The 144,179-nt window shown below is 48.9% G+C and overlaps 4 protein-coding genes and 1 long non-coding RNA gene across 24 annotated transcripts in view; 3 read left to right on the top strand and 2 right to left on the bottom strand.

Moving 5' to 3' along the window:
- Nucleotides 1-5,907, bottom strand: part of LOC122386705 (cell surface glycoprotein 1-like) — a 10,503-nt gene extending 4,596 nt beyond the window's left edge. Inside the window, exons 1-2 of the mRNA XM_043376159.1 lie at nucleotides 5,893-5,907; nucleotides 475-586 (exon numbers count right to left, since the gene is read on the bottom strand). Of these exons, the coding sequence (XP_043232094.1) occupies nucleotides 475-586; nucleotides 5,893-5,907 (127 nt within the window). The remainder of the gene's footprint in view (nucleotides 1-474; nucleotides 587-5,892) is intronic.
- A 19,055-nt stretch (nucleotides 5,908-24,962) lies between these two features.
- Nucleotides 24,963-31,846, top strand: LOC122386708 (protein DDI1 homolog 2-like). 20 transcript variants are annotated; one of them, XM_043376163.1, is made up of 9 exons: nucleotides 24,972-25,519; nucleotides 26,679-26,788; nucleotides 27,384-27,546; nucleotides 27,988-28,128; nucleotides 28,610-28,864; nucleotides 29,212-29,444; nucleotides 29,747-29,936; nucleotides 30,452-30,642; nucleotides 31,016-31,846. In XM_043376163.1, the coding sequence occupies exons 2-9, from the start codon at nucleotides 26,696-26,698 to the stop codon at nucleotides 31,103-31,105; spliced, it is 1,356 nt and encodes a 451-aa protein (XP_043232098.1). In that variant the 5' UTR covers nucleotides 24,972-25,519; nucleotides 26,679-26,695; the 3' UTR covers nucleotides 31,106-31,846. The 20 variants fall into 20 exon arrangements, with proteins under 20 accessions (XP_043232113.1, XP_043232116.1, XP_043232098.1 ...); XM_043376170.1 differs by having other exon boundaries at nucleotides 24,973-24,984; XM_043376165.1 differs by having other exon boundaries at nucleotides 25,013-25,052.
- Nucleotides 31,847-40,487: 8,641 nt separating this feature from the next.
- On the top strand, nucleotides 40,488-106,377 carry LOC122386721 (CD109 antigen-like). Its single transcript, XM_043376210.1, has 26 exons — nucleotides 40,488-40,722; nucleotides 47,519-47,726; nucleotides 49,835-50,003; nucleotides 51,052-51,122; nucleotides 82,891-82,942; nucleotides 83,317-83,447; nucleotides 84,386-84,574; nucleotides 84,826-84,918; nucleotides 85,115-85,246; nucleotides 85,561-86,064; nucleotides 89,221-89,421; nucleotides 92,817-93,004; nucleotides 95,917-96,077; nucleotides 96,629-96,736; nucleotides 97,120-97,239; nucleotides 97,885-98,003; nucleotides 98,657-98,805; nucleotides 99,558-99,639; nucleotides 99,957-100,088; nucleotides 100,427-100,595; nucleotides 101,442-101,703; nucleotides 102,387-103,086; nucleotides 103,649-103,810; nucleotides 104,130-104,329; nucleotides 104,871-105,054; nucleotides 105,343-106,377. The coding sequence occupies exons 1-26, from the start codon at nucleotides 40,556-40,558 to the stop codon at nucleotides 105,634-105,636; spliced, it is 4,947 nt and encodes a 1,648-aa protein (XP_043232145.1). The 5' UTR covers nucleotides 40,488-40,555; the 3' UTR covers nucleotides 105,637-106,377.
- An 8,440-nt stretch (nucleotides 106,378-114,817) lies between these two features.
- Nucleotides 114,818-135,182, top strand: LOC122386722. The gene is made up of 4 exons (XM_043376211.1): nucleotides 114,818-114,835; nucleotides 115,078-115,245; nucleotides 133,744-134,108; nucleotides 134,339-135,182. The coding sequence occupies exons 1-4, from the start codon at nucleotides 114,818-114,820 to the stop codon at nucleotides 134,502-134,504; spliced, it is 717 nt and encodes a 238-aa protein (XP_043232146.1). The 3' UTR covers nucleotides 134,505-135,182.
- A 3,961-nt stretch (nucleotides 135,183-139,143) lies between these two features.
- On the bottom strand, nucleotides 139,144-143,731 carry LOC122386726. Its single transcript, XR_006257432.1, has 3 exons — nucleotides 143,587-143,731; nucleotides 140,212-140,377; nucleotides 139,144-139,649 (listed from the first exon to the last, which is right to left on the bottom strand). It is a non-coding gene; the product is annotated as an uncharacterized LOC122386726 (long non-coding RNA).
- Nucleotides 143,732-144,179: the final 448 nt, after the last annotated feature.

The following is a 144,179-nucleotide window of genomic DNA, read 5'->3' as shown; positions in this document are numbered from 1 at the left end:
ATGGTACGGCACTTCAGAAGATAGGACGTAGGCGAGCAATTCGCTAAAAAGAATTGTTAATCACGTTTTCCTCTGGGGACTTTTTAACATTATTAGAACTTCTTTTCATTTGACATGCCTTATAGTAATTTGTACTGATTGGTGCATGTGCCCATGCGGAACCGCATTCATTTATTTATTCGATGTCATGGAACAACAGGCGAATTGACGCCCAGTAACAGTCCATAGCAGTTATACGTTCGGAGCAGTGTAAACATTGCCTTTAGTCTTTCGTCTCTTACACATACAATCCCTCGATATACCAACCATATCTATCACACAGTCCATACAGTACATAAAAATGAAAAAATAAAAAATGAAAGTGCATTCAAAGGTAGGGTAGGCGTATGACCATCTTATAGTTACGATACGAGCACAGTGCACACCCTCGTCTCTCGACTCAGGCCCCACCAGTGGTCGTATATGGACACTTACTGGCCGGAGGGTGGTGAGGGCCAATGACGTCATCGGATGCACCGTTCGGCCGCGCGTGCGCAGTGCCAAAGGACGTCGCCAGTGCGATCAGCACCGCACACCAGAAGACCACCTGGGAAGAGACGGGTGGTGAGTATTTATCGAGATCACAGGTATTCCGAGAGCGTTCATCACACACCAACTTATGTGCAGGATCGTATACAGAGAAAGCGTGCCTTGAAAGCTTTCGTAGGTACTTCACTGAACTGTCAAAACAGCTTACCAGAGTGTCTTGCAAAAGTGTTGTTTACGCTGACTGACTTGGTCACCATACGAATGGTCGATATGCTATGACGCCTAACCCTGTTGCCTACTGTTACGTCTACCAGATGCCTAAACTACTCGCTCACTGCAGGTGCCGGCCGCTGGACCATCTGTGCCGGATAGGGTTAATTAACATTCTTTAGTGAGCCGCTTTTCCGAACACAGGTGCACCAGCTGAAAATAGAACCCATTCATCCGCCTCCAACATGATCAGCGCATTTTCTGACATCCGTGACTGACAATCAACACGCCCGCGCCAGGAGACTTTTATCTGTCGTCCTTTGGGACGGAGATGAAAGTGGAAACCGCCGCTAATTGTCCGGCTCAGGCCCAGCATCGTTCTATGATCCGCTGACATGAACAGCCGTACAGCACCAGATGGTACCGGAGACGGCGAAAACTGACATCTGGCGATGCAACTCTCCGGCTATCATTCATCCGACTCCGGACTCTGGCGGCTTGGCGGCGCTCGGGGGCGACCCACATAAAACCTCACAGTCAGGGAGTCACTTTCTCGTGCAACGTCCCTCTGGCGGGCCGCCTCTCGCAGGGACTGAACAAAGTCCCTTCGGCGACCGACTCAGGTCCCAGCGAGACTATAAATCGCACCTGTTCACAACCCGTCGGCTCTGATTGTGGCTCAGTCCAGTCACGGAGAGGGCTGAGCCCCCGGGAACTTCCGGCTATAACCACAGGCGTCTGTGAAGAGACGAGAGGAGAGTTTCGAACATGACCTGTCTGTTATTGCAGACAGGAGGCATTCGCTGGTTGTTCTGGGCACAGACTGACATCTGCTGTCGGTTGACCGGTAGGTTGACCCGTTCTGCCTCTAGTCGGCATGCACCAAACGAAAACCGACAGCCGTGACTGGGAAGACTCGGTAGGCCAGCCTGGTCATCACACAGCAGCGTGCAGAGACCAGATGACGCCTGCTCTGGTAGTCCATTGAGATTTTAGTTTGTCATACTCATAGCTTGTAAGTAGAGGGTCGATGCTATGGATTCCTCAATTGGTGTTCACATCAGCGTACAAAGCCACTTTCGATTGAGCCTACTGATTAAAATTTTTACTTTGATTTCATTTATACCTTCCATCACATACCAACCACTGGCTGATTAAAACCGCAGCAAAGCTATGGCATAGTCTCGTCAATGCGACACACGCATTTTTCGTGGTCAGATATGGTCCTCGAACTATGTGCTGGTGTCATAACCGGCCAAACTGATGGCCTGGAATTAGGGGGCGGACAATGTCTGTGGTAAATCGGTGGTGGCAATGATGATGAATTGCCTCCGAGTCTCGGTACCTACCGGTGTGTATCCGAATTTCTCAATAGCTGCACGAGCCAGACAGCCCAGAAATACCTACGTTTACGCCCGCTCTGTGAGCGCCGGCCGCTGCGTTACGAGATAACGAATTTTGGGCGGTAGGCTCGGGCTGCGACCGTCGCTAATGGGCAGGTTACACGGCAGTCTGCGTCACGATAGAGTGTCTCATTAGTCGTGTGAGCCGGCCGGGCTAGTGCAATACGGGTCGCACGTGAACACGACATACCGGCGCGAGCGGTGCTAACAGAGTCGCCGGAGTGATCGATCGTCGAGAGGTGTAGCTTCTGTGGCCCTGACTCGGTAAGAGACCAGTCAATCGTGGTTGTGGACAGTGTCGGTGCAGACTGGGGAATCTGTTCTGTCCTCCCCGCTATCCACATATAACCGGTGACCTCAGTCTGCTATCACCGTCTCTGTTCCAATGGATATAACACGTTTATTTGATGCGACGGACGGCCATCGAATTCCCATTGAGCGGTGGCAGTGCCGCACCACCCGTTCCTTTGTCATGTGACGAGTATGTCCTACCGGGTCGGACAGGTGTTCAGACAGACTTTTTCCGTCGAACTGCTTCGTGTGGATCTTTCCTTCCCGTCGCACGGGCTAAAATAGACTGTCCCCGCGGGGCGCACTCATGACGCCACGGTTTCCGTGCCCGCGGCGGCCGCCTGTCCCTTCCAGTGGCGACTGTAGAAACTCGCGACACCCCGCCGGCTGTAACTGAGCCGTGCGGCAGCGGCCGTCAGCCGTCGAAACCGACAGGTCGCGCGCAGCGACCCGGCAGGGCCCCGGCAGCTGGTGTGATGACTGCTCGCCGAAGGGCTGCGCAGGTTTCCCGGCATCTGTTGCCGCGGCCACCACCGACTAATGTTCCTCTGTTGACGGCGAAAGTGACCGACCGCCGACGACTGTTAGGTGCCTCAGCGGTGCGTGGCGCGTGCCGGCCAGACCATTCATCTCCGCACGGGACCGGAGAGCCGCAGACGCTGTGACACACGTCACCGCCTCCTCTTTAGAGGAGAGTCGTTACCGCCTCCTCTTTGGAAGAGAGTCGTCACCGCCTCCTTTTACAGGAGAATCGGCCAGCGTCACTAGCGATGGCCGCCGCCCGCACTGGGCTGTAGACAGGCCAACCCGAGATAGTCTCGTACAGGATCTCGACTCTCGTTTTCATGCGAGATTCTTGGACGAAAGCGAATAGGCCACGGAGCCTGAAAACCATTTGTCACAGCACAATAGCTATAAATGAAGATGAATGCGGATAAGACGGCATTGGTTGTAAACTGAGAAACTCTGGCCCGAGCAAGGAGTGAAACAGAGTTACATATTGTCGCTTTTCTTACTGAGAAGCATGACTGGGTGCATGATACCATGACATTTAGTGCAGTAGCTGCAATAGGTACCTACTGTGGTGTGAACTACGGAGATAGTTCTATCACCATGTGCGTGCCCTGCGTGGTGCAATGTGAGAAAGCAGTACAGAATGTAACATTTTTAGTTGTCTGCACGAATTAGAGATTCGTTTTTCGTCACTGCTTTGTAACCACCTGAGTTACTCATCTTTTCTCATGTTATTTCCAACTAATGAATGTGGCAGGTCCCAGAGTTTCATTCCAGTTGATATATAGCGCACTGTATGTATGTCATTACCGGTAAGATTCTGTAACTACTTGTTGCCTGTGGGCGCCCAGTAAGCTTGGTAATATTGTCATCTTGTTTTCGTTTCCCATGGTTCCACTGACCAAGACCAATAGTTACAATATACGGCCATCTGTTGGCTGTTTGTTATTGTTAGGTAACTCCGATGTTTGATGGTCCATTCTGTAATATGCCGTACAATTTAGAACAGGCGTCGCCTTATTTATTGATGACCACGGTTTTAGTCTGCTTCGGCTCAGTGGTGTTGAGCCCAAGTGCCATGAAGTTCTGAATTGCGCCCTAACTACAGCCCTCTCAGGAACCCGGCCGCCGTGTTGCTGTTCGTGTCCCCAATTTCCCCGGGCTCGTGAAATCTCCGAGAGTCTCCGCGTCTCCGGCTCATCTGGCCGTTTTACCGCAGCCGGTCATTTCACGGCGTGTGGCGTGGGAGCGCGGCGCGTGGTCCTGCGCGCGGCGTGGCGCCCGGCGGGGATGGGCCGGCCCCCGGGGTGCCTGCCGCACAGCCGGCAGAGCGTCCGACGAACCGGGCAGCCAGCCACCGCCTCAGGCCACAGAGGAGGATGCACCGTCCGTGTTCTCAGGATATCAACCGTGCCGAGAGCGCAGTCCAAGGGCGGGAAAGTCGGCTGCGTTTTGAGAGTTGCTGCTCATCACATGACGCGCCTGAGTAGTAGCGTACGTGTTTTATGTGAGACATTTGAAATTAGAAACGGCCTCATGGCAGAGCTGAGGCTGCAGTTAATTATTATATCCGTCAAAAGTGTGTCAGCAGTGTCACGGTTCCGACACGTGCGGCAACCAGCTACTCAGCGCGTAAACCTGTTCAACGCTGATCATGGTCATGACTGATGATGGAGTCCAAATGACTTAACCCTAGAACGCCTGGGGGGGGGGATTGTATCAACCCCCCCTGAGGTTTTTTCGAAGTGCACGCTAAACGGCTTGTCGTAGCGGGCTGAAATTTTCAATATTCTCTGGGGCAACCTTTGCGCATCTTTTGCCGAAAAAAATTGATCGGGTCATGTCAGGTCACGGAGTTATGACGTCATAAGAGGTACAGCCTCCGGCCGACAGTTACCAAACGTGTGCGCCGAATCCCTAGGTTTTCTGCCGGTGATACCCACATTGTTTGATGGATCATGATGAAACTTCCCATGCATGTTGGGGCAAGCATTGGCTATCGTGTGGTGCAAGAAAATTGACCGGGTCAGGTCAGGTCACGGAGCTATGACGTCACAAGAGGAACAGCGTCCGGTACTATTTTTGAAAAGCGCCCGAACCACTATTTTGCTAATTCTTGTCACCTCAATGGGAATATGCAGCAATATTAGCTTCTATAGGGAGCAAATGGACCTCCCAAATCCAAAAATACAATCAGATTTCAAAAATTTAAATTTTGATTTTTCGAATTTCTGCCGCCGACTGTGACCTTGCCGACTTCCGGCGCTCCCAACGCGCCATTTTTAGAGCTAGGGAAACGAAATACATACCAAACGATAGAGAATTGATCAAGGAACACGATAGTGAAGGTTTCAAGTCGATATCTCCCACCGTTCTGCCGCAATCGCCGCGGAAAGTTGAAAAAGTTTGATTTTTTCGGAAAATTTGACCTTTGACCGGTCATAAGTAGGTCAAATGTTGACCTAGGACCAAAAAATATACCACCAATCGCGAGATCTCGTTGAGAGCAATCCGTTGGTTTTTTCCGCTAAGCTCTACGACCTTCCGTTTCGAAACGCCAGGGGGGGGGTCGTAACAATCCCCCCCCCTGGTCGTTCGTGTTATGAGAAATGGCCTGGTCGTGCGAGGGTTAATTCATTCATCGGCTGATTTGGCTTCACCACCTTATATATACTCGGCCAACTTTCCCACAGGCCCGAATTTCTCATAGAATCTGCCATGCCTCCCCACAGACTAGCCCGTGACTTTCCTGTTGACTCGGCCCCTGTTTCCACATAGACCCGGCGCTGTGTCCGGCTCACTGACTCGGTCCCTGTTTCCCCACATACATGGCCCTGTTTCCGGAAAGACTCGTCTCTGTTATCCTGTAAACTCAGTACTGTTTCCCCGTAGATGCGACCCTGTGTCCCCACAGACTCCGCCCTGTATCTCCGTAGACCGGACCCACCTGTGAGCCGGCCATTTCGGCGGTAGGTAGCTGCGACTGTCCGCCGGTAACTCCTCGTACCGGCTGTCTTCTGCTGCTCTCCACCAGTGGTACTGATTGGTGGTCGGGAACTGACCAGAATCCCTCCGCCCAAACGGGTGACAGAATTCCTGGAAACATGAGTTATAGCATTGTGTGACGTCAGCTGTGCCGAGAAACAAACATGCCTATTACATATGAATGAATAAGGTATTGCACAACACTTTTGTAAAAGCAGCGTTGCTCTGTTTTATTTGTTTGTAATTTCCCCTATATCAGTTCAACGAAATGTCCGTACAATTTTTGCCTGGCACATTATCGCACACGGGTATCAAACTAATTCCAGTGTGGGACGCACTGGACAGTAATTGCCTGTGACAAAGGACCACGCGATTGCGAGCTGGAAGAATCGTCCGGCGTCCTCCAGATTGCGTCATCACGCACCAGTGTTTGCCATGGGCCCGGCCAGCCCGATGGGCTATGGACTGGGCTGGGCTACGGGCTTGGCTGGGACAACCAATGTGAATGATTGATGGGCTGTGGACGGGCTGGGTCATGAGAATTTAGAACTTAAACACGCGCACCGACGCGACGGGGGGCGGATATCCGCCCCCCCCCCCCCGAGGTTTTTCGCGAATAGCGGGAAAACCGCGGCGCCGAAATTTGGTACGAAATGACTATTCTCTCATCAATTTTACACATGGTGTGCAAGTTTGAACCTCCTAACTTTTAGGGTCAGGTCACCAGGTCAACCTCAAGTCACAAGTCACCCAACCTCAAGTCACTTTTTTGCAACTTTGTCACCGTGCCAGAGCTACAGTAGATGTCGGAGGCCTTTAAAAGTCGCAGGATGTTATAAGGTCATTAGTATCTACAATTTGTTTATCTCGGAATTTGGATATCGATGATCTAAGGTCAGGTTAATTTCTCGACCTCACCGTTATAAGTCAATGGGGGAAAAATCAACTCCCTGTTTTTACCACCAAAACGTGTCGGAATGGCCCCATAAACCATACATGACTTCATATACGATCAACCTTCACTACCTTGAGGTCTGTTTTGCTGTTGGGTAGCTGTAAGGTCATGTGACGTCATCAAAGGTCACCAAATGTTTTTTGCCAATAACTCCGTACAGGAACAAGATACAGCCGCGCGGATGGTCTCATTGTGTTCAGCTCGTCAAGACGCATCGAATGATATACATGATGACCTCGAGGTCACGGGGCCTGAGGTCAACCTTTGACCTTGACCTTTCGAGGTCAACATATGTATCATTCGATGCGGATTGACGAGAGGATCACGATGATGCCCTTAGTTTGTTCCTATCTTGACTAATTCGAAAGTTATTCGATAAAAACTCTCCATATCTAGCGCCGCCATTTTGACTTTTTTGACCCCTGTGACGTCATCTTTGATCTGACCTGAAAATGACCTGTGTAAAAATTGTAAACCTTGTCCGTGCGTATCCGATGCCGTTTACCGCTTGTCGCTATCTTGCTTCGTTCTCGAGATCTCAGGGGGGCGGTCATGCGCCCCCCCCCCCCCGTCGGTACTGAGTTGGCGCAGACCCCCATCGGTGCGCGGGTTAAAATTGATTCAGGGGTTCGCGACTGGGACAAAAACCAAAACTATATAGCTTATTATTGTGCAGTGTGCAACGCTAAAAAACCAGCTAATAAAGCATACATGCATAATATGTATTGTGCATGCTGCTTCCATAATATTGTTTCTTTAGTTCCATAACTTTTAATCCATTCGTTTTTGACGGGCTGGGCTGGGCTGCAGGTTTCGGTACTTTTGCCATGAATGGGCTCGGGCTGGGCCGGGCTGTGAATCCATGGGCCTGGGCCGGGTTGGACTGGGATTTTCGGCCCGTGGCGAACACTGTCACGCACACAACACCGGTAGCCGGTCACACGAGGTCCAGTGAAAGAACCGCGTCGGACGGATCGAGATTCGAGATGTTACTGTTTATGACGAATCGATGCTACAAACGGATCATGGCTCTGCCTCCAACAACGGAGTTACCTCGGACCTGCTATTACATTACATATAAGCTAACAACAGCTTCAATTTTGTAAGAATAAATATACCTTTTTTAGAATTGGCGACGTCATGACGGCTCAGAAGGCTTTAGTTATGAGTTGTGGCACCTTACTGGATCGGATGAGACTGTAAGATTCATTAGAACGGCGAGGCCCACAGCCATACACACATCGGCGCCGCAAACGCCCGTACGTACTCGGCGGCGGCATTGTGTGAACCCATGACTCATATGAAACACCCAGTGACACCTAGCGGCCGGCCAGACATTGCACTGACGTGGAAGTGACTACAGGCGGCGGCGCCCCACGAACTGCACCCTTCCCTTTGCTGACAAACCATCACAGAGGGACCATCTTTGTGCTGCCTGCCGACGATTGCAGATTGCCACTAGGCGCAAATAAGGTGGGTCGTATCCTGCATTTCCGCCGCCCGACCGACTGGCCCTAGGACAGGGCTGCGCGTCGGCCATTATTGTTCAGGCCAGAGCTCTCCAACGGCCGACAGTATCACCGACCGTATAAGCAGTTATGATCGTACCGCATTCCAGGGAGTTACGACTTATGCTGCCACCAGACTGCTAGCCTCGCATCTTGTTGTGTTCATAGACCTGTCCACGTGCATGACCTAATGTCTCTGTGCACCCCAGGCCAAGCCACCCTGACGCCATCTTGGCGGGACCGATCAGCAATCGTGTGACCTCTGCCCAGCGATCGCGTGATCGTGACGTCAGCGGTAGGTGTGGACACCTCCAGCGCTAGTGGCGCCGCGGCGGCAGCGACAGCAACTGCTGGTAGCCACGTGGCCGCCAGTGGCGCAGGCGCGGGCGTGTCATTACGTAACCGTCATCTGCGCCGTGAGGCGGCCTGGGTGACTCACTCGCCGTGACGTCAGCTGACCGTGACCGTGGCGTAGCGACCTTTGGCCTTGCACCCGGACCGCAGGTCCGCAGCTGATCGGGGGTCGTCTCGCACCGGGTCTGCAGCGGGCCATCTGGACTGGAGTCAGGTCACTGCTGGCCGTATGCCACTCTGTGGGTGCAAGAATGTCTGCATGCTGCATTGCCGCCACGGGCATGTCCACTGATCGTCACACCTACACCGGAGGGCTGTTCACGGGCCCTGTGTGCGGTCGGACCGCACACAACCTCCAAGCTCCGCCCACTGCGTCCCTACGTCAGCCTTCCGTCACCGCACACAGCGATCGCTGTGGCCGGTCGGGACTGGCCACAGCGAACCGTCCACCGCACGCAGCCGTGACGTCAGAGCCGCCTACCCATCCCCTACCCCCACGCCTGCTGGACGCACCGCACACACCGCACGCAGCAGTGTGCGGTGCCCGTGAACACCCCTCAGAACTCGCGCCTATCTGCCTCTCACCGGTCCGGTGACCGTCGAACTCCCACTGAACTCATCTGTCCGCTGGCAGTGTGTAAGGTACTGAGCAACTTGTCCATCGACGCAGCCTGTATTAGGTCCCGGCACCGACTGACCGGTACGGCTCACCGGCCGGTTGCGATCGGCCATTGTGTGCCCGAGGCGCCGAGCGTGCACAGCGGTCAGCGTCCACGCAGGGACGCGTCAAGGGTGTGCACAGACGTCAGTGCACACAGACAGGCCGCCAGCCGGCACCAAGTCCCTACACTGCCCTTCCCGAAGAAAATGAGCCATTGCGCCGCACACCACCACACAACTATGTAAAAAAAAAAAAACGGATTGTTTCCGCCATCGGCCCGACCGGCGATCACCAGCTTCGCTAGCACCAGACTCCGCCGGTACGGACGTTAACTGTTCCGCAGCCGTCAGCCCGCCGCTATCGGGGGGCACCGCTACTTCAACACAATCATCGCCTGATGGCGCAGGCGCCTTCGCTAATGGCACCTGCGTGCCAGTCACAGAAGTTTCCGTTGGCAGCCGCCGTGCGGCAGGACCCAGTCCAGGTTAGCAGGTCGGCGGTCGCTGGGACGCGGAGCTCGACATCCTGAGCAGAGGCGCGTGTAGCTGGGTCGGTGGCGTCAGCTCCTCTGCAGCCGCACTCCTGGCTCGGCCACGGTCTCGGCTGCACCAGCAGTCATCGCAGGAGGTTCTGTAAACGTGTTTCCGTTTAGTCTACGTCTCAACTGATCAGTATGCCGTCGCCATATCCTGCCATCCTCTAGCTCGATCGCGTACGATACTGGCCCGTCGACACCAACGACCACTCCAGCAGCCCATGGCGACCCAACACCGTGTTTCTGAAAAAAAAAACACGAGATATGACACACCAAATCTTCTTTCAGATCTTACCTTGCTTTCATGATTTCCTTCTGTTTTACCTGCTGCTCAGTCACTCCCTTCCGCATGTCCGGGTGAAGGAGATCCAGCCGGCTCCGGATGCTGCGTCCAACCATGAGCTCTGAGGAAGAAACTGAGGTCGTGCTGTAAGGTGTGATATTCTGACGGCGCAGCCAACGAGACAAAGCATCTTCCCAGTTGTCGTCAGACCTCTGCAAGGCAAGCTTGACATCACGCACAGCATGCTCAGCCAGTCCGTTGCCTTGGCTGTGGCGAGGTTCTTTCGTCCTGTGATGTCTGCCATTTTCCTGCATAAAACATTGAAGCTCGGATGAGATGAATGATGTGGCGTTGTCAGTCACAACCGTGTCTGGTAATCCCCATCGGGAACACATCTCCCAGCCTAGTAATCGTCGACTTGGAGCTGACAGTGGTGCAGCACTCTGCCTCAATCCACTTAGAATAAGCTTCTACCACGACCATCACGTTTCTTCCTTTCGTGGGCTCGGCAAAGTCGATGTGTATCCGTGACAAGGCACGATCCGGCCAGGGCCACATGCGGAGGGCAGCGCGATCAGGTGCTGGCCTGCTCTCCTGGCACGCCCGACACAGGCTCCCGACACGCTCGATGACCTTGTCCATGAACGACTACCAGACGCCGCCTCTTGCTAGAGCCTTCATGCGACGTACCTCAGGTTGCGCCACGTGGAGCTCGGCCAAGATCGCGTCACGTGCCCTACTCGGAATAACGACTCGGTGCCCCACATGAGCACGACGCAGCATACGGACAATTCCAGCCGTTTACCAGCAAATGCAGACAGTTCCGAGTCCGTGCTGAGTGGCCAACCACCCTTTTGGACAAGACGCTTCACTCAGGACAGCATTGGATCCCGTGATGTCAGCACCGCTGTGAAAATTTGCTTGGCTCTGGAGACTTCGGGCAAGGATGCACACCTCATGTCCGGCAGCGGCCGTGCGGCAATGTAAGGTAGTGTAAGGTACTGAGAGACTTGTCCATCGACGCAGCCTGTATTCGGCCCCGGCACCGACTGACCGGCGCGGCTCACCGGCCGGTCGCGATCGGCCACCGTGTGCGCCAGCCGGCACCAAGTCCATACACATTGACACTCACCGGTCCGCTGGCCGTCGCACTTCCACGGCCCGTTGACTGGAAGTACCCTCCTCTGCCCGCTGGCGGTGACACTCGACGGTACGCTGACCGTCCCACTTCCCCGGCACGCTGGCTGGATGCGACCTCTGCCCGCTGGCAGTGACACTCACCGGTCCCCTGACCGTCCCACTTCCACGGCCCGCTGGCTGGAAGTGCCCTCCTCTGCCCGCTGGCAGTGACACTCAACGGTCCGCTGACCGTCCCACTTCCACGGCCCGCTGGCTGGAAGCGCCCTCCTCTGCCCGCTGGCAGTGACACTCAACGGTCCGCTGACCGTCCCACTTCCACGGCCCGCTGGCTGGAAGTGCCCTCCTCTGCCCGCTGGCAGTGACACTCAACGGTCCGCTGACCGTCCCACTTCCACGGCCCGCTGGCTGGAAGCGCCTTCCTCTGCCCGCTGGCAGTGACACTCAACGGTCCGCTGACCGTCCCACTTCCACGGCCCGCTGGCTGGATGCGACCTCTGCCCGCTGGCTGTGACACTCACCGGTCCGCTGACCGTCCCACTTTCACGGCCCGCTGGCTGGAAGCGCTCTCCTCTGCTCGCTGGCAGTGACACTCAACGGTCCGCTGACCGTCCCACTTCCACGGCCCGCTGGCTGGAGGTGCCCTCCTCTGCCCGCTGGCAGTGACACTCAACGATCTGCTGACCGTCCCACTTCCACGGCCCGCTGGCTGGAAGCGCTCTCCTCTGCCCGCTGGCAGTGACACTCAACGGTCCGCTGACCGTCCCACTTCCACGGCCCGCCGGCTGGAAGCGCCCTCCTCTGCCCGCTGGCAGTGACACTCAACGGTCCGCTGACCGTCCCACTTCCACGGCCCGCTGGCTGGAAGTGCCCTCCTCTGCCCGCTGGCAGTGACACTCAACGGTCCGCTGACCGTCCCACTTCCACGGCCCGCTGGCTGGATGCGTCCTCTGCCCGCTGGCTGTGACACTCACCGGTCCGCTGACCGTCCCACTTCCACGGCCCGCTGGCTGAAAGCGCCCTCCTCTGCCCGCTGGCAGTGACACTCAACGGTCCGCTGACCGTCCCACTTCCACGGCCCGCTGGCTGGAAGCGCTCTCCTCTGCCCGCTGGCAGTGACACTCAACGGTCCGCTGACCGTCCCACTTCCATGGCATGCTGGCTGGAAGTGCCCTCCTTTGCCCGCTGGCAGTGACACTCAACGGTCCGCTGACCGTCCCACTTCCTGGCCCGCTGGCTGGAAGCGAACTCCTCTGCCCGCTGGCAGTGACACTCACCGGTCCACTGACCGTCCCACTTCCACGGCCCGCTGACTGGAAGCGCCCTCCTCTGCCCGCTGGGTCTGGCACTTACCGGTCCTCTGACCGTACCCATTCCGCGGCACGCTGGCTGGATATGGAGCAGCGCCCACTGTCACCGGTCCGCTGACCATACCATACCTATCCGCTGTCTGTCACGTCTCCCTTCCTAACCTGCTGGAGCCCACACTCACCAGATCGTCAAACGGTCCACTTTCTCGAGCCCACCAGCCGGTTGCCGCCGGGGGTTCTGCTGGACTAAGTGGACCGCAGAACTGGGCTAGCCTCCCCCCAGCACCAACTACCCGATGAGTCACCTATTCATTCGACTAACGTCAGGGGCGACTTACAGGTCCCCGTGCCGCTGCGGCAGCGGCGGTGGAATCAGCCGCCATTCCTTCTCTCCACGCCGAAACAGGATTACCGACTAACCTTCAGAGCCGCCGCGGCGCCCGCACCGGCCCGCGCAGAACGAACGATGATGCACCGACCGGCCGCCGCCGTGTGGCGTGTCAACAGTCTGCCTCGCCCGTGCCTGTCCCATCTGCACCGTGCGCGATACCGCTCCCCGAGCTGGGTCTACTCGGCTTGTCACAGCGTTCCCGACAGCCGTCTCGCGGCCGCCACGCTCGAAGCTGCAGCAGCAGCCCGGACACCACCGACTGGGCCAGCCAAACCACCGCCGGCAGCTCCGAGTGCTCCTCTAGCTCCGCCATCGCATCACTGCGCGGCCACAAGCGGTCTCGGACGTCATTATCCCTCACCCCTCGACGTCGCTGCCTCCCCACCGGAACGGTCGGTTTCCTTAATTTCGGCACCATCCCCTCCACCTCCTGCCAGCCCCCTCCTCCCCGTGGCCTGAAACTGCCCACTGTCAGTGCCACCGCACTTCGTGCGCCCGCCGCGCGCTCCTCGGTAGTGTCGGTGGCCGGGGTAGTCTTTCCCCGCCTACCTCCCTCCGCCGGCCTCCGCGGTCAGCCGAGGTACCCGCCGCTCACCCCGGCCGGGTACCTGCGTGGTGTCCCGGCGAATGGCGATCGCGACCTCTACGGCCTAATTTTCCCATACATTTGGCAATTTCTTTGGCGTCTTTCAGCAAGAAATCACGGCACTGACCCCATGCAGGACGCTGATCGACAGAGGGCGTGAAAGGAGTCGAGACCGAGTCGCGCCAAAAGAAAATTGGTATATGATGGTTACTCGTACCACCGATCGCCGAGCACGTGCTAATGGCACCTTACTGGATCGGATGAGACTGTAAGATTCATTAGAACGGCGAGGCCCACAGCCATACACACATCGGCGCCGCAAACGCCCGTACGTACTCGGCGGCGGCATTGTGTGAACCCATGACTCATATGAAACACCCAGTGACACCTAGCGGCCGGCCAGACATTGCACTGACGTGGAAGTGACTACAGGCGGCGGCGCCCCACGAACTGCACCCTTCCCTTTGCTGACAAACCATCACAGAGGGACCATCTTTCCCCACCTCCTCCCCACTCCCCCACTATTACATTATCTTCCCTCCAAACCCATTGTCTCCTCCTTTCATCAGTCCGTCTCGTCTTTCAGCAAGAAATCACGGCACTGACCCCATGCAGGACGCTGATCGACAGAGGGCGTGAAAGGAGTCGAGACCGAGTCGCGCCAAAAGAAAATTGGTATATGATGGTTACTCGTACCACCGATCGCCGAGCACGTGCTAATTCAGGTTTGGAGCTACAACGTGACCATGCAGAAACAGTTGAGTTACGTGACTTGTCAGTGTGAACTACGTTGCTGTAAGATCCAATAGGCTTTGCATTTGATGGATTCATATGTTCACATATACCTACCTACACTGGACGGCGGCGAATTATCCTTGGTTTTATAGCGTGCCAAGTATTTCGCGTTGACGGTCATGTTTCATGGAAAGCTGAGTCGTCATGCAGTTTCACTAGCGCTGGTTCCCACCATTAGCGTCCGTTTGCGGGTGTAAGAGGGAATCCGCTGCTGGGGTATGGGAGCGGTGGACGCCGCGGGAGCTCGGCAGAGGGATGAGTGACTGGACGAGCCGATATCTGTCAGCACTCTGATCAGGAGGAGCTCCAGGGACCTGAGAGTGACGCAGGCTGATTGGCAGCTGAAGGCAGCACACAAGTGTTTATCTCAGAAGAAGACATTAGGTACTATAATCTTAGAGAGATTACTAATTGTTTTGGAATACACTTTATAAACTCAAGCGAATGCGGATCGACTGATATGTAACATGACTTTTCCGGTCAGGTCATGACCTTGGACTTGTTTAAAATTTTAGACCATTTAATTGAGGTCAACGTATAGTTTATTCGACGCGTCTCGACAAGAGCAACACAATGCCGGTAAAAGTAATTTCATGCAAGTTTTGAGTAAAACGTTATTGCAGAACGGCCAATTTTTGCGAACAAAATCAATTTTGGCAGCATTCGCCCTCTGCACTCTGCAGGCTAAACCATTGACCTTAGGTCGAATTTGACATTATTAAGACAAACTGTTAAAAGGGCTATCCAATGCACTTTTCCGCGGCGCTGTAGCTCAAATTGATCCACAGTTACGCGCCGGTTTATCGAAAATTGTCGAAATAGGCGAAATTTGACGTCTGATGACTTCCGCTGACCTGACCTTTGACTTCAACTAAAAAATGACAGAAGTGGGTACTCTCGTCAGTTTTTTCGCTCTTTGGAACGCCACCTACCGCCTGTCGCTACGTGGCCCAGGAGGCGAATTAGAAAGGGGTGTTCAAACACCTCCAGCAGGGCGCAGAAATCCTCAGGGGGCGCGGGCTAAGACCAATCCATACCAATCGATTTTTCACATCTGACCCGAATGAAATTTAGCCATTGATTACTCTACGCCTCTAAGTCGAAAGCATTTAGCTTCGGTCAAATGAATGAGCATCGGCAAAGTAATATTTATGAAGAACCAAACTAAAACACTATGGAAAAATAAGCCGATATTTTCAATGACACTTTACAAATGCAGGTTAAAACAACACTGTTAATGCGATGTTATTAAAAGTGATAAATAAGAATAGCACATGATGACATGTAGCATGGCATGGTAACAACTAACAATTGACACAATAAGTTATGGTATTGTGCCGGTGAGCCCGGGAAATTAAGTAAAGTTGAACGGCGTGTTGTAGCTTGAAATCACCTTTGGAAACAGCCCTTCGCTATCATGCTACTGTTCTGTAAAGGCCAACCTAGAATACAATGGCTCACGGTGCTGTGTTTACATACAGTGGATACTGATCGCTCAATTCAGATCGAACTCGCTCTAAACATAATAGAATAAGCTTCAGCTGTATGTCAACCTTTCTGAGACGGAAGCTTCATGGGGATGACGGATTCTCCTATAATACTGTCACAGAGCTGTACTACCACCCTGCCGATTCCTTACCGATTGCCGGGTGTTTCTGTGCTGGGAGCGCTGTCTCCGCGATGTGTCCAAGTCTCGGCGCACGAAGCTCAGTCTCCCGGTCCGACGGACGGAGAGGGTCCGCCGATGTCGTCCCGGCCGGCACCAGCGTCCAACTGACCGGTCAGCGTGCGGCGGCCGCCGGCGGAGCTGCGCCCACCCGTCTCGCACACCCGTGACGAGCGCGCGCGGCTAGAAAGCCGTGTCGGGAACGACGGACTGACACGGCCAACCGCGGCGTCACTAACCGCGGCACGTCGACGGCGGGCGCCGGCCGTCCGTCAACTCTGCACCTGCACAGGGGCGGCCGTCCATGCAGTGATGAGCGGTGTGAGAGAGCCAAGAATAGGCGTTTGCCAGTTAGTAGTTCGACCAGCAAATTAGGGGCAGACATCTACTTGAGCTGTCATGCGCATTTAATTTGGTAATTCAAGCCCGCCATTCCGAGACGGAGAATTTTGCAGACAAGTTCATGTTCTAATAAACTCATCGGCTAGTTCAGAGAACGGCACGCTGGAACTTTCGAGCGTCGCACGAGCGATTTATCTGTGCGTGCGCTATTCTGTATGAATTTGCATGAGCTATGAAATGCTGTCATCCGATGACCGATGAAGCATCAAGTAACTATCTAAGCCGGCCAAGTTTCTCAGTCACAGTGAAAGAAAGCTCCTTTCTGAATCCCAATCTCTACGATTTTGATACCGTTTGCAGTGAGCCGTACTCAGCTCCATTCGGTTCAGCTGTCTACGCGGAGACTGCATTTTTGCATCAGAGCATAACCCGGTTCGGCCGGCTGGCTAAGGGACTGCAGCAGAGTGACAGAAAGCTAACACCGAGACACTTAAACCACCGTGCTCCTGTTTGTTGCAGTGTGGATGGTGTTGGCGGTGGTGCTGTGGGTGGTGTTGGCGGTGGTGCTGGTCGTGGTGGTGGTTGTGGTTGGGGCCGCTTTGGCCCCCATCCACTTATTTTGTAGACGATAAAACCCCCTACTGAGCCAACATCCACCGTTACCAAATTTCATTGGTAACGGTCCCGGCGAGCCTGGGTTCCGCCGTACTGTCAGGCGGCTCGTGAGATCGGCTGACGCGCTGTGAGCAGTTGGTGTATGTATGATGGGTTTGTGTGTTTAGTGTAAATGTGTCCTCATTGTGTCCGCATTGTAACTGACGTAGAAGAATGAAAAGCCATATTGTATGGATTTCTTTTGAATACATCTGTATCTGTATCTGTATCTGTATCAGGTCGTCGATACGGATCGACTGATACGCAACATGACCCTTTCCGGTCAGGACATGGCCTTGACCTAAGGACAATTTTTTCAAGTTAACCTTTAACTCGCGCCCCGTTCGGGTCTGCCGAGCAACGCTAGCTGGGGGGGGGGGCATTTTGCCCCCCCCCCCCCAAGATCTCGAGAACCACGCAACCTAGCGACAAGCAGCAAATGGCGTTGGATAGCCCCAATGGGCAACTAACTTGTGACCAAATTTCATTGGTAACGGTCAAACCAATGACGTCACAGGTCAGGTCAAAGGTCGAATTTTCACCGTTTACAGGCATTTTAAGAAATGTGTTGTAAACTCGAGTAAAATGCATGTCATTGAAAACCATCGATGGGAAATTGTTCGTCAGATACATATTTTGCTATTTGAGGTCACTGATACCAGGTCAGGTCACAGAGGTCAGCTGGTACAGGGTCACAGTATGAAAATATCATGTGATGCATGTCTTATGGCTCATTTTACATGACAAATCCGAGTATGGGGATCAGGCAGCATTTGGGGCCAGTTTAAGTTATGTTCTAATGAAGGTCAGGTCAAGGTCAAGTCAAATTAGGTCAAAGTTTAAGTTATGTTCTAATGAAGGTCAGGTCAAGGTCAAGTCAAATTAGGTCAAATTTCACAATTGATATTTTTGAGTAACATGGGTATCGATTCGATGCAGCTCGTCACGGGGAGTCTAATGGTGGTCTTAATTTTGCGCTACCTTGTCTAGAATTGCTAAAAATTGAGTTAGAAAATTTGACGTCATCAATTTTGAACATTTTGTTGGCCGCCGCTATAGCTTGGTCAAAAGAGGAGGTATCGATCTAAAATTTGGTATGTAGATAGAAGAGCGCAGGGACTATCATATGTTCTCCTTGTTTTTAAAATTCGAAAATTAGGTATTTGGGAATGTTTTGAGTTTTTCTAAAAAAAATCAATTGTTTAATTTTTTTGTCAAAATCCCAAAAGTTTAAAAATCTGAGAGAGCAGTTTTGTAGCGCCGTCGTTTGTCTATACGACCACACAAAGCATTTTGAAATTGCTTGTTAACTGTAGATTTTGTGAGCGTTTAAAGATGTCATGCATTTTGCTCATTTTTTGCTCGAACATGACTTCAGTTTGACCTCGGTAACTCTTAACCTAAGGTGACCTTTGACTTGAAATTTTTGTGTGAAGGTGTCAAATTGATGCTCGGGAAGGTACTGAAAATTTGGCGCCGTTTTCTTGCTATTCAGGAAAAACCACAAGGGGCCATATTGCCCCCTCCCCTCCTCCAACGGGGTGAGGGTTTAAGGTCAAATTTTCAAGCTGCCCTTTTAAGGTCCAATTACCTCTGGCTCATTCGGCGCGTCTCGACGAGTGAAACACGATGCTGGCAAAATAAATGCTTTACCTACCTTTCTTGAGAACAAAAATTGTTTTAAAACATTGTTTCGTAAAAACCGTTATAGGTACCCATTTAGAGTTATTGTCCTCTAGAGGGTTAACCCGCGCCCCACTGGGGTGGGGGGCTATTCATAGCCTCCTCCCGTTTTTCTGCAATAACTTCCAAACCGCTTGACGTATCGACGCCAAACTTTCAGTATCTTCGGCTGCATCAATTTGACACCTTGTGTCAAAATTTGAACTTCGTAGCTATCATAGGTCGGTCGGAAATGACGTCAGAGTGACGTCATGTTCGGCCGATTTCGACGCAAAACATTGAACCACGGCAATCGCTCCCAAGGGCTCAGTTTTTAAGCTAGATCCAATTTCTTTGCATGAGAGGACTCAGAATAGACTACGCTATCAAATTTCTATCTCGGATTTTCGAAATTTTGAAAATTTCGAAAATCTTATATAATAAAATTCAAAATTTACATTTTTACATTTTTTCAAAAAGTTTTTGACTTTTCGAAAAAAACCGGAATACCTATATGTGATAAAACGCGTTATTATATGATTCTAGCAAGTTTTAGCTAAACATCTTCAAAAATGGCCAAGTTGTACGCATTATTGCAAAAAATTCACAATTATTAATTTTTCAAATCAATTTTTCACCACGTATTTGACATCGTACGCTAATATAAATAGCACCATCGTGTTCCTGAGCTCAAATTGCATCCAATAGACACCTTTTCTGTTGAAAAATTATAACTTCAAAATTTGACATTTTTTTACCTGAAAGTGACCTGACCTAAGCTAATTCGACTCAAAATGACCTCGAATGACACAGACGACATCAAATTCAAAATCTTTGGCCTAACTGGACCATAAAATATGTGTCACGTGACTGACGCATGATATATTTTCGTGACCTGTGATGACCTGACCTTGACCTGAAAATCAAAGTACAAGTTTGGTACCCTCAGGGTATCTAGAGAATCTGTTCACGAGTGTGTGAACCAAAAATGAGCCTGATCTGACTTGTAAGACGGCGGCCAGAGCCCAAAACGTGAACAAGCCAAAATGCTAATAATTTTTACTTTGACCTGACCTGTGACGTCATCGGTGACCTCGAGGTCAATGAAGTTAGGTTTCGCTCGACAGTTTTTCCGGGGCTATCAGAAACCGTTTGAATTTTGACGATCGGCCCAGTAGTTTCGGAGTTAGGAGGGGGGGGGCTATGAATAGCCCCCCCCCCCCCAGTAGGGCGTGTTATACGCAGACCCCAGTGGGGCGCGGGTTATACGCTGACCTGAGGTCAATTCTGAGGACTCAATCCAGAAAGAACGTTAAAAGGGGTCAACTGAATGCGCTTTTCCGTGGCGCTGTGACTCTACTGGTCCCCGAGTTATGCGTCGGTGTTTCAAAAAATGTTTAAATATGCAACATTTTACATTTGATGACCTCTGCTGACCTGACCTTTGACCTTACCTGAGCCGAGTTGGAAGATGGAGTTCAAACACCCCCGCGGCTCGGCACGGTTGGTGCCGAGCACCGGCCAGGCGCGGATATAAATGCATAGAAACTTACTGTTCGCCAGCTGCTGAGCATTAGGAAGTGGGTGGTCCGAACAACACATGAGAATTGAGATAAAATGCCCCATGTTTTTTTTCCCGCGAACTACTGACTACTGGGGTGTTTTACGTAATTACTTCGGTCATCGAGAAAAACGCCGCGCGCTCAATCAAAATATACCTACCCAATTGATCATAAACCAACCGGGCATGAGAGGCGTTAGATAAGAGTTGTTCAAAATATATACATATATAAGTTGTTAACCAGCAAAGTGCACCATAAAAGAACGCTGCGATGCATAATCAGACAACAAAACATAAAAATCCCTCACAAGTCACAAAACACATTTTTTGGCTATGTCTCTATAAATAGGCATCACAATTTCTTTCCAGTCTGCTCATTTAATGATCATGCGTATGGGTACCTACATTATACCTATAGACGAGAGGATGCTTCGCCAGAACCTTCCCAGTTCCCACTTCCAAGGAACATCGGTGACGCGTTTTACCTCGATGGGGCGACTTGGCCCGGTCTACGTTACGGGTCTGTTCAACATTTACAGCGTCGATTGGTTCACTCCTTACTTTGAGCTTGCCTGCTTTTGATTGATAAACCCGGTAGGCCCTGCCCCCTGGGTATTTTCCGTATAGGTAGGTATCTACCTATAGGAACGACCGCCTGAGGAGGGGTACCGTGGCCTGTCACCGCGGGGAAACCCGAGCTCTACAGGGTGTCCGGATAGTTCTGGCGCTTTTCAACATTTTCTAAAACAAATGCCATTGGTTCATAGATACTAATCAATGGATCAAAACAATGACCAGGGACACCAAGCCACATGCTTCCGCTACGTGCTCATTCAATGTAACCACCGTCGGCGCCGACGACGGCCTCGACGTAGGGGAGGAAGCGTCTGCGGGTTTTGACGATGCGGGGCATTTCCAGGTCCTCCCATGCTGTCATGATGCGAGTCTTCAGCGACTCCAGGTTGGGGTGAGAAATGGCCTAGATCCTGTTCTACAAAACGCGTAGCACGCCTTAGTCGAGCGGGTCAGGTTAGGAGAATAAGGCGGCCTAATCTCATTTCGCCACGGTGATCTGGCCCGGCAAGCTCCTCTGTCAGTTTAGCTTGAATGGCGGCGGCGTTGTTGGAGGGTGCTCTGTGCTGTTGAAATGCGAAGTGACCCTTAGGGCATGTCGTCTTGACCCTCGGATTGATGTGGCTGTCCAGGAACCCCTCGTGGGCCAGCCTGTTATTCATTTATTCGACATTGACGAAGATGATGGGACATTTTTGTCCATCAGACCCCCGCACTTTCTTCGATTGCCGCGCTGAAATGCTGCTCCGTTCCCATATCGCGTTCGAAACGGTCTGAGGATATTTTTTAAGGAATTCCCGAGTCGAAATAAACCTTTACCTGCTAAACCATTCATCGAAAAACGCCGCATCGCGCTGCAACTCGCGCCTCGTTCAAGTCGCACCCGGCCGCCGCGCGCAGGCATTCAGCGACAAGGCGCATCTTCGCCCATCTACCCATCACTGAAAACGATTTCAAGGTCATATTTACACGACCCCTGGCTGAGCAATCAACGAGGGGTCATGTCTGTGATGATTGGCTGAATGTCCAATAATCACAGCGCGCGTTACACGGCGTCCAAAAGAAGCGCCAGGACTTTCCGGACACCCTGTATACCTTTATTACCTACCTACTCGCTGACCAAAGGAGCTTTCGAAGGGTAGGTACCTATTAGGTACGCGTTCGGCGCAACGCCACCAACTTCCTGGTCCTTCTAAAGGTGAAAAGTCTGACGACGGCGGAGAAGAAACTGGCGGAAACGTTGTAAAGCCAACATGATTTCAGTTTTCAACTCAATACGGGCGAGCCCGGGATGAAAAACCGACAACTAACACCAGTGACACATGCACCTGCCCTCAAGAAGCATTCCAAGTTCCAACTGATAACATAGGTATGACAAAATGAATATGGTAACGCAACGCTTTCGTTTCGATTGGCCTGTTGGCTGGTAAAATACATGGTGACTGACTGCAATAAGCGATGGCGATGGTCACTTATGCAGATTGCAGGTCCCGGTCGAGGACCGAGGTCACCATAATCGAAACGACAATGAAATTGGCTACTGGGGACTTCCAAGTCCCTAGCCCCTTCGTCGTGATTCCAGCCCTACATGAGTCTCAATATATGAGGTTATTCCTGAGAGTGAGAACTATACCGCCGTAGGGTTGGCAGTCGAATAGTCCTGATCGTCGTTTGTTTCATTTTAACCCGCGCACCGACGGTGGTCTGCGCCAACTTCGCACCGACGGGGGGGGGGGGGATGACCGCCCCCCCCTAAGATCTCGAGAACGAAGCAAGATAGCGACAAGCGGTAAACGGCATCGGATACGCACGGACAAGGTCTACATTTTTACAAAGGTCATTTTCAGGTCAGGTCAAAGATGACGTCACAGGGGTCAAAAAAGTCGAAATGGCGGCGCTAGATATGGGGAGAGTTTTTCTCGAATAACTTTCGAACTAGTCAAGATAGGAACAAACTAGGGGCACCATCGTGATCCTCTCGTCAATCCGCATCGAATGATATATATGTTGACCTCGAAAGGTCAAGGTCAAAGGTTGACCTCAGGTCACGTAACCTCGAAGTCATCATATATCATTCGATGCGTCTTGACGAGCTGAACACAATGAGACCATTCGCGCGGCTGTATCTTGTTCCTGTACGGAGTTATTGGCAAAAAACCGCTGGTGACCTTTGATGACGTCACATGACCTTACAGCTGCCCAACAGCAAAACAGACCTCAAGGTAGTGAAGGTTGATCGTATATAAAGTCATGTATGGTATATAGTGCCATTCCGACCCGTTTTAGTGGTAAAAACAGGGAGTTGATTTTTCCCCCATTGACTTATAATGGGGAGGTCGAGAAATTGACCTGACCTTAGGTCACCGATATCAAAATTCCGAGATATACAAATTGTAGCTACTAATGACCTCATAACATCCCGCGACTTTCAAAGGCCTCCGACATCTACTGTAGCTCTGGCACGGTGACAAAGTTGCAAAAAAGTGACTTGAGGTTGGGTCATTCAAAGTGACCTGGTGACCTGACCTTAAAAGTTAGGAGGTTCAAACTTGCACACAATGTGTAAAATTGATGAGAGAATAGTCGTACCAAATTTCGCGGCGCTAGGCGCCGCGGTTTTCCCGCTATTCGCGAAAAACCTCAGGGGGGGGGGCGGATATCCGCTCCGCCCCCCCCCGTCGGTGCGCGTGTTAACCCGCGCCCCGTAGGGGGGGGGCCGAAACGGCCCCCCCTGTCCTTTTCGGTCGATATCTCCTAAACGGCTGGAGATATCGCCACCAAACTTTCAGGACCCCTCCGGGCATCAAATTTACACATTGTGACCAAAAATTTTTCCAGAGGCTGTGATAGGTTGGCCACAAATGACGTCAGAGTGACGTCATGTTCTGTCATTTTCGACCGAAAAAAGACCTTCGCGAGAAGACCTGTCAAGCCTACAGCTTTGAAGATACAGAAAAATGATCAAGACATAAAAGGTGTAGAATTGACAGGGCTACAAAACTGCTATCTCCGATTTTTGAAATTTTTGAGTTTTGATCCCCAAAAATCAAAAAAGCATTTTTTTGGATATATTAGCCAAAAAATCCAAACAGTTTTTTGAGTTTCGAAAAAACCGGAATATATGTGATAGTACCTACCGTCTTCTATCTACATACCAAATTTCAGATCGATACCTCGTTTTTTGGCCAAGTTATAGCGAAAAAACTGTTCAAAAATGATGACGTCAAATTTTCAAACTCAATTTTTGACAATTCTAGAACTCGTAGAGCAAAACAAAGACCACCATTAGACTCCCCGTGACGAGCTGCATCGAATGGATACCCATTTTATGCAAAAATATCAACTTTGAAATTTGACCTAATTTGACCTGACCTTGACTTGACCTTCACCAAAACGTGACCTAGGCTGGCCCCAAAGGCTGCCTAACCCACATAATCGCATTTGTCATGTAAAATGGACCATAAAACATGTATCATACGACACATTCATATTGTGACCCCCGGTGACCTGACCTCGCTGTGACCTGACCTGGTATCAGTGACCTCAGATAGCAAAGTATGTGTTTGACGAACAATATACCATCGATGGTTTTCAATAAATTACCAATTTTCTCGATTTCACAGCACATTTCTTGAATTGCCTGTGAACGGTGAAAATCTGACCTTTGACCTGACCTGTGACGTCATCGGTTTGACCTAGGTCAATGAAATTTGGTCACAAGGTAGTTCCCGGGTAGGGCTATCAAACGCCGTTTGAATTTTGAAAACCGGCCGGTAACTTTCCGAGATCTTAGGGGGGGGGGGCCGAAACGGCCCCCCCCCTACGGGTGGTAGGGTCCGCCGGTAGCCCTACGGGGCGCGGGTTAAGGCTAGTGTTATTCAGCGTCAACTTTTGCTTATCCTGAGAGAGACTGATGATCCTCCAGTCTGCATCTACGAAACTCTAGCAGTGCTTAGTGTTATTTTAAGGTTTTTCTGCTATTAAGCAATAGAGCTGTATTTTAGCACGCCAGTAATGAAGAAAAACAGAAAGCTTGATGAATGAACTACATGCGCCAATAAATGTCTTGTTCGAAAATTCCGTAACCGCGCTTCGGGTCAAGCAGTCTTGCTTTTTATTTGTTGATAGCGGCTCACGCAGATAGATTTCGTAACTTACTTTTAATTAGAACATTAGGCCAATGTATTTTCTGTGAAAAGTGACAGCTCATTGTCCTAGAAATCTGCAGTGTTTGTTTGCAAGTCATTGTCGGTCCTTGTTTTCTGTGTTGGCAAGGCAGAAGGCTGTAGAATTCCTGTGTTGGTGTGGGTTCTGTGGTCTGCTCTGTAATCCGGATCTTGGTCCGGTCAGGGTGCATACTTTGAGTTGGGCGCATTTCTTTGTTGGGATTTTGAAACAAATTAAAGAATATCAAAATATCAATTAATTCTGACTTGAGGATTGTGAGCTTTGTTCCTGCTTAAATGTCATTAAGCTTTTGTTACTTGCTGCCTACGGCGTAGTTAGGCACCTACCTAGTGGCTAGCTGGAATTTTTACATTCATTCGTTCACAAAACTTGTGAACCAGAACTGGCTTTAAGCAGGCATCTTGCTTGCGTGCTTTTAACAGTCCAAGGTCAGTTGGGCAAACTAGACCTTTGGAATCAAAATATGGAGGCATCAAAAGATTGATTCCTTATGACCATATTTGGGCATAAATGCAGACCATTTCTAACTTACAAAACACTTAAAAATAAGAGAGTGTTTCAAGAAGGAGCATGCCTGATCTTGAACAGAAATGCTGGAAGTATCTCCTAAGCAAAATAATATTGCTCCTATCACAACAATTTGAATTCTATAGGTAGTGAAAGGAAATCAAGGAATTGATTCACTTTAAACAGATAATCATAATATTGATTCCCCGTCAGCTGGCTAATCATTATTTTGATTCACAGGTAATGTTAACAGATAGGCAACAATGACTTGCAAGAATACAGCATTTATCTTGCTATTATTCTCATTTAGTGGTATCCTCAGCACCACAACAGATACCTATAGCATTGTTGCACTTTACCTTCACTACATTTGATAACAATTCACAATTTTGAAATGTCAAGAATGCAAAAACTGAAGCAACAGGTAAAAACCATATAATAAATGTAAAAGCACTACAACAATGATATTAAGAGGTTTGAAAATTTCATTTTGCCATTTTACACAAATACTGATTGTTTAGTATGTGATTCATGATACAAAAATAACATACAGTGTGATTTCCTCAAAACAGCTTTTACGTGATGGACAGTGCCTCTGTCTTTTTCCCATTCACAAGGCCAAAGGGACAATTTCTTAGTTTTGAGGTAACACTTTTTGCAAACCTACCACATTTTTCTACCTTTTTAAAGAAAAATCTCACCGTCATGGGCCTTTTTTCAACCGTAACGATACATTTGAAGTCAAAAGTGTACCCAAATGAATCAAAAAATTGATTCCATGCCCATATTTGGTCATGGCTCCTCCCACCAGAATCAAATTATTGATGCCTCCATATTTTGATTCCAAAAGTCTAGTTTGCCCAACTGAGGTGCGGTTATGATAGGTATTTGTTACCAAGCCTGTGGTCTTAATTCTGCTGACCCAGACTGGAAAAAATACATGTTTTGCCGAATATGTCTGGCATAGTGGCGGGATTGTGCCAAAAACTTCAGCGCACGTTCGGCGTAACTTTGCATGCGCCCCAGTCTCTCAGTAAGCTTCTGTGCCTGCTGCTCACCCGCCTGTTTGATATTTTCCAGGTGTGCACAGTGCAGCCATGCGTCTGACTGTGACAACTGTGTCTGGAGAGTTGTACCAGCTGGACGTCAGCGATGATCTCGAGCTGGAGAACCTCAGGGCTTTTGTTCAGGTAGGGCTACGGGCTGTGTAAGCATATGTATTGCAGGGGTGGAGAAGCAATAACAGTCATTAACCTGACCTAATAGAAGGTTAGTTTGGCCTTGACATTATATAAGTTAGTTTCACTGAGACGTGTGCTTCTATGATGCATTAGCCTCATTGACCTGTGTCATAGCTCAGTTGGTACAGCATTGAACTCCTGGTAGCGAGAGCCCAAGCTCGAATCAATCGGGCGCTAGACATTTGAGACTCCTGATGGGATGGCATCCGGCTGGTGGGAGCAGCCGCAGCCAGTTGAAGTCCGTTGAGTGGGACAGGCCGTGTCCGGCTTTGAAGGGCACAAACTTAAACTATTCCGTTACCCGGCATTGCGCGATCGGACTGTAAGGGTCGGGGTCTACGCAACAAGCTCTGCTTTGCAAAGGCTCTGGCTCTGTCAATCCAACCATTCAAACGTTCCAGCCAAATGTATAATATAAATTCAGCAATGTCTAGTCATATTTTTCAACAGGTACCATTGGTTCACTATGCCCGCGGCCGGTCTCTGCTGAACCGAACACAGATACACCACACCGCCTGACGCTGCCACGTTCCCCGCCCACCAGGTGGAGACGGGTATCAGCTCGGACCAGATGATTCTGCTGCACGACGGCCGCCGGCTGACGGACGACAAGAAGAGCCTGCGCGACACCGGCATCAAGGAGGACGACGTGCTGCTGGTGGAGGCGCTGCAGCCGCCGGCCGCGCCTCCCGTCCAGCCGCAGCCCGGTACAGACGAGTCGGAGAGGAGGGGGGGGGGCAGAGTTACTGATATGAAGAAACAGTGGTGGGATAGGGTGTACCGTCATCGAGGAAAGAGAGAAGCAGAGAGTGGGAAGGGAAAGCATTGCCTTCACGTGGTTAAACATGGGAGAACAGTAGGGTTGCTGGAACGAGTGGAAGGAGCTGGCTACCATCTGAGTGATCACAATACGGACTGGGACCGAATAGGGTGAGGAAGTTTGCGATGCTTAAAGTTTGTTAGTAATATGTTGTGTGCTTTAAGTTGATCAGATTGTGTAAGCGAAAACAATTGGTGTAAACCTAGCGTTAAAATATGCTGATGGGTGCTTCCGAACATTTTTGCTCGTAATATCACGTCGGGGTAAAAGGTTCCTCGCTGTCCTAGCGACGTGATACACACACTCTAGTTCGCTGTCTGTATGACAGGTGGCGGCAGCGGCGCGACGGCGGCGCAGCAGGATGACCCGCGCTTCATCCGCGACATGTTCCTGGCCAACCGCGACCAGCTGGCACTGCTCAAACAAAACAACCCGCGGCTGGCCGACGCCCTGCTCAGCAACGACCTCGGTCAGTTGGCATGGGTATTCATAGCGGACCAGAAGGGCTAAGCAGTAATGAATGAATACGGTTGGAGGAGGAGAGTGTCTTAAGGTCAATATCCGGCCAACTGTGACTGTTTGGTTTGATTTGAGCGGAAAACAGAATTAACAGAATACTGATGTCGATGTCGCCCTTTTTTGCTACTGGCTGATGAACTGAGTACAGACTGATTCATTAAATATCTCTTGCCCCCCCCCCCCCCCAGGCTGACTATGCAGCTCTTGATATTCCTGTTTTGGGTAGAGATATTAACCACCTTTCGTACGGGATACGGAAGGGCTCGTGTTTATAATCATTCTCAGAGCTTTCATGACATTCTCTCTCCTTTATGCAGAACGTTTCATAGCTTACTCCTCCGTCCCTTTGCAGATCGTTCTACTCCCCAATCGGCTTACTCCCCCATTCCCTTGCAGAGCGTTTCACGGTCTACTCCCTCGTCCTCTCGCAGAGCGTTTCACGGCGGTGCTGAACGAGCAGCAGAAGGCGCGCGCCGACCGCGAGCGGATGCGCATGCGGATGCTGTCGGCGGACCCGTTCGACGCCGAGGCGCAGCGGCTGATTGCCGAGGAGATTCGCCAGAAGAACATCGACGCCAACATGGAGGCGGCGCTGGAGCACCACCCGGAGAGCTTCGGATCCGTGGTGATGCTCTACATCAACTGCCGCGTCAACGGACACCCCGTCAAGGCCTTCATCGACTCGGGTCAGTCGCTGACGCAGGCACTGTTTCACTCATTCACATCCATAGTCAGTCAGTTTTAGAAGGAAGTGGTGGAATGGGAAGGAGAGCCACCGTCTATGACATTTGGTGAAAGGAATTAACTGAGATGGATAATTCGCCTATAGACATAATTGTACATTGAGCAGTTACATATTTGCGATTGTATTTTGTGCACCAGTCGAATGTGTGAGCCTTGGGCATCTCCATCAGCCCGTTCTCTGCCGTCTATAGCATAGCTCCGCGGCTCGGCCGCCGCGACTGCCATAGGGAGACTGGGACACTTCACTCTGTGTATCAGCGTGTCTGACCGGTGCCATCATTCCCCACAGGCGCCCAGACAACCATTATGTCAGCGGCGTGCGCCGAGCGGTGTCACATCATGCGCCTGGTGGACACACGCTGGTCCGGCGTGGCCAAGGGCGTCGGCACGCAGCGCATCCTCGGTCGGGTGCACATGGGTCAGATCCAGATCGAGGACGTGTTCCTGACGTCGTCGTTCTCTATCCTGGAAGAGCAGCCCATGGACATGCTACTCGGACTGGACATGCTGAAGAGACATCAGGTGAGACGGCAGCCTGTTCTATCAGGCTCGTGTACGGCTCTCCAGCAAGAGTGGCTGGTCAGCCGATTTGTTTTTGGGATAATAACTTTAAATGACACAAACACTTCAGTAAAATTACTCTACTTAATTCACTTGATCCACTTACCACTTGATCCTTGGAGGGCTGAAAGTTCTAGCATTCGCGCCTTCGGCTCTGGCCCGTGTCAACAACTTAGTTTCTGTGTATCTTTTCTCCGTCGCCCTGTCGTCATTCTGGGCCTGACCTGCCTCCCTCCAGCCTCTGACTTGTTCTCTATCTCCAGTGTCTGATCGATCTGAAGGCGAACGTGCTGCACATCGGCACCACGTCCACGAGCACGCCGTTCCTCTCGGAGTCGGATCTGCCGCCGTGCGCGCGGCTCAGCGGCGGCACGGAGTCGGGTGGCGAGCCCATGGAGACGGCCGACGCCGAGATGGCGCGCGCGCTGAGAGAGAGCGCCGCAGCCGCCGCCGGTGAGTGCCGCGGTGACCGTGACTGCGCAGAGCATATGGTTATAGTCTATACTCTGTTCCGTTTCAAGCTTGCAGCCGAAGTGCCCTGCTGAAAGCAGTGCGTGATTTATGTATATACAGCTCTTACATTTTAAGACGCAAATTCTTGAGCGGAGGAGCGATCTGCCAAAGAAACTCTGACTGCAAGCTTGATATGGAACAGACTATGGGGCTTGGTAGGGGTTAGGCTTTTGGGCTTGGCTAGGCTGTTGAATTTGTTTACGCTAAGTAGCTGTGCGTGTGCTATCTTCTTTGGCTCCTACCTCAAAAGGAGTGTTTAGGTCTTAGGATGAAATGATTAAAAGTCGTTGATCATATTATACCATGTTCAAGGCTCATGCTTGACGTATGGGCTTACATCACATAAAAGTAAGGTACAATGCTTTAGAGGGTCGGGTAGAGTCGCACTGCTAGTCTTTCCCCCTCGCCATTGCCGCTCTACTGCTGCGTTTCGCTAGAACGCCTCTCTGTTGCAGCCGCGTCGGGTGCGGCTGGCCCGTCTGCCCCTGCTGCCGCCCCCTCCCCCAACCCCGCCTCTGCTGCTGCCCCGGCCGCCCCCGCCCCCGCCGCCTCCGGGGCCGGCGCTGGGGATCAGCTGACGCCAACAGACAAGTTTTCCGAGGCTGACGTGGCGTCAATAGTCAAATTGGGCTTTACACGTCAGCAGGTATGTGATCCGCCGGTGCTGCCATTGCAGTGTATCGCTACTTATCACTGTATTGCGTTGGTGCTGTAGCGCTTGAGGCTACTCTTATGGCATTCATAGGCCCTGTCGTAGACGCAAATCGTAGTTACTTCTAGTTCAGCATCGTCTCGCCTAGCCGTGTCTTTAAAGTGTTATGTCGCCAAAAGACGAATGCATTCTTACGAACGAATGAATATTATCTTTATTCGTTTAGCCAAGATTAGTTTACTAATACGTTTAGCTTCTCTCTATTGAACTTGTGAAACTTCTTTTTCTCCGGCCGTCTCTCTCCCCTCTCCTCCATCCCCCTCTTCCCGTTCCTCCGCTGAGCTGACTCCTGTGCTGTTCCCCGCAGGTCGTCCAAGAGCTAAGAAGGTTTAACGGTGACACGACTCAGGCGACGGGCGCGCTGCTGGCCCGCTCGCTGCAGCTGCCCAAGCCCTGACACCGCCTGCCACCCGGTGGGGCTGGGGTGACTGGGCCGGGCGGGCACCGACTGTCGCCCGCGATCTGACTATGCGTCCGTCCAGCGGTGGCGACGGCCGGGAGGGGTGAAATGGACGGGGTTTTAAGGGACTGACGGACCTGGGGCGAACTGAGAGACCGGTGGGCTCTGACAAAGTCATAATATGACCGGCGGGAGGGCGGAACTACGGCAGGGCTGCGATGAGACTGTCGCGGGGCTTTGGTCGGAGTGTGACGAGCCGTAACTGGATGTGACGTGGTCGGCGTTTGGCCAGTGGAGCCGGAGTGAGATTCTCAGCCCGTCCTCGGCGTGTGGCCGTGTTCAAAGGGCGGCTTTGTGAAGCGGGTTGGTCAAACCGCGTCCCGCCCCGACCACCGACCGACAGGCAAATCACCGAGTGGACACAATTAGCTGTTTACTGCCGCGAGGCTCCCTCCACAGGAGCTATCAGTTTTGTATGCGAATTAAGACTTTTGCAATCGTATGTCAAAAATCATGAAATGTAGACAGGCGACGGCCAGATCATGATATTCCATCTCTGGGTGTTTCACGACTGTTCGCGAATACCTCATCTCAAATATCTCAAGTAGGCTACAAAGGAGCACAATCAATTTGCATCTGCGTATTATGTTCCATGATGGTGTTGAGCAGTGAGCTCTTTCCAGTGTACGTGAAAAACCATATTTAAGCGTGTGCATTTTAATACATAACGTGACTGATTTTTGTATGTGAACTGGCTCAATGGGGGATTGATGAAAATAGTTTTAAACCAGATAAATCATATTTACCCTTTTTGAAAATATTGTAACGACTAACGTCAATGAACCAAGGAAACCTGCCGGCTCGAATCAACAATCGTACCGTACAATAATAACCAGTTGGGCGAAGAACGAGCGAGTGAGCTAGTGAGCCCTGCACGTGCGGAAGGGCGAGAGGATACTTCCAACGGGCTTGTGCAAAGCACCCTTCTAACCGGTCGCTAGCGGTGTGCCAAATTTGAACGCAATCGGCCCAGCCGTTCCTGAGATCTGGAAGCGGCATTCTGCACGTGCGCACGTGCAAACGGGGTCCAAACTGACTTTTGCACGGCACCCTACTACTGGCCCCCAACCGTGTACCAAATTTGAGCGCAATCGGCCCAGCCGTTCTCGAGATCTGGGAGCGCCCCTGCACGTGCGCACGTGCAGTAGCACCCAAACCGCAACACATGGGAATGCATTGCCTGGTGGGTGCCTACCTGTATGCCAAATTTCAGCGAAATCGCCCGAGTAATTACCGAGTTATTGAAATGGGAACAAATTTGGCACCTCTTCTTTTTGCATTTTGCACGTGCAGTGGGGGTCGTTCACATAGGTCAAGAGTATCTGACCTTTGTTAGAAGGGATGCAGCTACCCTACAAAAATTACCGCAAGACAATCACCCAAGCGGCTGCTGAGATATGGGCCTCTCAAAATCACTACTTTTGCAAAACAGCTTGAACACCCTTGACTTTTCACGTGGCACGTGCCACGACGGTCACTGAGATGTATCAAAAGTAGTCAATTAAGGGGTAGAAGGGATGGGGATCCGGCTACCCAGCAAAAAAGACCGCAGGCCAATCGGTCCAGCGGTTGCTGAGATATAAGCCTCTCAAAAGCGTTACAGGCCGGGCGGGGCCGGGCCGCTCATACTGAGATTTTTCCGTTATATTGAAAAGACTCGCTACGCTCGCTCGCTCGTAAATCAAAGGGGGGCACGGTGCCCCGGTGCCCTCCCCGTTCCGCCGCCTATGCCCCGAAAAAAAAAAACCCATAGCAGCCACACTTTATGACGTTCTAACAGGTCCCGATGTTCCCGACTTTCGGGTCATTGACCTGACCTGGAAGGTCAACTGATGACCTATGGACTTTAAAATTGGCTATCACCAGCTTCCTCTTGTCACGGGCAACAGGTTCGTTTTTTCCGCGAAGCTCTAGCTCGATCAGGGGCCAAACGCGAGAGGGGTCGTACCTCCCCCCCCCCCCCCACTTGTGCCGTCGAGGGATGCAACATGGCTGTGCCGGTGAGGACCCGCGCCGTGCTGTGGGAGGGTGAGGCGTTTTACAACCCCCCTCCCTCCCTCGGGCTTTTCGCGAATATCTAAAAAAAAAGTGGCAACGCGCAGCGCCGCCGTTTTTTGGTTCACATGTTTGCATCCTTTCCGCACCTGTAAAAATTTCAGACCCGGGTCGTTTAAGGCCAGGCCATCAGGTCACCTCAAGTGACCTTACCTAAAAAAGTTCAAAGGCTCGCAATAGGGCTATACCGACTGAACGATCACTTCGAAACCTTCAGCGATTGATAACAGTAACAGTATGTATAAAATGTGCATCTCATATTTTTTATATATGTGACCGAAGGTCAGGTCATTTTTGCAACGTCTCCATCATCAGTCTTTGGAGACTAAATTGAAATGCGCCTCTTCTGGACGAATGTCGTCTTAACACGCGCACTGCAGGGGGGGGTTGTTTTCAACCCCCCCCTGTGGTTTTTCGCAAATCGCGAGAAAACGGCGGCGCGTAGCGCCGCCAAATTTTGCATACCTGTTCTCCCAACTTTTGCACACCTTGAGTAAAAATTTTGACCCCAGGTGACCTATGGTCAGGTCACCAGGTCAGGTCAAGTGACCCTACCTCGAAACGTAAATTTCGAAGTGTGCAATCCCACCAAGCCCACAGTTGTTGAGATATGATCTTGAAACCCACAGGAAATAGTAAAGTCATCACGAGCTACAACTTGTATATCTCGGAATTTTTATATCGATGACCTAAGGTCAGGTCATTTTTGCGACCGGCCCATTATAAGTCAATGGGAGAAATTTCAACTTACTCTGAATGCCATCCTATGACTTCAATACGCTCAGGATCATAGTATTACAGGTCCCTGTTGGTGATTTCACCGAAACATATCACTTATGACCTTTGGAAGGTGATCTCCAGGTCATCTTAGGTCACCTGAGGTCACCAGCGGTTTTTCTTCAATAACTTGAGATTGAATAGAGATAGAGACTCCGTTCGACGTTTATCGTGTTTTTCTCGTCAATGCGGATCGAATGATATGCAACATGACCTATTTCGGTCAGGTCATGACCTTGACCTGAGGTCAAATTTTCAACTTGACCTTTCGAGGTCATATTATATATCATTCGATGCGCCTTGACGAGCTAAGAACGATGGCGTTCGAATCGATCCTCTGTCTTGTGTGCAAGACAAGTTATTCAAGAAAAACTACCGCGAAATTCCTGTTGTGAAAATCGTAACATTTTGTCTTCGGTGACCTCTGGTGACCTCGTTTTTGACCTGACCCAAAAATTATCTTAGTATTTCTTGTAGATCTCATCGCAACCTATCCAACGCCGTTTACCGCTTGTCGTTACGTTGCGCCGTTTTCGAGATCTAAGGGGGGGGGTTGTTTTCAACCCCCCCCCCCCCCTGCAGTTCGTGTTCGGCTCAGACCCGCTGCAGTGCGCGTGTTAAACCCTCTAAAACATCAGTTATAGGTAAACACATGACACACTGAATCGGGAAAAATGCACCTGTGACCCCTTCTGTGTGCCCCTGAGGTCATCTCAGGTCATGAAAGGTCACCAGCAGTTTTTTACTACAATTTTTGATAGAGTCGTGCTAGAGCGGTCAAAACACGTCAGATGTGTTCAGCTCGACGATACGGATCGACTGATATGCAACATGACCCTTTCCAGTCAGGTTATGACGTTGACCTGAGGTCAAATTTTCAAAATGACCTTTAAAGTCCAACTTATGGTTCATGCAACGCGTCTCGACGAGAGGAACACGATGCTGGCAAAAGTAATGTCATGGCTCTCTTGAGTCAAAGTTATTACCGGACATTTTTCGTGAAAACAGCTACTTTTTAGGTTTTGCCCTCTGGAGGCCAAACTGTTGACCTGAGGTCAAATCTGAGAGCAATATTCAGAAAGGTCTGTAAAACGGCTATCGAATACGTTTTTCTGCGGCACTGTAGGTAGGGGAGAGTGGGGAAAGATGCCCAGGGTTTGACTATGTCATATATTATTCGAAAATGACGATCGGAAAGCCAAAACTTGGAGTTTCAACGGAAGCCGACATCATTTTTCTCCTAAAATATCACACTTTCGTGCCTGAAATATGATAACTTCTTTTGTTATTAAGCATTTTCCTGAATAAGTGAAAGGGGGCATCTTACCCCACAGGGTGGGGAAGACGCCCCCTGGCGTTGGGTAAGATGCCCCCTGCACTATAACTGACATAAATAGGCACGTGAATCGCCTGAACGAATCAGTAGTCCCTTCGAGCCTGCAGTAGACACCAAACTTCATCGTAAGGGCCCTCAAAAGTAGTCGTAAGGGACTTCAGAGGTCATCGTTAGGGCCATCATAGTCCAGCGTGGCCAAACAAGCCTCCGTGGTGGCGTTCGGAGACCACTGTGGGGCCCTTATAGGTCTTCATGATGCTTGAGGGCCCTCGAGCCCATCGTGGGGACCTCAGATGCCAGCGCGGCCCGTGGGGCCAACGTTGGAGCCCTCAAAGGATGTCGTGAGGGACCCTGGAGTCAATAATGGGGCCCACAGAGGCCTTCGTGAGGGCTCTCAGAGTCAGATTCCGCCCAAAAAGTCGCTGTGTGGGCCGAGAGACCGGCATGGGGAGCACCTGACCGTACCGGACTCTCAATAGTCCCAGATCGGGTTTTGTCTCTCATCACAAGTATGTAATAAATGATTTGACGGGCTGCTTGAAGGACAGCCTACGGATTTAGGGGGGCGTCTTTCCCCATCAGGACAGGGGGCATCTTACCCCAAGGTACCGAAGTAACATTAAATCAGCACAATTTGTTACCCATAAAACTACACCCTGAAACAAACTGTTTGGGACACAGTACACGCATGTAAATGTATCACGACTATAGCAAGGGACGCAAAAATTATCTACCTTCTTTGATATTTACAATGTTTTGACGCCAAAATATTTTTTTGAAAGCAGCAAATAAAAAACATGCAATCACCAGCCAGCCGTTGCCCAACTGAGCTTTGAATTTTTGTGCAGTTAACAAGGCAGGCTTCCGCTTTACGCTAAGAACATTAATTTCCCGGTTCGATTCGTTTCCCCGCTAGAGGGGGTGGGGCGTCTTTCCCACCCTGGGCATCTTACCCCACTCTCTCCTACAGGTTGCGCAAAATTCTGGCCCATTTCTGTAGGTACTTCGATAAACGAATGCAATCGGAGTGAATATTAGGTATTAAAGGAAAAGGGCCACCTTCGTGAAATATGAAGATATCGTTGTTTTTCATTTTGACATTATTATTTTTCATTTTCTTTTTAAAACTGGTGCCAGAAGTGCACAATTCGCGAAAAAGTATTTAAAACTATTTAACATATTGGTACTATGTTGATACTCTCTACGGCACCTACTGTAGGGGAAGCCGGGGGAAGCCCGGGCGCGGGGGAAGCCCGGCCACCCCGTTTCCGGCTAAATTATTCACAATAAAATGCTCAACTGTTTGTCCTTTCAGCGTGGCAGCTAAGGTGACGCCAGCAAAAAAGTTGAGGCTGACAAAAATTGCATATTGTTAAAGTTATAGCGCAAAAATGATATTTTAAGGGTTTTTAGCTAAAAAGTGAGATATGTTGCCCTGTTAATGTTATACCATACAGTACAAATATTTATACGAATGTTATGTAAGGACCGTTTAAGTGTTTGTAGTGAGGGGTGACTAGGCAGGCTGGCTTAAAGGGACCCTCCCACCTTAACATTAGTTTTGAGTTGAGATAGCCAAGTTTGCGGCCAGGCTCAGAAACCACCATTTATCCTGGTCGCAACCCCCGCAGCTTTATGGTGTTCAAGAAATTTCTTCCCTTTACTTGCAGGGTGGGACCAGCGTGGTCCCTATCTCTTAACCATTACGGGAATCTGATGACGTCATCAGGCTTTCGAACGTCCGTTAAATGTTTGACTAAAACGTTTTGTAGCACGCGGTGGTATATGCTGCTTTGCGCGCAACAAATGCCGCACTTTCAAATAAAGTCGCTAGGAACAGCGGAGATCCCAAAAAGTAAACAAAAGTAAAAGTCTTATATCTTGAAAACCGGTGAATATTTTTCGATGAAATTTGGTAGATATTCGTTTTTGCTCTTTCTGAACCGAGCGACATCACTTTCATGCCAATTCATTAACTTTTTTGAAGGTGGGAGGGTCCCTTTAAGTATGACATTTTTTTCGAATATCGCTGTTTTAAAATAAATATTAGCACATTGGGGTAACCCCGGGCGAGTGGCCAAGCTTTCCCCCAACCGAGAGCAATGCCACTAAACCACTGTTTTCTATGAGATATCAGGTACTGAGCAGGTTTGGTTTACACCTAGATCAAAGATAAATTTCGAAAATAAACATGTTATCATAGACAAAGCCAGTCATCTCACTTAAGGTCAACTAGGGTCAAACTACGTTTTTGCAGATAACGCGACAGACAATGAAGCTAGAGCTTCAAAAATGGTGTCGTTGTGTTCTTCTTCATCAGCCGAGTCGAATGATATGCAATATGATGCATTAAGGTAAAAAGAAAAATAAATTTTAAGGAATTTTGAAATACACATTTTTTGTCAATTTTGCATCACGATTTTCATCGACCTGTACTGTATATGTAGTAGACGCTAGCTAAAATACCAGTAGTGACATAAACTCTAAGATGTCCAGAGCTAATCAGTACCTTAATATTTCACTTTCCGTTAATATTTGGAAAACACATAATGGTTTCATCAACTCGTTGTAAAGCGCTGGGGAGGTGGCCGGCGTTACCCCTATGCCGGGCTTACCCCAGAAAAATCAACACTTTTTTAAAACTCGATTTTCTAAACCTTATACTAATTCCACGAAACCGAATTTTTGGGAAAACACGGCCAATGAACTTAGCTAGCTAGCAGGATATCAACATTTTATACAGCACGTATGGTATGTAATAAAAATGAAAAAGAGCTTACTATGCCGGGCTTCCCCCGGCTTCCCCTATGATGGCATAGCGATGACGTCACACTCAAGCCAATCAGCGTTCAGAAGACAGACTCGTCGGATTGTGTCAGATAAGCTGATTGGTTAAAGCTGAGCTGGTTGGAGCTGATTGGTAAAAAACCAAAGCCTCGCCGCGGGTGGCTGTATTGTCGGATAAGAACGCATTCCTGGGATAAGGACGCATTCCTGGCGCATTTTCTTTTAAAATTGCCGATAACTACGAATGGAGGCCGAAATCGGCCGTAAGGAGGTAAACTTAGAGGTTTTCGGACACGGGCTACAAGATGGCTATCTCAGTTTCAATCCCCATGTTAAAGGTGGCCCTTTTCCTTTAACGCTAACACCAAATATTGGTTTGCATTATCAAACCAGATACGTTCACTCACCTCATGCGCGATAGGTATAACCCCCCTATCGGCAATGACCTTCTCCACACGTAGGCGGAAAGACTTGCATATCTTGATGATGTAGGTGTGGTCCTTCGTCTCCCACATGTTCACGATGTGTGCCTTCAGGGCCTCCAAATTGGGATGGGACACTCCCTGGACCTCATCCTGCAAAACGCTTTAGATGCTTTAGTCAAGGGGTTCAGGTCGGGTGACTGAGGGGGCAATATGTCATTAAGCCAACAATGGGCTTCTCCCCCGAGCTCCGCCGTTTGGTTGTGCTGGATGGAACTTGCGTTGTTTGCGGGTGTAGTATCCTGCTGAGTGCTGAGTGCTGGAAAACGAAATCGACTTTTGGATACGTCTTCAGGATCCATGGGATGACGTCACTGTCAAGCAGACGCTCATACATCGTCCCATTTATCTTCTAATTGGCGTTAATGAAGACGGTTGGGCACTTTTTGCCGCCCGAGCCGTGGGCTGTCCTGGATGGCCACAGACACGGCAGTCACATTCCCAGAGTTTTGACTGGACGTGACCGGTCTGACCTGGGGGGCATATTCCAGAATCTCCCCTATTGGTATTTGGCTTTGATACGCGTAATTGTTCGCAGGGGGCTCCAAATTTCATCGCAACCTGCTCAACAGTAATGCCCGATTCGGCCGCGCCGCGCGCGGGTATCCAACGACAATGTAACGTTTAGCCTGCCTCCATGACTGGATCATTGAAGATATTGCGTGCGGCTATTGGCTTCCCGAAAAGCAACCGCAGCACGCGTAGGAGCGCTTACTGTAAGAGGGCCATAACTTTTTGCGCACCCTGTAGCTCTATTGGTTCCCGAGATAGCCGTTGGCAGTTTCCAAAATTATGAAATGGACTAAATTCGACCTTTGATGATCTCTGGCGACCTGACCTTAGACCTGACCTAAAAATGACTGAAGTGTTTCCGTCATTATGCTGTTTCGATTGCCGCTTACCACGTGTCATTACGTAGCACAGGAGCCGAGTTAGACGGGGGGGGGGCGTGAAAACGCCCCCTCCCCCTCCCCCAGCACGACACAGAAAACGCATTCCACCAGCATGGCGTGGTCAAGATTACTTTACTACTCGGCGTGGTGGCCTGTATGTAGACTTGACCTCTTGTTTTTACCATTGGAAGCAGCGAGTTCTTTCCGCCATCCACTGCCCATTTACCATCGGGGACTTCCTTTTTCTTATCTTACGTATTCGTTGCCACTTATTTTGCTCGCAATAACTTTGGCCTACTCCTAGATTTCCATTTACATTGCCGCTCTCCTCGACCGTTCTTTCTGCTTCCTGCTCTCGTTCTCCTCTCCCTGTTCGTTCGCACCTGCCCCTCCCGCTCCCGTATTCCATTCCCATCCCATCCCACTTTGTCGCCCACTCTAGCTGTCAGCCTCCCGTCTCCAACTGTATCGGTGCCGTCCCCAGCTCTCCTCCGTTTCCGTTTATCTCGCCAGCGCCGTGTGTCGTCCTCTCGCCGTCTCCTCCCGGTGAGCTGTCCCCAGTTGTGGTCCGGCCGGGTCCCATGTCGCCCACCTCTCGGTGCTGTCCCCAACTCTGGCCCGGCCGGGTCCCATGTCGCCCACCTCTCGGTGAGCTGTCCCCTGTTCTGGCCCGCCCTGGTCCCATGTCGCCTACCTCTCGGTGCTGTCCCCAACTCTGGCCCGGCCGGGTCCCATGTCGCCCACCTCTCGGTGAGCTGTCCCCAGCTCTGGTCCGGTCGAGTCCCATGTCGCCCACCTCTCCGTGCTGTCCCCAACTCTGGTCCGGTCGAGTCCCATGTCACCCACCTCTCGGTGCTGTCCCCAGCTCTGGCCCGGTCTGGTCCCATGTCACCCACCTCTCGTCCCCACCTCTCCACCCCCGGTCAGGTCCGGTCCGCTCTCCCGGTCGGTCCCGTCTCCCGCCCTCCGTCGACGGGAGACGGACGGTCAGTCGACGTCGGCGCGCGGTGCGACGCGGAGCGGGCGCCCCCGACGGTGAGCGCGCCCTACCGACACCATGTGCGCCCCGCTGGTGACCCTCCTGGTGCTGGTGCGCGCTGCTGGTGCCGCCGAACCGAACGCTGACCCGATTGCGTATGCAGTGGTGCAGGACGGGAGTGACCTTAACCTGCCCGCGGGCTCTGCCGGCCGATATGACACGGTGATCAGCACGCACAATGAACCGTGAGTGGGGCACAGGTGGGGGTGGGGGTGGTTGTGGGACACAGGCCCAACCGCGGGGTGCTCTGACACCCCGCGGCCCGGCGTTGGTGGCGGCGAGCACTGGGTTAGGCGAGGGCCATGCTAGACTGATCTGGGATGAACTACGTCGTTTCTATCTGGAAGAAGAATGGTTTTGTACACAATGTTGATCGGTTGACATAAAGCTACATAAATTTGCATAAACGCCGCATGGTTTTTGGGCCGTGCTGGCACCTAAGTGACGTCTTCTATCAATGGCTGTTATAATGCGTGATATGACTTTGATATGACTTTGATATGACTAAGCATACAAAATGCATGGCAAAAGCACGAAATATATAGTCTAACGACATACATCACGTGGTATCAGGCAGTCCCTCCTTAGTCCTTACTAGTGGTGCCAATTTCATGAAATTTCAATTCCAATTCCGATCCAATTCCAAGAAATTGCCAAGTAAATTTCCAATTTTGTCCAAAGCGGGGGCTATTCCAATTTTTAACGATTTTTGCATTTTTTGCGTAAATTTTAAAAGTGTTTAAAAGCGTTTTAAAGGCCTCCGTTTTAAGATTTTAAATTTTAAAGGCCTTGTGTTCCGATTAATTTCCAAAAAATGTTAAGAATTCCGTCCAAATTCCAAATTGGAATTGGACAAAAATTGGAATTCCAAGAAAAGAAATTCCGATTGGCACCAATAGTCCTTACCTATGTTGATGTCTGCGTTCTGACTACTGGGCAAAACAAAGGTGTGGAAGCTAAAACTGGCAGTAAGCCAGTAGCGGCGGAACACCTTCAATTAAGGGGGGGGGGGCACTGCCGACTTTTGGTCCCATTCTTTCCATGCAAAGCCCATAGGGCTAATATTAAAATGCCAAAATCAAAGGGGGTACGGTGCCCCGGTGCCCTCCCCGTTCATAGTCACCGTCCCCCGTTCCGCCGCCTATGCAGTAAGCAGCATCTATTTGGACATCTTTCGCTAACTATATCAGAAATACGATTTTTTTATGGTTTGTTTTTCAAGTACAGCACGGCAACAAGATTTGTTTTGCACGTGCGGCTGATCGGTTGACGTAAAGCTACTCATAAGCGGATTTCGTTGCTTGTTTTGCCGAATGACGGTCGCCGCAGGGCCCTTGACCGGTTAACTGTGGAGACGGTGCCAGGCGAGGTGTCGGCCCCTTTCACAATGAACTGAATGCCAGATAAGTTGACCTTTTATTCTGAGTTGAAGTTGTATCCATTTTGTAAAGCAAAGCTAAACGGAAATATTTATGATGCTCAGGCTTCATGTCTCTGAGAATCCGTAAAGAAATAAGTGATTCGCCCATCCGTCTATTTCGGAACAAGGCCAGACATATCCCATGCCATAACCGCTCTGTATAAGGTTATAACTTATAATTCTTAAAAAAGAGAAATGCGGTTAGACGGCAATTAGCCCGTACTTGTAGGTACTTACCTATGTGCATAATAATCCTGTCGTCCATATCGCTGATGGGCATGACCATTTTTGCTCTAATTTTGAATTGTATGCATACTTATATAAGTTCATCCCTGCTAAAATATCTAATCACTGAAACTTCGCCGACTGTATAGGCACTGCTTCACAAACCATTGACCAGCTGACAGCTCTAAGCGTCTTCCTTGTCCTACGTGCTATCACGCCATTCGTAATAGTCCCGCCAGTCTTCTCGTGTTGTCTCGTGATCTCCGCGCACGTTCTCTGGGCTTACCAAACGGCCGGTAGTGGAAATTTTCCACGTTCTCTAAAAGGCCAACTGGGCAGAGATGACGCATCCAATAACTCTTATCGCGAGACGTATATAAAGGCAAGCTCTGCGACCTCGACATGGTCATCCTACGCCATCCTCGCCACCCATACCCGTTACCCACCCATCCCCTTCCGTCCCCTTCCATCTCCGGCTGATCTTCTATGAAGGTAGGAACTGTGATAAATGCGTTGATAAGCTCACGACAAGCGATCATGGAACTTGATGTGCACACGCGAGATGTACACTTCAAACAGCGTAACAAGGCACGTGCCAACCGTTTCCACTGTCAAAACGAACAATACCTTCGTCAGCCTTTTGATCATCACAAAGCTGAAGTGATCTTTAGTGCGAGCACTTTCACCACAAATAAATAACCGATCTATAACGCAGGTGTATGACAGGCCTGGGCGTATAGGACGGAGGTAAACGACCGGACGATCGTCCGAAGAGGCCACGCACAGCGGGAGGCAGCCACGGGCTCGGCTTTTCCTCATCTGTGGCGTGACTGGACGGCATCCCGGGCCCGGGCGGGGCCGAGACGATCACACACCGGGCCTCCCCGTGTCCCGGGCCGGGTGGGGCCCCTTAGAGTACGGTTTAGCCAGCCATTTTGATTAAAAACTGACATCGGTCATGTTCATCTCATCGAAAATGCCCGAATAGATTATTGATTTGTTCGTAAAAATCGTCAACAGTATTGATTCATTAACAATGCAGTGAATATTTCTAGCTTTCCAGCGTTCAATTATTAGAAGCTCCTTGTAAGAAAAACATTATGCTAAAGTTTGTGCGTCAGTGCGACCTATAGGTATCGAATATGGAAGTTGTTTGTGCCCGGCACCATCTCCAATCGCTCTCTCCTTCGCCCGATCGCTCTCGACCGCGTATTGGTCGGTGCGCGTGTCACCTAACACTCACTGACACCGGATACCCCTGGTACTGATACCATTGATCAGCGCCCGGTGTGCTCGACGTTGATGCAGGGGGGGGGAGGGGTTCACCGACTGACAACTCGCGTGGGGTTGAGGGGGTGTCACGACACCCCACTGAGGGTCGGCGACGGGTGACGCTCTGAGGGGTCACGTGCAGACCACGTGACCCGTCTGTCACCTGACGGCTTGATTGTACCGTGGTGCCCGAGGGGAAGTGAGGAGGGGGAGGGATATAGGTGACCGACGCGGGGCACGAGCAGCATTGGGGCCGGATGCAGACTGCACTGAGTGCACACTGCACAGCGAACGGGGACAAATGCTCGGTAACGTTGTGACTGTAAAGAAAATGTTTGAATGCATTTACCATAAGCTAAAGCAGCCCGCATGCAGAAGAGGATAACCCATGTGTGTGATATGGACGATATATTTTTATATAGAAAATTCAATTCAATTCGACATTTAATGGCAATGGAATCATAAGATTTATTCGAAGTTGTGTCAAGATTGACGTCAAATTGTTAACCAGGCTGCTGCACAAGTAAGCTGAAAAAAAATATGATGGAATGGAAATATCCTGTCGAATAGCTTGATTGGCATTTGCCGCCGAGATATACTGAATCCCACGTTTTAGGCACTTATGTTCTTACAAACGAAATGAGCGGATAATTGTGCAAGTATATTATTGCATTCGTTAAAAGATAAAAAGATTGCCGATGACAAAACAGAGCAAAAAGCCTGAAGCTTATTCTTGAAGTTGTATTACTGCTACAACAAGCGTTTAATAATTCCGAGAGCGTATAGTATAGGAATGGCAACAATGCGCCGACCGCTGCCGTTCTTTTGCGTCGTTACTTAGGTACACCTACATGCCAATGTTGCGCATACATACCTGATGGTATGTACGAGTATGTATTGTCCGACCGCGGACGACGTCATGATTAATCTCAGGCTGCTGTGACGTTTGATTCACATTCCGACCCTTGCAGCGGTATCGCTACGTTTATTGTTACCGGTGCTGCATGCATTCATAATCAGCCAGTTAGTTTTAGTGCATCATTTCCGAACGGCTTCTGCCGATTTTCGGCTGCCCAATTTACCTAACTACCGCAGACCGGTTCGAGGTGCAGTTCATCATTCAACTAACGGCTCATCACCGGAGCGCTGAATAGTTCGGCACACGGAGGGGCTTCTGTGTGGTCGGTCAGTGTATTGCGATGTTGGCAGCGCGTACCGTCCGGCAGCTCGGCAGTCTGGCGGCCTACGGTCGTGACCCGCCCCTGACGGAACGGAATGAAAGTGAGGTGGTGGGTCGCAGGGTCTAGCTGGTCGACACGGGTCAATTTTAAATATACGACAGGGAGGCATTTTTACCAAATGCTTATTTATTATCCAAATATTTTATTATCGAGCGACAAGCTAAAATGACGAAGGCCAAAGCGACGAGCACAGCCGCAGAAGCAGGCTCAACCCTTTGAACTTTTCTTCATTGCAGATCTGGTGGCTTTTGCAGCTAACCAGTCTGTCTCAGGTAGCCAAGTCAGTGGATTACGATAATTTCCCCAGGACGTGGGAGATTCTCCGAACCGCTGAGATGCATCATCGTCATCTTCAGGATTAAACCTCGGGGTTGGATGACTCAGAGACGAGCACGCCGCCACTGGACTGAACTTATTCTAACGATTAGAAAGGAAGTTAACCCTCGCCGGCCGAGGGGGGGGGGGGCGGGTGCCGCCCCCCATAGGGTTTTTTTGCGATAGCTCCGAACACGCTGACGATAGAGAGCTGAAACTTGGCATACCTGACCTTTGATCCAAGCTGCATCTTTTGACACCAACCGCATTTTTGGGTCAGGTCAGGTCACTGACCTATGACGTCATAAGTGAACCTCTGCACGGTCTCCAGATGTCGCAACTTCGCAACGCCCTCACTGCCAGAGGAGATGTCACAGGGAAATGAAACTTGCAGGATCTAATATCCATTATGAGTCTCACAACTTGTATATCTCGGATTTTTCCTAAAGGTCATATGAGGTCAGGTCATTTTCGTGACCTCATATATAAGCCAATGGGGAAAAATGAAAACTGCTATTCTGGCGCCGGGAACGATCTCCAACTATCTCAAGCACACAGAATCGTGATTTTATGCACTCCTTGCAAGGTTAGATGCGTCACTTTTGCAATATTGACCTTGCGTGACGTCATTTCTGACGTCATCAAGGTCACATTAGTTTTTCGTCAATAACTCCTGATCAAATTGAGCTAGCGAGTCGGGAAAGCCACCAATGGACTCAGGAAGACCTGCCGAATCGAATGATATGCGACATGACCTCTTTCGACCAACTTCGTGACCTGGGGGTGCTGACCTGACCTTGACCTGAGGTCAACACCCCAAGTTGACCTGACCCGGACAAAAAGTATATCATTCGACGCGCCTGAGCGAGGCGAACACGATGCTGCCAAAATCGCGGCTCTGCGGCCGTTTTTTGCGAAGTTATTCACCAAAAACTGAACCGTACCTTGGGGCACTTGACCTGACCTCAGAGGTCACCGGTTGACCTAGGACCTTAAAATCGGGTACCAATCTCTGCGTCTCGTAACGGCGCACACGCTCGTTTTTTTCGCGACGCGCTAGCTCCACCAGGGACGAAACGGCGAGGGGGGGTCGTACCCGCCCCCCCCCCCTCGACCGGCGCGTATGTACATAGAAAACCAATAGGTCCGGCGAGGGTTAAAGAAATAGCAGTTGAAATTGAAACGTCACCTCTCCGGTTTCAATGAGTAGTGACCGATATCGGTGCCGTGGACTGGATATTTGGATGGTTTTACGACAAAAGACATGCAACACATACACAACAAATTTGTACCATATCTCTGAATGTCGCATGATAGGTGCAGACACATAAAATAGCGTTGATACTCGCTGTAACTTGTCGCTGTAACCTGTTGTCTCTTGTGCGGTGTGTAACAAATAGTGTAATACCTGACTTACTGTGCTTATGTCACTTCATGTAGGAGATGCCAGATCTTCTTGGGGTTTTCGCCCCGTCGTTAGGTTAATCTCAGTAATTAAGTGCATTTAATGATGAGCATGCAAACTACCGAACAGTTTTGGAATTCCTGTAAACACCTATAATTCTCACAAGCTTTTCGAGAGCCAAAAACTATCTCATAGGGAAAGTCATTACTCTCCTCAGACCTTGCAATAACAGTTCGCTCTGCAGTTCATATCAGCGTCTCGCGATGAGCCGCCCCCCCCCCCATTCGGAGTCGTGGCCACTAATTAGTGTCAGACGCATCTGCGGCCTACCTGAACATCCGTGGCACGTGGCCAACAATGTGCTGCAGCCGTTTGTGGTCGGACAATGTGCATGTGGACGCATACAGTCATTAGCGGCGCGGATTAGTGTCCGGGCTGACCACCGGGTTACCCTCACAAAGTGCCGGTACCGGTCTGGCACCGACTGAGAGCTGGGAGCGGGCCGACTGACGAAACGACGGGTTATAGGCCGGCCATGTGCGCTGCGCAGTACTGTCGATCACTGCAGTATAGAATACCGAGAACAGATCACGTCGCAGGACCCAGTCCTAGGTCACCCGAGCGGACCTCTATTTGGTCCTCTGCGCCCATGTTTTTGTGCATGCTGTTCAATAATATTCAAGGGCAGATTCAGGGCCATTCTGGAAGGCAACTGTGGCGTCTTAGCTAACCTCTCTGACAGCTGACCTCAAGCCGCTGTTTCCAGCGTCAGTGCTTATACAATATACCTATGTATGTACATCTAACGACACCCCTGTACTGTGTGCACTCTATGCTGTAGCCGATACCAGACCCATCCTGTCCAGTGTCCTGTTATTCGCAACCGGTGCCACCCGCAGCCTTTACTTGTATAGTTGACACTTGACCCCTGTAACGCCCGCAGCCGGTACCAGTGACTCCTGTTGACCTCCCTCCCTCCCGTCCGCAGCCGGTACCTATTACTGACCTCCCTCCCGCCCTCAGCCGGTACCTGCAGTTGACCCATGTAACTCCCGCAGCCGGTACCTGTGACCCCTGTTGACCTCCCTCCCTGCCGCCCCCAGCCGGTACCTGCTGGTGGCGTCGTCGCTGGTCCGTCCCGGCACCATCTACCAGGCAGCCGTGGCTCTGCTGGATATCAGCGGCAGTGCCCTCACCGACAGACTGCGCTACCCGCTCGACGTGCGAGCGTCCCTCTCCAGAAACGGAGTCGAGATCGCCTCCTCCGTCAAAACCATGGCGCGAGGAGACTTGCAGATGATGATGATGAAGGTAAGCAAAAAGCAGGACCTGGTAAAAACATCATCACGGCGGCATAAAACACCTGACACATTACACCACGCAACCGGTGTAACTTAGTTTTTGTAAGAGATCGGCGGCAGGAAATGTGGTTACTTGTTATCGTAGACCGAGTATATCAATGAGTTGTGGTTCAATCATACGTGCACACAAGCGACGATGTATCCTTTGGATGATTACATCCATAGACTTCTTTGAATATATAGAGAAGTATAGGTATGGGTCCTATCTTATTTCAATTCACATACACTTCATTCTCTTTACGGGATGGAAAGACACCCACTGCTGAATGTCCATGTGTGCTCATGTGTTTCTCACAAGGTTACAATCTCGATGAATTTTGAGAATGGAGGCTGACCTCGAGAGCGGCACATGCGCATTTGTCTCGGCGATCATCAGCAGGTGGATGCTCAGTCTGTTTTCTCCTCATCCATAACTCCATGAAGGCGGGTCTGACACAGGCTCGAAGCAGGAGATCAAGATTCAAGGGCCTGACACATTCCTAGTCCGTCCATTGTTTGACGTAGTGTGTTTGGTGCGTCGGGACGTTCTTGGGTCAAAGTCTGACGAAGCCCGAAGCGAAAAGATGCCAATAGATGCAGCACCTCCATTGTATTATTTGTACAGTTATCACAAACCATGAGTGCAACTGCAAATTAACATCACAACACATCACAAATGTAAACATAACATCATAAATGTGAACATAACATCACAAATGCAAACATAACATCACAAATGTAAACATAACATTACAAATGTAAACAAACAATGCAGGAAAGTTAGCGCATTGAATGTCCACGTCTCATAACACCTGCGCCCAGCCTTCCATGACCTACAGTAACACCGGCCCATGCGCCTTCCGCCCTGGCTGCCCGTCTCGCGATGGAGGCTGCGCCGCCTTCGCCCCGGGCGCGCCGGGTGCGCCGCCGTCGCGTCGGGGCGTCTACGTTCGGGTCCCGTCCGGGTGCTACCCTGCCTGAGCGGAATTTGTAATGAGATGGGGCCAGATAGGCGCATTTCTCCACTAACCACTCTGATCCGATCAGTGCCGGCCTCCTGGAACTAACTATTCCAGTTCCGACTGGAAGGGTAATAAACGAATAAAGACGATGGAATATTTATATTGATGTGCGACTATGTTTCGTATAGGCTGATTTATAGAACCAATAACATTAGGGACATGTTGCATGTTGAGTTCAGCCAGTAGCAAACAATGTTTCAAATGGTGATGAACACCGTTATGCTTTAGGTATTCCATGCGAGCTGGCACACCAAATAAACTTTGCTAATTTTTAGTGTTCGGGACTTTGAGTGAACGACGCCAAACTGGACAACTGTTTTCGGCGATTTTATATAAAACTCATCTCGCCTGAATCCTGATGCATCGCTAGTGTCTCCTTACCTATTGTAGTTGCCATTTTTTGGTTAACGGTATTTTTAGCGTATTTCATGACCCCGCCACTTGACCTTGGTCGGCTGACCTTGGCTCCGATCCTACCTGGCATGTTGTTTGACCGAGAATATAATACCAATGGGGCGTGACCAATGTTCGAGACTGATATGAGTTGCGCTCTTTTACAATCGAGAGTTGTGTTTATTGCGCAAATATAAGCAGATATATTTGCTGTGCTTTTGCTGCGTAAAGGTATGTTTCACTTTCAGCTTCAGTAATCAATCTCAATAGCAAAGTTTGATCGATTGCTTGATTTGCTTAAAAATGTAGTAGCCGAGTTGTTTTCAGTTGTTTGAGCTCTGTACTGGCTGTGATCTCGCTCATCATCTTTTTAGCTTTATCAATCATCATTTTAAAGTTATTGATCGGGCCGAGCGTGCCTGAAAATTCTCGCACTACACCACTGTGACTGTGACTTACATATGTGACCCGTATGAACTGTATGACCTGCTCTGTATGACCTGTGTGACTTGTATGGTCCGTATGACTCTGCAGAACGAGACCCGTGTGACTTGTATGGCCCGTATGACTGAGTGAGACCCGTGTGACCTGTATGACAGTATGACTGGTATGACTGTATGACCCGTATGACCCCTATAACCCCATGACCCTTGTGACCGTTCAGGTGCCGAGCACCTCCGTTCCGGGCGACTACCGTCTGCGACTGGAGGGCGACCACCGGGGCGGGGTGGGCGGCTCAGTGTTCGTCAACGAGACGCGCCTCCAGTTCGACCGCAGGTTCCTCACGGTGCTGATCCAGACCAGCCGGCCGCTCTACTCCTTCGGACAGGAAGGTTAGTGGTGGGCTGGGCGGAGGGAGGCGGTACGCCCGGGCTAGGTGTGGAGTGGACCAATATCCAGGCTAAGGGAGCCTGGGGTCTGCGATATCAGCGAGCTTTCTATTCCTTATTTATTTCTGATAATCCTTCCTAGTTTTTTTTTCTGAGTTAGAAACGCTCTCCCGATCCTTTTTCATTTGTGATGTTTTTTTTATAATCATGGAAAAGAGAGACAGGCCTAAGACGTCCCTGAACTGGCACCTATCCACCATGGGAGCGGCGCCCGACAGGACTCCCCGCCGGGCCGCGATATAATCTCAGGGCCGACAAAACCACGCAGCCCGGAGATGGACGGAGCACGGCGTCTCAGGATGGACTGAGGTCGGAGTTTTTGCCGCCCTCCCCGGCAGACGAGAGTGCTGCCCGTCTTAGATGCCTCAGCGACTCTGCTGGCTAATCTGCTTATGCGTGGCTGATCGCAGCCTTATCAAAATGCGCGGAACGTGTGCATTCAAAATCTAAGCGCAGAAATATGAAAGAGACAAAAAAAAAAACACCATTGCAATGTAACCACCCGGAAGGCCTATAGGATGTGTTTGAACACAGAAATGCAGTTTGATTTCATAACGACATGCTTTCCAGCAAGTGTAATGTACAGTACATTGTACAGTTGACTACAGAATGACGTTCCACTTTCCGATGCAATCAGTTGCCTGGAGTGGTAGGCTGTGCCGCATCACACGGGCTGGGTGACGCAGTTTAGTGTTGTGACCCAACGCTCACCATAGGTACGCTTAATTGCGAAGAAAGCGGAACAAGTTGGCGTTCCGGTCAACTCATGTTTTTGAGGAGTGGAACATCATTCTATAATCAACCGCACATACAAATTTTCCATTACAAAATATACAAAAGTAATAAATACCAAAATATCCGAATTAGGTACCTTGCATGTAGGTAATCCGGCTGATCACAAATAAAAATATCACCGTTGTATTGTCACTCGCATTTTGTAGATTTCTTAGGCTGATTACCACTAATCATGACGTTTGTTTTCATTTTTCAGTTCACTTCCGCATCGTCATGCTGCGCACGGATCTCAAACCATTCGATGATCCAATCGACGTTTACGTTCTGGTAAGTCCATTGGAAAGCATGCATGCATGCGGATTGTAGTTGATAGTACGGTGATGGATCACCCCTATCTCCCCCATATTCACCGTTATTCGGCCCGACTTCGCGTCACATTGGGTCACTGCAATGCTCTCGGTTTTGGTCAAAAGCGGTCGTTTGCTGTGATTGAATTGGATCATAGCTAAGCTGGTCACTTTACGTCGATGCTGACTGCTGCGGGTCACAGTGCCTCTGTCGAATGCCTCTGAAGTTTCAGTTCTAGCCACCACCCAATCTCTTTCACCCCAGCCCTGCACCCGAGAGAATCACCTTCGGGTCGCTCTAGTCATGATACTTGGTCACTCATTTTGGTTCGGTTTATTTTGATAGCGTATCCTTGGCCATGAGGATGATTTTTCCTTCAAATGAATTAGGCATGGTTAAAAAGCATGTATGATTTTTATGACTACAGAATGATGTTCCACTTTTTACTGGCAATTATTTGCCTGGAGTGGTAGGCTGTGCCGCATCACACGGGCTGAGTTCACAAATTATAGCTTTGTCCCAATGCTCACAATCGACACGCTTAAAGGGACCCTCCCACCTTCAAAAAAGTTTATGAATTGGCATGAAAGTGATGTCGTTCGGTTCAGAAAGAGCGAAAACGAATATCAACCAAATTTCACCGAAAAATATTCACCGGTTTTCAAGATATTAGACTTTTACTTTTGTTTACTTTTTGGGATCCCCGCTGTTCCTAGCGACTTCATTTGGAAGCAATAGTTTGGCAGCTGAAAGTGCGGCACTTGTTGCGCGCAAAGTAGCATATACCACCGCGTGCTACAAAACATTTTAGTCAAACATTTAAAAATCGTTAGATATCTGCGCTGACGTCACACATTCAGAGGGGTATTCCTATGCATTATCCCGTCTGAATCAAAATGCTGCAATTTTGAAAGTCAATATTTCCGATTTAACACGCGCAGTGGAAGGGGGGGGGGCGGATTTCGCCCACCCCTCCTGTTTTTCGCCAATAACTTGCGCCGCGAACATGATATTAATGTGAAATTTTGGCTACCTGTCCAAAATTAAACTGCGGATCTTCTCGTGCAAGAAATAAAAGAATCGGGTCACAACTTTTCTAGTAATAGCCAGGGGCGCCGCCACGGATTTTTGACTGGGGGGGACGGACTGACCGACTGAAAACCCTAAAATAGACATTCTTACCGTGACTTTTTCGGTCCGACGTATTGAACGTTTAAAGCAAATATGCCACTTTTAACATAGGGTTTTAAACTGAAGTAACAGTTTTGTAGCTTGAGCTGAGACAAGAATTAACAAATCAAGAGCTTTTATGGCCCAACGATCAACCTAGCCAAAGATATCGGTATCGATTTTAGGTTTGAAGACTGAAGTCATTCCCATGACTACACTTTGTCATTCCATTACCGAGGAATCCATTCCCTTACGGAAAAATGCTAGCCAATAAGCATTCAGCTGGTTTGAACTACGTAATACGAGTAGGTATGCTTGGTCAACGCGTAATCAGCTTCCGCAGCAATATAAGTAGCCTCTACGAAGATGGAAAACAGTTCTTATGTAAAAATCAAATAAAATCCTCTTTGCAAACATTCATTATGTTATTTTCTGACCATTTTAAGCATAAAAACTCATAACTGTGGCAAAACAACTGGTTTGAGGAAAGTAGTTAAGGTATGGCTATAGACCGATTTCCCACCAAGTGCCTACCTATATACACATCCGATGTCCGATTCAATTTGAAACGGCAAAACCTCCAGTGCTCTATCGGGCTATAATTGCTGATGTATGCCACTAATCTGATCGGTAATGCATATTGCATAGGAAATGCATATTGCATACCCGCGTGAAGGAGGGGGCGATGTATAGGTAGTAAGAATCTGTCTTTCTGGGTTGTGCATGAATCGGCGCGAAGCGCCGCGAAAATTGGCAAAAAATATCAGGCAAAACTGCTCCAAAATATGGATTTTGCAGCCCGTGTAACAAGCTTGATACCAGAAAACCTTAGGTCAGGTCACCAAGTGAAGTAGTCAAGTCGCCTCAAAGTTTTGTTGTCCTCTCAACCGTATAGCTTATTTCTTAGAAGCTGGAAATTTAGTGTCGTGTGACTGCAGAACTGTGGGGTCGGAGCCGAAATCAGTCGGAGTTGATAGTTTTGGCTAGAGTCGGAGTTGAAGTCTTCGAAATTGTTCGGATTTTGACTTCGATGTCGGATTGGTTTAAAGTCATGCTCTCTTGGCTGGTTTGACGAAATATATTAGGCCCATTTTCGGCCAGTCGTGTTATACGACACACGTTGATCACGATATCAAAAATCGGCAGTTCCGCGATAACAGGTCGGACAAGAGCTGGAGATTTTGTTGGCCGAGGTGTCAGGGGTCAGACCAATGCATGTAGGCCCACACCCCATATACTGAGTATGTAAACCTCCTGGACCCTCTCAGATTCGGCACCGTTCTATCTCTTCCATCCTCAGGACAGTCAAATCCTTCTCCTCTACGCCGCAACCCCCCTGCTCCGGGCTGGACGGGCAACTATCCCATGCTGGAATGGCTCCACTGGAGCTATAGTCCTTTGCCGGGTGCAGTGAATGCCAGTGGGCTGGGCTGTCTGTTCAATTGGTCGGGTTCAGCCCAATTGTGGGTCACTGGGATGGCTGCCCAGACCAATGTCTCCCACTAATTCTTTCATCCTTCCGGCTCTGAAATGGTCTCATTGGACACACGGGCCTAAACATATTTCGGGTATGGATGACAACCAGTAAAACGCCTTTTAGGGCGACCAACGGAGCGAGCGAGAGGGTGGGCCTTGCACGTGCGAAATTGCAAGGGGGTAGACCTACAACTAACTTGTGCACTGCACCCTACTAACCGGTCCCTAACGATGTGCCAAATTTGAGCGCAATCGGCCTAGCCGTTCTCGAGCTCTGGTCTGGAAGCGGCACCCTGCACGTGCGCACGTGCAAAATGGGTCCCAACTGACTTTTGCACGGTACCCTACCTACTAACCGGTCCCTAACCATGTATCAAATTTCAGCACAATCGGTTCAGCCTATTTATAGTCACCGTGGGTTCAGCCGTTCTCGAGATCTGGAATCGACCCCTGCACGTGCGCACGTGCAGCAGCACCCCAACTGTAGCACATGAATATGCATTGCCTAGTGGGTACCTACTTATACATGCCAACTTTCTTTGTCAAAATTGTTACAAAACTGACACATCTTCATTTTTCATGTGGCACGTGCATAAGGGGTCACCCACATGCATCGGGGATAGTCCAACACTTGTTAGAAGGAATAAAGCTACCCTAGCGAAAATTATGGCATGTAATTCGGTCAAATGGCTGCTGAGATATAAGCCTCGCAAAAGCGTGCCGGCCGCTCACACTCAGAAATTTCCGTTATCTACGAAAGACTAAGCTCGCTTCGCTCGCTCCGTAATGAGTTTGGGGGGGGACGTCCCCCTTCCATTCTGAGAATGGGGGGACGCGTCCCCCCCCCGTCCCCCCCCCCCCCCGGTGGCGGCGCCCATGGTAATAGCGGTGTAAAGTCAAACATCCTGCCGCCGCGGCGGCGCGGCGGCACGGCGGCCGGCGCTAGCCGTTACGCGCCGCCTGAATTGTAGACTGTGCCGGGGCGGGATGGTTCCGTCTTTACATCGCGCTCTTTACCGCTGATTATATTCGATTCGCGTCAAATTTTGTGAGAAGACTAAGAAATGTACAGGCAATCTTATGGTCAAAGAATTTTGAAAATCGGCCGGTAACAACTTGAGTTATGAGTGTGTAAACACAAAATTGTGATTGCCACGTTTCCCGCGTCCGCCGATCCCGCTTCAGCCGGCGACATCTTACGCTTAGCAGGCTTATAACTGCCATATTTATTGTTGGATTAACAAGAAATTCGCCATACATACTCACAAATGTATGTTCTTTCGTATAAAGAAAGAAAAAAGAAAATCGGCCGGTAACTTTTTGAGTTATCGGCGTGTAAACGCAAAAAAGTCGCTAATATGGCAGATTTGACCACTTTTGACCTCATTTGACCTTGAAGATATTGACCTAGGGTCATGAAATTCACACATAACAGAGTTCCCCTAGGCCCCCACCTACCCTCCAAATTTCGTCTTTCTAGCTCCAGTGGGAGCTGAGATCTTAGGGGGGGGGGCGACATCCGCCCCCCCCCTTCCACTGGGCGTAGTACTCGCAACCCTTCCACTGCGCGTGTTAAGGCATTTCTCGATGTTGTGAGTGCCGAAACCGGTAATTGTGAGCCAGGGACCCCATTTTGGCTATCTCAACTCAAATCTAATGTGGAGGTGGGAGGGTCCCTTTAATTGCGTGATAAACGGCACAACTTAGCGCTCCGGTCAACTGATAGCTTCTGAGGAGTGGAACATCATTCTGTAGTCGACTATACCTATAAATGTATCGTTTCCGGCATTGAGGGACGGAATTTTCATGTTTTATGCAAGGCATGGGATCTTTTCATGGAATGATTAAAATGTAGAAACGTGACAGGGGAGTGGAAGCAGGCCACCGTCACGGGCCCTGCGTCGGATTATCCGCCGCTCGGCACACCGCACGAGTTGTGTACAAACGTCACTGGACGCTCAGTTCGCATTATGCATTCACAACACAGGCGCGGCGGTCAGCCACTGTCTCATAGATCAGCGAGCTGAGTCATGGCTGCGCAGTTATACAGCACAAGAAACTGTGAAGTGGTCCTCACCACTTATTTGATTTAAACATTGCATTCGACGTGACGTAAGTACGCTTGTTGTGACGTAGACAGTGCGACGCGGCACGTGCTCATGGTAATCTGAAGGTGAACATGGGGATGGGTGGGGGGTGGGGATGCTCTCAAAGGGCCTGCGCTGAGGTTCACTGCATTGCATGACATGGGCCACGCCCGGTGAATTAGGGAACTGAGTGGAGTGACCGGGGTTTCCCGTCTACTACCCGCTAGTAGCCCTACTCGCCGGCAGCCTTACTCGTTAGTCTGCGGGGGCATAATCAAATAAGAAACGTTACAAACGGTCCGAAATGCTGCAGTGGTGAACTCATTCGCAAAATGTTTATTGGGATGTAGCCTAAAACGGGAAGACTGCAAGTGACATGAAAACAAAACATGTATATTGCATAGACACCACACTGACGTCATATGTAGACATCGTTTCATTTACGTATGTGCAGTGTGCAGACGTCAAAGCTGGCGTCACAAAAGTACTCAAAAGTTGGTTCATCATGAATTGACTTTCGGATTGCTGATCTGGCGTGATTTCTCGCCTGGCCCCGTGTCCACCCCGAGGAGTGGCCCGGTCAGCTGTTTGGCCGCAGAGGACGTCACGTCTCCCGGCCGAGTCCCGGGATCTCAGGGCCCGTTCCAGGAGCCCCGTAATCGGCCGGCTCGTGCAGACAGGGCTGAGCTGGTGCCGCCGCGTGCGATCCAGATTAATCCGCCCCGCGCTGGCCACCGGGGCCGGCGCCACCCCTCACGTCGGCCTCAGTGAGCCAAATCGCCCCCGGAGATACCAATACAGGTGGACCGGACTGTACCGGTGCGAACTAGCAGCCGGGTCACGAGACTGGCCCGCATCTGCCTGCGTAAACATAAACAATTAATTGCATTGGTCCATTACTTCGATTTAAAGCCCTGAGTTATATTTTTGCCGACCATGCATGGAAACCCCTTTTCCTCTATCAGGGATTTACCAAATTGTTCCGCAACCCGTGCAGTTGTCAATCAGATCTTCTCCAAGCCTCGATATAGCACGGAGTGTAGTGGGGTCAGGTGACGAACGTTGACCTGATGTCGCGTGACGACATTCTCTTTATATTATATGCTCAGAGGGTGACCTGATCTTGTCCTGTTTTAATTAAGCCTTCCCTTACCGACCCAAGTATCTCAGTCTTCTTGAAAATGACCATTTAGCGCGAATTTAACTCCTACACACTCCTTTTTTATCTGACGTCACTCAACAAATGAGACTATCACCTCCCGTTTTAGCTCTGAGCCCGTTTTGAGTCAATGCCCGGCTCCACGTCACCGTCTGCTCTGAGTAAGACCGTGACACGGTCGGTACATACCGGTCGCCGGCTGGCCGGTCAGGGCTTTCTGCGAGCGACTTTGGCGCCGCCGGCCAGGCCAGGCCTTTCCCAGCCCGCAGCAACAAACCGGCAGATACAATCTGTCTGCCCGACCAGGCCCAAAGGCAGACGCGGCTGAGACGGTCGTCCGCGACCCCTACCATCCTCGGTCGGGCCGGGTCTGATGATCTGCATCTGCATTGCGCTTGTGATGGAAATTTGTGTACCGCAGGGTTAGCTGTTGCTCTGACGGGACCTGGAGTAGTAATTCGTCAAACTGCATCGGTCGATATTGTCAGCGCGCTGCAATCCTTGTGAAACGGTACGAGAGGAGTATGAATAGAATGCATATTTCACTTGGCCATGCATTATTTTCCTTGATCAAAGGACATGCATGTATACGAGCATTCTGCATCAGTTTAGCAACCAATAAATCGTATGTTTCATAACAATGTATTAAATTGAACCCCTAAATGTCGTCCAATAAGTTTAGTGGTGAACATGTTATCGTGAGGTTCGTCTAGCTCCAACCGTTCATAAAAGAATAGTTGCCCAATTTATCTGGTGCCCGATTAGCATGCTTTGAAAGGACATCTATCATGAGCTTATGCTCTTGCCCACTGAATAATGAATCTAAAACCATAAATAGCAGATAAGCTCCGGAGTGTATGGGATAAGCTCATGCCACTCGGACTGTGCCGATCTGTGGTAAAACTGGAAACGGCTGCCGGTGCGGTCGGGAGCAGGGAGTGAGTAGGACGCTCGCCCGGTGCTGGTCATGGGACTTTCCGCAGAGACAATGTGTAAGACCTGGGAGATGGAGAAAGAAGGGATTGGTGACCCGAGGAATGCCATCGTGAGGCGGCACCAAGGAACAACCGGTGCCGGTTATATAACTAACTGCTCTCATGCCTATTACTGGAAGCGAGGCTTTATGAAACCTGATATCAACCTATAGATAAGCTTATCACGTGACTGAAATTTCCTGCCAGATCTTGCAATGCTTTCCAAAAACGCTACAGTCTTTTTTTGTAATGTACGAGTCATGGATGAAGTATGAAAAACATGTTCCGCTGATAGCAAAAATAACCCCGCATTAACCCTATTAGTGGCAGGCTCCTGGCTACCCCTATTAGTGGCAGGGGGGGCTGTTTACGACCCCCCTTGATATCTCGAGATCTAACGGGCTGATTTTCAAAATTCAAACGGCATTCGATTTCGCTCAACGTGATCTACATTTCTAAAAAATAAAAATTAAAAAATGTCAATAGGGGGGTAGAGGGGGGGGGGGGTATAAACGGGCAAATTGCAGATACATTTTAGACTGTTTATCACGGCCAGGTTTCTGAACCAATCTTAACGCAACTTTTGCCGATCAATAGAGAATGAACCAGGAATTCACATGGATCCTAAATATATGCATTTTCAAAAATCATAGGCGGATACAGATCATTGAGATTGGGGGTACACAAAAAGTATAGTAAATAAGGTTTTTGTTGGTGCCTACTGTTTCTAAAAAGGGTGGCAATGGTCTTGTTATGTTACAATTTTCTTATGAAAGAACGACTACAATTGTATTGGTCATGCATAGGCGGTGACAGGGCACCTATGTTGGGAGGTAAAACATAACCCCCCTTTTTGGACGTCTGGATCCGCCTATTATAGCAAAAACGTGTCAAAAGAGGATGCACAATAACTTTGTATATGTTATCACATGATACCTTTCATTCACTGTTCGTAAAACTGGTGCATACAGTTATAATACATCAGCATCGTGATCTTTGCCCAAATGACTCGCTTCACGAATAGGACCCCCCCCCAATTCCCAGTGCTCTGGAGCCGCCCCTGGTAAAGTTATGAACTTGAAATTTTTTAGGGAATGTGCCCAATTTAGTTTTGGGAAAAGTCAGAAAATTTCAGCATCGTAGCTTCAGCGGTTTCGGAGATATTCCCGAAAAACCTGAGGGGTGGATGAAAACAACCCCCCCTGCCACTAATAGGGTTAACCCTCGCAGGCCGAGGGGGGGGGGGCGGGTGCCGCCCCCCCATAGGGTTTTTTCGCGATAGCTCCGAACACGCTGGCGATAGAGAGCTGAAACTTGGCATACCTGACCTTTGATCCAAGCCGGATCTTTTGACACCAACCGCATTTTTGGGTCAGGTCAGGTCACTGACCTATGACGTCATAAGTGAACCTCTGCCCGGTCTTCAGATGTCGCAACTTCGCAACGCCCTCACTGCCAGAGGAGATGTCACAGGGAAATGAAACTTGCAGGATCTAGTATCCATTATGAGTCCCACAACTTGTATATCTCGGATTTTTCCTAAAGGTCATATGAGGTCAGGTCATTTTCGTGACCTCACCATTATAGGTAAGTCAATGGGGAAAAATGAAAACTGCTATTCTGGCGCCGGGAACGATCTCCAACTATCTCAAACACACAGAATCGTGATTTGATGCACTCCTTGCAAGGTTAGATGCGTCACTTTTGCAATGTTGACCTTGCATGACGTCATTTATGACGTCATCAAGGTCATATTAGTTTTTCGTCAATAACTCTTGATCAAATTGAGCTAGCGAGTCAAGAAAGCCACCAATGGACTCAGGAAGACCTGCCGAATCGAATGATATGCGACAAGACCTCTTTCGACCAACTTCGTGACCTGGGGGTGCTGACCTGACCTTGACCTGAGGTCAACACCCCAAGTTGACCTGACCCGGACAAAAAGTATATCATTCGACGCGCCTGAGCGAGACGAACACGATGCTGCCAAAATCGGCGCTCTGCGGCCGTTTTTTGCGAAGTTATTCACCAAAAACTGAACCGTACCTTGGGGCACTTGACCTGACCTCAGAGGTCACCGGTTGACCTAGGACCTTAAAATTGGGTACCAATCTCTGCGTCTCGTAACGGCGCACACGCTCGTTTTTTCCGCGACGCGCTAGCTCCACCAGGGGCGAAACGGCGAGGGGGGTCGTACCCGCCCCCCCCCCCTCTGCCGGCGCGTATGTAGAAAACCAATAGGTCCGGCGAGGGTTAACCCGCGCCCCATAGGGAGGTGGGGGGCGAAACGGCCCCCCTGTTCTTTTCCGTCGATATCTCCTAGACGGCTGGAGATAATATCGCCACCAAACTTTCAGCACCCCTCCGGGCATCAATTTTACACATTATGACCAAAAAGTTTTCCAGAGGCTATGATAGGTTGGCCACAAATGACGTCAGAATGACGTCATGTTCTGCCATTTTCGACCGAAAAAAGACCTTCGCGAAACAGCTGTCAGGCCTATAACAGCTTTGGAGATACAGAAAAATGATCAGACAATTAAGGTGTAAAATTGACAGGGCTACAAGACTGCTATCTCGGATTTTTAAAATTTATGAGTTTTGACCCCCAAAAATCAAAAATGCAATTTTTAAAATATATTATCCAAAAAAATCCAAAAAGTTTTTTGAGTTTCGAAAAATGGAATATATGTGATAGTACCTACCGTCTTCTATCGGAAGTTGGGGGAACGCCGAATACTTTTTTTCTGACGCCCGTAGGACGCAAGGTAGACAACATAAGCTATTCTTGTTGGCGTCATTCGAGAGGCCAGTCTTTTGTCTTTCAAACATACCAGGCGCATTTGATGAATTCGCATACCGTTAAGCGCAAAAACTAAAACTATCAAAGAACTGACTTTTTCGGCGTTGCCCCGGACTGCGGGGAAAGCCGAAAATGGGATAATTGATCTACGAGGAATGCCGACATTAATGTTTTGCCAAATTATCTCAAACTTTATCCAAAATTCATCAAAGCTGACACGCGTTTTAAGAGCTTGAGGACGCTTGGTGCACACTGGAAGTTATAATTGTGTGATATAATAAGAAAATGCCAGGTAAACCATTCCTTATAGGTAACAGGCCGTTGTGCCGGCTGAAAGTGTAATTTGTTTGACTAAAAATACGCGTTGCTATTCTACAGCAGTAAAGTCCACGTAGCGTGCTTTAACGTGCGTAATTGCACGTTTTCGGCATTACCCCAGCCAGCCATACTTTCATTTGCAGGCTCATAATTTTTAAACGTGCTGTATAAATTTCAAATAGGCAGCACACATATGCAAATCCCAGCTAACAATTTGCCGTTGTTACAACGTCGTTTAAACGTTGTCAAATGGTTACCACAACGTTCCGATTTATCGTTGTGACAACGTAATTTTGTAGACTCCAGACAACGGCGTGACAACGTCATCCGACCATGCATTTGAATGTCATCACAACGTTTCTGTAACGTGGCCGTGACGTCCCAAAACTGTTCTTTCAACGTCCCGCCAAGGTTATGAAATGTTTTCTGTAACGTACCAACAGTGTTTCTGGAACGTTGTCACCACGTTTCCGCAACGTGACTACAAGGAGTATAGAACGCTTTGGCAACGTCTCTGCGACGTTTTTATCACGTATGCACCACGTTGTCGCTACTTCGTATTGCCGTCCCTGCGACCCTGAGTAAACTTCCTAAACATTTTCGCAACACCCTCTCAACGTGTTCGCAACATACTCAGAATGCGTTTCCGACGCTCTCTTCCCGTTCTCTAGACTTGTAAAAAAGGCATGTACGAAGTGTATATTTCAATACATCACACAGGTCAATTTACAAAAAAAAAAACGACGGCGGCGGCATCGGTGATGGGGCATGGGGCCCAGGGGCGCCCCCATGCACAGTGATGCAAATGGGGTTCACGAGTGGCCATAAATACCCAAAAGTCAAGTTTAACAAATCGAGTTAATTGCGATATGGACGAGTAGACAAATGTCTGGGGCATCTGAAATCACATGGTTTTCATGTTTTTTGTCAAAACCGGCCTCGTGTATAATCGTCAGAAGTCGTGACATTTTCTAGGTCGTTAAATGACGATCAGACACTCGCAAGTTCAAACGCCGCTGGTTTGCGTTCGTTTCGTACAAATTGAAAAAATCATGCATAGGAATGATCCCCAAAGCCTTCTGCTTCTAATGCCAGGTCACAAAAAGCCGTATCTCATTCGCTTTGGCGGTAATCTGACTATTTATCATCATGTTGCAATCACAGTTTTTTACTAAGAAAAAAAAATGCTTTCGTTTCACCTACAGCACATAACACAGTGTGTGCCCGTTAGTCCACCATACCATAGCCTTCCCTAATCATTTCTGAGTCGCATCGTGAAAGAATTAAGGCGCTAGCACAGGGCTGACCGGCGCTACAGAAGTTTTTGTCCGGGCGGTCGGGTGCCGCAGTGGGCGCGCAGTGGGCGGGTGGGTGCCGCCGCGCGGCGTCCGGGCGGACCTGGCGAGGTCCAGACGGCATTGGCGGCTGTCCGTCCATTTCTCTCGATCCGCCGTCTGCTCGACTGGTTATCAACTATAGGGGGCACGTTTCGCTGCTAAATACAGTGAGACACCATGGTTTCAGTCTTCCGCCTCGAAGTGAGACTTGACTCGCTAGGCCAGGCCTGACGGCTGACGAGACGTGCCTCGACGTCCGAAGGCCGTCTACAATAGCACTACGTGCAGTCACACATGTCACGTGCTGGATAAGTGTGCGGTGCGTCCTGCTCCGCCGAGCGCACACGCACATTGGCCGCCCGGGCCGCCCGCTGCGCCGCGGCACCCGACCGTGCCGGACGAAAACTTCTGTAGCGCCGGTCATCCCTGTGCTAGCGCCTTAATTCTTTCATTATGCGACTCAGAAATGATTAGGGAATGCTATGATATGGTTCACTAACGGGCACACACTGTGTGAAGTGCTGTAGGTGAATTGAAAGCAAATATTTTTGGTAAAAAACTGCGGTTGCAACATGATTACAAATAGTTAGATCACCGCCAAACCAAAATAGATACGGCTTTTTATGACGTGGCATTAGAAACAGCAGGTTTCGGGGATCATTTTCATGTATAATTTTTGCAGTTTGTATGACATGAACGCACGCTAACGGCACTTGAATTTCAAGTACCTGACAGTCATTTTACGACATCGAAAATGTCTCGACTTCTGACAATCATACACGAGGCCGGTTTTGACAAAAACATTAAAATCATACTTTTTCAGACACCCCAAACATTTGCCTGACTGACCATATTACGATTTATTCGATTAAGTGAACTTGAATTTTGGGCCTTTTTCGTATTTATGGCCACTCGTGAACCCCATTTGCATCACTGTGCCATGGGGGCGTGGGACGGAATTGGGTTCTACTGGCTCTAGCGTTAGCCGCTAGCACGCCAGAACTGGTGGAAGTTCACTTCTTCACTAACCCTCGCTGGGAGGATCACTCGGCGGACCGTTAGGCACCGGCTCATTTGCGGCCTCGATGTCCCTAGGCAGTGCCTGACTAGACGGTCTGCGCATGAGTGCGCACCCCCCGTTCCGGTCGCAGCTTCCGGACAGCCACTTCGCTACTGCATTGCCGACAGTAGGCCTGCCACAAGGCGCGCTGACGAGTTGCAGGACGTCTGCGGGAAGACATGAGGGAAAATCAGACATTCAATTCATGAAAAAAAATCACAAAAATACCTGCACCACTTTCCGTAACAGTGCGACAGGCTAGATCAAACATGCCAACACCTTAGAGGCTAGAGCTACAATGAACTAAAGCCTAGACCGCACGATATTACAAGGCACAATCTTGCAAATGCTACTCGTAAATGGTATTTTGACTTACCAGTCAAAGCAACAATCGCATCAAACGCAGACAACTGGCGCTATCTTTCATCTTCCAGCTATCTCAGCCGCGCCCGCCGCCGGCCCTCACTGCTCGCTCGCGCCGCGTAGACTGCGGTTCGGCCGGCTGGCTCTGAACGCCGGCCGGTGACACTGACGTCACGGCCCCTCAGGCGAGGTCAGGGCGCGAGCCACCATTCGCCTGAGTGGCGGCCCGCGTGGCTTGCTGGCAGCCGCGGAAAGCAGTCGCGTTTACATAGGGATAGTTGCAAGCCTCGCTCCACCTGTGATGTTGCAAAACATACCAATGACGCTTTGCAATTTACACATGATATATATTATATATATATATATATATATATATATATATATATATATATATATATATATATATATATATATATATATATATATATATATATACATCGTTGAACACGACAGCATTCCTTGTGTTGTTGAGCTTCTTGGACTCATTTTCAAAGCGTCGTACTATACTTTTCTGCTCAGACGTTAAAGTAAATAGAAGTTGACCGAAGGAAGCAATGATTGTTAAAGTAAGAGCTGCAGCTAGGTATAAATGTTTTCCCATGTAGTTAAAATGAAACTTCTTTGTTGAATAATAGTCTATTTAAAGTAAAGCTTTCGATCAACGTTGATCATCATCAGTACAAAATTATAAACGATAGATGCCGCGCATGAATTGTCACAGTTATATACAAAATTGCAAATCACATCATTATGTTTTTAACCCTCGCCGGACCTATTGGTTTTCTACATACGCGCCGGCCGATGGGGGGGGGGGGGGCGGGTACGACCCCCCCCTCGCCGTTTCGCCCCTGGTGGAGCTAGCGCGTCGCGGAAAAAACGAGCGTGTGCGCCGTTACGAGACGCAGAGATTGGTACCCGATTTTAAGGTCCTAGGTCAACCGGTGACCTCTGAGGTCAGGTCAAGTGCCCCAAGGTACGGTTCAGTTTTTGGTGAATAACTTCGCAAAAAACGGCCGCAGAGCGCCGATTTTGGCAGCATCGTGTTCATCTCGCTCAGGCGCTTCGAATGATATACTTTTTGTCCGGGTCAGGTCAATTTGGGGTGTTGACCTCAGGTCAAGGTCAGGTCAGCACCCCCAGGTCACGAAGTTGGTCGAAAGGGGTCATGTCGCATATCATTCGATTCGGCAGGTCTTCCTGAGTCCATTGGTGGCTTTCCCGACTCGCTAGCTCAATTTGATCAAGAGTTATTGACGAAAAACTAATATGACCTTGATGACGTCATAAATGACGTCACGCAAGGTCAACATTGCAAAAGTGACGCATCTAACCTTGCAAGGAGTGCATCAAATCACGATTCTGTGTGCTTGAGATAGTTGGAGATCGTTCCCGGCGCCAGAATAGCAGTTTGAATTTTTCCCCATTGACTTATAATGGTGAGGTCACGAAAATGACCTGACCTCATATGACCTTTAGGAAAAATCCGAGATATACAAGTTGTGGGACTCATAATGGATACTAGATCCTGCAAGTTTCATTTCCCTGTGACATCTCCTCTGGCAGTGAGGGCGTTGCGAAGTTGCGACATCTGAAGACCGTGCAGAGGTTCACTTATGACGTCATAGGTCAGTGACCTGACCTGACCCAAAAATGTGGTTGGTGTCAAAAGATGCGGCTTGGATCAAAGGTCAGGTATGCCAAGTTTCAGCTCTCTATCGCCAGCGTGTTCGGAGCTATCGCGAAAAAACCCTATGGGGGGGCGGCACCCGCCCCCCCCCCCTCGGCCGGCGAGGGTTAACTCGGCACCACGTTTCTGCAAAAGAAGTTTCGCATTTCGGCCTGAGGCGAACTAGATGAACGAAGATGAACAATAAAGCACATCATACTCGTATGTACACACAGTAAACCTATGTGTTAGTCATTTGTCTGTCAAAGAGAGGGATGTTCGTCAGGGTCTTTGTATGTGTGTTGATGATCGGGGATGTGTCTCGAATGATAATGGTCTCTGTGATGGCTAGTCGTCGTCTGTCGTTTTGTCGTGCCAGTATGGTGGTGTTTGCTGTCAGTAAGTCTCTGGTAAGTCGAATCCCGTGGTGCTCTGAAAGATGTGTTTTAGGTCCTCCGTCTTGTAAGTGCATTGTCAGTCGGCGGCTGAGTGATGTGGTCGTGTGTCCAACGTAGTATACGTTACGGGTTGCGCAGTCCCCGGTAGGACACTGAAAACGATATACTACGTTGGTCTGTTGTAGAGTTGTGGTTTGTTCCATGTTGTTCCGCATGATGAGTGAAGAGGTGCGAGGAGACTTATAGTATATTTTGAATCGTAAGCGATGGTCAGGCTGGGCCGGTGTCACGTTCTTCGAAATGATGTCTCGCATGGCCTTTTCGTCTTTTTTCCAGGATGGTGTGAGGGTGTTTCTGTAGTATATGTCGATGTTGCTACAGGGGTTGTGTCCTGTGTTTGAGTCGGTGTTGCATGCTGTCATGTACTTGTCAATCATGTCACGTGAAATGTCGTCGAAGTCACGGTTACTATAGCCATTGTTGACAAGCATCTGCCTCACTCGCTTCAGTTCACGATGAGCCACTTCCCACGTCGAACAAACTTTTAGGGCTCTCCTGACGTACGACCGAATCACACCGCGTCTATACGTATCAGTACAGTCCCCATTCGCATTCATACATCGTCCCATGTTTGTCGGTTTCACATAGACATCTGTATCAAAGCCGTTGTCGTTAGCATGAATCATAAGGTCAAGGAAGGGTAATTTCTTGTTTACGTTGAGCTCAGTAGTGAAGGCAAGACCTGACTCAGTTTGGAGCATGTCTCTCAACATTTCCAGATCATCTGCACTGCGCACGTCTACAAAAATATCATCGACGTACCGGCGGTAGATAAAGGGCTTCGGTTCACATTCGTTCAGGACCTTACTTTCGATGTGGCACATAAATGCGTTGGCAAATAAGACACCGAGCGGTGAACCCATCGCTACGCCATCGACCTGGTGGTACATTTTGCCAGAGGGACATCTAAAGGGGACCTCGAGAGTGCACGCACGCAAAAGGGACTCTAGTATGTTTCTAGGTAACTTGGGTGCCGCGATACTGCTGTTGTACACATAATCAAGTATGATTGCGATAGTTCTTTTGACTGGTACGTTGGTAAACAGGCTGGTGACGTCAAGTGATGCTAGTATACCGTTGGGTTTGTTGGCTCGAAGAATGTCCACGAAGTCTTCAGTAGAGCGAACGGTGTGATCAGTCGGGATGTATGGCGAAATCAGTGCGTTTAGCCTCTTAGCCAGTTGGTAAGTCGGTGATGGAATCTGGGATATGATAGGCCGGATTGGTTTTCCCTCTTTGTGCGTTTTGACATTTCCATATAGGTAGCCCGGTCGGTACTCACCAATGATCTTACTGAAATGAACATCATCTACTTTTGCGTTTGCTGCGTCGATGAGCCGGTTCAGTTTCGATTTCAATGCTTCGGTTGGGTTTCGTCTGATTGGCTTGAACTTCGAGTTGTCGGAGAGAACGTCGTCAATCTTGCTGAGGTAGTCTTCTTTATCCAAGATCACGTAGGTTGCACTCTTGTCGGCTCTTCTGATGACAATAGAGTCGTTGTTACGGAGTTCGCGTGCTGCATTCCGGAGGGCAGGTGTGAGAACACCTCGGCTAGATCGGTGTCTTTGTTTCGTTGATTCCGCTTGGAGGTCACTCTGAAGGTCAGAATTCAGGTGAACCTTTCCTTCATCTTTGAGCTTGCATAAGTCCTCAAAAAGTATTGCAATCTCGGTTTTCTTTTTGACTGCGTCATACTTGGGAAAGTGATGGCAGTTTATTCCCAAATTAAGGAATTCTTCTTGGTCGGGTGTCAGTGTGTGTGAAGAAAGGTTCACAAACCACTGACCTTTTTCGGGGACAACTACATCTCCCTCAACGATGTATGCATAAAAGAAAACCTGCTTCCGAAATATGCAAATGTAAATATCCACGACCGAGCAGTGCAGCATGAGGATTTTGTGACCGATTTTCGAAGACGTTTGACAACTGAACAACTGTCACGCAAGAAGGAGCTACTGACAAAACAGATTGAAAACGTTGCCAGATATAAAGCAGATTATGATTCCTTAGAGGTTAACCAAGAACTGAAAGAAAGACTAGATGAATCACTTTTCGCAATCCTACACGACCATGACGAATTAGCTAGAAGTCGTGTTCTGAAGAAGCTGTCACATCTCTACAAGGGAGATGTAGTTGTCCCCGAAAAAGGTCAGTGGTTTGTGAACCTTTCTTCACACACACTGACACCCGACCAAGAAGAATTCCTTAATTTGGGAATAAACTGCCATCACTTTCCCAAGTATGACGCAGTCAAAAAGAAAACCGAGATTGCAATACTTTTTGAGGACTTATGCAAGCTCAAAGATGAAGGAAAGGTTCACCTGAATTCTGACCTTCAGAGTGACCTCCAAGCGGAATCAACGAAACAAAGACACCGATCTAGCCGAGGTGTTCTCACACCTGCCCTCCGGAATGCAGCACGCGAACTCCGTAACAACGACTCTATTGTCATCAGAAGAGCCGACAAGAGTGCAACCTACGTGATCTTGGATAAAGAAGACTACCTCAGCAAGATTGACGACGTTCTCTCCGACAACTCGAAGTTCAAGCCAATCAGACGAAACCCAACCGAAGCATTGAAATCGAAACTGAACCGGCTCATCGACGCAGCAAACGCAAAAGTAGATGATGTTCATTTCAGTAAGATCATTGGTGAGTACCGACCGGGCTACCTATATGGAAATGTCAAAACGCACAAAGAGGGAAAACCAATCCGGCCTATCATATCCCAGATTCCATCACCGACTTACCAACTGGCTAAGAGGCTAAACGCACTGATTTCGCCATACATCCCGACTGATCACACCGTTCGCTCTACTGAAGACTTCGTGGACATTCTTCGAGCCAACAAACCCAACGGTATACTAGCATCACTTGACGTCACCAGCCTGTTTACCAACGTACCAGTCAAAAGAACTATCGCAATCATACTTGATTATGTGTACAACAGCAGTATCGCGGCACCCAAGTTACCTAGAAACATACTAGAGTCCCTTTTGCGTGCGTGCACTCTCGAGGTCCCCTTTAGATGTCCCTCTGGCAAAATGTACCACCAGGTCGATGGCGTAGCGATGGGTTCACCGCTCGGTGTCTTATTTGCCAACGCATTTATGTGCCACATCGAAAGTAAGGTCCTGAACGAATGTGAACCGAAGCCCTTTATCTACCGCCGGTACGTCGATGATATTTTTGTAGACGTGCGCAGTGCAGATGATCTGGAAATGTTGAGAGACATGCTCCAAACTGAGTCAGGTCTTGCCTTCACTACTGAGCTCAACGTAAACAAGAAATTACCCTTCCTTGACCTTATGATTCATGCTAACGACAACGGCTTTGATACAGATGTCTATGTGAAACCGACAAACATGGGACGATGTATGAATGCGAATGGGGACTGTACTGATACGTATAGACGCGGTGTGATTCGGTCGTACGTCAGGAGAGCCCTAAAAGTTTGTTCGACGTGGGAAGTGGCTCATCGTGAACTGAAGCGAGTGAGGCAGATGCTTGTCAACAATGGCTATAGTAACCGTGACTTCGACGACATTTCACGTGACATGATTGACAAGTACATGACAGCATGCAACACCGACTCAAACACAGGACACAACCCCTGTAGCAACATCGACATATACTACAGAAACACCCTCACACCATCCTGGAAAAAAGACGAAAAGGCCATGCGAGACATCATTTCGAAGAACGTGACACCGGCCCAGCCTGACCATCGCTTACGATTCAAAATATACTATAAGTCTCCTCGCACCTCTTCACTCATCATGCGGAACAACATGGAACAAACCACAACTCTACAACAGACCAACGTAGTATATCGTTTTCAGTGTTCTACCGGGGACTGCGCAACCCGTAACGTATACTACGTTGGACACACGACCACATCACTCAGCCGCCGACTGACAATGCACTTACAAGACGGAGGACCTAAAACACATCTTTCAGAGCACCACGGGATTCGACTTACCAGAGACTTACTGACAGCAAACACCACCATACTGGCACGACAAAACGACAGACGACGACTAGCCATCACAGAGACCATTATCATTCGAGACACATCCCCGATCATCAACACACATACAAAGACCCTGACGAACATCCCTCTCTTTGACAGACAAATGACTAACACATAGGTTTACTGTGTGTACATACGAGTATGATGTGCTTTATTGTTCATCTTCGTTCATCTAGTTCGCCTCAGGCCGAAATGCGAAACTTCTTTTGCAGAAACGTGGTGCCGAGTTAAAAACATAATGATGTGATTTGCAATTTTGTATATAACTGTGACAATTCATGCGCGGCATCTATCGTTTATAATTTTGTACTGATGATGATCAACGTTGATCGAAAGCTTTACTTTAAATAGACTATTATTCAACAAAGAAGTTTCATTTTAACTACATGGGAAAACATTTATACCTAGCTGCAGCTCTTACTTTAACAATCATTGCTTCCTTCGGTCAACTTCTATTTACTTTAACGTCTGAGCAGAAAAGTATAGTACGACGCTTTGAAAATGAGTCCAAGAAGCTCAACAACACAAGGAATGCTGTCGTGTTCAACGATGTATGCATATATATATATATATATATATATATATATATATATATATATATATATATATATATATATATATATATATATATATATGTTACGGGCCAAGTGCGAAGGCTAGTCCGTTTGCGAATGGACTAGGTCGTTTGCGAATGGCGGTCCGTTTGCAAACGGACTAGTCCGTTTGCGAATGGCCGGCCATTCGTGAATGGCCTAGGCCGTTTGCGAACGGACGGGTTTGTGGCGTTGCACTTAGCCGCCGGAAGCATGGATCCTCGGATTGGGGTACGATTCCGAATGAATGGGGAACCGCTGGTCGATGCAGGGGCGTCGCCGACGGGGGGGCGGGGGTCGGAGGGGTCCGGACCCCCCCCCCACACACACACACACATTCTTGAAAATATGCCGGCCCTACGCCCCCTCCCCCCACACACACACTTTTGGCCACGAAAATCGATCAAGAATCAAATAAAATATTTTAAAAACGATTTTGGTGCATTCTCAAAATAAAATTGTCTAAATCCGAGAAGTTTTCAGTATTTGGTGGGGATTACTTTGACTGACCGTCCGACCAGATCCCCTAGTCGAAAGGCCCTAGACTCCGGAGCAGATCTGCGAGCTGGCGCAACTCTGGGTTAAGGTCTCCACACACCTGGTCCATTCGGGATGCGACTTTCCGCTGAACCCTGCACAACGCGGAAATTATAGCAACGTGTTGCCACCGGCCAGGCTTCGGCCACCGATCTGGATCTGGGGAGGTCAAATATCCCCGTGACCTTCGAACAGCGGAGAGTCGCGTAGTGTGCGGAGACCATTAGTACCGTGCTCCCGGGCTCCCCGCTGATGACCCGACCTGACCTTGGTCGAGTTTGTGGCGCTCGATTCATTCTGCTCTGGTGTGGTGTACCGGGACGGTGCGGCTTGTGTGTGGTGAGTGCGGTGCTGCACATGCCAAGTTGACTTGCCAAGTTGACGTCACTTTGCTGGATATTTCGCACTTGGCCTGACTTCGCACTTGGACTGGGAGCATAAACGCCCGTCCATTCGCAAACGGCCTAGGCCAACTGCAATAACGCACATGGACTAGTCCATTCGCAAACGGCCTAGTCCAAGTGCGTTATCGCACTTGGACTAGGCCATTCGCGAATGGACTAGCCTTCGCACTTGGCCCGCAACATATATATGTTACGGGCCAAGTGCGAAGGCTAGTGCGTTTGCGAACGGACTAGTCCATTCGCGAATGGACTAGGCCGTTTGCGAATGGCGGTCCGTTTGCAAACGGACTAGTCCGTTTGCGAATGGCCGGCCATTCGCGAATGGCCTAGGCCGTTTGCGAACGGACGGGTTTGTGGCGTTGCACTTAGCCGCCGGAAGCATGGATCCTCGGATTGGGGTACGATTCCGAATGAATGGGGGGAACGCTGGTCGATGCAGGGGCGTCGCCGACGGGGGGGGGGGGGTCGGAGGGGTCCGGACCCCCCCCCCCCACACACACATTCTTGAAAATATGCCGGTCCGACGCCCCTCCCCCCTCCCCACACACACACTTTTAGCCACGAAAATCGATCAAGAATAAAATAAAATATTTTAGAAACGATTTTGGTGCATTCTCAAAATAAAATTGTCTAAATCCGAGGAGTTTTCAGTATTTGGTGGGGATTACTTTGACTGACCGTCCGACCAGATCCCCTAGTCGAAAATCCGTGGCGACGCCACTGCGTCTTTAGTTTGTTCTCCGGAGCATATCTGCGAGCTGGCGCAACTCTGGGTTAAGGTCTCCACACACCTGGTCCATTCGGGATGCGACTTTCCGCTGAACCCTGCACAAGGAGGAAATTATAGCAACGTGTTGCCGCTGGCCAGGCTTCGGCCACCGATCTGGATCTGGGGAGGTCAAATATCCCCGTGACCTTCGAACAGCGGAGAGTCGCGTGGTGTGCGGAGACCATTAGTAGTTACCGTGCTCCGGGCTCCCCGCTGATGACCCGACCTGACCTTGGTCGAGTTTGTGGCGCTCGATTCATTCTGCTCTGCATGCATGCATGCATCTGACATGCATCAGTAGATGTCATAAAGGGGTGGCCTGCAATAATAAATAAGTGTCGCACTGGATCAGTGTGTTCTTGAGTTGAGTTTGTTTCACTTCACCATTACATTGCAAGGCTCATGAAATTCATCGTCAGACAATGTTTCCAAGGGGTGAACGCAAGGGTGGGGTGAGGTAAAGAAGAGGCGACCTCAGCATGACTGTGTAAGCATTTTCCGGTTGCAGGGGCGCCGCCACGGATTTTTGACTGGGGGGGACGGACTGACCGACTGAAAACCCTAAAATAGACATTCTTACCGTGGCTTTTTTGGTCCGACGTATTGAACGTTTAAAGCAAATATGCCACTTTTAACATAGGGTTTTAAACTGAAGTAACAGTTTTGTAGCTTGAGCTGAGACAAGAATTAACAAATCAAGAGCTGTTATGGCCCAACGATCAACCTAGCCAAAGATATCGGTATCGATTTTAGGTTTGAAGACTGAAGTCATTCCCATAGGCTACACTTTGTCATTCCATTACCGAGGAATCCATTCCCTTACGGAAAAATGCTAGCCAATCAGCATTCAGTTGGTGCCTGGTTTGAACTACGTGACACGAGTATGCTTGGTCAACGCGTAATCAGCTTCCGCTGCAATATAAGTAGCCTCTACGAAAGATGGAAAACAGTTCTTATGTAGAAATAAAATAAAATCATCTTTGCAAATATTCATTATGTTATTTTCTGACCATTTTAAGCATAAGAACTCATAACTGGGGCAAAACAACTGGTTTGAGGAAAGTAGTTTAGGTATGGCTATAGACCGATTTCCCACCAAGTGCCTACCTATATACACATCCGATGTCCGATTCAATTTGAAACGGCAAAACCTCCAGTGCTCTATCAGGCTATAATTGCTGATGTGTGCCACTAATCTGATCGGTAATGCATATTGCATAGGAAATGCATATTGCATACCCGCGTGGAGGAGGGGGCGTTGTATAGGTAGTAACAATCTGTCTTTCTGGGTTGTGCATGAATCGGCGCGAAGCGCCGCGAAAATTGGCAAAAAACATCAGGCAAAACTGCTCCAAAATATGGATTTTGCAGCCCGTGTAACAAGCTTGATACCAGAAAACCTTAGGTCAGGTCACCAAGTGAAGTAGTCAAGTCGCCTCAAAGTTTTGTTGTCCTCTCAACCGTATAGCTTATTTCTTAGAAGCTGGAAATTTAGTGTCGTGTGACTGCAGAACGGTCGGAGCCGAAATCAGTCGGAGTTGATAGTTATGGCTAGAGTCGGAGTTGAAGTCTTCGAAATTGTTCGGATTTTGACTTCGATGTCGGATTGGTTTACCTAAAGTCATGCTCTCTTGGCTGGTTTGACGAAATATATTAGGCCCATTTTCGGCCAGTCGTTTTATACGACACACGTTGATCACGATATCAAAAATCGGCAGTTCCGCGATAACAGGTCGGACAAGAGCTGGAGATTTTGTTGGCCGAGGTGTCAGGGGTCAGACCAATGCATGTAGGCCCACACCCCATATACTGAGTATGTAAACCTCCTGGACCCTCTCAGATTCGGCACCGTTCTATCTCTTCCATCCTCAGGACAGTCAAATCCTTCTCCTCCACGCCGCAACCCCCCTGCTCCGGGCTGGATGGGCAACTATCCCATGCAGGAATGGCTCCACTGGAGCTATAGTCCTTTGCCGGGTGCAGTGAGTGCCAGTGGGCTGGGCTGCCTGTTCAATCGGTCGGGTTCAGCCCAATTGTGGGTCACTGGGGTGGCTGCCCAGACCAATGTCTCCCACTAATTCTTTCATCCTTCCGGCTCTGAAATGGTCTCATTGGACAGACGGGCCTAAGCAAGTTTCGGGTATGGATAACAACCAGTAAAACGCTTTTTGGGGCGACCAACGGAGCGAGCGAGAGGGTGCGAGGGTGCACGTGCGAAATTGCAAGGGGGTACCTCCAACTAACTTGTGCACTGCACCCTACTAACCGGTCCCTAACGATGTGCCAAATTTGAGCGCAATCGGCCTAGCCGTTCTCGAGCTCTGGTCTGGAAGCGGCACCTTGCACGTGCGCACGTGCAAAATGGGTCCCAACTGACTTTTGCACGGTACCCTACTAACCGGTCCCTAACCATGTATCAAATTTCAGCACAATCGGTTCAGCCGTTCTCGAGATCTGGAATCGACCCCTGCACGTGCGCACGTGCAGCAGCACCCCAACTGTAGCACATGAATATGCATTGCCTAGTGGGTACCTACCTATACATGCCAACTTTCTTTGCCAAAATTGTTACAAAACTGACACCTCTTCATTTTTCATGTGGCACGTGCATAAGGGGTCACCCACATGCATCGGGAATAGTCCAACACTTGTTAGAAGGAATAAAGCTACCCTACCGAAAATTATGGCATGTAATTCGGTCAAAAGTGGCTGCTGAGATATAAGCCTCGCAAAAGCGTGCCGGCCGCTCACACTCAGAAATTTCCGTTATCTACGAAAGACTAAGCTCGCTTCGCTCGCTCCGTAATGAGTTTGGGGGGGACGTCCCCCTTCCATTCTGAGAGTGGGGGGACGCGTCCCCCCCGTCCCCCCCGGTGGCGGCGCCCATGTCCGGTTGAGTTACCAATACTTTGCACGCATCATTTCACACGGGACTTTGCACATGCCAAGTTGACTTGCCAAGTTGACGTCACTTTGCTGGATATTTCACACTTCACTGAAAACTAAAATGATTCCGGGGGGGTGATATTAGGAGAATGGTCTAAAACGAAACCCCAATTATTCCCGTAATATACTTCAAGTAGCACCTTTTTGGCCTTAGATACCCTCAATATCCCAACATTATTACCCTAATATGCCTGTTGGATGGCTAAGTGGAATCAAAATGATTATCTGGTTATGCCTCCATTATTCTTACGAAATGCCTAGTGTATTCCCCCTGATTCTCCTCTATGCCCCTTTGATGCCCCCTAGCATAGTTCGGATGCTCCGTCTAAACCCGATCTATGCTCCTTTGATGCTATCTATATACCCCATTGATGATCCTTTGATGCTTGCTATAACCCCATTGATGCTCCTTTGATTCTCTCTATATACCCCATTGATGCTCCTTTGATGCTCTCTACATACCCCATTGATGCTCTCTATATACCCCATTGATGCTGATTTGATGCTCTCTATACACCACATTGATGCTCCTTTGATGCTCTCTATATACCCCATTGATGCTTCGTTCCGCAGTGGCGGATCAAGGGATGGGCTCGCGGGGTCATGCTATTCCTCGTGAGATCCCCATGAGATACCTAGCGCACTGATTTCTTTACCCACACAACGGTAAGAGACGCCATTTATGTAACCACCTTCGCCCTTCCTCTGAATTTCCTGGATCCGCCCATGCCATCTACGCTCAGCCACACCAACAGCAACCACGATACGTTTGTGTGTATAAGAAAAACGTACTGTATTGATCGGAAAGACAAATGCCTCTGCATTCATTTCAAAATCACAGCTTCCTAGTTGCCAAGAGACATTCAATTTGTACTATCCATATTAAACATACGTCACGCACACGCCTCATATAACAAATGCCATATCACATGATGAGATCCAGGCTGTAAAAAACACATGACACACGAGAAGCGCCGCTGGCTCTTCTACGATGACCTTTCCCTCTTACGAAGGAGTCGCAAAACAACCGGTGCCCCTTCAAATGGCGTGGTTTTTCCCACCTTTGCTACACAACGAAAGTTGAACGTGTGGCTCCTACGAGGTCCCCCTCCCTGACCTCAAGAAAGTCCGACAACGTAGCCCAGGGGCTGCCACAGGATGTCAACAGGCCCGCCCATGCCGCTTGTGACCCCTTTCCCTGTGGGGCGGGCCATCATGTCCGTCTCCATCATCTCCGTCCATCACTCCGTCTCCACTCCGCCCCTGGGCTTACCTCACTGCGCGGGCACACTATGCTGTCAGCACCGACAGATTTTTCAACGCGTCCGCCGTCGCTGTTGACTCTGCCGGCAGCCCCATGATGTCGTGGACGATGAACCACATCGTGGAGCGCGATGCACGGGACACTTTCTGGTTGAAGACGTAGTGGGCGACCCCGAAGAGAAGGAGTGCCTCTTCAAGGCACTGGGCGCTGGCCACCACTGTTTCTTCGACCACGATGTCGAAACTCGTCTCCCGCTCGTGTATCAGGGGACGTGTCATCGTCGCCGCTGGCGCTTCCATGACGCCTAAAAATGGCACCACTCGCAACCACACAGCACCCAACACCGCTCTTCACTGATCACCGGAAATGGCGGAGAAAAATGGCGGGCCTTTGGCGCGTTCCTGATGCTTCCAACGAAGAATCATTGAGGAATAATATGGTTCTACTCGGGTGATATCAAGAGTATTTTGAAAGAATCAGGCAAAGGAAGCATAACAGAAGAATACCTATGAAAGCATCTCAAGGGAATATGAGCCTCCCTGTGATTCCGGCAAGATACCCTCTGGGCAATGAAAGGGTATATTGCAAGAATAGATAGAGAATCATAAAGGCATAACTATCAGCGACTGGGGTATCAACAGCATCTTATACGCACGGAATCATGCAGAATCATTTGGGGTATCAATGGCATAATATGGTTCTCACAGGGTGATACAAGAGCTTATTAAGAGAATCAATAATTCATGGAGGACGAGGGAATATCATGGGAATATGAAGCCAATTGCGATTCCATGAATATACCCCATAGGTATAATGAAGAGATCAAAAGGGAATAATTGTGGTATAGACTTTAATGATCAGGGCATCAGGAGATTCATTTTGGTTTTCAGTGTTGGCCTGACTTCGCACGTGGACTGGGAGCATAAACGCCCGTCCATTCGCAAACGGCCTAGGCCAACTGCAATAACGCACATGGACTAGTCCATTCGCAAACGGCCTAGTCCAAGTGCGTTATCGTACTTGGACTAGGCCATTCGCGAATGGACTAGCCTTCGCACTTGGCCCGCAACATATATATATATATATATATATATATATATATATATATATATATATATATATATATATATATATATATATATATATATATATATATATATATATATATATATATATATATATATATATATCGCACTGGCACTTTAGAAAATCAGTCATTTTGTAAAATGCCTAGGCATTTTACAAAAAGACGGCTGTTTGAAAAATGACTGAACGCAACCAGGCTTTTTTCAAAATGGCTAGCCATTTTACAAAATGACTAGGCATTTTGCAAAATGCCTGACCAGCATGGAACGTAGATCCCACTTCAGATACTATGGCCAACAGTTTTTGGACGTCTTCCTACACCCTATAGGTACGTGTTCAGCCTGTAGCTGATCGATTTGAAGTTCCATGTGATGACGACAATGCTGAGTAACGACCAGGTTGAGTTGCAGACTCGGCTGTAGCATTAAGCATTGTTTAGTTAACGCTGTAAACGCTCTCTGATCACAATGAACATTAAAGCAATAATTAACAAAACACGATTAATTTTGTTCTGTGGCAACAGCTTGAGTACCTACTTGCATGGTCCCAGTTAAAAATATCAAGCTCCACATCGGGAGAATCATCAGGTCGCTTGGCGTAGGACGAGAGCGTTGGTTTCAGAAGACAGTAACGCCTAAGTGTGTGGGATGGAATCCTCGCGAGCTCTAATAGTTTTACAGATACAGACCGGCATAGGGCCAGTCGTTTGTTGACGCTCCAGATCGATCATTTTAAATCCAGCAGCGTCGCTGACGTGGGGGTTGGAAATGTCACGGGCCTGCACTTCTCAAAATAGAGGTAGGTATGGACTTCCCACTGCTGGACTCCTCTGGTCATAATGCTGGACTCCTCGGTCCACCTACACGATACCAAAACGTATATAATTAGGTACTCGTATCTACAACACGCTGCTCAGTCATTTTGTAAAATGGCTAGGTATTTTGTAAAATGCCTAGGCATTTTGCAAAATGACTGGAGAGTCAGTCATTTTGTAAAATGCCTAGGCTTTTTGCAAAAAGCCTGGAAAATCAGGCATTTTGCAAAATGCCTAGGCATTTTACAAAATGACTGATTTTCTAAAGTGCCTGCAACATATATATATATATATATATATATATATATATATATATATATATATATATATATATATATATATATATATATATGCAAGTTTTGTTAAACACAACAGCATAATGGGCACTTATCTTCTTCTTATTAAGACTTTCGAGGCGGCGAATGCACTGTCGAGGTTCGGGTTCGTGAGAATGTAAAATATTACCAAAAGATGTCATAAATACAAAATATCATAGCTATATTGTTGTTCGACGTTTCGATCTATCAGAGATCATTTTCAAGAAAATTACAGTCACACAGTTTTAGAAGTCATACTTTGAGATAAATGGGTTCAATTACATTTTTGGAACAGATATTACGGATATGATACTAAAACTATTCAGTCGATGAGTCACAGCATTCAAAACAAAATAACACACTTTTGTTTTCGTACATGAGCTATAACCCTAAACACATTCGAATGTGTTTAGTACGAATGTGTTTAGTACGAATGTGTTTAGGGTTATAGCTCATGTACGAAAACAAAAGTGTGTTATTTTGTTTTGAATGCTGTGACTCATCGACTGAATAGTTTTAGTATCATATCCGTAATATCTGTTCCAAAAATGTAATTGAACCCATTTATCTCAAAGTATGACTTCTAAAACTGTGTGACTGTAATTTTCTTGAAAATGATCTCTGATAGATCGAAACGTCGAACAACAATATAGCTATGATATTTTGTATTTATGACATCTTTTGGTAATATTTTACATTCTCACGAACCCGAACCTCGACAGTGCATTCGCCGCCTCGAAAGTCTTAATAAGAAGAAGATAAGTGCCCATTATGCTGTTGTGTTTAACAAAACTTGCATAAAAGAGAACCTGCTTCCGAACTATTCGAATATATATATATATATATATATATATATATATATATATATATATATATATATATATATATATATATATATATATATATATATATATATATATATATATATATATATATATATATATACCTATTAGAGAGATAGAGAGAGAAAGGTTTCAGAATTTACTTGTAAAAGCTCCGCTAATTATTCAGTACCTACCTATAATGTCAAGGTTGTGAAAACCCGTTTTAACAGCGTGTTGGCGACCACCAGCTGACAACGTGAACAGTCCAAGTGTTAAAACATGTCAAACTTAACCCGCGACCTGGTGGGGGGGCTATTTTTTGCCCCCCCTCCAGACTTTTCGATATATCTCCAGAACCGCTGCGCTGATCGTCACCAAACTTTCAGTACCCTCCCGGACATCAATTTTACACATTGTGACCAAAAATTTTTCCAAAGGCTATCATAGGTTGGCCGGAAATGACGTCAGAGTGACGTCATGTTCTGCCGTTTTCGACCCAAAAAAGGGTTTCGCGGGCAGAGCTGTCAGGCCTATAGCTTTGCAAATACAGAAAAATGATAGAAACATAAAAGTTGAAGAATCGACAGGGCTACAAAACTGCCATCTCGGATTTTTGAAATTCTTGGTTTTTGACCCCCAAAAATCAAAAAATATATTTTTTGGATATAATAATCGAAAAATCCAAAAAGTTTTTTGAATTTTGCAAAAACCGGAATATATGTGATATTCCTTACGGCCTTCCATCCACATACCAAATTTGAGATTGATACCTCTTTTTTTGGCGAAGTTATAGCGAAAAAACTGTTCAAAATTGATGACGTCAAATTTTCCAACTCAATTTTTAGCAATTCTAGACCCTGTAGCGCAAAACAAAGACCACCATTAGACTCCCCGTGACGAGCTGCATCGAATCAATACCCATTTTATGCAAAACTATCAACTTTAAAATTTGACCTTTTTTGGCCTGACCTTGACCTGACCTTGACCTCAACTTCACCAGAAAGTGACCTAAGCTGTACCTGATAGTCTTATAACCAACACCATTGAGTTGGAAATGAAAAATTGGCCATAAAACATGCATCACACAACCTTATTAAAGTTGGGCTCATGTGACCTGACCTGTGAGTGTGACCCTTGGTGACCTGACCTGTGACCTGACCTGGTATTGTCAGTGACCTCTAATAGCAACATATCTACTAGGCAACTGACGCCCTATCGCTGATTCTCGACAAAATGCGTTTTCCTCGGTGTTATAGCGCATTCCCTAGAAGACCCGTGAACGGTGAAACATTTCATCTTTGACCTGACCTGTGACGTCATCGGTGACCCCTAGGTCAATGAAATTTGGTTTCCTTCAACAAATTTGACAGGCCTTTCGAACGCCGTTTGAATTTTGCGGATCCGTCCAGTAGTTTCGGAGACACGAGGGGGGGCAAAAAATAGCCCCCCCCCCCACCAGGTCGCGTTATAAACAGACCCCACCAGGGCGCGGGTTAACGATGAAAACTGAATATGCGCATTGAAAGTCAAAGGAAATGCATTATATGGCCATATATGTCACCATGCATTATCAAAATATAATGCTGCAAGTGCGCGGTTGCTACAACGTACCAATAAAACGTTGTCACAACGTTTTACCACGACTTTCGGATCAAACTAAGGCTTCACAACGTTCAGAACGTTGCTACAACGTAATTAAAACGTAATTTCGCAACTTACCGAAACACGACGTTGTGACAACGTTGTAGTAACGTTTCCTGTTAGCTGGGAAGACATGCTGAAGATTACTTGACCGAATTGGCCAGACAAACGGTAGCATAATGAGTAAGAAATGCAGCTTCAAAGGCGCATGTAGTACAAGGGAAACGTACCTTGAAAACGCTTTTGGCGCCCTTACAGCCGAAGTATTCCAAATGACGATTCGTAACAAACATGCGATAATTGTAGTCACTTAAAGGGACCCTCCCACCTTCAAAAAAGTTAATGAAATGGCATGAAAGTGATGTCGCTCGGTTCAGAAAGAGCAAAAACGAATATCTACCAAATTTCATCGAAAAATATTCACCGGTTTTCAAGATATTAGACTTTAACTTTTGTTTACTTTTTGGGATCTCCGCTGTTCCTAGCGACTTTATTTGAAAGTGCGGCATTTGTTGCGCGCAAAGCAGCATATACCACCGCGTGCTACCAAACGTTTTAGTAAAAGATTTAAAATCGTTAGATCTCCGCTGACGTCACAAATTCTAAGGGGGCATACCAATGTATTAGCCCCTTAGAATCCGAAAACTGCAAGTTTGAAATTCGATATCTCCGAATTAAAGCATTTTTCGTTGTTGTGAGTGCCCAAACCGGTATTTTCAGGCCATGGCCACCAATTTGGCTATCTCAACTCAAATCTAATGTTAAGGTGGGAGGGTCCCTTTAAGCTTCAGAGCATCACTGAGACGTGGCATCCATGTCGTACGGTTTTAGAAATATCTCGAATTTCGGCTTTGCCCCAACTCCGGCATTGCCCCAACTTCCCCTACGTACCAAATTTCAGATCGATATCTCGTTTTTTGGCAAAGTTATAGCGAAAAAGTGTTCAAAAATGATGACGTCAAATTTTCAAACTCAATTTTTGGCAATTCTAGACCACGTAGGGCAAAACAAAGACCAGCATTGGACTCCCCGTGACGAGTTGCATCGAATGAATACCCATTTTAAGCAAAAATATCAACTTTGAAATTTTACCTAATTTGACCTGACCTGGACCTGACCTTCACCAAAACGTGACCTAAGCTGGCCCCAAAGGCTGCCTGACCCACATTATCGCATTTGTCATGTAAAATGGACCATAAAACATGTACCTATCACACGACACTTTCATATTGTGACCCCCAGTGACCTGACCTCTGTGACCTGACCTGGTATCAGTGACCTCAGATAGCGAAGTATGTGTTTGACGAACAATGTACCATCGACGGTTTTCAATAACTTACCAATTTACTCGATTTCAAAACACATTTCTTGAAATGCCTCTGAACGGTGAAAATCTGACCTTTGACCTGACCTGTGACTTCATCGGTTTGATCTAGGTCAATGAAATTTGTTCACAAGGTAGTTCCCGGGTGGGGCTATCGAACGTCGTTTGAATTTTGAAAATCGGCCGGTAAATTTCCGAGATCTTAGGGGGGCCGAAACGGCCCCCTCCCCCTACGGGTGGAAGGGTCCGCCGATAGCCCTACGGGGCGCGGGTTAACATCAACTTTTGAGCATTGAGTTATGTGTGCATTGTTTTGCTCGACAGGACAGTGATGGATACGTTATGAGACGATGGCCCTCGCAGTCGTCCAACAACGGTAAGTCAGCCCTTTAGGTCACGCCTTGTAGCTTCTTAAATCTTACCATCAGTTTTCGGGTACATAAGTTGAACGTAGGTATCTAAATGCATTGACTGTGAATGGATCTGTTGTGGCTCGTCTGCCAAGTTCAAAGGTAGTCGCAACTAACGCAATACGATTCGGCGGTCCAACCGTCTTGGTAAAGCAGCACGACCTGCTGAAAAGTGATTATTTTCCCTGGTCATCAAACCACTCTGCCTCGGTGATATCTAGCCTCACTCGTCACTTTACAAATAAAATACAGCGGTGACATATCAATGACATCAAGCGAACGCCGTTGACCTTTAGTGCATCCTCACTGTCTCACTGACCCCCCGTGCTCCTCCGTGCAGGGGTGGTGGCTCTCAGCTTCCAGCTGCCGGGCATCGGAAAGGGAGGGTGGTGGAAGATCCGCGTCAGCGTCCGAGGACAGATCGAGGAGAAGTTCATGAGGATGACCAAGATGCGCACCCAGCAGTGGGAGGTCGGTAAAGGACACATACGCGTATGTGGGTGTTTTATTCGAAACATTATTAAAGTTTGAACGTTTATATTAACTGGTGCACATTTATAGCATTTTGAATTCGTTCTTTTTACACAAATCTGGTGTGAAAAAAAGAAAACATTGGCGCTAAAGATACATGACGGAAAAATTGTTTCCTGCTATCAAGGCCATCTGTAGACCTGCTATCCCCTCGGGCATCGTGTTTTTCTTCGTAGTCGTGCCCCCGGCATAATGTGCCCAGTGTCGCACCCATCACCGGAGCTTGTCCTGATGATCGCGCTGGTCCCGGTACCGACATGTCGCCTTCAGTGACGCGGTGAGGGAGCGGCCATCAGGCCCGCTCTGGTATTTACCGGTCAGAGGGTGTGAGGGGCCACCGGTCGGGGACACTCATAGGCAGAGCGGCCGCTGAGGGTTGCCCCATCTCACCAAGGTCGAGCGCTCCAGGCGCAGGGGCAGCGAACTGCAGGGGCCGCACAGGGCACACGGGGTGCTCAGGTGTGTCTGTGTTGTGTTCGTGTGGATAGGTATGTATGTATGAAAGGGAGACGGAGAGGAATGCATATTGCATTCGCTTTAATCGGTCCCCTGCTCTTTGTAATGCTAAATTATTGTTTGGCCAACGTCAGCACAGGGAGAAAAACAACTGCCCTAGCTCGATTCTTCTGAAGCTGGCTTATCGGCTGCTCAAGTACCTGATGAAAATGTTCACAAAGGTTGCATCGTTCCCCAACTGCTAACATATGGGTATTCCCAGTGTCTTGACCGCCGTCTCATGTCATGGACTTTTACGTGATGATATGGCATAGTTGGCTCAGCATCCATGAATGTTCTTGTGGAGTGAGGGCTCCCACTTCATGTCTAGCCGTCCACACACTGCTTTGCTGCCTCCCGCTTCTGACCTGACCCGTCCGCAGACGTTTGTGTGGACGCCCACATACTTCCTGCTCTCGGACGATAACATCACGGGCGACTTCTCTGCCGGCTACACAAACGACAAGAGTGTGCGCGGTAACGCCACACTGGAGCTGTGGGCCCGGCCCGGCCAGCCGGCCACAGAGGCCGAGCGAGAGTTCAAACTGGTCGACACCCAGCGCGTCGTCAGGGTCAGTGGCGCCCCGGGGGCCGAGCAGGGGTCAGGTCATCGGGGTTTACCTCAAGTGACATTATCTTAGGATTGCATAAAAAGCCTCTTTCAACAATCCTAGAATTGCATAAAAGTGGACCTTTATGCATCAAAAGGCCACTAAAAGTGCGTAAAATTGGCCCTTTACTGAGTTCCAACCGATCTACATAAAGACTTTGACATGTCTTCTTTCTCATGAATGAATGAGCTGTTCCCCGTCTCTGTCCACAGTTCTACGGCGGGGCGTCCTTCTCGTTCCCGATGGCCTCTCTGAACGGAGCCATCACCCGACTGGACGGTGCCGAGGTCAAAGTCGTCGTCAAGGTCAGCTGATGGTGGTTGAAGCAATTAACGGGATAGGTAACAATGCATTTGTATCCATATACCTACCTTATTCCGTATCGGATATTATATCCAATTGGGCAAAAGCTAGCGCCAATAGCTTCAACTACTTAGCGACGTTATGCCTAAACCCATGCTTCCATTTGCAATCAACTGATATCGATTGCATCGTTTTCAGGTAAACGACTACTGGCTAAACATCACCCAAGTCGGTTTCTGCAACTCGAAGCTCATCAACTCGTCGATCTCCGTCCAGTTTTTGGGCGTTGCGCCGCAGCAGTACAAACCAGGGATGCCGTTTCATGGACAGGTACCTAATGACAATAAAATGGCAATAAATTGTCTTGTGTAAATTACAGCCTACAATCCACAGTTCGACTATAGTATTGCTTTAATATCATGTTGCTAATGATGAATAAATTTTCTTAACAAGATCAACAATTATCGAAATATATGAAATGAATGACAGTATGCAATAGAAAGAATGACGCAAGAAAACATCATCATGTGCGCCATGACGCTCTTTTTCGTCTGTTCTCCCATCGGCACCGCAGTCTCTCACTGTCCATGCGCCGTCGTTTCTCTCGGCGCTCCCACTATCATCTCTCCCGCCGTCCTCTGCAGGTGCTGGTGACGTACCACGACCAGGCGCCGCTGACCCCTGACCAGCTGCGCGAGTCAGCGCTCGAGATCCGCTCATCGGGAGACTCTGCGGGCGTGATCCGCGTGCCCAGCGAGGCCGAGGTACGCCAGCAGACCCTCTGGAGGAACGGGACCTTCTGGCGGCCGGACGGGGACGCCGAGCGGCCGCTGCTGGAGGCCGAGCGGCGCTACCTGGAGACACTGACCGAGCGGTACCTGCAGCAGCACCGCTGGTCAGAGTACCGCGCCACCGGCCTCTACCGCTTCCAGCTGGACACGCCGCCGCGCGGCGGCACACTCCAGCTGACGGCCACCTACAGCGGCGCGGACGGCGTGACCGCCTCTGCCGGCCTGCAGCTGCAGCCGTACCACTCGACTACCCGCAGCGTGCTCGCCGTGGAGACGTCCAACCGGCGCACCGACATCGGAGAGTACGCCGTCTTCCACGTGCGCTCCAACTTCCCCATGAGCTACTTCTACCTGCTGGTGAGTGCCCCCGGCCTTGCCGAACTGAAATAAACATTGGAGGGCCACTGTACCGTGATCCAGTTGTGCGTTCTACAAGAGACTGTGGGCATATTTACATTTAGGTTATACGGGTAGGTCACTAAAACGTATAGAGCTCAATAGCATTTGTCATGCTTCTGGTCTTTCCTACTTCTGACTGAAAAACAAAAGATTAGCTTTAATTGGAAGTTTTTTTTTTAATTTGGATGATAAATAGCGTTCTGCGGGATGCGTAAGTCCATAATTACTGAAAACATAAGTGCAATAGAATTGTCCCAGCTAGGCAGCTAATGAATTCCTTGAATGACACTGTCACTATTCATTTGAAAATTGAATCAGCAAATCGTTTACAAAATTTATTTGGTATCTCGTGGTCTCGCCATCGCCGGTGTCATCCGTCACCGTGGCATATGGTTCACACATGTTTACACTATCTACTATACTATTTGTTGTCTATCTTACTATTTGAGGAGGGTGCGTCTGTCCGTTACCGAGGTCCAGACTTGGTGGTGCTTTGCGTGGACTACAGGCCAGACCGTTGCACCTAGCACGCTGAAATTTGCACAACTTATAGATCAAGGATGCGCGACGTGCCTTTGAGGGGTCTTAGCTCGATCGGATTGGTAGTGAGCGCGTGGCGCGTGCTCAAAAAGTGCAAATTCGCGTCATAGACTTTACATGTATAAATCGGCTTGCAAAATTGGGCGAAAATGGCCGAATTTGCCCGACACGGGTCCGATCCCCGTGCAATATCTCGGTAACCGTGGGCCCGATCGGCACGGGGAAAACAGCATCGTGTAGATAATTGAGCGGGCTGTCGTTGTTTACTATGCAGATGACCAGCTCAGTGTTGAGTTTATGTACACGGTGGTTGGGGTATCCATTGCACCTGTCTACAAACACACCGTGCCAGTCATACACCTGGTAGCTGTTTACTTTGACGCCCCACGTGCTCAGCCGAAGCGCTCCGCCCGGCCACCCGGCCTGCCCTGACCTGTGAGGGGAGGGGGCCGATTCCAAGGTCACCTCAATGTCAGGACACACAGTACCGACGCTGGAGGTCAGCGGGGCTAATGGAACGGACAGGTTTGTAAATGGGACAGTCCTAACGACCTCGAGAAACGGAGATACGGAATTTCTACGCAGGTGCGTTATTTATCAATTTTACACTCACCTTGTTTGTTATGCCTGTCTCTAAGATCCATAACAGTCTTTTACCCTCAATTATTATTGAAAAATGTTATATGAATAGGTACTTCTATCAAAACTCTTCTCGGTTTTTGCTTTCTCCGTATTATCATTTATCTTCCCGGGGCCGCGAGCCGTGACAACATTGGGCTTGGTAATTGGCCATGCTAGGCCAGTTGATATATAGGTAATATTTCCGTCGATAAACAATAAGCATCGAAGCTAAAAACTTGTAAAAACAAAGTAATGGCTGATCGATACAAAGCAAAACTCGACGACGGGGGAGTGAGGTGAGAAAAAAAAACTTATGATCCACAATAACTTGGCCTTCCCCACACTAGGTACGGGTCAGTTACTACGCATTTCAGACCCTCTGGAACAGTCCTTTTTGGCCCTTTCTCGTTACCTATACGCTTGATTTCAACCAAACTTTGACACAATGTGTTTCAAGGGCCTACCTAATTTTTACTAATATGGTCTTTTAACAAAATGTCAAAATGAAAGGCACTTGTCGTTGACTTGTAATGGTAAAAATTGATCGGAAAACTCTGCACCGTGGTAGAGGCTAGCATGGCGTTGCAGCGTCAGCTGTTGCGCCGCAGCTAAGCTCCGCCCACTGTGCCGCGACACCGGGACCGGTCATTCGCCGCTCGGGGTCAGAGCGGTGCGGAGCTCTGACGGACTGGAACGAGACACACGCTAACGCAGGCATCATTGCGTGAATATTGTAAATGTCGTATATCGCGCGGAGAGAATAAGAATGAAGAATTCAATGCAGATCGCGACGGTGTATGTATAAAACAATAAGCACTCCTAGCTACAGAATGTTATTCCCTATGCAGACTTAAAATAATCTTATTTTCAATAATTTATAGCGAGCCTCTCCGCAGCCGTTTTCCTACAGGCTATTGTGCATTTAAGGAGTAACGGGACAGAATTCACCGGACTGTCTTTGCATTCAACGGCCTTATTTAATTGAAGATATCCACATAGATACTTGTAGGTATTTCGTTTTTTTTTGTTTAAAAGAATAATTTTTTTTGGGAGGGTGAAAATGATAGGTAAATCTTTCTATGACATTTCCACAATGCTTTCAGAATGTTGTTGATAGATCTTAGGCCCGAAAAACAATAAAACAGGGAAAAATATAGGATGACTCAATCTGAAAATGTAGATATGCAATATCGAGAGTTCATGATCTCCCTGAAGGCTCTAGCGGCTATATGCATATTGTTTGTTGTCCACTAGCCAACGTTTACCGTTCGTCTCATTGTCACTTTGTCTCCTTTTCCTTTCTCTTTCTTCCTCCGTCCTTATTTGTCGTAGAACAACTTATTAAAAGTTCATGACATGCAAACAAGTGCTCCACTCCGCTGCGCTGCGTGCGCGGCCCACACGCCGGCCGGCCGGACCAGGGTATATTGAGTGGCCGGACTGCGACTGCCGCCGACATGACCCGAGGCTGGACCGCAAGTGGGCGGAGCCAAGCCGCAGTGTGCTAGTGCGTCTCGACCAATCAGAGGGGAGACAGCGTCCAGCCTGTGTCAGCCTCTAAGCAGGGCTCTGACGACCTTAACATTATCAGTCAATGACAAGTGCCTTTATTTTTCATTTTTCGTTAATAGACCATATTGATAAAAATTAGGTAGGGATCTCAAACTACCAATGCCAAAGTTTGGTTAAAATCAAACGCATATACAACGAGAAATAGCCGAAAAGGACTGTTCCACGGGGTCTGAAACGCATAGTAGGCCCCTTCGACGCTTTGACCAGGTGGTGACCCCTCCCACCGTTTGACCAGACTGTGACCCCCTACCCTCCCACCGTTCAGCCAGGTATAGTGAGTTATGACCCCTCTCCACTGTAATTGACCAGGAAGTGACCCCTCCCCGTCCCTCCGGCCTGGTATGGTGACCCCCCCCCCCCCCACCCCCACCCTTTGCCCAGGTAGTGAGCAAGAACCTGGTGATCCACGGGGACCGTGTCCCTGTGCGGGACTCGGGCGGGCCGACCGTCACCACCACCTCCGTGCCCGTGTCGGCCGAGATGGCCCCCAGCTTCCGACTGGTCGTCTATCACGTGACCGACGCCGGAGAGGTGGTCACCGACTCGGTCCAGGTGCCCGTGGAGGGCATCAACCGCGGCAGGGTGAGTGCATCACGTGATATCAGCAGGGGTAGGATGGATTGGGCCACGTGATATCAACAGCGTCGGGATGGGGTTGGGGGTCATGTGACCTCCACAGGGGCAGGGTGAATGATCATGTGACCTCCGCAAGATCTGCAGAGTGAATAGTGAGGTGATATTAGTCGGGGATGGGTGAATAGTCTGAAGTGACATCACCCGGGGAGGGTAAGCAGTCATGTGACCTTCACAGGGTCGGGCTGAGTGGTCAGCTGACACTGATAAGTAAAGAGTAAACAGCCCTCTTGTCCTTATGCTCTTCAACCGGGACAGCGGCACAGCCTATCAATATATGAGGCCCATGCCAGGTGTATGATCACGTTGCACTTTACCCTTATTTGATGTGTCCCGCTGGTGGCCCTACGATGTATACCAATGAAGAGAAGTGCAGACAACTTCGCAGTTAGTTCATGTGTTACTGATATCGGCCCGCGACTTTGCCCTTTCATAGGTGTTACGTCTCATTGTAAACGCTACAATTTGCATATCATTCAGGTACGGTGTTTGTAGCGTTGATGACGCAGCGTTTCTGATTTTTCACCAATGACTGCAGCTTCTTCATATTCGTCATTAGCAAAGTGTATGTGGTACTTCCCATAGCTATTTAAAAGAAACAATTTATAATTTACTAAGCTAACTGCATCTGTGAATGCTTCTATCGGTCACCTCTCAGGTCCGACCTGAGTTTGAATCGCGGTCCGTCCCGCTCCATGTGAATGTTCGCGTCCCGAACTGACCCTTAGTCGCCCTTTCCGACGAGGCTTGAGCCAACGATAGAGCCGCCGTCCTCCCACGCGTAGGAGGAACCCGTTCCCCTGGACGAATCCTCAGTCTTCACAGGCCAGCCACTGCGGCGCCCTAAACATCCGTTTAAAGGGACCCTCCCACCTTAACATAAGATTTGAGTTGAGATAGCCAAAATGGGGTCCCTGGCTCACAATTACCGGTTTCGGCACTCACAACATCGAGAAATGCCTTAAATCGGAAATATTGAATTTCAAAATTGCAGCATTTTGATTCAGAGGGGCTAATGCTTAGGAATACCCCTCTGAATGTGTGACGTCAGCGCAAATATCTAACGATTTTTAAATGTTTGACTAAAACGTTTTGTAGCACGCGGTGGTATATGCTATTTGCGCGCAACATCTGCCGCAAACGCCGCACTTCTAAAATAAAGTCGCTAGAAACAGCGGAGATCCCAAAAAAGTAAACAAAAGTAAAAGTCTAATATCTTGAAAACCGGTGAATATTTTTCGGTGAAATTTGGTAGATATTCGTTTTCGCTCTTTCTGAACCGAGCGACATCACTTTCATGCCAATTCATAAACTTTTTTGAAGGTGGGAGGGTCCCTTTAACTGCGAGTATCCATTACCTGTCTGTTGATATACGACAAATCGACAAATAAAAAATTAAATTTGCACCCTCATATTTTATTTTTCGTTGAAAACTGGTGTATGGGGTTGTGATGGGCGGGGAAGCCAGCTGTGGCAAGGATTTTTTCTCCGAACAACGGTTTCCGAGGTATAGCCTCGGGCAATTCCTGGAGGTCGCGCTGCAGCCCTATGTTTGGCGGCCTATAACTAAAAAACTATTGGTTTTCTACGATAAAAACTTTATATGGTTCAACTCACAATCAGACAACAAACATTTTGGCTATCTCGGATTTTCATTTTTTGAAAATTTTGATCACGTGACCTTTTGACCTATTTTTCAAAGAGTGACCTTGATATTTTCCCCACTGAAAGTTGCAATTTTGTCTGATGACAATTAAAGCCTTATCGATTGTCATTCATATGCGAAAATAAAAAAGTGGATATCGCCCTGCGTTGACCTCAGGTCAGGTCATTTTTATGACCTGTCCATTATTACGAGCGGGAGCGACAGTGAGATCTCGAGAATAAAGCAAGATAGCGACAAGCGGTAAACGTTGCAGGGTACAAACGGATAAGGTCTATAATTTTTACTGAGGTCATTTTCAGGTCAGGTCAAAGATGACGTCACAGGAGCAAAAAGGAAGTCAAAATAGCGGCACTACATATATATGAAGTTTTTCTCGAATAACTTTTAAGGTATCCCAGCTAGGAACAAACCAATAGCACCATCGTGATCCTCTCGTCGATCCGCATCGAAACATATGTATGTTGACCTCGAAAGGTCGAAAGGTCAAAAGTTGACCTTAGGTCACGTGACGAGCGGGAGCGACAGCGAGATCTCGAGAATAAAGCAAGATAGCGACAAGCGGTAAACGGTGCAGGGTACACACGGATAAGGTCTATAACTTTTACGGAGGTCATTTTCAGGTCAGGTCAAAGATGACGTCACAGGAGCAAAAAGGAAGTCGAAATTGCGGCACTACATATATATGAAGTTTTTCTCGAATAACTTTCATTCAAGGTATCCCAGCTAGGAACAAACTAATAGCACCATCGTGATCCTCTCGTCGATCCGCATCGAAAGATACGTATGTTGACCTCGAAAGGTCGAAAGGTCAAAAGTTGACCTTAGGTCACGTGACCTAAGGTCAACTTTTGACCTTTCGACCTTTCGAGGTCAACATACATATGTTTCGATGCGGATCGACGAGAGGATCACGATGTTGATATTAGTTTGTTCCTAGCTGGGATACCTTAAAAGTTATTCGAGAAAAACTTCATATATATGTAGTGCCGCAATTTTGACTTCCTTTTTGCTCCTGTGACGTCATCTTTGACCTGACCTGAAAATGACCTAAGTAAAAATTATAGACCTTATCCGTGTGTACCCTGCACCGTTTACCGCTTGTCGCTATCTTGCTTTATTCTCGAGATCTCGCTGTCGCTCCCGCTCGTAATAATGGACAGGTCATAAAAATGACCTGACCTGAGGTCAACGCAGGGCGATATCCACTTTTTTATTTTCGCATATGAATGACAATCGATAAGGCTTTAATTGTCATCAGACAAAATTGCAACTTTCAGTGGGGAAAATATCAAGGTCACTCTTTGAAAAATAGGTCAAAAGGTCACGTGATCAAAATTTTCAAAAAATGAAAATCCGAGATAGCCAAAATGTTTGTTGTCTGATTGTGAGTTGAACCATATAAAGTTTTTATCGTAGAAAACCAATAGTTTTTGAGTTATAGGCCGCCAAACATAGGGCTGCAGCGCGACCTCCAGGAATTGCCCGAGGCTATATCTCAGAAACCGTTGTTCGAAGAAAAAAATCCTTGTCACAGCTGGCTTCCCCGCCCATCACAACCCCTTAGACCAATTTTAAGCAAAAAATAAAATATGAGGGTGCAGGGCACTTGTCGATTTGTCGTGGAACGCCCCATACATAACGGGTGCTTGTCCGTTACCAACGCTCGGCCGATTCCCAGACGAAGCTGGTGCTGAACCAGCACAAGGACCACTCGAAGAACACGGTGGAGCTGGGTATGTGGAGCACTCCGGGCGCCACCTTCTGTACCAACTCGATGAGGGGCTACCTGTACAGCGTGCAGGCGGAGCACGAGCTGAGCCGCGCCTCGGTGCTCGCCAGCCTGCACTCGTTTGAGAACACGCCCAGGTCAGTGGAGCACACCCGTAGTCAGTGGAGCACACCCAGTTGAGATGGAGCACGCTGTCAAACGTGATCTTCAAAGTACCATGTTTGTGTCATGAAATACATTTCTTCGAGAGCTTGAGTCTAACCACTGAAAGGTACCTACCCAGAAAGAAATATATGTTTAAAATTTGAAGTGAGGTACTTCACTCTGCTTAATTTGTAAGTTCAGCTTGTGGTCGACAGTGACACGCTATGGTTTTTCGTATGAAGGAAGGATTTGCTAGGCCACATTTATGGCTTGTTTACCAAAGTTCCCCTTGCATCCTTCGTCCGGAGTTGTTTTTCGGGCCGTGTATTGTTTTCGCCGACCAATCGCCATGGTCCACGAGCTGTCTTATGTCTAGTGTGCAACGTGCATGGTCACTGGCGGATCCAGGCTTGCGTTTTGGGGGGGCCAACTCATGCAGGAGCCAAACCTAGGGTACCCCCAAATCCTGTTTTCTCATCGGATTTAGGCCACTTATTTTTCGTCACAGCCCTGACACTATGAATTTTTTTTAACTAAAAAGAAAAATATATAAATGGTAGCCCACCCGACCCATGCCTTTATATTACTTTGTAAACACTTACCATTGTTTTTATCGACCAGTTAAAGGGACCCTCCCACCTTAACATTAGATTTGAGCTGAGATAGCCAAAATGGGGTACCTGGCTCACAATTACCGGTTTCGGCACGCACTCACAACATCGAGAAATGCCTTAAATCGGAAATATTGAATTTCAAAATTGCAGCATTTTGATTCAGAGGGGCTAATGCTTTTGGATACCCCTCTGAATGTGTGACGTCAGCGGAGATCTAATGATTTTTTAATATTTTACTAAAACGTTTGGTAGCATGCGGTGGTATAGGCTGCTTTGCGCGCAACAAATGCCGCACTTTCAAATAAAGTCGCTAGGAACAGCAGCGGATATCCCAAAAGTAAACAAAAATAAAAGTCTAATCTCTTGAAAACCGGTGAATATTTTTCGATAAAATTTGGTAGATATTCGTTTTCCGCCCTTTCTGAACCTAGCGACATCACTTTCATGCCAATTCATTAACTTTTTTGAAGGTGGGAACTGGGAGGGTCTCTTTAAACCCGCTTCGAGTCAGTGCTTGGGTCCCTTTGCGGGCCGGAGGTGGTAAAACAGCCCTGTCTAACTCGGCTCCTGGGCCACGCCCTGATTGAACTATGTTTCATTATCGTTTGGGGGAGGGGGAAAACGGGCCACTTTAGGCCTCTGGGAAGGGGGCATGGCCCTAAATGCCCCCTCCCTGGATCCGCCAGTGTAAGAAGAGACCATTGGAGCTGCAGTTGGGTACCTCAGACATCAGGGTACGCCCTCAGATGTATCGCATGACTCGCATGGAGACCTCTTATGCTATAGTGTACTGAAAGGACCCAAAGGAGCCTGTCTATATGGGCTCCCGGAGATAGACGTGGGCCCTCACGAGCCCGCCAGAGCCCCAATGAGGGATAAGTGAGGGATACCAAGTGCCTGCAATTGCATATTGCATAAGTCATAACGCCTTTACAAATCAATATATTATGCATCAGTGGCAGATCCAAGGGGGGCCACATGGGTCATGACCCCTTTGGTGCCCGGGGGCACCACAGGCCTGTCAGGGGCACCACCGGCCTAGTAGGGGCACCACTAGCCCGCCAGGGGCACCACAGGCCTAGCAAGGGCACCACGGGCCTGTGAGGGGCCCCACAGGCTTGTCAGGGGCACCATGGGCCTGTCAGGGACACCAGAGGCCTAGCAGGGGTACCACAGGCCTTACAGGGGCACCTTGGGCCTGTCAGGGGCACCACAGTCCTGTCAGGGCCCAGGGACACCAGCGGCCTAGCAGGGGCACCACAGGCCTGCCAGGGGCACCACCGGTCTAGCAGGGGCACCATGGACCTGTCAGGGGCCCCACCGGCCTCGCAGGGGGCACCACCGGCCTCGCAGGCATCACGGCATCACGCAGGGGCACCTTGGGCCTGTCAGGGGCATCACGGGCCTGTTGGGGGCACTTTAGGCTTGTCAGGGGCACCACAGTCCTGTCAGGTCCCAGGGGCATCAGCAGCCTAGCAGGGGCACCCTAGGCCCGCCAGAGGTACAGCCCACCGCTAAAGTAATGTAGGGTTTTACCAAACTCAACGGTTGGCTTTGACTGGCGATTGTTTAATGCGAAGTGATTGAAAAGAAGATGTCAATAGCTAAAGTTGCAGCTGCAAGGGTGACGATACATATAAGCTACATTCAAAGTTTCATTGTAGTCTGGCTAATCGTTCCTAAGCTTCAGAAGCAGAACATACCCATGACTGAAACCCCACATTACTTCTGCTGTGGACTGTACCACAGGCCTGCCAGGGTCCAGGGGCACCACAGGCCTAGCAAGGGCACCACGGGCCTGTCAGGGGCACCTCAGGCTCCCGTGCCCCCCCCCCTCCCCCCAGATCCGCCAGTGATGCCACACCACGCGAAACACCGCCAACTACCAGCTGCCGCGCCATAAACACGTGCCAACAACAGTCTTTTTTTAAGGTCGACTCCGCTCGCGCAACTTTTGACTGACCCTCACTGCTTCCATATTATACTGCTCACTGCTCACTGCTTCCATATTGCTTCCATATTATGCTGTGGAAAGCTTTACTTCACCAAGTGGCTAAAAACCTCCATCAAGGTATATTTTCTTAGCAATTTTTCTGGCGTTTTGGGGGGGGGGGCCAAACAGGCCACTTTAGGCCTTTGGGGGGGGGGGCATGGCCCCCGTGGCCCCCCCCCTGGATCCGCCAGTGTGCATGGTCCACCACCTGTGCCCCTCCCCTGCCCGGGTCGACTGAGCTGTTCCTTGATCTGTCTCTCACTGCTCCCGCCGCCCCCCCCCCCTCCTCCCTGCCCAGAGCCGTCCACCGAGCTGTCTGGCGCTGGCGGGATGGCAGTCGGCCCGTCAGCTCTGAGTATTACGTCACACCCGACTACGGCATCGACGCCAACTCGTCGTTCGCGCTCGCCGGACTGGTGGTCTTCACCGACGCACGAGTCGAGTCGGTGCCCGGCACAGGTCAGTGGTGGGTCACAGAGGTCATCTGGTGCCTGGTGGTCACCGCGTCAGGTTGGGGTCACCTAAGTCAGTGGATGGTCACAGCTAAGTCAGTGGGAGGGGGGGGGGGCACACAGGTCAGCGGGGGTCACAGAGGTCATCTGGAGGTCACTGGGGTCAGTTGGGGTCACCTAAGTCAGTAGAGGGGCGCACAGGTCAGCTGGGGGTCACGAGTCACAGAGGTCGGTGGAGAATGTAATGTAAGATAACAGAAGTTAGTGGAGGGCCACTCAAGTCGGGGCATGTCGCGACTGGAGTCAATATGGACGGTTACAGGGGTTAGAGTATCTCAAAGCTCAATAGTTTTGGTTGGGAGAAGGGGCAAGAGGTGGAAAGCAATGCCAGGGGCACATAAAAGGTCGGGAGCATAAGCGATGGGTAAAACCATGAATATGCTAAAACTGTCTGTCACGGGGATGTTATAACATCTCTTCCATCCCCCCCAGAGGACTGTTTCTAAGGCGATGCCCGCTGCCTCTCCCGAATGTTATAACCTCTGTTCTGTACCCCAGCGGACTGTTTCGAAGGGGAGGCCCGCTGTCTCTCCCGCGGATGTTATAACGTCACCCGCCGCTGCGACGGAGTCAGCGACTGCGGCGACCACTCGGATGAAATCGGCTGTGAGTGCACCGAATCGACAGTCTAGCTTTACCTAAGTATTTACGATGGCATAGAGCAAACGAATTGCAGAGAAAAGTTACCTTATAGTTTGTGGACATGACACTATTAAAATGTATGATATCTTTTGGCCCGGTAAATAAATGGTCCTCGGACAAATAACGAAGATCTTCATCGTCATGCCGAGGTAGGTAACATGTAAATAGCCTGGCAAAACTGACGTAAGCTTGGTTGATTTTTTTTATGTATACGCAATAAGTTATCGGAATTATCTAACGACTTCCTACTCTTATAAGTATCTCATCGACCCAACCAGCATTCTCGTCATCGTCAGAACCGTCACACCAGACCGCTGTATGACGTCACATTGTCACGTGTGACGCAGGCACACCTGACGTTACCAAGGAGGAAGAGGAGCGGAGGTTCCGCATCCGGAGGCGCTCCACCTTCGCCGACATCTTCGACTTCGGCGCCGGCGACTGGGCCTGGATGCTGAAAAACATCGGTGAGAGGGAGGGAGGGGAGGATAGAGAGAGAGAGAGAGAGAGAGAGAGAGAGAGAGAGAGAGAGAGAGAGAGAGAGAGAGAGAGAGAGAGGGAGGAGGAGCGAGAGGGAGAGAGAGAGCGAGAGGGAGAGAGAGAGGGAGAGAGGGAGAGAGAGAGGGAGAGAGGGAGAGAGGGAGAGAGAGAGAGAGAGAGAGAGAGAGAGAGAGAGAGAGAGAGAGAGAGAGAGAGAGAGAGAGAGAGAGAGAGAGAGAGAGAGAGAGAGAGAGAGAGAGAGAGAGAGAGGGATTCTAATCACACCGGATACCTCCGTGAGATTCCCGTCATGGATACATGTTACGGGTACATGAGGGTAAGTGGTTTTCGAGACTACCACACCCCAGTATTTCCCCCGGCTGACTACACATTTTGTGTTTATGTGACGGCTGTTAACATCGGAAACGTTGTATCTTATGTCTAATGTTATATAACCTAAGCCAACATAAGTAGACTTGTCGTTCCTAATGGAAACATGAACTGACTGTTCGTTGAACTCTCACATTCATGTATGTACCATAACGGTGTGTCTATGTAGTGTCTGTTTTATCACGGATAGAGATCGTGAGTTACCGTGAGGTGAACTCACGCTCGTGCTCCGTCCGTGACAGGGTATGAGGGCGGCGAGCAGCAGGTCCTACAGGTCCCCGAGGTCAACGACGACTGGTACATCAACGGCTTCAGCATCAGCCAGAAGCACGGCTTCGGACTCATCGAGGAGCCCATACACGTGAGAAATTAGCGTGGTCAGTGGGGGTCGGTGATATGTAATTTTCAGGCTACCGTGAAATGTTATACATATGATTGAGCTGCAAAGCACTATCCCGTATATTTGCATGGATGGTGGGTTCGTTTCGAATTAATGCTTCTCGAGATGCGTGTGAGCGCCTAAGCGATAAGGACGGTAATATCGATGATGATTTTGATAGCGTATGCAAATATTGTTACAATGACGGTAATGGTTGCTGCGTTGGGTTCGAACGCGTTCTGTTATTTCACAGGTTATTAGTTAAGCCATGTTAAGCTTTCATATGTTATGGTTAGGTATTTCCCTTCTCCACCCGCAAAAATTGCATTTTTAGTAGGTCTCTGGTCGATACCTTTAGTGCCCTAGTCGATAACTTCGACTGAGGTGGAAATCTCGCCTAGCAACAGGCATGGTGGTTCCGCCAAGCACCAGGACAGGTCGGCAGGCTTAGCGGCGGTCGCCTGTTTCCACCCGAGTGGAGAGAGACACGCTGGATTATCCGCCTGGATCAGACAGGATGATGGGAAGGGGAGAGGAGCTCTCAGCTGTGAATCAGTCTGCGACCACAAATCGGTCTAATTCTGGGTCACAAATCCCGGCTGTTTTGACGAACTGAGCTGTTTGTTTGTCGCCAGCACGTCAGTAACCGGCCGTTCTACATGACTATGGAGGTGGTGTCCCAAATCCGGCGCGGAGAGACCATCTCGGCGCGCCTGCTGCTCGTCAACAACCAGGACATCGAGGTGCTGGCTCTGGTGGTGCTGCCCAACAGCCCCAACTATCGGTAAGACATACTAAGGCATCAACATCGTAACTGCCCGACTTTCTTCGTGAGGTGGTGAAATGTTGCTAGGAAATGTCGAACCATCATAATTTATTTGAAAAAAATGAATAGCAAACAACGATTAATTTATTATCCTGAGAAGTGCCAGCTTCCCTGTTATGACTGAAGGCTGATATCGGTTAAAGGGACACTCCCACCTTAACATTAGTTTTGAGTTGAGATAGCCAAATTGGTGGCCATGGCCTGCAAATACCGGTTTGGGCACTCACAACATCGAAAAATGCTTTAATTTGGAGATATGGAATTTCAAACTTGCAGTTTTCGGATTCTAAGGGGCTAGTGCATTGGTATGCCCCCTTAGAATTTGTGACGTCAGCAGAGATCTAACGATTTTTAAATCTTTTACTAAAACGTTTGGTAGCACGCGGTGGTATATGCTGCTTTGCGCGCAACAAATGCCGCACTTTCAAATAAAGTCGCTAGGAACAGCGGAGATCCCAAAAAGTAAACAAAAGTAAAAGTCTAATATCTTGAAAACCGGTGAATATTTTTCGATGAAATTTGGTAGATATTCGTTTTCGCTCTTTCTGAACCGAGCGACATCACTTTCGTGCCAATTCTTTAACTTTTTTGAAGGTGGGAGTGTCCCTTTAAGTATAGGTATCCATATTCGCTTGGAATCATTTACCAATTCACCTTAAAGAGTGTTGCGTATCCCGCATTTATTTGACGTCTCCACCGTCTATTCCCAGGTTTGTTCACGTGGAGCAGGACGGCGTCATCTCTCACAAGAACGTCCGGACGTCAGCCGGCGACCACCAGCACCTTGTGCCGGTACAAACGAACATAGCCCATGAGTCGGGCGCAACAACTCACTGCAATGCGGCAACGCCGCGGTCGATTTTACATCTTCGTGCGACGTGCCCATATTTGACTCCAGCGCATAAGGCCGACTGTTCTATTGTAACTTTATTTGACACTTGCATGTAAATGAAAAAAAAAAACACATTTATTGCAAACGCCTGACGCATAACGGAAATTTTTTTACGCAATGGACACTGCTCGTGAAAGTGCGTATGCGACCTATTTGAAGACAGTCTGAAACCCATCATACGATTACCGTTTTATTTACACGACTCTGCGGTTTTCAGGTGGAAGCCGGCGGCAGTGTGGAGGTGACGGTGCCGATCAAACCGCTGGTAGAACTCGGCTCCGTGGATATCACCCTAAAGTGTATCACCCAGTTCGGGCTGGACGTCGAGACGGCCACCATCCAGGTGCAGGTACGGTAATCATGCATATGCCGCTTATAAATACTTAAACCATATTTTATTTACCTCGCCCGCATGTACGGCGGGACTTTTCAGGTTCAAAAGGTCTTTTACAGGCTACATTGAAATAAATGGTTCCAAATTACTGGTTGAAATTAAGGCCAGAAAAGGCTAAAAAACGCTAATCATGTTTTTTTAAGCTAAATGATAAGTCAGTGAAATACTGACTTATCTACATTTATAAATAGTGACGTTGACACTTGACAGTGTCCCGAAACAGGTTTTTTATATTGGATGAGAGAGCCGGCTGATGTGAAGGCTAACCTTGCGCTGTCACCGCCTCGTTGCAGCCGGAGGGAGTGATGACAAGCACCCACACGTCCTTCCTGCTGGACCTGAAGAACCGTGCCGTGGACCACAAGTTCCTCAACATCTACACGGAGCAGTCTCCGGAGGTGCCGTATGCCACCTGGCGGCGCTTCGTCTACGGCAGTCCGCAGGGCTCCGTCACCGTATCTGGTGAGAGTCAGCCTCCGGCTGGAGAGGCTCGGGGGCTCGGGAGGTTTTCACGGGAGGTGATGATGCTGTTTACACATCAATAGAGATTACAGTCATACTTCGGTAAGAGTCCAAATAGTCAGACTCGTGAGAAGTCAGCCTATGAGAACTCGAAATTCCAGGAGCTTTGGAAGAATCCAGGGATGTGTCATTACCTCGTGAGAGATCCCGGATCTCCGCCATTTTTATGTGGCAAGTGGACAAACAATCTCATCGGGGAACGATACCGGGTCGTTACGGAGGTGTTTGTCTCTGTGGATGATGCACCGATGCTGAGCGATAGGACTGCAGCTCTGTGGGTATGGAATGTCTGGACGGATGCCGACTGCGCTGGCATTTGTCACGGCAAAGCAGTCGGTTAGGTACCTACGGGCAGCGAATACCTCAGTCACCGCCAAAACTTCTGCTGTGTCACCAATTATTGGAGAGAAAAAAAACTCATAAAGCATACATGTGAGGCACGATACCACGGCCATTACGATAGGAGCAACTACGATGAAGCTTTGCTTTTTACGTTAACCACTGACCTAACATTTTATGAAAGATAATATATGCATTTTAGACGTGCGACCAACAAGTTCCAAAGGCCACTGTGTACAACGTACGTGGGCGAATTCTAGCCTAAACGTAGTCCGGCGTTTGTTTTCCAAACTCATGAACTAGCTCGTGCGGCGAGATTTATCTATGATATCATCAGTACCAATTCGTCATGATCCGGAATTGTCGCTCGTTTCTCCCCACTTCTCCCTTCCGTCTGCCTGACTCATGACTCTCTCTCTCTCTCTCTCTCTCTCCCTCTCTCCGCAGGTGACGTCATCGGTCCCATTTTTCCATCGAACGCCATGAACACCGGCTCGGTGTTCGGTAAGCCGCTAAAGTCCCTGGACGGATCCGTCTTCAACCTGGCCTACAACGCGTGGTCGCTGCACTACATGCGTCTCACCAACCAGCTACCGCGCTCCTTCCTGCGCCAGGTCCTGGAGAAGATGAACGTCCACTTCCTGCTCATCATGAAGCGGTATCGGCGCGGGCCGTTCCTCTTCTTCGACGGCGGCCGGCCCAGCGTCTGGTGAGCGGACTGCAGGGTGACGTTATTGTGACGTCACTCATTGGGCAGGGCTATTTTAGACGATCAGCTTGTGGGGTTAGCTGTGCTAGCGGGGCTCCGTTTATAACAATACAAATTACAAATATTGTGTTGGTTTTAGTCTGCGATCCGTGGTATCTATAACATACTTGTTCGTGCCGATCTGCTACAATGGTTTCGGACATGCGAGCGAAATCCGTATGCTTTTGCTGGCTAGAAGTTATCACTTGGACACGTTTTGGTAGCTGATTGTTTTTTATGTCTAGTCAGTGAACACGTGACATAAAGCTCATCTGACATTGACGACCTGACGAATGTAAAAGCTAAAGGTCACGGATTTGTTGGCTTTGTTTTGGTTCGACAGTCGACTGTGGTTTTATTGCCTAACATACTGATTTCGCATTAGCAACTGAATTCTCGTAATCTCCGTAGTCCAAAACAAAAACATGTTTTCAATAACAAGACTCAATCCCTCTTACATAATGATAAGTGATAGCGACAATGAACATAATCCTTCCATAATGAATGATTGCGCCCGGGTCCATCGCAAAGCGAAAATTACAGCACAGCTGAGCGCCTCTGACGACGCATCCCTTCTCGCCGTCTCTGTGTCTCTCTCTCAGGAGTACGCTACTGATGTCGCATCCCCTCCCACTGTCACACAGGGCCACAGCATGGACGGTACGCCAGCTGCAGTACTCACAATTCCAGGACTGGGAGAACTACCTGTACGTCGAGCCGCGCATCCTCTCCGAGGCCGCCCACTGGATGTGTCTCTTCCAGAACTCGGACGGCTCGTTCAACGAGACCGTGTGGTACGAGCACCCTTTGGACCAGAAGATGGACCCGCGCTCTCGCGTACCCGGTGAGCGGCACCGGCAGCGGCACATTCCTCTCACCGCCAGCGTGCTCATCAGCCTGCACACCATCCAGGAGAAGCTGCACGGCGACGCCAAGGCGGTGGTGGCCAACGCCAAGGCGCTGGCCACCCAGTACCTGGAGCGTAGTCTGCACGTGCTCGCTGACCCCTACGAGCTGGCCATCACGGCGTACGCGCTGACCCTGGTGAACAGCGTGGACCGCGAGCTGGCCTTCAGTCGACTGGTGGCCGCCCGCCGAGAGGTGGAGGGCATGTACTACTGGGCGCGCGAGCCGGTACCCACCCTCACCGTCAGCCGGGACGTGAACCAGCGGCCGTACCTGCATGGCAAGAGCGAGCAGGTGTGGGACGCCCAGTCGGTGGAGGCCACGTCGTACGCGCTGCTCGTGTACCTGCATAGAGACGGCGTCGGCATCGACCAGGAGAAGATGGTGCTCTGGCTCAACAGCATGCGCATGTGCAGCGCCGGCTTCGTCTCCACCGTGGTGAGTGGAGTGGGGCCGGCGGGGGGAGGGTAGTAATGGCTATTGGAGCAAAGTCAGTGAAGGACTCCGTTCTGGAGATTAGAGAGACAGTCAAGCGAATTCAGCTCGAATTTTTGCCCTTGCGCCGACGGTTTTTGTGATATCCAAACCAAACTATAAATCACGAATACTTCTCGGCGTTATTTTGTTTCACCTTTCTAATCGAAACATGCCTGTTGTAAGGTGTTCTTGATTCTCTCTATAATGTGCCGTATTTTGATAACTTATGATCCTTCAGATATTTGACACAAACGAATCAGAATGTACCCGTGTCTATTGATAGAGACAAGTAGAAAAACACGGAACAAATAGTGCATGGACGCGTTTCGATTATTAAATCTTCATCAGCATGTCATAATCACAGAGAAATAAGATATAGCACATCTTGTTTTCTCTGTGATTATGTCATGCTGATGAAGATTTAATAATCGAAACGCGTCCATGCACTATTTGTTCCGTGTTTTTGTATCCGTGTCTGTACGTACATGCTCCCTCGTTGATAACTTCCTGTGATCTCCGCCAGGACACGATTGTGGCCATGCAGGCGCTGACTGAGTACGCCTTCCGAGCGCGGCTCCGAGACATCACCGACATGAAGGTCAACATCGAGTCCTCCGGGCTGAGGAACTTCCAGAAACTGGTCTCCATCGGCAACACCACGGCCAGACAAGTCCGCACCGTAGACGTAAGTGTTCGTAACTATCGTTGCATTACAGCTATCGGTTGTATAATGTATACCCCCATGTTCTGTGCATCGAACCACGTTGGGTACTGGGACCCATACTGCCTCTAAAGATCGTGATTCATGTGGTTATGTCAAGCTGGCTGCAGCATCGCTTTGGTCTTTCACAAAACCAGGATTCGAATGCTCTCTCGCGCCTATCATTTCAATTTTGCGCCAGGACAATATATCGGCATCGGTGTATCGCACCTGTGCATTGTCATCGCTCCCGATCTGTTGCACTACATCAGCGCTCTCTCTGACGTCCCCCTCCCCTCCCCAGCTGCCGAACGTGTGGGGCCACATCAACGTGGTGGGTACGGGCGCCGGCCAGGCGGTGGTCCAGCTGGACGTCTCCTGGGGCTACGACAAGGAGAACCTCAAGGACACGCCGCCTGTCAAGGCGTTCGACCTAAGCGTGCGCGAGAACGCCATCCAGCAGGCGCGCAACAAGTCCATCATCCACGTGGAGGCGTGCTACAGGTGAGCCTGCCGTGGTGTCCGTGGTGTCTGTCACGGTGTCCGGGGTGTCCGTCACGGTGTCCGTGGTGTCCGTCACGGTGTCCGTGGTGTCCGTCACGGTGTCCGTGGTGTCCGTCACGGGGTGTTCGTCACGGTGTCCGTGGTGTCCGTCACGGTGTCCGTGGTGTCCGTCACGGGGTGTTCGTCACGGTGTCCGTGGTGTCCGTCACGGTGTCCGTGGTGTCCGTCACGGGGTGTTCGTCACGGTGTCCGTGGTGTCTGTCACGGTGTCCGTGGTGTTGCGGTGATCATATTCGTAGGTGGCACTTTCATTCAGGCCGTTTTGTAGGCAAACATGGCCTCAATCATGTTCGTTCATTGTTATCTGTGACTTTTTATCATAAATGGTGCACCTCTACCCTCAGTGACGGTTTTCTCCTCTAAGTGATGGCTTTTCACCGATGAGTCGGAGACCACTGGGCCGTCTGGCTCAGTAGGGTGCGGGCTGATAAACTCAGACCCCTGACATCCCCTACCCTCATCTCCCCTCTGTCCCTCTCAGATGGGTTCGTACCGAGGAGTCGGAGACGAGCGGAGCGGCCGTGCTCGAGGTCGAGATGCCCTCCGGCTACCGAATTGACCAGCATGTGGCCAACGCTAACGTCCGGAGGCACAAACGGAACCCCAACAACGCCCTGATGAGCGGCAAAATATCGCCCGACAAAATCTACTGGTTCATTGACAGGGTGAGTCAGCCGTCTGCCTGAAACGGTCTGAATGAGTACAATGTATAGTGTCCACTGTGCATGGTGTTCCAGCTTGCAGCACTTGTGCTGGCATGTGTGAAGAGTATTTAACATCTCGCATTAGATAGTATTTGACTATTTTTAAATGTACCGGAATACTCGCCATAAATCTGATGTGCTGCAGATCCTAGCACACTGAAGACTGAAAGCTGATCAATGATGATGGATCAATAAAATCGTCCTTAAATCGGTTGCCCTCACCTCACAGCAGCTATCTCTGTCTTGCAGGCCTACAGCAACTTCACGCAGTGTTTCGACTGGACCATCTTCCGCCGCCACCTGGTGGCCAACTACACCGCCTACAGGTCGGCCCGCATCTACGAATACTTCGCGCCGGAGCGTTTCGAGCAGCAGATCCTCAACTCAACCGAGCTGAACGTGATCGACGTCTGCCAGGTGTGCGGTTCCTATCAGTGTCCCTATTGTCCGTGGTACAGTGGCGCCGCTGGGCGGCTACCCGGTGTACTAGTGTTTGCAGTACTCTGCCATCAGATGGTGTTAATGATGGCAGGGTGGACGTAACTAATCCTGCATACCCTCAAAGGCATTTAGTGGAGTTATCGTGAATCTCCGAAGCATAATAAGTTATTATGCACTGTATCCATGTGCCATGTATCTCTTTTATACTTAGAAACGTGATCAGAATGTTTAATCGCATCGTATGTAGCTAAAGGCATGTGTCACCCGATACTGAGCGATACATCAATGCATAGGCCTGCGTGCCCGTTTTTCCGCCCCACACCTATCCGTGCTTCTATCCTCAGGATACTGGAATCCTTCTCCTCCACCCCGCAACCCCCCTCCGGGCTGGACAGGCAACTTTATCTCATGCGGGCTGCTCCCTTGGAGCGGCACCGCTGCTCCTGAGGGAGCGCACCCCGTAGCCGGGTGCAGTGAGTGCCTTGGGGCTGGGTGGCCTGTCCTCTGGACGGGCTCAGCCCCGGCGACTCACTAGGGTGCCTGCCCAGACCAATGTCTCCCCCTAATTCCTATCATCCTTCCGGCTCTGCAATGGTCTTGTCGACCGAAAGGGCCTAACCCAACAAAACAAAAACAAATTCCGCCCCATGTGCCAAATAAGGTAGAGTGCTGGCGCTCATATTCTACGGACACTGGGTCGCATGGACGCTTTTGACACGGGCGTTAGTACCTCTAGCACTATGTCAAAGTGGAATGCAATGAGGAACTAACACATCGATACCTCAGGAATCATAACGGACTAACACCTGATCATGACAAATACACTATTTTAGCCAGGTGCTACACTGTTTTGTTTTATTTTTCTTCGAAGATAACATTTATTTATTTACCTATTCATTCAAAAAGACAATGAAAAGGACATAAAACCCATTTAACCCGGCCGAGCCCGGGGGCGATCTCAACCACAGCAGCCCGGGGGAACAATAGTTACCCCCCCCCCCCCCTTCACCGTCAAACTTCGTAAATATGGAAACTACGGAAACGAAAATAATACCAAATGAAAGTCCTGTACAAAACGATTCTGAAACACAAAACTTTTTTCAATGTTAGAGGTCAAGGTCAAGACAAAAAAACGGCACAAAGTGATCCAGTGAACGGCAGGATGCATGAAACAAAACAGGTGTGAAACAACAGGAGAGAACCTGAGGAGTTCGATGCTCTGCTTGAACTTCGATGCCAAGGTCATGCTCAAAATTGGCCTCAAACTGTACTTTTTCGTATATCTTGTACCCTAATTTCCAAAATGTTTGGAAACCTTTTGAAGCCTATGGCACCTTTTTGTGGTTCATGTTTCGATACAATGCTATCCTAAGGTCAAGGTCAGACAAGAGTATCCTTGCTAGAGGCTACCTACCTCACTTATTCAAGTTAGCGACAATAATTCAACGACTTTTGCTATCCTGACGCTCTAAATGGATGCTTAGGGCAAATGAATGCCAGGTTCGTGATCAGCGGCTACAAATACATCACAAAACACCTTTCATGTGTCAGGTCAACCAAAGGTCAGTCGAGGTCACGCGAAGTCAACATAAGACTTGACCTTTTCTGAACAATAGGTACCTATGACATTCGGCGCGGCTTGACAAGGCGAATACGATGGTACATGTTATGAATACGATGGTACATGTTACGAATACGATGGTACATGTTACGAATACGATGGTACATGTTACGAATACGATGTACCAGTGCCTTAACTCTACCGAGTATGGCCATTAATGTTTAAGTTATTTGCGGAAAAACTGAAATTCCAGCTGGGGGTCGTTGACCTGATCTCTGATAATAGGTCACAATTTTTTTGTATTCTTATCTATGTCATATGCTACTCACCTGTGCTCTAAATATGTCGACCTTTAAAACACTATTTTGGCAGCTGTTTGAAGTTCACGTCTGTGCCGTCGAAATTCGCCGTGCAAGGGACTAGGAAAATCGACCCTGTTACGTCATCAAGGGGCTGGTTCCAAATTTTCTACCTTAGGAAATGTGTAAATTGATGGGGGAAGCGTACTGAAAGTTTGGCGCTTCTATCTCTAAGCGCTCGGGAGCCATCGAAAATATTCGTCGGGGGGGGGGGGGGGCTAAACATTGTCACTCCGGGCTCGCGTGGGTTAACCCGCGCCCTGGTGGGGGGGGGCTATTTTTGCCCCCCTCCAGACTTTCCAATATATCTCCAGAACCGCTGCGCCGATTGTCACCAAACTTTCAGTACCCTCCCGAGCATCAATTTTACATATTGTGACCAAAAAATCTTCCAAAGGCTATGATAGGTTGGCCGCAAATGACGTCAGAGTGACATCATCTTCTGCCGTTTTCGACCCAAAAATAGTTTCGCGGGAAGAGCTGTCAGGCCTATAGCGTTGAAGATACAGAAAAACATCTAAGACATAAAAGGTGTAGAATTCCCAAGGCTACAAAATGGCCATCTCGAAATTTTGATTTTTTTTATTTTGACCCCTCCCAAAAAATTGAATATAATTGCCAAAAAATCCAAAACCTTTTTCGACTTTCGAAAAACACGGAATATATGTGATAGCCCTTGCCCACTTCCATCCACATACCAAATTTTAGATCGATATCTCTCTTTTTGGTTAAGTTATAGCGAAAAAACTGTTCAAAATTGATGACGTCAAATTTTCAAACTGAATTTTTAGCAATTCTAGACCACGTAGCGCAAAGCAAAGACCATCATTAGACTGGCCGAGACGAGCTGCGTCGAGTAAATACCCATTTTATGCAAAAATATCAGCTTTAAAATTTGACCTTTTTGACCTGACATTGACCTGACCTCCACCAGGAAGTGACCTAAACCGTTCCTGATCGTCTTATTATCAACACCATTGAGTTTGAAATGAAAAATTGGCCATAAAACATGCATCACACAGCACTAATAAAATTGGGTTCATGTGCTGACCCTTGGTGACCTGACCTGTGACCTGACCTGGTGTTATCTGTGACCTCTAATAGCAACATATGCACTAAGCAACTGACGCCCTATCGCTGATTTTCGATAAAATGCGTTTTATTTGATGTTATTCCCTAGAAGACCCGTGACCGGCAAAACATTTCATCTTTGACCTGACCTGTGACGTCATCGGTGACCCCGAGGTCAATGAAATTGGAGTTCCCTGGACAAATTTGACTGGGCTTTCGAAAGCCTTTGAATTTTGTGGATCCGTCCAGTAGTTTCGAAGATACGGGGGGGGGGCAAAAAATAGCCCCCCACCCCCCACCCACCTACCAGGTCGCGTTATAAACAGACCCCACCAGGGCGCGGGTTAAAGTCATTCATAAAAAGTCATTCATAACACTCCTGACAGATAATGGGCACAATTAAATTTTGAGAGAAGGTTCGTTTCCACTAAGGCTTGTGATGTCAATACATACCTATACATAGGTACATACGAGTACATACATACATAGGTACGCACATACATGCATGCATACATACATACATACATACATACATACATACATACATACATACATACATACGTAATACCCATAAAGATAGCGCCTTTATAAGCCACTGCGGACGGGTGAAAGGGGCCGAAGGATGTTCTTTCATTTAAATCTTATTCAACAAAAGCCTCGTGAGGGGAGCACTTCGTTCGCCTCATCGCTGAGGAGTGCAACAATTGAGCTGTATTTATTAGATAGATCAATGACAGACATTTACTCAAATGAATTACCTAATTGGCGATTTTGTTGTCGATCGAAATCGTTTTCTGTTGCTAAGTGAGGCGATATCGATTATCGGTAGGTAACGTACATTTATGAGTAGCGTAATGGTAGCTATATCTAATCTCATTTGAAAAAGTTGCATTCCTAACTACTCAGAGATATCAAGTCTTGTCCGAGATAACTGGCTACTCACACGGTTGGCGTAGGTGTTTAATGTCACTAAGTAGGTGATTTCCCGTCGTTTTCAGGCGCTGAGACAGCCTTCTGTGGGTGCCACTGACATTCGTGGGCTGCTCTGCTGGCAAATCTAACGGGCCCGATCAGGATTTCCAGGTGTTTCAGTCAGTAAATATTTTACAGGTTTCGCTGCAGGTAGACGGCGACGCAGCTTCGTGACTGTTTTTGTTGCCGGCTAGACACTGACGTGTCACGTGGCACCAAGTTTCAAGTTCATGACGTGGCTTGTGGTTATGACTCGCGTCTCGCGACGGAACATCCCGTCAAATAATTTCGCTTTTAACAAGGCATGAGCCTGCCATAACTGATAAGTTTGCAGAAGAAATATTGACATAACTGGATGTGCCATTTTATAGGTTAAACGTTTTATAAAATTTACAATCCGATCGTAAACACCAGAGATTTCCTTCTGCGCCATCCGCCCTTGTTATACATTTTCACGTTTCGTTATGCGTCGCGAAAACCACAGCCTACAAACCAATTAGATAAACCATTTATGCTGAGCTTTTGAGTCCCAATGTTGCGCAGAAACTGGTCAAGAAGTACCTACATATCTTTTTGCTAGCCCGTTTCAACAAAGCTCATTGACGCTATATTATAATTATTACGGAGCGAGCGAAGCGAGCGTAGTCTTTCCTTAGATTAACGGAAATTTCTGAGTATGAGCGGCCGGCCGGCCGGCCGTGCGGACGCTTTTGCGAGGCTTATATCTCAGCAACCACTTGACCGATTTACACGCGGTAATTTTTGTAGGGTAGCTTCATTCCTTCTACCAAGTATTGGACTATTCCCGATGCATGTGGGTGACCCCTTATGCACGTGCCACGTGCAAAACGAAGAGGTGTCAGTTTGGTAATTGTTGCAATATCTCGGTAACTACTTGGCCGATTGCGCTGAAAGTTGGCATGTAGGTAGGCACCCACTAGGCACTGCATATCCATGTGCCAGAGTTGGGGTGCTGCTGCACGTGCGCACGTGCAGGGGTCGTTTCCAGATCTCGAGAACGGCTGGACCGATGGCGCTCAAATTTGGTACACGGTTAGGGACCAGTTAGTAGGGTGCCGTGCACAAGTCAGTTGGGACCCATTTTGCACGTGCGCACGTGCAGGGTGCCGCTTTCAGATCTCGAGAACGGCTAGGCCGATTGTGCTCAAATTTGGCACATCGCTAGAGACCGGTTAGTAGAGTGCCGTGCACAAGTCAGTTGGAGGTACCCCCTCGAAATTTCGCACGTGCAAGGCCCACCCTCTCGCTCGCTCCGTTAGTCGCCCCAAAAGGCGTTATACTGGTGATATTGACAAGCATTGCATTGAGAGTACATGTGGATACCTAAGAGTAGAAAAAAGTAAAAAAGTTGTGTACATTATTACCGGTTTCATCAATCGACTTCTCAGCGCCGTTGTATCGAAAACGGCCAAACGGGTAAAAGAAACGAGACAGTATCAATCGTTTGAAATATGTGAAGGACAGTTCTGAAAACAAGCTTTGAGTAGCGTGGTATGCACCTCCCAAATAAATTTGTATGGATTATTGTGTACATACCTACGAACAGGGGTGCGGAGCCGGAGCCGGAGCCGCCGGAGCCGGCATATTTCACCTGGAACCGGAGCCGGAGCCGGAGCCGGAGCCGGAGCCGGAGCCGGAGCCGTCTGAAATCTCCACGGCTCCGCATCCCTGCCTATGAATGTGCATGAATTAGTTTTGAATTGGTTTCAGTGATCTTTTATAACAACTGAAAGAGACATCATGCAGATGCTATATCTATAGAAATTTCTCTTGAGGCTAATTTTTTTACGAATATCTTCCAACGTTGCTGGCGAGCTATTCGCCGTTTTCACGACGGGCTATCTGGCAAATGCACCTAATTTGGTCAAATCTATACCAAATCTCTTTTACAACAAATATCTTCACATCATGAATTTCTTCCAGTGTTCTGATCGAAAAAATGTCTGATAATTTAAAAAATGAGGTCTAAATATAAGCACCTTTGCAAACCAAAACAAACTGAAAACTTTTAAGAAACACAATGGACCTAATTTGACCAAAATTGCACCAAATCTACACCTAATCTTCACCAAATGTGTATGGCCGTCGTGAAAACGACCATCATGATGCAAATAAAATCTAGCCATTTTACATTATCACAGTCTGTCTTCGCAACAAAGACCGTCATCTCTGCCGAAACAGCCCCATCATCCTGACTCACCAGTTCCGGATGGCTCTCCGTGGCATTGTTGCATTTTCTTGCGATTCCGTTACTAATCGGTAAACGGCGTTTGAACGTCATCCCCACTCACGATCCGAGCCAAGGGCAGTGGGTGTCTGAAACGTCGCGGTCGCGATTCTCAGCTGCAAAGGATGAGGGAGTGGGAAAAACGCACCCAGCGCACTGACGACACTCGCTCAACTCCGTAAATTCTACTTGGCGATGACTCACCGTCATCCATCCATAGAAACCCAGTTTTGATCGGTGGTCCGAGCATTGACATGACGGGCTTGAATATACTTAATTCTAATAAGTATATTTCTAATGGAAAATATACTTATCTAATGGAAACGGAAACTAGAAAAATGAACGCATCGTTCACTACATGTGCATGGATGATTGTGCCGCAATTCTACAGCACACAGTTCAGCGCGGATTTTCCCTTCTAACTTGCATAAGTATTTGGGTATGACTGAACAATGTAAAACATGGTCACAAATTCTAACCCAAGGAATTACAACTTACCTACATACCTACGGCTCTGGCATTCTGCGTGAATACCACATATTTAAGACGGTAATTGATACTTTATCTCAAAGCTGGAATAAAAAAAAACGCACGCCCACGCACATTGATGTGCGTCGCCCGTTACATAACGCGTTACCTCGTGAATTCAACTGAAACTCCCCTCTATTATGTGTTCAGCCTTCGCACACCGCAATTTTTAACCGCAGCACCAGTGCCCCAGAATGTGACGAGTTCTGACGCACAATCCTACTCGACTGGACCAGGTGTATACTTACGTTTGATGGATAGATCACAGCCAAAAAGGCCAAAAGAATTTTTGTACCTAAAAGCGTTTGCAGGTATGCATCACTTTCACAAGACCTATCATGAGCCAAGGCCATCCAAAGTCATCCAAGGCTATGAGAGGACATGTAAGGTAAACATAGTAAATCATAAGATGAAAAACCTCACGCAGCAAACGAGTCGGTAACATATAGCATTACTACTATTATATCATCCCCGTAGCAGTAACTACAAAACAAACGTTTAAATATAATTTCGGTGTCTTTGATCTGACCATTTATGGTCACCTGTTGTTTGTTGCTATGGGGTACCGTTGGATTCATATTGTGGAGAGCAGCATGCTCGTTCGCAGATTTGCACATTTATTCCTTTACGGATAACGCGCAAGTAAACTTTTACAGTAGTCAACGTTTTATGACAGTTTAAGCACATTGGTGTCTCTTTTTGGCTCATCTGACCTGACCTGCCCTGATTTGAAGTCAGCTTGAATCTTGTATGGACCAATTACGACTTTGATCTTCCTTATCACATTAGCCTTTGTTCCAGTTTTTGTATTACTTGTGATAAGCGTTATTGTTGCGAATATTTAAGTTTTGGGCCTTGACCTGACCAGGGTCACCTAAGCTCAGGCTATCGGCTTTTTTCTTGGTTCAGCTCAGATGCCTCAGAGCTGCGTTCATAACTTGTGCTTATCTCTAAATGTAAATTTAGTCCGTCAGTAATTTGAATTTTACGCCTGTGACGTCCAATTTTGCGTCACAAAGGTCTGGAATGTTACACCTGTGACCTCACCAAGAATACCATATAGGTCCAAATTGGTGTGCTTCTGGAGGTGTCGAATTGATAGGAAAAAAGACGATCAAATTTTCCTGCTACTCTTGCTTGAAGTTTCAAAGGTATTATAAATATTTGTCGCCACTCCCTCCTGTCGTGGGCCCGCGCCGGAAAACAAACTCAAAACTCTGTTTACTGCTTGGATGATAAGATCATCTTTCAATCTTCTGAGGACAAACCACACATTTTAGTTCAGTCTTATGCCTTTATTGAGGAACAATACTATATGCGTCTCATACTTAACCCGCGCCCGGCTGGGGGTCCTGGATTTCCACGCCCTGCTGGGGGGGGGGGGGGGTGTTTGAACACCCCCCCCCCCTTCTAACTCGGCTCCTGGGCCACGTAGCGATACGCGGAAGGCGGCGTTCGAAAGAGCGTCAAAAATAATGAGGAAATCACTTTGGTCAATTTTTTGGTCAGGTCAAAGGTCAGGTCACCAGAGGTCATTGAAGGCAAAATTTCGCCGATTTCTAGGTCGAATGTGGACAATTTCCAAGAAGCCAACGCATAACTCGGGAACCAATAGAGCTACAGCGCCGCGGAAAAGCGCATTCGATAGCCCTATTAACGCCCTTTCTGAGTAATTCTCTCAGATTTGACCTAACGTCAACGGTTTTGCCTGCAGGGGGCAAAAACTGCAAAAATAGCCGATTTTTTCGGAAACAGTTTTTCTGCAATAACTTCTGACCCAAGCCTTGTACGAGCTTACTTTTACCGACATCGTGTTCCTTTCGTCAAGACGCATCGAATGAACTATAACTTGACCTTGAAAGGTCAACTTGAAAATTTGACCTCAGGTCAAGGTCATGACCTGACCGGAAAGGGTCATGTTGCATATCAGTCGATCCGTATCGTCGAGCTGAACACATCTAAGGCGTTTTCATCGCTCTAGCATGCCTCTATCAAAAGTTATTTGCGAAAAACTGTTAGATACCATTCGTGACCTAAGATGACCTCAGGGCATAAACAGGGGTCACAGACACCATTTTCATGTTCAGTGTGTCTAAACCACTTGTAATTCAGTGTTTGGGAGTGTTTATAATGTCTTTCGTCCAAAAGAGGCGCATTTCAATTTTCTCCCATTGACTTGTAATGGGGAGGTCGCAAAATTGACCTGACCTTAGGTCATCGATATCAAAAGTCTGAGATATACATTTTGTACATGCTATTGCTCTCAGCAAACGCTGAAAGTTTCAAAGCGATCGGTCACTCGGTGTAGCTATGACAGACATTGAAACTTTTTATGAGGTGAGGTCACTTCAAGTGACCTGGTGACCTGACCTTGAATGACCTTGGTCTGAAATTTTCACAACATGTGTAGAATTGATGTATGATAAGGTGTACCAAAAACGGCGGCGCTCCGCGCCGCCGTTTTTGAGATATTCGCGAAAAACCACAAGGGGGGGTGTTCAAACACCCCCCCCCCCCAGCAGGGCGCGGGTTAATCACGGAACAATGCACCTGTGCGCCCGTGTCTGTTGCAGTACAACATCACTAATTCTCTACGATTCATATGAATTCCGAGTGCGCCCCATGATCAATCACCCTGCGCACGCCGCAGCCTTCAGCCGTTCCACTACTGCCCCAGTGAGGGACGAGCTCTGACGCACAGAACTGCCGGCACCAGTTGGGTGACATGCCGCCGCTGATCCCAGCCCTCCGTGCATGGCCACGTGGTCGGCCGGATACGCGTCTTTCGGCAAACCCCACCGCAGCGGGCGCCGCGCGCCGCGAGCTGCGGGCGACCGCCGCAGTCACGGCCGGGCCGCCTGGCCTTGCACAGGCCGAGGCAGGAAGAGCGCCGTCGACAGTTTTGCAAGAGAGGTGGATTTTCTTGGCGATCACAGGAGCGAAGATCCAGACGGAGCCGGTTCCATTTGGAGGTCAGCTGATAGAAATCCGGTCTGTGTAAACTGCTGGTAATATCTCAGCTCTATACCTGTCTGCGCTGCTGGACTAAGGGTAAAATAAGTTTTTTTTTCAGAAACGGACACGCATGACATTGAGATGGTTTCAAGTAAGCGTTTATTGGCATTGTATAGCAGTAATTGGTGTTTTATAGAATCTTGTCGCTTTGGTCTTCTGAGAGATATCCCTCAGAAACGTATGAATGAACTGCTATTAGCTATTTTTAAACATGTATCTTCGATAGTGGTGTTGAATGTTACCTCTAACCCTCGCCGGCCGAGGGGGGAGGGTACCGCCCGCCATAGGATTTTTTCGCGATAGCTCAGAACACGCCGGCGATAGACAGTTGAAACTTGGCATACCTGACCTTTGATTTAAGCTGGATCTTGTGACACCAACCGCATTTTCAGGGGCACTGACCTATGTACATGTAGGCGTCATATATGACGCCATAAATGTCGCAACTTCGCAATGCTCTAATTGCCAGAGGAGCTGTCGGAGGGAGCTATGCTAGTGCGCAGAAACTTGCAGGAGCCATAGTATCCTCCAGAGGTCTCACAACTTGTATATCTCGGATTTTCCTTAAGGTCACATGAGATCAGGTCGATCACGTGACCTCACCATTCCCTACACCTGAGTCCATGGGGAAATATGGAACTTGTTCTTTTAGCGCCGTGAATAATCCAAGCCTAGCTTAAGCACATGGAATCGTGCTTTCATGAACTACTTGCAAGGTTCAAATTTCAATGCTTCACTGTTGCATCGTTGACCTTGCCTGACGTCATTCATAACATCGCTAGGGTCATAAAAGTTTTTCGCCCGTATAACCGATCGAATTCAGCTAGCGAGCTGGGAAAGTTACCAATGAAGTCGGGAAGACCTGCCAATTCGAATGCAGGTCTGAGTATGAGTATGAGCGGCCGGCCGGCCGCTCATACTCAGAAATTTCCGTTATTCTACGTAAGTAGTATGCGATACGACCTCCTTCGACGAGCTTCGTGACCTGAGGGGCTCTGACCTGACCTTGGCCCGAGGTCAACACCTTATGTTAATGTTGACCTGTGTTGACCTTAACCCGCGCACCGACGGGGGGGGGGCGGATATCCGCCCCCCCCTGAGGTTTTTCGCGGATAGCGGGAAAACCGCGGCGCGTAGCGCCGCGAAATTTGGTATGACTATTTTCTCATCAATTTTACACATGGTGTGCAAGTTTGAACTTCCTAACTTTTAAGGTCAGGTCACCAGGTCACTTTGAATGACCCAACCTCAAGTCACTTTTTTGCAACTTTGTCACCGTGCCAGAGCTACAGTAGATGTCGGAGGCCTTTGAAAGTCGCAGGATGTTATTAGGTCATTAGTAGCTACAATTTGTATATCTCGGAATTTTGATGTCGGTGACCTAAGGTCAGGTCAATTTCGCGACCTCCCCATTATAAGTCAATGGGGGAAAAATCAACTCCCTGTTTTTACCACTAAAACGGGTCGGAATGGCCCCATATACCATACATGACTTCACATACGATCAACCTTCACTACCTTGAGGTCTGTTTTGCTGTTGGGCAGCTGTAAGGTCATGTGACGTCATCAAAGGTCACCAAAGGTTTTTTGCCAATAACTCCTTACAGGAACAAGATACAGCCGCGCGGATGGTCTCATTGTGTTCAGCTCGTCAAGACGCATCGAATGATATACATGATGACCTCAAGGTCACGTGACCTGAGGTCAACCTTTGACCTTGACCTTTCGAGGTCAACATATATATCATTCGATGCGGATTGACGAGAGGATCACGATGATGCCCTTAGTTTGTTCCTATCTTGACTACTTCGAGAGTTATTCGAGAAAAAACCCTCTCCATATCTAGCGCCGCCATTTTGACTTTTTCGACCCCTGTGACGTCATCTTGGACCTGACCTGAAAATGACCTTTGTAAAAATTGTAGACCTTGTCCGTGCGTATCCGATGCCGTTTACCGCTTGTCGCTATCTTGCTTCGTTCTCGAGATCTCAGGGGGGGGCGGTCATCCGCCCCCCCCCGTCGGTACTAAGTTGGCGCAGACCCCCGTCGGTGCGCGGGTTAATGTCAACATAGGTCAACACTTTATGTTGACCTCACCCAAACAAAAGTATACCATTCGACGCGCCAGAGCAAGACAAACACGATGGTGCCATTTTCGCGGCTCTGCAGCCATTGTTGGCGAAGTTATTTACCAAAAACCGAACCCGTGCCTTTGGTCATTGACATGACCTTAGAGATGACTAGTTGACCTAACTCCTAAGACCTTAACCCTCGCCGGCACAGGGGGGGGGGGGTTGATGCAACCCCCCCTAAGGTTTTTCGCGAATAACTCGCGTAAAAAGCGGCCGATCGCGACGAAACTTTCAGTACCCTCGCATTGATCAATTTTACACCTACCCTGAAAATTTCATGACCCTGACCCCAATGACCTTTGACCTGTGACCTCTTTTCTGTGACCATGTTTGGCCGAAATCGCGGTTCGGCGCATGTCGGCTCGCATTAGCCGCGCGTTTGCAAGCTTTTCGTCGTTTCAAACGTTCAAACGTGTGATTTGATGTTGCTCCCATGCATTAGGGTGGGTGTCAAGGTCACCTGAAGGTCAGGTCAGGTCATTGACCTTTGGTGACCTCGGGTGACCTCGGTTCACTTTTTCGAGTTTTACATGTTTCTAGGCTAGTTTTTGGAGCTGAATTCGAATTTAGCAACCATTTGAACATTTACGAAGTAGTTTTGGTGCCTTCGTAACATGCTACGAAGCTGTCCGAGGCGGTTGACACGTATTACGAATACCCGTCACAACCCCTACCGGTTGACCTGACCTGACCTGACCCGACCTGGTCTAAATGCTTAAAGACATCATCTCTGATCAAAACTAACACGATATTCGTGATCAGCACCCCGGAAAACCTTATAGCAGCCACACTTTACGACTTTCTAACAGGTCCCGATTTTCCCGGTTTTCGGGTCATTGACCTGACCTGGAAGGTCACCCGATGACCTAGGACCTTAAAATTGGGTATCATCGGCTTCCTCTCGTGACGGGCAACACGCTCGTTTTTTTCCGCGAAGCTCTAGCTCGATCAGGGGCCAAACGCGAGGGGGGGGGGGTCGTACCAACCCCCCTTGTGCCGTCGAAGGACTCAAAATGGCCTGTGCCGGCGAGGGTTAAAATCGGGTACCAGTCGCTGCGTCTTGTAACCGTGCATACGCTCGTTTTATCGCGAGGCTCTAGTTTATGTAATTAGGGGCGAAACGGCGATGGGGGGTCGTACCCCTTCCGCTCTCGGCCGGGGCGTATAAAGCAAACGAATAGGTCCGGCGAGGGTTATGTCCTTTGCACCAATATCTATGAAATTATTTATTAGCAATAAGTAGGTAGATATTACCTACTTATAGGGATATAATAAAATCGTTTCCATTGTATTTTATAAATGTACTAAAACGCCTCGAAATTTACGATAAGAAGAACAACTGAATAGTCCAGCATTCTGCAAATTTCGTTGCCTCCTGAGCTTGGGCGGTGTTACCCAACGGTCGCTGTTACCCCCAAAAATTTAGACATTTACTAAATGTGGAATAGTGCAATCATGAACGACACTACAATAAAACAATTGGTTGATACGATGTAAAATTGATGCGACAATCCAATGAAACTGAGATTTTAATCATTGGGCCAAAAATTACGTGACTAGACCCTAAAAGATTAAGGGGATCGGTGTTCCCCCGTCTTCCCCTACATTTTCATTTTTTAGTGTAAACAAAATGCGACTCTTTCGGTTCCAGGCTCCTCGCGGCGTAACATTGACCTTGTATGACTAGCTTCGCGGTCTCGTACTCGGCTCGAAAGCAGCTCGGATCTCGCCGCTTCTCTGCATGCAACATCCTTATGCACTGGCGGCTACAGAAAGGCGGTCTCGACGCCGCGGGGGGCGTTATACGCCCAAAAAGTGTCTTAAAATTCCAAAAAATTATCGGATTTTGATACCATACGCATCGCTGTCTAGTTTAAAACAAACTTTTCCTGATAAAAGTTGTTTAGTTTTCGTTTCATTCTCGAATAACCGCAAAAAAAATCAATTTCGCGCGCTGCGGGGGGGGGGGGCATTTGCCTCAACCCCTCCCCTCTGGATCTGTCAGTGTCGGTAGGTATGCAGCATCGTTATTTGTTGGTATTGGCCTCAGTCGTTTTAGATTAGATAAAGTGTTTATTGGTCGATATCCGGATGCACCCAGCTTCTCGCTCCATTTCATAATGGCCGATTGGTAATTGGACAGTCACCAGGAATCTAAGTAAATAACTACTAGGTACCTATATGAAGAAGTTATCATCTGAAGGATTCATCCCCTCGGCATGACAACACACCCAGTTCATTATCCAACCATATAGCCACTGTCACCGGTCGGAAACCGGTATCCTTCATTCAGGGCCAACAGGCAGCATGGAACTGCCCAAAAATTCTCGGATCTCGGTGCTGCGATGACATTGCAATAAAATAAATTTCATGGCTAAGAGCGGTCAGCTCACACCGCTAGATGATTAGCCGTTGGATGCTTCCGTGCGGGAAATGTTGACCCTTCTAGATATTATGTGTTTGCATGTGCACTGTGCGTGTTTGGTATGCATAGGTAATGTAGCACTCCGTGGTGACAACGACGGGGCACTAATGACGGATTTTTGTATATTTACTGGATACCCCAGCTGTTGATGAATCATTACAGCGATCACGAAGATTCTCTAGCGATGGCAGGGCCTGGAATGACGATGGTGCGCCGGTGATGACGAAATTTTTGCATGTGACGTCATCATAGTAGTGACATCACTAAATCTAAACCTGCTTCGTTACATAACTCACTGCAGCCACCTGTCTGATTTGTTCCCAACGAACCGTTGCTCCACTTAACCGAGTCACCGGCCTCAATCAGTGCGCAAAGCTCTGCAGTCTGCACCTTGGGAAAATGCGGGACAGAGCCACCGGCGCGGTGGTGCAAACCCTGACCGTGAGCCCCTCTGGGAGCGCCGTCTCCGAGCGGACTAACCTCGCCTGCTGGCGGTGTCATCGAACCGCCGGCCTTAAACTCGTCTCAAGGCAGACCCGTCAAGGTAGACTCGTCCTGCCACGCTCCGTCTCCGGCTGCGGCGCGGCCAATTGACAAGATCAATTTGTAGGATTCGCCGTGTGGTTACAAGGCAAACTCTTTTGCGAACACATCATCATGAACAAGAATAAGAGGTGGAGAGTTAATTGCACTGACATTTTGTTAGCTGTGTCAAATGAATCGAATGGAATGTCAAGATTGATTGAATAATCTGTTATGACGTAAGATCTCCCGTTCATTAACCTATACATATATGGCAGCATCTTTCATGCTTAGAAGCACAAACGTGCGGGGTAAAGATGCGTTGCAAGAAGGCAACAAGCCTTCTCTCTTACTTTGCTTTCGCTATTCGTTCGGCTGCGTTACGCAGGACTTCCGCCAGCGACTGCAGCGAAGCACACAAACATAGCACCATTTCCAGCGGGTAACTGCAATAGCACACAGCAAGCTATCAGCGCCGGACTGCCAGAACCAAGCATCGAAAGCGTTATACCTCCATTTGAGCTACCTATATTGAAAATATCTTAACATTAACTGCAATAGCACACATGGCAAGCTATCAGGGCCGGACTGCCAGAACCAAGCATCGAAAGCGTTATAACTCCAGTTTAGCTATATATTGAGAATATCTTAGGTAGGTAGGTACTCGTAGTTAGATAGCGGTGCTGTGCATGGATTAACCCTATTAGTGGCAGGGGGGGGGTTGTTTTTATCCACCCCTCAGGTTTTTCGGGAATATCTCCGAAACCGCTGAAGCTACGATGCTGAAATTTTCTGACTTTTCCTAAAACTAAATTGGGCACATTCCCTGAAAATTTCAAGTTCATACCTTTACCAGGGGCGGCTCCAGAGCACTGGGAATTGGGGGGTCCTATTCGTGAAGCGAGTCATTTGGGCGAAGATCACGATGCTGCACCAGTTTTACGAACAGTGAATGAAAGGTATCATGTGATAACATATACAGTTATTGTGCATCCTCTTTTGACACGTTTTTGCTATAATAGGCGGATCCAGGCGTCCAAAAAGGGGGGTTATGTTTTACCTCCCAACATAGGTGCCCTGACACCGCCTATGCATGACAAATACAATTGTAGTCGTTCTCTCATAAGAAAATTGTAACATAACAAGACCATTACCACCCTTTTTAGAAACAGTACCAACAAAAGCCTTATTTACTATACTTTTTGTGTACCCCCAATCTCAATGATCTGTATCCGCCTATGATTTTTGAAAATGCATATTTTTAGGATCCATGTGAATTCCTGGTTCATTCTCTATCGATCGGCAAAAGTTGCGTTAAGATTGGTTCAGAAACCTGGCCGTGATAAACAGTCTAAAATGTATCTGCAATTTGCCCGTTTTTACCCCCCTCTACCCCCCTATTGACATTTTTTAATTTTTATTTTTTAGAAATGTAGATCACGTTGAGCGAAATCGAATGCCGTTTGAATTTTGAAAATCGGCCCGTTAGATCTCGAGATATCAAGGGGGGGTTGTAAACAGCCCCCCCCTGCCACTAATAGGGGTATACCAGGAGCCTGCCACTAATAGGGTTAACGCAACGGGGCTTTCAAATCAGTATCAAAATGCCAACTCGATAAATACAGCTTGCCCGTGCCTTCATAACAGAAAAAGCGGATGCAATGAACGAAGCCGAACAGAAACTTATTGCGTGATCAAGAAAACTAAAATGGGCCCAGCAACGTGAAGTGCACTGAATAGGTAGGCACTTAAAAATCATCGCATGCGAATTGTACATGCTGCAATAGCTTTTAACCCTCGCGGGCCCGGGGGGGGCGTTTTTCGCCCCCCCCCCCTGGCGAATATTTGCGATAGCTCCCGAACGCTTAGGGATAGGAAAGCGAAACTTTCAGTACCTTTTCTCCCATCAATTTGGCATCTTCTGAAGTAAAAAATTTGGACCTAGCCCCCTTGATGACGTCACAAGGTCCATTTTTCTAGACCCCTGCACGGCAAACTTCGGCGTCACAGACGCAAACTTCAAATAGCTGCTAAAAATAGAGTTTTAGAGATAAAGACAAATTACGAGCATGGTTGTGTAGCGTTTGACCTAGAGAAAAATAGAAAATAGTTTTGGTGACCTGAGGTCAGAGGTCAGGTCAACGACCCCGAAATGTGGTTTTGGTTTTTCGCAAATAACTTCGACAAAAAAGGTCCTAGAGCTACGGCAGTGGTACCATCGCATTCGCCTTGTCAAGCCGCGTCGAATGATATATATTTTGTTCGGAAAAGGTCAAGTTTTATGTTGACCTCATGTGACCTCGAATGACCTCTGGTTGACCTTGACACATGAAAGGTCGTTTATGATGGATTTGTACCCGCTGATCACGAATCTGGCATCTATTTTCCTCTAAGCCTTCATTTAGAGCTTCCGGATGGCAAAATTGTCTTATTTATTATTACGAACTTGCATCAGTGAAATAGCCTCTAGCAGGGATACTCTTCAGTGACCTTGACCTTTGAGCAGCCTTGTATCGTAAGAGGAACCACAAATAGGGAACTGATAAGCCTCAAAACATTTCCAAACATCTTGAAAGTTAGCACGCAAGATGTGCGAAAAAGTGCCAAGTTTGAGGTCAATTTTGAGCGTGACCTTGACCTTGACCTTTAATTTTGAGCACATTTTCAGAATCCTCAGATGCTCTTCTTTCGTTTGACACCCAATTTTGCCGGTTTGATGCCGCCTGCCGTCCTCTAGAAGGCTTACTTTGAGATCACTACACATGTGCCGGTTTTTGCCTTTGACCTTGACCTCTGACCTTGAAAATTGACCTGAGGTCAAAAATTTTAGGTGCTTTAGAATCGTCTCGTAAGGACCTTTCGTTTGGTATCGCTTTTGTTTCCGTAGCCCCCTTATTTACGGAGTTAGACAGGGGGGGCGAAAAACGCCCCCCCCGGGCTGCGGTGGTTGGGATTACCCCCCGGGCCCGGCCGGGTTAATTAGCTAATGTTCGTTTGCTAAGTTCGGCAGACAACGTTTGAAGTGGTGTTATCGAAAGAAAATACCTATGCGAGAAGGTAGCGTCTAGGAATTGCACAGATTACCATCACTACATAGGACTTTAATCTCGTGGACTAGGTCAAATCACTTTCAGACGAGGTATTTTCCTGTCCCTGACTTGTGTAGTGTACCTAAAGTTTGTCACGGTTTTGACGGAAAATGAAATAAGCCCATGTGTATCGCACACTAACAGACACATGCATGATTACTGCTCAGATAGATTAATGAATAGTAACGTTGACCTCCGTAACTAGGTCACATGCGGTTTCCGAGTGCAACAGGAATAACCCGCGCCTAGTTGGGCCTCTCAGCCAACTTCGCCATGTTGGGGGGGGGGGCGTAATTGGCCACGCCAGGCTTCTCAGTCGGATAGTATGAAACTAGAAAGACGCGGAAAAAGCAATAGATAGCTTGCTATGAGATATTTTAGATAAATAAAGGTTATATCTCGATCGGGTCATCGCTGAGGTCACCGGAGGTCACCAAAGGTAGAAAAACAACACTAATATTATTATCTCTCGATTTTGATAATTTTTCAAAAATTCTGTGCATAGCTCTGGAGCCAACAGAGCTACAGCGCCGCAAAAAAGCGCATTCGATGGTCTCCTAATTGCTATTTCTGACTTTTTATCTCAGATTTGAGCTAGGGCCAACGGTTTAGCCTTCACAGAGCAAAGTCTCTTAAGAAAAGAAAATTTTTTAAAAATTACCTTATGCAATGGCCCGAGTTTCAAACTTCCATGGATATAAACTGTAGGAATGACAGAATCACAAAGGTTTTTAGAGGCATGGTCACTTAACTTGACCTGGTCACCTGACCTTGTGTGACCTGGGGTCAAAAACTTAACCCTCGATGCAAAATTTAGGTATCATAAGCTACACCAAGTTTCACCAGTCTTTTTCACACATGCAAAAAAGAGCTGGTAGGTACGGCCTCCTCACCTGGGTGAAGGATAGCAACGAGACCAGTTCAACGGCTCAGGACACTTCACCCTCACCAGACCCGTTCTTTCTTAAATACGTCTCGTCTGATCCAGCGCTCTGGGGGGAGGGGGAGGGTATGGTACAACTTCACTATTCGTTTTGCCCCAAACCGAGCCAGAGTTTCACAAAGGAAAACATAGTGTCAGAGTCTTCATTGACTGTCATTAAAGCCAGAACGATTGCACCCAATCCTGGCCACTTAAAGGTCAGGCTAATTCCCGAAATGCAAGAATCTTAGTTTTCGTAAGTAGCTTTGGTAAAAAGTTATCGAAGAGTTTGATTTGTAATTGTGTTGACTATCACGGCTGTCATGCCCCCAGATGAGTCAAATGAAATATACTTTGTATCAGGAAAGGTCAGGCAGGGGTCAAGGTCAGGGCAGCGCTGGTCGGGTCGTGAAGTTAGTCTTCGGAGGAAGTGTTGCACCAAATACCAATCACTCGACTCCGAGTTGACACCGTAATGCAAATTATACTTGGTGTGAGCTGTTAGCTAATATACCTACTTTGACTAGCTACGAGAGTTGCGTTAGATATATGTTACGAAGATGTTCATACATTTCCGGTAAAATTCAATGCAATTAACGTCGCATACCTACCGCTATAGCATATGTTTGCACCTGTTATACATTTATCTATAAAAGGATACTCAGGATTTACGAGAAGGGGATCGTTTGGCACATATTATTGAGTCTTATTCGAACCCCCCGGCCATTCATATGTGTGCTGTGCATGCTAAGAGACAGGAAGGATTCTCTACTTATCCGACGACTTGAAGCCAGGAACCCGAGACTTCAAACGCATCATAAACGACGTCAACCTCATGCAGCTGGTGGAGGAGCCGACTCACATCCACCCGACTCCCACGCTGCTCGACCTGATTTTGACCAACCAGACTGACCTCCAGTCATCTGCCAGAGTGCTCCCTGAGCCTGTTGCAGACCACCAGCCTGTCATCTTCAGCGCCCCAGTCGGCCGCCAGCGCCGCCCGCGCCCAGCTCCAGTCACCACCAGGCCGTGGCGACGGATGAACTGGGACGCCTTCTGTCTCCGTCTCCTGACCGCCGACTGGGAGCGGCTCTACAGCACAGCAGCTGTGGACGGGAAGCTGGCGGCGTTCATGGGTGTCTGGAGTGCGGCGGTCGACGAACTGTGTCCAGTTGTCACCGTGTCCCGACGCCGCCCGGACTGTCCGTGGCTCAGGGACAATCCTGACATCGACACCGCGATAGAGGAGCGCGACACCGCCCGGCACACCTGGCGGCGGAGCCGTTCAGCGGAGGCGCGGCGGGAGTACCAGCTCAGTCGCAACAGACTGAAGGGTCTTCTCGCCCGTGCTAAGCGGGAGTTCCTCTGTAACGACCTGCTGACGGACCGGCGAGGTTTCTGGAGCCGGATCAAGAGCTTTGCTCTACGCCCTGCAGGCGCCGCTCCAGCCAGCAGCGCTGATGACGTCACTCGACGGGCCGACGAATTCAACGCTCATTTCGCGTCGGTCGGCACTTGCGTCGCGGCTGATGTCGCTCGCTCCGGAGGCGCTGACGTGGGGCCTCGCCCGCCCTGTGTGTGTGCCTCCGCCTTAGTGCTGGGGCCTGTCACCCTGCCGGAGCTGTCTGAGGCTATCAGCTCCATGAGCTCCTCGCGCGCCGTCGGTGTGGACGGCGTGCCGCTATTCGCGATTGTGCGTAGTTTTGCTGTGATAGGACCCCATCTTCTTCACATCATCAATCACTCCATCTCTTCCTCCGTCTTCCCATCCGCTTGGAAACTCGCCCGCGTCATCCCCGTCCACAAATCTGGCGACACCTCAGACCCCAGCAACTACAGGCCCATCTCCATTTTATCCGCACTATCCAAGATCATGGAAAAGGTCGTTTCTCGCCAACTCGTGTCTTATCTTGTGAAAAACAATGTTTTGTCTCCGCACCAGTACGCGTATCGTCCGTGTCATTCCACGGAGGACGCCGTGCTCGACGCTGTCCACTGGATATCAACGCAGATCGACGCTGGACGAGTCGCGTCGCTGACGACGCTTGACCTCAGCAAGGCGTTCGACAGCGTTGACCACGGCGTCCTCCTGGACAAACTGGAGTGGTATGGTGTGAGCTCGATGTGGTTCAGGAGCTACCTGCACGATCGGAGACAGGTAGTGACCGGCGGCTCCTCCGATCCCCTCCCGCTGACCCATGGCGTGGCCCAGGGGTCCATCCTCGGCCCAATCCTCTTCCTCATCCTCATCAACGACCTTCCCTGTTTCCTCACCCATGGCCGACTCCTCTCCTACGCAGACGACACCCAACTCCTCGACCACTCACTTCCAACAACCCCAGATCTCTCTCAGCTCAGATGTCGTGTCGAGCAGTCAATCTTCGATCTCCAGCTGTGGTTCCAGGCCAACAGTCTAAAAATGAACCAAAACAAAACCTTTATCACTCTCATCGGAACCCAGCAAACTCTAAAAAAGACTGAGTCATTCTACGTCTCACTCTCCGGTAACGACATTCGGCCAAGTCAGACCGTCAAAATTTTGGGTGTGCTGCTCGACCGACACCTGACGTGGGATCCCCACATAACCATGGTTGTGCGTCGCTGCAACTCCATCCTCGCATCCCTCCACAAAATCCGGCACCACCTCACACCTGACGTCCTTAAACTCTTAGTCCAAGCCCACGTGTTCCCACACATTCAGTATTGCCTGTCCGTCTGGGGAGGAGCCGCCAAGTGTCAAATGCAGCGCGTCCAAAAGACGATGAACTTCGCCGCCAGACTTGTGACCGGGACACGACGGTCCGAGCATATATCGCCGGCGTTGGAGTCGCTTGGTTGGGAGAGGGTGGATGTGATGCTGCGCCGCCATGATCATGTTCACGTCCAGAGAGCCCTGTACAATGACCAATGTCCCCCAGCGATGTCGGCCATGTTCACCCGCCGGGCCGAAGTGTCGTCACGTGACACTCGCGCGGTAGCAGCCGGGAAGTTGCAGCTCCCGAAGTGGCGGCTCGCAAGAACTCAGCGGGAGTTTGCATATAGAGCGGCAGCATCGTGGAATGCGAAGGACACCGCCATAGGCACCTGATTTTAGAATGTCAACCCGCTGATGTCAACTTCTTACATGCGGATGATGCGTTCGCGAGTGTTTTAATGTAATCGTCGATGTGTTTTAACGTAGCTTTTGCCATTGTATCAGCATCATATATTTTTAATTGGGTCTCACTTAGCTCCTATGTCACCATGTCACATTCCTGACCGGATTCTTAATACCCACCCCGTGGAAGAATTCTAATAAATGACTTTGACTTTGACTTTGACTTTGACAACCGTGACGCAGCGCTCTTAAATTCTGAGAAACACCACCAAACCTTCCAAGATTGTCAGTCCTCTACTTGTAATCTGCTATGAGGAATGAGATTAAGGAGATAGATTTAGCACAGGTTGGTAAGAGTCTACTTTGTGATGACGTCATATGGTTTCATTAAGCACCTGTCAAGAACTTGCATATCATTTTACAATTAAGGAAATGTGGGTGTTAATACAATTGTGTCCTACCATAGACGTAGGCGCTGGAGCAGAGAGCTGTACCTGAGTAGAGGGCCATATCCTCCGACTTTTTGTCCGGGGAGCTCGCATTGTATTCAAGCTCTCCCAGCTCGACTTTCGAGGCATACGAGATACGGAAATCAGATTTACGTAGAGGCAAGGGGCCTATGCTCTCTAATCTTCGCTAGGGTGGGGGGTGGGGGGAAGGTGACTCGTTCGTATGGTGTATGAGCTCTCAGCTCGGTCGGTCAAGTCAGTCAAAGTTAGGAGGCCCTGTCGGTCAAAGGAGAAGTAATCCCACAGACAGGCGCGGATACAAGGGGGGGCCATGGGGGCCATGGCCCCCCCCTTGGCCGATTTTTTTTCAAAAATAAAATAAAAAGTTAAAAAGCTGAAAAGGGGGCCTCCTGAAAATAAAGTGGCCGAAATCCGATGAGTTTTTTTTTAACCTACCCACTTAGTTATTTCTTAGAAGACTAGCTGAGAAGACTTCTTTGTTAGAAGATTGATAAAGCTTTTCATAACTTGGAGGTCTCTTATACTCACAGAGATGACCACTTTTACAGGGCCTCCTAACCTGCACAGAGGGCCTCCAAGCCTGCACAGATGTCCTAACAAACACAAAATCTCTTAGCCTACACAGAGGCCTCCACTCGCATCCGAACAAAGGGCCTCCTAGCCAACACAGAGGGCCTCCTAACTCACACAGAAGGTCTCCTATCCTGCACAGAGGGACTCCAAGCCTGCACAGATATCCTCTTCGCCAACACAGGACCTCTTAATCTCCACAGAGGGCCTCCACTCGCATCCACACAAACAGTGTCCCAAAATTGAGTTTTGTCTTGGGTGTCAGAGGGGGAAATTACCCACCAAAAAGAGGGCAGCTGATTCGATAAGATCAAAAAGGAGTGAGAAATGACAAAAAGCATGCATTTTATTTTAGGGTGTAGAATGTTTGATGCTAACTGGGCATCCACACAACTGTCTTTCTATAGGTAAAAAATCTATGTTTTCTTGGTTGGGACTTGGGAGTGGAAAATTGTTCTTAAAAATGGTGGTGAGAGTGGAAAATGAATTTCATTTGGATGTCGTTTCCCACCCAAATAGACAAATTTTGGGACATTGCACACAAAGGGTCTCCAAGTCTGTACTGAGGGCCTGCGCTCGCATCTGCACAGAGGGCCTCCTAGCTATCACAGAGGGCTTCCTAGTTCACATACAAGGCCTCCTAGCAGGGGCGGATCCAGGGGGGGCGATAGGGACTATAGCGCCCCCCGGGCGACTTTCTCATTTTCTTTTTTTTTTTTTGCAAAAAAAGCATGATAGGGGGCCCCCAAAAATAAAGTGGACGAAATCCAGGCTTAAACTTTTGGGGGTAGGTAGGGCCCCCATCGATGGGGGGCCCCCGATTCGGAATAGCCCCTCCCTTGGCAAAATGCTGGATCCGCCCCTGCCCACAGAAGTAGTCGACGTCTACAACAAAAGTAATCCCACAGATGTTTTCAAGTCATAATCATATCATCCAGCGTAGGCTCAGTCGGAGGTGTAGGGGGCAGCATTGGGCAGCCGGCAACCGAGACAAGCGTGCGCACTCGGACCCAGGGTTCTCAGAACATATGTAGATAGCTTAGGGTTCCTTGAGGACTGAGGTTAGCTTGGGGTCTTCAGGGCCCAGGGGCCTAAGTCTCTTGGGCACTAAGTGACCTACAAATGACCCTCGGGGACCTGTGGGACTTTCAGACATCGACGCGGTGCCCTTAGAGCCCGAAGGTCGCCTTAGGGCCATCCGAGACCCGCGTGGGGCCTTCAGAGGTCGGCATGGGACCTTCGGGAGCTAGCGTGGGCATTCTGCTCTCCTATTATAACCTTACTCTGTGTTTGTCTGGGTCGAGTGACCGTCAGCCTGGATAGAGAAGTTTTAGCATTTAGCAAGCTTCAGGATGGGACTGTCCAGACAACTGTCCAGCTGGTCGAATATGTAATTTACATAATCTAATCTTTGTCCCAAGCTACCGAAAACGTGATTCTTTGACTCAGCTGGGACGGTATAACTTCTCACTTTTTTTCTTTCTCGTTTTTTTTTCTTATCGGTGAAAACCGGCGAGAAAACTTGATTCGAGGGTAGATTAAATGATCGGATTAACGACCTCCTAAACTTGAAGGCAGCTGTAGCGCAGCCTGTCTGTTCGCTTGCACTTTGAAAGTCTTTCAGTACTGTTTGAAGATTTGCTTATTTGCGTACACACTTTTACTCTTAGTTTGCTCGTACGATTCACCATAACGTCAGTTTGAGATTTTGCAACCCCTTGCAAAAGCGCACATAGGGAAACTGCTCCTTTTTACGACCCATGTTGTTTGCAGGCGTTAGGCAGTGTAAATAAAGTATTGGCTCATTGACTCTTTTCAGGCATTTATTCGAATTTATTGCTATGAAATATGTTGAAACCAATTATCATAGTGATTTAAAGACTAGTCTTCTATTATTGACGGCATAATTTGATTAACCCTATCAGTGGCAGGCTCCTGGCTACCCCTATTAGTGGGAGGGGGGGGGGGGCTGTTTACGACCCCCCCTTGATATCTCGAGATCTAACGGGCCGATTTTCAAAATTCAAACGGCATTCGATTTCGCTCAACGTGATCTACATTTCTAAAAAATAAAAATTAAAAAATGTCAATAGGGGGGTAGAGGGGGGTAAAAACGGGCAAATTGCAGATACATTTTAGACTGTTTATGACGGCCAGGTTTCTGAACCAATCTTAACGCAACGCTTGCCGATCGATAGAGAATGAAACACGAATTCACATGGATCCTAAAAATATGCATTTTCAAAAATCATAGGCGGATACAGATCATTGAGATTGGGGGTACACAAAAAATATAGTAAATAAGGTTTTTGTTGGTACTGTTTCTAAAAAGGGTGGTAATGGTCTTGTTATGTTACAATTTTCTTATGAGAGAACGACTACAATTGTATTGGTCATGCATAGGCGGTGTCAGGGCACCTATGTTGGGAGGTAAAACATAACCCCCCTTTTTGGACGCCTGGATCCGCCTATTATAGCAAAAACGTGTCAAAAGAGGATGCACAATAACTTTGTGTATGTTATCACATGATACCTTTCATTCACTGTTCGTAAAACTGGTGCATACAGTTATAATACATCAGCATCGTGATCTTCGCCCAAATGACTCGCTTCACGAATAGGATCCCCCAATTCCCAGTGCTCTGGAGCCGCCCCTGGTAAAGTTATGAACTTGAAATTTTCAGGGAATGTGCCCAATTTAGTTTTGGGAAAAGTCAGAAAATTTCAGCATCGTAGCTTCAGCGGTTACGGAGATATTCCCGAAAAACCTGAGGGGTGGATGAAAACAACCCCCCTGCCACTAATAGGGTTAAAGTATGGGGGTACGATACGCAGCCGAAAACGTTAGAAGTAGAACATGTGCATGCAAAAATACCACGAACGCAAAAGAAAGTGCGAACTTATTGGCATTCAATTTATTCAGCCAATAAAAGGTACCCACAATGCATTCATGTGCATGCATTATTGCATAGTGCAAAGCGGATGATATCCCCGTCATGGGTTTATAATGTAGATTGTAGTTTGACGTCTACGTATTTGCGACCCTTCTGGGCGTAATGATTTGTGGTTCCGACAGAAGCGTACGACAGAAGCGTGCCATGGTGAACTCGATGAGCCAGTACAATAGACGACTTTTCAAAATGTACTGCGAGCACGTATAAATGCAACAACAATCAATCATCAGTTTGAATGTCGGCAAACAGTAGCGGCGGAACACCCTAAATTAAGGGGGGGACTGCCGACTTTTAGTCCCATTCTTTCCATGCAACGCCCATAGGACTAATGTTAAAATGCCAAAATCAAAGAGGGGCACAGTGCCCCGGTGCCCTCCCCGTTCCGCCGCCTATGTCGGCAAATATTTACCAGCACTTTTGACACGGTCTACTTGTGAAAAAAATCACTACTTTTTCTTTACGGGCTTATCAAAATTGCCTATGGGCGTCGGAATGGAATGATGAGTCTTATTTGGTTTAAATGCGTCCGATAAATTTATTAACTGATAAAAGATCAATAACTGCTTTGAATGTCTATTCCAGGCATAGTCACTCTAAAGGGTGGGGTCCGCAATCGGGACTACGATCGCTTAGGTATACCTACCTACTACCTAGCCGTTTTCACGACGGGCTGTCTGGCGAATGCACCAAATTTGACAAAATCTGCACCGAGTGTTTTACAATAAATGTCTTCGTATCTTAAATTTATTTCAGTGCTTTAATCGAAAACAAATGTGTGATAATAAGGTATATTAGCATCTGTGCAACCCAATCTGATAACTTTTACGGAACACACTGAACCTAGTTTGACCGAATCTGCACCAAATCCGCACCAAATTTGTACCAGATGCCCGTCGTGAAAACGGCTAATAAGAACCGATTACCCTATTCTAGGTTGTCTTATGTCATGAAGCGACACCTATGAATGTCGGATGAGTCCCCCCCCCCCTCCCAGAAATAGTTCCTGCGTGACTGATCACAGAAAATATGTAACACATTATATTCATAATTGTTGTCTGCAAGAATACACAGCAGCGAACCGGGAGGTAAGACTGGGCCTCTACACTCATGGGCCATTCTGGTCTCTCACACGTCATCACGCCTCTCCAGAAGGCCGTCAACTGCGCCCATCCCGTGGAAAGTACCGTCATCTTCGTCATCCGTGCGACGTGCCCCCCCCCCCCCCGCTGATCCCCCCCCCCCCCCGGAGCGTCCCGGAAGCCCGCTCCGAGCGTTCATGGTCAAGTGCAACAGTGCAACGGTACCTATATGCGGCGGAGAATACTCGGCGGCGTCGGCGGCCTGCACGCTGACGGCGGTTCCATAAAAGCCCTGGCGGCGGCACGGAGCACTCAGTGATCGGGCAGACGGTCTGCAGTTGTAGCTACGATGGTGAGTGCCGGGTCGGCGCGGCGGGTAGGCAGGGCACGCTATACGGGCTGTGGGCTCACGTGGGCTCAGTTGGTGACTTACAATATTTGTTGTGAATCATAGCAAAAGACAGCTCTACGAGGCTATAAGTGAATTGGATCTCCGTTAGTTGATATTAGGGTCTTACAGTGACTTTTTGACGTATATGTAGTATTTATGTGCATAATCGTGCTCCATTCATTGCACCTAAGATATTATGCACTATATAGTTATTAACTATACACTCTTATTGGACTTATAGATAAGTTTTAGGCAATGCAATAGTCGGCTAGGATCAGCTTCCCGAAAGGAGGTGCTGCCACGCTCACGTGAGCCACGGTTTGAGCGCCGTTTCAGGGACGGTTCGGTAAGCGCCCGTGCCGAAGAGGTGACTGGGCCGCTTCCGAGGACAGTCGGGTACGGTCACAGGACCATGGTAAGTCTCCCTGAGATTTGGCCGGTCGTCAAGCTGGGCGGGATTTGCTGTAAACAGCACAGCGAGAAAGCTATTGGATCCTCGATCGGCACAAGAGACGTATCGCGACGAATTTTTTTGGCCTAGACCAACCCACTGACGGTCTGACCAGCATTTCTATATTGTCAAATAGCCACCCCAAACAATGGGCGAGAGACGAGCAGCAAGAAGGCAGCATATATACCTCGCTCAAATTTTACCTATCAAATAATCCTCTTCTCACTATTTTACCGTTGCTGACGGTCTCGTATATTGGCGGCCCTTTCCCACGGGGTGCTTAGTCTCTCCTCCTCATGACCTCTGCTCAGTGTCCTCCTGCTGCACCCGCTGATGGTCCCGTCTGTTTTCAGGGTGTTCTTTTACTGCTGTTGACGACGCTCGTGCTGGCGGCGCCCTCGGCCGGTCGGCCGTCTGAGAGGGTCCCCAGTCCAGCCGAGGAGTTGGTTGCGCTCGGTGACGGCATCCCCGAGACAGCCATCACATTAGGAGAGGACACGGAGCGCCCGTCTGAAGCCGATGTCGCCGCGGAGGGTCCCGCTGTGATCGAGCTGCTGGAAGCTGTGGATCCCTCCGAAAATGAGGTGGAGGAGGTGGAGCCGACTGCCGAGGACGCCCTGCTGGAGGCGCGACACGCCCAGCTGATTGCCGCAGGTCGACCGCTGACCGGCGCACACACTCCGACGGCCGTCAAAATCAGGAATCCGCGCTATTTCCCGTGAGTAATCGAGAGGAAGGTGCATTTTGCGTTAAGTACTTTCCAAATATGTACATACACCGGTATCCCGGTGATAAATAAGATTATTTATCACCTAACAGTATAAACTCACCATTCATATGAATTGGAGATGATGAATGCACGTTGCGCTTTATCTCGTTATTATTATAGACTCTGAAGCACCCATTTTGTACGTCTGTCTCACACCTCCCGCTCCCTCCTGTCTGCAGTCTCGGCCTGCCTGGCTCCGGTGTCGGCGGCGGTATAGGTGGCGGCGGCTACCAGCGGCTGTTCGGAGCCTACCCCAGTCTGTTCGGCGGCACCTACTTCAGCATGCTGGGCGGTGTCTCCGAGGGCGGCCCCTTCCCCTACCCGCCAGTGCCCGCCTTCGGGTAAACCAAGCACTCAGGGCGGCCGCCGTCGGCCCCCCGTCACGTGACTGCAGCTCGACCAGCGGTAGCGCCGTGCACGGCCGGTGCCAATGGTCACGTGATCCTCAGTCGAGCGCTAGTCTGTTGTATCATCGTGTCAGATTGATGTGTCCTGGTGATTTTGTCATGGGGTGGGAAATGGTTGTGTGATTTGGGCTCATTGTTCTCATATGTAGATGCATCTGATCATAGTCGGTTATGTGCACATTCTTCAAAGGATGTGTGCCGACTGAAATGGGTATTTAGGGTTAACGTTTCATGCAAGTTATGTTCCGGGAACGAAGGGCATTCGGAGCGACTGATCGACGCTTGTGTATCTATATTACCTCACACATGGTTAGTTGAAACCTGTGTATAGCTTGTGCGCCGTCTATATTTTACATGGACAGCACCACTTATTTGCCATGCAAGTGATAGCATTTTAAGCGTGGAATACCCGCTGGTGATTTGTGCGATGTTCATCATCAAAACGTTCATCATTACTCGCTTGCCGTAAAAATGTGTCTTTAGCGGAATAGTGACATTGTCTGTCATTGATTATATTTGTAAAAGATATACCGAATCATTGCCATTTCTTGTAAATGACATTGGATGTTTTAGACTTTTGGGTACTTGTTCATAACAAAATAACTCGATTATTTTCTGCATTGCTTTCCGTACCTATATAGGTAAGCATCGCGCCTTCCATTTGGTGACGTATAGGTGCACCCTCGCCGGACCTATTGGTTTTCTACATACGCGCCGGCCGAGGGGGGGATACGACCCCCTCGCCGTTTCGCCCCTGGTGGAGCTATAAGCGCGTCGCGGAAAAAACGAGCGTGTGCGCCGTTACAAGGCGCAGAGATTGATACCTGATTTTAAGGTCCAAGATCAACCGGTGACCTCTGAGGTCAGGTCAAATGCCCCAAGGTACGGTTTCGTTTTTGGTAAATAACTTCGCAAAAACCGGCCGCAGAGCCGCGATTTTGGCAGCAACGTGTTCGCCTCGGTCAGGCGCGTCGAATGATATACCTACTTTTTGTTTGGGTGGGGTGTTGACCTCGGGTCACGGTCAGGTTAGCGCCCTCAGGTCACGAAATTGGTCGAAAGAGGTCATGTCGTATAATAGAGGCATCGCAAAATTGACCTGACCTTAGGTCACATATCGAAATTCCGATATACATTTTATACAAACTGTTACTTTTAACAATGGTTGACCTGAACTTGACCTGGGTCTGAACTTTTCACAATATACGCAGAAAAGATGTCATGGAATGTCATGGACGGTCCCAGGCAATTCCACTCAAGCTTGATCAGTGGTCAAACGGCAAGAGGCCGGGGGGGGGGGGACAACGGACCCTTCCCCATACGTTAGCGACCGGGAAACATTAATCATGATATAAAGATCACAGTAAACATGCCGACGTCGGGCCGAGGCTCGGCCCGACGTCGGCCCGAAGTCGGTTCAACCTCGGCCCGACATCGCCTGGACGTCGGGTACGCCCGCATGTACCGACGTCCATCCGAAGTCCAGTCGACGTCGAGCCGACGTCGGGCCGAGGTCGTCTGCCGAGGTTGACGAGATCGTTTGTAGTTGGACCGACGGGGCCGACGTCGGCATGTGTACTGGGACAACGCGCCAAAAACATGAACCGGCGGCGGGATTCGAGCCCCCCAGTCGCCGACGTCGGCATGTTTACTGGGACAACGCGCCAAAAGCATCATCCGGCGATGGGATTCGAACCCCGTGTCATTTGAACGCGAGGTTAGTGCGCTAACCACTACACCACGCAGCGAGATAGCGAATTTAGTTTGTTTTGTTGGGTTATGCCCTTTCGGTCTGACAAGACCATTTCAGAGCCGGAAGGATGATAGGATGGAGACATTGGTCTTCTTGGCGAGCACCCTGGGTCCAGTTCATATAGAGTCCCAACCCATTGCTGTTACGTGACACTTATTGGAAAGGGCGACCCCACAAATGGATTCATATAGCCACCCTTACACACCTGCACAAACGTTTCCCAAAGTGTCCCTTTGATAAGTGGCACTTTGGCAAAGTGACACTTGCCGACTGGCCTTTCTATAGGTATGAACTGGGCCCGGCCCTGGTGAGTTGCCGGGGCTGAGCCTGACCAAAGGATAGGCCGAGCCGAGCAGCCCCCAAGCACTCACCGCACCCGGCTACGGGCGAGCTCGGCTTACGGGCAATCCCAAATGGGATACAGTTTCCCGTCCAGTCCGGAGGATCAGGGGGTTGCGGCGTGGAGGAAGATTTGAGTTTCCTGAGGATATTTTGAATACAGAAGCTCTTTATGAAGCATGAAACATGCTTTTTATATTATTTTAACGGTCAAAACAGCGTCAGATGTCGGTTCGACGTCGGCTGGACCTCGGCAATTGATCTCGGTCCGACGTCGGCCCGACGTCGGCTGGACCTCGGCTGGACGTCGGTACATGCGGGCATACCCGACATCCAGCCGACGTCGTGCCGAGGTTGGACCGACGTCGGGCCAACGTCGGCATGCCGATGCAGAGATGCCCACGTCATCCCGACGTCGGACCGACGTCGGCATGTTTACTGGGATACCTTAGTGCTTGGACCATCGCTAAACCTATCGGCTTGCTTTTTTACTTCCGACAGAGGGCAGTGCCCAACCATCCCGCCATTTCACCCCGTTGAGCTACAGCGCCAGAGCCCCCTACCTACAAAAGAAGGCGGCACCACTGCCTCCTCTGTCGGGGAGGGCTACACAAGACAATGCACGGTTACAATATGTGCATTAGCACAATTGATATTTAACATTCATTTCAACATTACTCAGGCTATCTCCAACGTCGAAGACGTGATATGTTTCGAGCTGTCGGCGTCGACGCCAAACTGGACGAGTTCATGACCATCTGGGACGCCGTCATGGACCGTCGCTGCCCGACCTTTCGGACGAGATCGGCACCGCTTGGGTGTCCATGGCTTAAGGAAAACCCCGAGCTCCAGGCGCTGATGGCCGAGTGGGACGCCGCTCACACGGACTGGCTGCAGTAGGTTCCTACCGGACGGAAGAAGACCGCGCCATCTAGCACCGCCTCCGGAACCAGGTGAAGAGCAAGCTTGCCGGCGCACGCAGGGAGTTTCTCTGCGATCAGCTGGCTCACCAGGACCATTGCGGCTTTTGGCGGCGGCTGAAGCAATTCGCCATTCGATCGGGTGCGATGTGCGGTGGAGGCCCGCCCATTGGCGATGGGACCAGAACACGCAGACACGTTTAACGAGTACTTTTCCTCGATCGGGGCTCGTGTCGCTGATGAGCTGCCTGCCGATGTTGATCGTGTTGCCGTAGAACAGAGTGCGCCGCGTCCCGTTACCGTGTGCTCGTCCGCTTTCAAGCTAAAGCCCGTCACACTACCGGAGCTGTCATTAGCTATCAGCTAGGGGTATGAGTGGCTCCAGAGCGGTAGGACTCTACCGTGTGCCTATGCATGCAGTGCGGAAATGTTTCCCTGTGGTTGGTCCGATGCTTCTCCACCTGATTAACGCAACGATAAGGACCGGCGTGTTCCCGTTGAAATGGAAAGTTGCGCTTGCTGTACCGATTCACAAGTCCGGCGATGTCAACACTGCCAAAAATTATCGACCAATTTTATTGTTGTCGGTACTGTCAAAGATTTGTGAGCGAGTGGTGTGCGACCAGCTATCGGCTTAACTATGCGATAACGGCATACTGAGTGACACACAATATGCTTACCGACGCAGACACAGCGTAGAGGACGCCCTGGTCGACGCTGTCGAGAGGATCTCGAAGAAGATCGACTCAGGTCACGTAGCATAGATAACACGCCTGGATATTAGTAAGGCATTTGACAGCGTCGACCACGGCGTCCTTCTCAGTAAGATGGGATGGTACGGCATCTCGTCTGATTGGTTTGCCAGCTACCTGAGTGATCGGAGACAGGTGGTTCGCGGCGGCACCACTGTGCTCCCGGTGGCGTCCCTCAGGAATTGATTATCGGGCCGATTCTCTTTTGTCTCACGGTCAACGAAATGCGAAAGGGGAACATCCTGTACTGTTTGCCAGTTTGGGCTAGTGCATGCAGCAGCCAGTTGAAGCGCATACAAAAGCTGCTGCATTTCGCAGCCCGTGTGGTCACTGGCGCACGACGAGCCGAGCACATGTCTCCCGTGCTCAGGTCTCTTGGCTGGGTGAACTTTGACGATGTGATTTCAGAACGGGACTGTATTCGTGTATATCGTGCGCTTCATGATCCGGATACCCCGATTGCGATGCGCCGGTTATTTACTCCGAGACGCGACACAGCCTCCCGTGACACCCGCCTCGCCCGGTCTGAGCAATTTGACCTGCCTAGAGTGAGACTCGTCGCCACCCAGAGTACTTTCTCGTACCGCACCGCTACCTCTTGGAACTCACTGCCAAAGATTGTGTTGCAGAGCTCGTCGATCGGGCAGTTCAAAAGCCGTCTGAGGATGATTTATAGAAGTGGTCAAAATTAATCACCTGAAAGTTCTGATTGGGTGGGAGCCTGTATGTGCCATCATTGTTTCCATGTATAGTTTTAAGTTCTCTTAGCTGTGTATGACTCGAACCTCCGAAAAAAACTGTGTTCGCACGGAAGAGGTTGATGAAAATATATAATAAAATACAATACAATGTACAATCTCGCGTATTCCCGCAAGCTATAAACTTAGGTAGGTATATGAACTTCACAAAGCACAATACATCATGGGTCAACTTTCCAGGCTGAACAGAATTGAAACAGTGCACGACAAAACATGTAGCTTTCGGTATGGCCCACTCAGCTAGAAGCTACAAATTGAAAGCAGTCTTCACGGCCTCCGCGTACACTCTAGCTTTGAACTCACACGCTTTGCGCTCTCCCATGCGTTCCAGCATCTGGTCTAGTTCAGTGAAAAAAACCCGCGTGTTTACTTTTCTTTGCTATTTCTTCCCTTGCGTTCAGCTGATCCAGCGTCGAAGACACCCCTGTTGGTGCCACAGCACTGGGCGTTTCCGTGCCGCTGCGCTCAGGTGTTGGAGTGTACGCTGTTTCCCCTCCGGCACCTTCTGCGGCGTCAAGATGCGTCAACTCAGAGTGCGACCCCCGGAGACTCGGGCAGGTACTGAAATGGAAAAACCGTCTGATCTTAGCAATAAATCAAATAGAGCATAACTGCTTAGCGCACAATCTAACTCAACCCGCGCCGGACCTATTAGTTTTCTACGTATGCCCCAGCCAAGGGGGGAGGGGTCATGACCCTGACCCAAATGGCCTTTGATGTGTGACCTGTTTCTTGAGACCATGTTTGGTCGGAGTCGCGATTCGGCGTTTGTCGGCTCACAGTAACCGCGTGTTTCCAGTATTTTTGTAGTTGTAAACATTCAAACATGTGAAATGATGTTGGTCCCATGCATTGCAGTGAGTGTCAAGGTCACCTAGAGGTCAGGTCAAGTTGACCTTTGCTGACCTTGGCTCACTTTATGGAGTTTTACGTGTTTCAAAAGTAGTTTTGGAGCTCATTTCGAATTTAGCACACATTTGAGCACTTACAAAGTAGTTTTGATGATTTCGTAACATGGTACGAAGCCTCGAGTTACGATCCTGGGGTGAGCCTAAGTAAAGAACATGTTACGAGCTTCGAGGAGTAATACCGGCTGCCAGAAGACAAGTTAAGCCATACTCACGCCTTGGCATCCGAGCCCGCGCCCAAGGTACAGAGGTACAGCTTCTGCTGCTCTTGAAGCGGCGCCAGGGCTACTGCAGCCGGTCCGCTAGGCAGGGAGCGCGGCTTGGCACGGACGCTGCGATAATTGTCTTTTGTGCCTTTCCGCTGCTGTTTTGCTCGGTCCCCTATAAAGAAATAAAATTGTAGCATTTCAGTGGGAATCGCATGTGCACCATTGCATGTACAGCCCTCTGCAAACTGCGTGGTAGGTATTCTTTTTTCGACAAAAATGAGAATAACGCGAATACTATGCTATCGGTCATTCGGAAATCGTAACAGCAAGACGCGCTAGACCCAGCCCCTTAGATTGGCATCATCACCGTATCCATTTTTCATCTAGTTCGGCAATTAAACCCAAAAGTTTATATTTGCCCCCAAAACAAACTTTTGCATTTTGTCGCCACACAAGGCGTAAACTTTGTATATTGATAGACCTAATCGAAGGAGTGGAGCATGGCGCATCTATTTTGCAGTGAGTTCCGACCGACTGATAACATAACCTTTGAGTTATTATCGGTTTTGTCGAAAAAAGAATACCTACCACGCAGTCTGCAGAGGGCTGTACAGCCCTCTGCAAACTGCGTGGTAGGTATTCTTTTTTTCGACAAAACCGAGAATAACGCGAATACTATGCTAACGGTCATTCGGAAATCGTAACAGCAAGACGCGCGAGACTCCGCACCTTAGATTGGGCTTATTTGGGTATACATTTTCCGGCTAGTTTTGCAACAACACAAAAAGTTTATATTTGCCCCCAAAACAAACTTTTGCATTTTTTTGTTGCTACACTAGTTGTATACTTCGTACAGTGATAGAACCAATCGAAGGAGTGGAGCATGGATCCGACCGACCGATAACTTAGCCTTTGAGTTATTATCGGTTTTGTCGAAAAAAGAATACCTACCACGCAGTCTGCAGAGGGCTGTGCATTGTACTTACAAGACATGTTCACGGATCCGACAAAATGGATCTCAGATCTGATCCCACGTATCTTGATCGAGGATCCAAACAGATCATAGACCCAGCTATCTTATTCGTCGAAAGATCGATTGGAATCATTGATCCGAAGCAGATCGAACTTCCCAGCATTCTGGGAGAAGTACAAATGGCCAGTGAATAGCCCCAACCTGTCGCCGATAGAAAATCTTTCGGCGATCGTCCTGTAAGAGGTGAGCAAAACGGCGCCAGGATAACCTGAACGCACGCTGACCAGGAACGTTCGATCTGTCTGGTCCAAGATCAGTCCACAGAAGCTGGACATGTTGGTGTCTGATGTCCCGGACCGTATGCTTGCCCGCATCAGGGAGAAGGTGGGATGCATATGTAAGAAAAATGCGCCTCTCATTTTTGTTATTTTCATGAAATTGACGCTGGAAAGGTGTGATATTATTTTTGGGACACCCTGTACAGGGTGTCCGGAAATTGATTGCACACTGTCCGGCGTGTCCATATGCCGTACGCTCGCACAAAACGGCTAGGGAGGATCGCGACCCCGCCCCCGGGCACCCATGAGTGTCAGTTGATCATATGACCTAGCAGGTGGCCTGACCTCAACCGCAGTGAGCGACCACAGGTCACTTTCCGAGAGGCAGTCTTTGCGCGCGGACCCCATGTCGGGAATTGTGAGTGAGCACACTTTGGCGACGCGCCACCGCGCGGTTGGGATAGTTGAAGCCGGGATGACGGTAGGCGATGTTGCCCGACAAGTGGATGTATCTCGCCGGACCCTTTATTACTGGGCGTGATCACTGGATCACACATGCATCACTGGAGAATCGCAAGGGTCGTGTGAGAAAAACTGTGCTGAGCAGAGTGGCCAAAATCGTACTCGCCAAGCCGTGCTGAAACGACGCCAATCGACGCGAAAACTGACAAAAAAGCTGACTGAGAAGGGGTCGCCCGGTGTCGAAGACCACTGTTCACAACTACATGACCAAGTGCTTGGGTCTCAAGCCGCTAAAACTGCGCCGCCAGCCAAAACTGACCGAAGCCCAGAAGCGGGAACAGCTGGCATTTTTCCAGGAACGGAAAAACTGGACCATCCAGGACTGGCGATGTTCAGATTGGTCTTGTTCAGCGATGAGTTGAGTTGGTGTTCGAGCTCGTGCACCCACCGAATCGCCAGATCGAGCGCGTCTAGGTGCACAGCAGCGCTCAAGTGCCTGCCATCGACACTGTGAAGCAGCCGCTGAAAATCAAGGTCCGGGCCATGATGAGACATCAGGGCCTGTCAGACCTCCAGATCATCCCCGCGGGCAGACCGTGACGGCCCAGTACTGCGTGGAGGAGGTCCCTAAAAAAGTCGGCAGCGTCGGCGATGAAACGAAAGAGGCAGGCGGGGCCGCCAGCACAGGTCGAGCTGCTCTCGAAGATGTCCGAGGCCATCTTCCAGCAAGACGGCGCTCCAGTTCATCACGTCACCAGCACTCAACGGTGGTGCCGGGACAACCTCCCAGGGTTTTGGGAGAAGGGTGTATGGCCGGGCAACAGCCCTGACCTGTCGCCCATCGAGAACGTGTGGGCTATCGTGCAGAGCGAGCTCGACATGATGGAGCCGGCTACCACCGAGAAGGCGCTTATCAGGAAACTCCAGCGAGCGTGGCTCAGCATCAGTGCGGAGACTCTGGATAACGTGATGTGCGGCATGCCCGACCGTATGAGGGAGTGTGTGCGACTGGGTGGAGCGTGTATCGGTATATAAGCCATGACCCATGCATGTTTTGTTTCCTTGTCAAATGGACTAGAAGAGTGTGCAATCAATTTCCGGACACCCTGTTATATGATTACTAATCATTATTCACTGTGACATTAATTGACATGAAATCATATGGATAAATGATTTTAAAGGGTGCATATGGTAGTATCCACTCAGATAATAGATACATGTTTTTGGTTTGTCATCACTGTCAGATCATTTGAGATCATAGATCTAGGATGCACCTTCTATGAGGAATCCATGAATGTGATCACCTATCCTATTTTGTCGTTTGTTTTGACTTTTGAGATTCACTGACATTAATCCATCACTCGGATCCATGCACACGTCTACATTGCACAATGCACATTGTATGTACACATCCATTGTACCTATGTATACTATTTGATAACAGCCAGACATTGAGGACAGATGGTCATGTGACCGAACACATACTCTACTCGTTACTTAATAAGTCGTTACTATTTGCCTACATTTGCACAGTTTTACAACTATGTAGGGATATATCTACAATTTAACCACTTCCATACCTACTCAACATAAACTGCTAATGTGCATAATCATGCAGGTAGGCAGCTAAATACATGTATGTCTAAAAAACGCCTGAGATATTCGTACTTGTTATGTCCAGTTGCTCGGTAACGTCGTGCCAAATCAGCTCTTTTCTTTTCGCTGTGGTCTTGGAATCCAAAGGTTCTTTTCGCTGCTCACCCTCCTCTGCCAGTCGTATATGCTCCGGGCTAGAAGATAATCAGGCTGCGATTAAAACATATTTCATTTTCAAGGCGTTATCGCGGCGCGCGATAGGGAGAAGGCATTTCATACAATCATCCTCATAATTTTGGCGGATATATAAGATAATGGCGCATATTTGAGGACAAATGAGATTTTTAGATTTGACATGCCTATACAAGAACATTCCGTCTTTTTTTCCAAAATCGTGATGATTTCACAGACAAACTGCTCAGAATGTCGATGCATGGTTATTTGAAACTTCAGAAAGCCCCCCCCCCCCCCCCCCCAGTAACACGCCTAACCCGCGCACCGACGGGGGTGGATGCAAAAACTGGGAGGTCGGATAACCGACCCCCGTCGGTGCGCTAGTTAACCCGCGCCCCGCTGAGGGGTCCTGGAATTACACGCCCTGCGAACAACCCCCCTTCTAACTCGGCTCCTGGACCACGTAGCGATACGGGGAAAGCGGCGTTCGA

This window comes from Amphibalanus amphitrite, unplaced genomic scaffold (genome assembly GCF_019059575.1).
Source record: "Amphibalanus amphitrite isolate SeventyFive unplaced genomic scaffold, NRLGWU_Aamphi_draft 000260F_arrow, whole genome shotgun sequence".
In the NCBI taxonomy this organism is placed as follows: Eukaryota; Metazoa; Arthropoda; class Thecostraca; order Balanomorpha; family Balanidae; genus Amphibalanus; species Amphibalanus amphitrite.
This window is presented reverse-complemented; position numbering and strand designations above follow the sequence as displayed.

Coding starts and splice junctions, on each gene's coding strand:
- LOC122386722 (XM_043376211.1), top strand. Junction 115,246..133,743: donor GGAGCCGGTTCCATTTGGAG/GTCAGCTGATAG, acceptor GTCTGTTTTCAG/GGTGTTCTTTTACTGCTGTT. Junction 134,109..134,338: donor AGGAATCCGCGCTATTTCCC/GTGAGTAATCGA, acceptor TCCTGTCTGCAG/TCTCGGCCTGCCTGGCTCCG.
- LOC122386721 (XM_043376210.1), top strand. CDS start 40,556: ATGTGCGCCCCGCTGGTGACCCTCCTGGTGCTGGTGCGCGCTGCTGGT. Junction 82,943..83,316: donor CTCGCAGTCGTCCAACAACG/GTAAGTCAGCCC, acceptor TCCTCCGTGCAG/GGGTGGTGGCTCTCAGCTTC. Junction 89,422..92,816: donor AGGGCATCAACCGCGGCAGG/GTGAGTGCATCA, acceptor GCCGATTCCCAG/ACGAAGCTGGTGCTGAACCA.
- LOC122386708 (XM_043376163.1), top strand. CDS start 26,696: ATGCGTCTGACTGTGACAACTGTGTCTGGAGAGTTGTACCAGCTGGAC. Junction 28,865..29,211: donor CAAGGCCTTCATCGACTCGG/GTCAGTCGCTGA, acceptor CATTCCCCACAG/GCGCCCAGACAACCATTATG. Junction 29,445..29,746: donor ACATGCTGAAGAGACATCAG/GTGAGACGGCAG, acceptor CTCTATCTCCAG/TGTCTGATCGATCTGAAGGC.